This window comes from Eschrichtius robustus, chromosome 1 (genome assembly GCF_028021215.1).
Source record: "Eschrichtius robustus isolate mEscRob2 chromosome 1, mEscRob2.pri, whole genome shotgun sequence".
NCBI lineage: Eukaryota > Metazoa > Chordata > Mammalia > Artiodactyla > Eschrichtiidae > Eschrichtius > Eschrichtius robustus.
The window spans coordinates 138050000-138194178 of NC_090824.1; the positions used below are offsets into that span (position 1 = coordinate 138050000).

Genomic DNA, 144179 nt, shown 5'->3' on the forward strand with positions numbered 1-144179 from the left:
GGGATTTGATCATCGTTTACTGATCTAAAATTCTGATTCCTAAGAATCAGACCACTGATTGGATATGAGAGAGGCAAAAAGAAAACTTCTCCAATATTTTGGGTTTGGGTAACCTGGTTCATTCATTTAGTAAGTATTTATTAAGTCTTTTCTATGTGCCAAGCCCTGTGCTAAGAACTTTGCATTAATTTCTAAGAAATCCTCACAACTAACTCTATGAGGTACTACAGGCACTATAAGATAGGTACTACTTCACCTTTACAGATGATAAGGAAATTGAGGTGCAGAGAAGTTAAAGGTGAATATAAGAATGATACAAGAAAATTCAGAGAGAGACCTAGTTTGGGGAGTATAGATAGCTCTATAGGTAGGTCATTAGATGGAGAGATACAGAATCAATGTGTTCTCATTTATATTAAAAGAGATAACTACTGAGAAGGTGTTTGAATGGCCAGGGTTCTAGACTTGAGTCATCTGTAGAGAATGGAGGGTTAAAATGACAAGAAGTAAACAGCTATTTACTATATCATACTAAGGGGGACATGAAGAGAAATCAGTGAAGGAAATACAGTGGTATGATTAAAGTCAAGTACATGTGAGCTATGTTCTTCAATATTACATATTCATACGAAAAGAAACATAAATTGTAGAGAATTTAAAAATATCCGCTTAGGGTCTTTCTTAGTATCGATGTGAAAACTATTTCAGTACTTCAGGAGTTAGTGGCCTTGCCTGGGTGTGTTATTTGCTTCCTTGAAGTTCCAGTGAGTTCTGGCATCTATCTGTGGAGTTACAGTTTCAACTGCTCTCTCAAACAAGTTAAAGCTTTCTCTTATGAATACCATCTGTGTTTCCTCCTAAGGCATTATGTGTGCCTTATTTTCTCCAGCCTTTCTTCTAGGATACATTAATTTTGTAAATATTTTTAAAGACCATGGGAAAGACACTATACCAGGTGTAAGAAGGGATGAAAGACAAAAAAAGTTTTACATAGTTTTTGCCCTGAAATAGCTCTTAGGCTAGATGACTACACAGCCATCATCCATGATACCAAGTGATGTGCCATACAGAAGACAGGGTACAATGGGATTCTGGACAACAAAGAGATGGGAGAAGGCTTCATAGAGTTGGTGATATGTTAACTAGGTCTGCGTGTTACATCCACTTATTTAAAATATGTGAATATGTCTATACATATATATTCCTTTCAAAGTTTAAAAAAATCATTGATCTCAGGGCTGCAACAGACCTTGAGAGATTATCTGATTCAGAATATCACTCTACACATTTGATACACAAGGCAAGTGAGACCCATAGAAAGACATGCTTGTTCATGTAGTACTTTCTTAGGTTTAAAAAATGGTCATGAAATTGCTAGAAGACCTTAGTGGTTTCATGTGCATTGCAATGTTTCATCAATTCATCTTTAACTATGCAGGGAAACCCTTTATGGAATTAGATTTGGTCCTATTTGTTTTTAATTACCCAAGTTAGTGTGAATTTTTATCTGGTCACATGGAGATCCCAGATTCATAGGACTTGGCAGTTTCAAACCAGATTTCTTCTACGGCTTTCTGACCCATGTCAAACATTTGCTGCAAGTGCTTCCACCCAGTTTTTGCAGTAATCATGAGGTACTCTTCGTTCTCTGGGTATAGCTGGCAAGAGTGTGCAGCTAAGACAAGTGACTGACAAAAACGACTGCATACAAGTAGAAACAAAGCACCCCTCTCCACAGGTGTCAGTGGGACTACACTTTCAAACCCTGCAAGGACATGACCTCCTACTTGTATAGGAGTCTTGCTTTCAATCATCATGTACATGATGGTGATTGCCACTTCAAACACATAGTAGCCATAGCTCATGTCATCAAAATCTAAAATCCCAGACACTTGATATACAGCATCTCCAAAGGCTGACTTGCTGGACTCTATTAAAATGTTATGGTCGTTAAGATCTCCATGATTGATACCTGAAAGGAGAAAAATCAAGCCAAGTAAAAACAGTTGTTCAATACCCTAGTTCATTCTCTTTCCTTTTCTCTTCCTCAGGTATGGACATTCAGATAATTTGATAAGCAGTCAGAGATAAAGAGCTAATCCCTCTTTTTCTTGAAATAAAATAATTTCCTCTGAAAAGGATAAAAGCAGTTAATTTTGGTGGTTGTTTTTTGCTTTTACTTCTCATCAATACAAGGCCAGAAGATGGAGACTGTAGTCATTGTGAACACCTGATTTTGGCTATGAGCCAAGTAAAGGGAAAATAACTGTATACACACACATACACACACATCTACGTGTGTGTGTGTGTGTATTCATATTATTATAAGAAGCAAAGAGTCCTGGAATGAACCAGATGTGCCTTTATTTTAACCTAGGATTTCTAAAAGAAATTTCTGATGACAAGGTAATTCTGAATGTCCCCAGTCTTTTGATTACTGGAAAAGGTGATGTTATTTTAAGTCAGTACCACTTGAAGTGGGGGGCCTGTGGCTAGTGCTGGCCCACAAACTGTTATTAGTCTGCATGAAATAAAAACAGAAATTGAGACTGTTTAGATAATTTCATAGTGATTTTTCATCAAAGAGTATGACAGGGGCCTTATCTCATTAACAGTATAGGCCAGTTTGGGTGTTGTCAAATGTGCATGGTAAGTCATATGTGGTGTGAGTCGTGAACTAATCTTGAACAGTAGGGCCATGTATCAGGCTGCAGTGGGTTGGGACAAAAACCCAAACTTTTACCATGGATAGTTTGAGAAGCACTGATTTAAACTACTGAGTGAGGGGACTTCCCTTGTGGTGCAGTGGTTAAGAATCCGCCTGCCAATGCAGGGGACATGGGTTCGAGCCCTGGTCCAGGAAGATGCCACGGAGCAACTAAGTCCGTGCGCCACAACTACTGAGCCTGTGCCACAACTACTGAAGCCTGCACGCCTAGAGCTCGTGCTCCACAACAAGAGAAGCCACCGCAATGAGAAGCCCACACACTGCAACGAAGAGTAGCCCCTGCTCGCCGCAACTAGAGAAAGCCTGCATGCAGCAACAAATACCCAACGCAGCCAAAAATAAATTAATAAATAAATAAATAAATAAATAAACCTCTGAGTGAGGATTAGGAGGAGATGGGGATGTCCATGCCTACTGAAGCAGTGAGTCATGTACTTTATAATAAGTACATGATATAAAGTCCACAATATTAGCTTCTAAATATAATGCTGATTTCTTCTATATGAGTTAGTATTGTGTAATTCATGTTAAATGATATGGCACAGTTGGTGGCCTGTAAAAGCAATGAATATTACTGTAAACTACATGCTTCTGATATTGGGGTTCATCATACAATTGATGCCATGTCATAGTTTCACTGGCAATATTTTTTCTTCCTAGAGGTTCATAAAGTAATTGGATATCTTGTACAGTCAAATGGCGTTTTAGAATCAATGAAATGTTACTTCACTAATGCAATCTGTACATGCAAGAACCTCTCTCATTTTGTTGCTTCTCTTCACATGTCCAATGGCCTATTAAGAAATGATACAGCGACTTAATGCTTGGAATAAAATGACAAAATTTGTTGAATTTGAGAATTAACAAAAGAAAAGAAAGAGTTCTGATCCAGATGGCAGACTGAATTCATTCTTTGATAACCCCAATATACATAGCAATGATAAAAGTAAAAAGAGAAAACAATAAATATACAGTCAGCCTCAAAACAAAGATAGATTTATACACTAAAAACAGAATAGAAATGCCAAGCACAAGCAGGGCAGTGAGCAGGAATAAAGCCACAGGTTGGTCTATTGTGTTCCAGATCAGCAGTGTGCTTTCCCCCTTTGGGAGAAGGAACTTAAAATGCTACCTGCTGGTTGGGAAACAGACTCACCACATGAAGCTGGAGGCAGTGATGAGGGCTTCCCAACTCTTAAAAGGATGACAAAATCTGCTACAACCCATTGTTTAGACTACTGCAGGTCCAAAGAGGCAGAAGGACAAAATATAGCCTTGAAACCAAATGCCAAACCAGGCTGCTGTGTGACTATATTCTGTGCCTGATCATTGTAGTTACTGAAGTCTTTGGTTCAGTGTCTATAGTCAGTTTCTTGTTCTTGCTCATGGTACCTTATTTCCCTGTGTGCTGATATAGAGTATGTTCTCTGGCCACAAGGCAGTTACTCTAGAAAAATAATCAAGAAGAACTTCTAAAACTGAAAAACACAATGAAAAAATTAAAAACACAATGGTTGGGTTTAAGAGTTTAGACATAGCTAAAGAGAGAATCGATAAACTAGAAAATTGTCGAAAATGCAGCACGGGCAGAGAAAAAGATTAACACACACACACACACACACACACACGAGAAGGTAATATACATAGAGGATTCAGTGAGAAGGTCTAACATGAGCTTAATTGGATTCTCAAAAGGAGAAGAAAGAGAGAAAGGTGCAGAGGCAAGAATTTTCCATAAATGATGAAAGACCATGTCCACACACAGATTTGAGAAACCTGAGTAGATCAAGAAAGAAAATTATTTTAAGAAAACATCTGAAAAGCATCCCAAAGGAGAAAAAGACAACAGCAACAGACTGACAGCTGGCCTCTCAGCAGCAATGGAAGCTAGAAGACAGTGGAATTCTAAAATTCTAAACCCATGAAATCTAAAATTCTATAGGCTGTGAAAATCTCCTTCAGGAACGAAGACAAAATAAAAAACATTTTCAGACAAAATCAGAGAGAGTTCACCATTAGAGAACTGCATTAAAGGAAATTCAGAAGGTTGTATTTCAGGCAGGAATAAAATAACTCCAGACAGAAGGTTTGGGGTGCTGGAAGATTAAAAGGGAACAAATAAGTAAATCTAAATAAACTAGACTCTAAAACAAAAATGATAATGTCTTTTGTGGTAAAAATATAGAATTAAAGTTTACTAAAACAGCAGCATATGAGTCAGGAAAGAGAGAAATGGAATGAAAGTATTTTAAGGTCCTTGTATTGTCTTGAATAATATCAGACTTTGATAAAGTCGCATGTTAGAATTCCTAAGGTAATCATTCAAAGAATAGAGAGTATATAATTTTCAAACTGCTGGAGAGAGAGAAAAAAAAAAAGGCAAAAATAATTAGCACAAAAACAATTCACTCAAAAGAAGGGGGAAAAGGAAAATAAAAAATGGAAAAGAGAAAAAAATCAAGAGAACAAAATATGATGGGATAGCTATATAATGTCAGATGGAGTAGACATTAAGGCAGAAAACAATGGCAGAGATAAAGAAGGCTACTTTATATTGATAAAAGATACAATTTCCTAGTAAGACAACAATTCAAATTTTATATGCATGTTGCCTTGAAATATATAAAGCAAAATTTGACAGAAATACAAATAAAAATAGACAATCCACAATCAGACTGGGAGATTTTAAATATACTTTTCTTAATAATTATTAGAACAAGCAGACAAAAAGATAACTCAATAGTATAGAAAACTTAAACAACATGATTAACAAATTTGACCTACTGGACATATACATAACTCTGTACCCAGCATCTACTGAATAAATTCTTTTTAGCACACAGGGAACATTTTTAAAAAATTACCAAATGCTTCATTATAAAGTAAATCTTAACAAATTTCAGAGTAATGAACTCATATAGAGCTGCTCTGTCCCACATAATAGCCACTTGCCATAAGTTACCATTTAAATTCATTAAGATTAAATAAAATAAAAAATCCTTAGTTGCACTAGTCATTCAAGTGCTCAGTAGCCACACAAAAGCTAGTGTGTTAGACATCACAAATACAGAACATTTCCATCATTGAAGAAAATTCTACTCGACAGCACTGATACAAAATATGTTCTCTGACCATAATGCAATTACAGTAGAAGTCAACAGTAAAAGGATAATCAAAAATTTCATCATATATATCTTTTATTGATCTATATCAATGGAGAGGTAGACCAATGTTCACGGATTATCTTACTCAATCTTATAATATAAATATATATACCCATTTTCTCCAAATGTGTATATAGATTCAATTCTAGCCAAAATCTAGCCAAAATCTCAACAAAATTTGTCTTTAAACATGACATGCTGATTCCAAAATTGATATGGAAATGTAAAGGACCAAAAATACTCAAGACCCTCTTATAGAAGAACAAGAAGGCGGGAGGACATGTTCTACCAGATATGAAGACTTTAAAAGTTAAAGAAATTAAGATACTACGGTAATCTTTAGGGATGCTCAAAAATATTCCAGTTATCTTCCTTCTAGGAACATGCTGGGTTGCAATTCCCTGCTTCCCCAAAAGCTGTATGCAGCCGTGCAGCTTTTTTTGGTCCCTTACATATGAACAGAAATGATATCACTTCAGGGCAGAAGCTTTAAGATCCAGTGTACAATTTACTACATTTTCTTTCCCCATAGCAACATTCCAGTTGGTGAAAGTTCCATCAGTCTAAATCCCAAAGTGAGAAAACACAGAGCCCTAGTCAATCCATGACAGACCTGCAGCTTGAGTTGGAACTAAACCTTTGTTATTATAGTCCACAAGAATTTGGGGGTTATTTGTTACTGCAGCATGACCTAGCCTAGCTGATACACAGTGTGGTATGGGTGCAGAGACTGACAAATAGACCAATAGAGTAAAATAGAGTCCAAAGACATATTTGATTTACAACAGAGGTAGTACTGGAAAACAAAAGGAAAAACATGGCTTTTCAATAAATGTTGGTGAGAAAATTTATCAGCCATAAGAAAAATTCACACCATATATAAAAATAAATTCCAGATGGATTATAGGCCTATTATGAAAGGCAAAAAACTAAAACTTTAGGAAGATAATATAGGGTAATATCTCATGACCACAGGTAGGGAAAATTTTTTTCAGAAAACACTAACCTTGAGGTAAGAGATTGATATATTTGAAACCAATAAATTAAGGATTATTCATCAAAACATATCATGAAGAGAGTGAAAAGACAAGCCACAGAATGGAACAAGATATCTGTAACACATATAACCAACCAGGGGCTTGTATCCAGAAAATATTTTGAACTTCTAAAATCAATGAGAAAAAAATCCCAATAGAAAAACAAGCAAAAGACTTGAAAAGGCACTTCACAAAAGAATATATCCAAATGGCCAATAATTGGGAAATGTATATTAAAACCACAATAAGCAACCATTACACACACATCAGATTGGCAAAAATTAAAGTCTGATAGTACCAAGGTTGTAGAGGAATATAAATTTTATTCTCTGCTAGTAGTGGTACAAAGTCATACAACCACCTTGGCATTAATAATGCCACCTTGTTTGGCATTATCTCTGAAGCTGAAAATGGACATGAACTATGACTTAGCAATCCTACCCCTGAGATCATGAAGTCATATACCCAAAGAACTCATGAACATGTATACCAAGAGACACAAGAATATTCACAGAGCACTGTTCTTAACAGACCAAAACTGGAAAGAACTCAAATATCTTTGAAGAGTAGAATAGCTAAAGTGTGGTATATTTATGAATCGCATACTCTACAGTAATAAAAGTTAAAATAAGCTATAGCCACATGCAACAACGTGGATAATCTTACAGAAGTAATATTAAGAAAAAAAAAAAAAAAAAGGGAAGACACAAGTGAATATATACTGCAGGGAGGCAGATGGGACAGGGAGACCAGTTAGGAGGCTACAGCAATAATCCATTTGAGAAATGATGGTATTTTGGACCAAGTGGTAGTAGTAAATGTGGGGAACAGGGTTAGAAGTAGGGTATTCTTTGAAGTTAGAACTGATAGAATTTGACTGGATGTGAAGTGTGGGAGAAAGAACAAAGTCAAGCTGATGACTTGTAAGTTTTTGGTCAGATAAACTAAGCGAATGGTGGGTACTATTTTAACGGGATGAAGATGACTGGGAGGGGGAAACAGGTTTGAGGGGGAAAAAAATCAACTCCTTTTTTTTTTTTTTTAACCATATTGTGTTTACACAAAGTAAGTGCTATTGGACTGAACTATGCCCGCTCACACCCCCACACCGAGTTCCTGCAAATCATATGTTGAAGCCCTAACCCTCAGTGCAATGGTATTGGGAGATGAGGCCTTTGGGAAATAATTAGGTTTAGGGGAGGTCCTGAGGGTGGGGCCTTCATGATGGGATTAGTATCTTCATGAGAAGAGATACTGGAGAGCTTGCTGGCTCTCTCTCCACCATGTGAGGAGGACACAGAGAGAAGAGAGTCCTTACTAGAACCTGACCGTGCTGGCACCCTGATCTCAGACATCTAGTCTCCAGAGCTATGAGAAACACATTTCTGTTGTTTAAGCCACCCAGTCTTTTGTGTTTTTTTAATGGCAGCCTAAGCTGACTATTACAGAAAGCAGAGGACAAAAAGGATGTGCAAAGCCTATCCTTGGCTTTGCTAGAAATGCCTCCTCAGTTCCTTGCCTTTTGACCAGTACTTCATTCTGGGTCAGAAGATTTGTTACACACTAAAGAAATTGTTGGGCTTCCCTGGTGGCGCAGTGGTTGAGAATCTGCCTGCCAATGCAGGGGACACGGGTTCGAGCCCTGGTCTGGGAAGATCCCACATGCCACGGAGCAACTAGGCCCGTGAGCCACAATTACTGAGCCTGCGCGTCTGGAGCCTGTGCTCCGCAACAAGAGAGGCCGCGACAGTGAGAGGCCCGCGCACCACGATGAAGAGTGGCCCCCACTTGCTGCAACTAGAGAAAGCCCTCGCACAGAAACGAAGACCCAACACAGCCATAAATAAATAAATAAATAAATAAATAAATAAATAAACCCAAAAAGTTAAAAAAAAAAAAATTGTTGTGCATGTGCATAAGGAGTTATGCCCTAGCACGCTCATTGCAGCATCATTTATACAGAAAAAAAAAAAAAGGAACCAACTAAAATTCCATTAACAAGAGGATAGACCCAAAAATATTACATTAAAATAAATTATGGAACACACACACACACACACACAATGGAATATTATTCAGCAGTTTAAAGCTAACCAACTAAATGAACTAGAACTACACATATTAAATGGATCAATCTGAAAAACAATGTTGAATAAAAAAGCAGGTTGTAGAATGATAATATACAGTGTGATGCCATTTATCTAAAGTTTGAAAGCATGCAAAATACTACTGTAGGTAATTTATGAATACATACAATTTATGAATTCATAAATATAATTTATGAATTACTACATATGTAGTAATATTAAACATGTATGCAAATTTAGTAGGGAGAGGAGAGGTAGAATCATGTAAAGTTTAGAGGGGGCTTCAAATGTAGCAATTTTAAGGGATTAGTGGGGGCTTCAAATGTAGCAATTTTAAGGGAAGTGAAAGTATTATTCTTTAAAAGCAACAGGAGCAAATCTGACAAAGTTTTAAGATTTGATAAAGCTAAGTTGTACCTCCATACTTTGCTGATGGTTTGAAATTTGACAATTTAAAAATCAAGAAAAATACTGATTTGAATGGGGGAATACTCACATTCTCGAAAATGACTTAATTTGGTCATTACTTCATCCTTGAACAGCTGAACAACCTGTTCAACCATCTCTCGATTCCGATTCTGGCCCAAGGCATACAGGTATTTCTCCAAAAGAGGAACATTTTTCAGATTCCAGATGAAGTTCTCCCGATGAAGACTACTTAACTTTGGGTGATGGAATTTCTAAATCAAAAGCAAAGAACCTCTTAGACTCTTAACAGCACAACCACTATGGAGAGGTCCGCACCCTCCAAAGGGTGGGCTGGGTGTGCCTTAGGGAAAGAGCTGGCATTCTCTCATGGTCACTGACTTGCTCCATTTACCTTAATCCACAAAGTGGTAATAACATCATATTTCTAGAGGATCTCATAGTTTTGAGAACACATTCCCATCTTCCCCGATCCTCACAACTGGGCAAAGACAGGTGTCACTATCTGCGGCCTACCAAAGGAATGGAGGCAGCTCTAAAGAACTCTGCACTGGGCCCCCTGCTCCCTCTCTGACTTCATCTTCAACAACTTTTTTTCACTCTCCTCTAACCACACTGACACTGGCCTCCCTGCTGTTCAAGGAACATGCCAGGCACGTTCCCACCCTTTTACGTTTGCTGTTTCCTCCTCCTGGGGACCCCAGGAATCCGTATGGCTAATGCCCTCGTTTCTACCAGGTCTTTACTCAAACATCAACTTCTGGGGGAGGACTCCTTGACCACTCTATCTAAAATTTCAACCCTCTCTCCAATATTTCATATCCCTCCTCTCTGCTTATTTTTTCTTTGTAAGCACTTGGCACAAAATGCTGTCTAACAGTCACCATGATTCCCTTACTTACCTTGCTATCCTTGCTAGAACGTAAGCTCCATGAGGGTCAGGAGCTTGTTTTGGGCCTGTTTTGTTCACTACTGTATCCCCACATCTAGAACAGTGCCTGGCACATAGAAGGCACTGCTCAAGCAATATCTGTTGAATAAATGAATGTTTTTAGCATAGAAAATTCTAGAATTGGAAAGGCCTTTAGATGTTGACCACTCTATCTAAAGTTCTAAATGACTTTGACCATCATTGCACAAATGAAGAGAAGTTCAGAGAAGGATGATGAGTTGCCACTATGGGGCTGAGGAAGGACCCGGGTCTGCAGACTCCAGTCCAGACCTCTTTCACACAGTGAGTGCCTGAAGGGGTCTTGGTGTCCACCCAGTGGAGTAGCTTTCAAATTTTTTTGACCATGACTTGCAGTAAGAAATATGTTTTACATTGCAACCTGGTATACAGGTAACACACACCTAGGGGAAAAATGTTTCTGTTAACAATACTTACAACCTTACATGTGCTGTATTCTGAGATTTTTCACTTTATTCTATTTCTTTAAAAATGTTCCTCTAAATTGATTTTAACACCCACTCTCATGACCTGGAGTTTGAAAACCTCCCCCTGATGCTCCTGTTACCATTATCATGTCCTTGCTAAGTGGTCATGTAGCCTCTGTTTGAATACTTCCTGCAGGAGGTACTTTTTACCCTTATTGAGATGGCTCTGTGTTCTCTCTTTTGCAGAGCTAAAATCTGCCTCTCCCATAGTGTCTATGCAATGGGTTCCAACTGTGACCTCTGGGGCCACGGGAACAGGATTAGTTCTCTCCCACATGACTGTCCTCCTGATATCTGAAGACAGCACTTCTGCCCCTCAGTCTCTTCTGTAGAGTAAACCTTTCTAGTTCCTTCAGTTGTTCCTCACATGACATGGTTTTGAATCTCCTGACCATCTGCTGTGTTAAATGTCACTGTGGATCACAAAAATACTCTACATAGAAAGCACTGAAAATAGTTAGGAGTTGTGACTTCTGGGGAGTAGGACTGGAAAGGAACTAACAATGAAAATGATGGTAGAGAGAAAAAAGGTTCATTTTACACCTTTCAGTACTGCTTCAGTACTGATATTTTTACCATGTGCATATATTACTTTTATTTTTAAAGAAGGAAAAATATAACACTCTTGTTGGGTTTGCAATGGAGCAACTGTCCATTCAGGGAAGGCTCCGAGTCAGTTTCTAAAATGGTAGCACTGTTACCCCGTGCATCCCACTCTGGTATGGAGTAGTGGGAAGAATACTTGGGATCTGAACTTGGAATCAGACAGATCTGGGTTTCAACTGGCTTTATCACTTAATATCTCAGATCTTAGTTTCCTTAACAGTAAGATCAGGTATCAATACAAACCTCACAGGGAATGTAAATTGGTGTAGCCACTATGGAAAACAGCATGGAGGTTCCTCAAAAAACTAGAGTTGCCATATGATCTAGCAATCCCACTCCGGGTCATATACCCAGACAAAACTATAATTTGAAAAGATACATACACCCCTTTGTTCATAGCAGCACTATTTATAATAGCCAACCTAAATGCAACCTAAAGCCAACCTAGGAAGTAACTTAAATGTCCATCAACAGATGAATGGATAAAGAAGATGTGATACATGTATACAATGGAATATTACTCAGCCATAAAAAGAAAGAAATAATGCCATTTGCAGCAACATGAATGGACCTAGATATTATCATATTAAGTGAAGTAAGTCAGAAAGAGAAAGACAAATACCATACGATATTACTTACATGTGAATCTAAAATATGACACAAGTGAACTTATCTATGAAACATTAACAGACTCACAGATAGAGAGGACAGACTTGTGGTTGCCAAGGCGAAGGGGGGGTGGGGGAGGGAAGGACTGGGAGTTTGGGATTAGCAGATGCAAACTATTATATACAGGACAGATAAACAGCAAGGTCCCACTGTATAGCACAGGGAACTATATTCAATATCCTGTAATAAACCATAATGGAAAAGAATATGAAAAAGAATATATATATATACACAAGTATAACTGAATCACTTTATTATACAGCAGAAATTAATACAACATTGTAAATCAACTATACTTCAAAAAAATAAAATTTAAAAAATACCAACCTCATAGTCATCTGTTGATAAACTAAGACATGAAATAAAGATTTCATACATAATAGGTTCTAAATAAATGTTTATTGAATGTGAACCTTGCAGCTTATGTGCCTGGCTTCTCTGGCCTTTCCATCCTTTGGCTCCTTAGCACACCAACCTGAGTTTCTGACGTTAATCATTACCCTTTATTAGCCTATCTAAGCCTACCTCTTTTCAGCTTCCTCACTCTACCTCTCACACCAATTCCCATTTCTCAAGCACCTTGTTTTCTCTGCTATGAAGCTCTGACCACACTCATACTCATAAGCCCACCCTATATTTTCTTCTTTCTTATACTTAAATGAATCTCCTAAGATTGACCTCCAGCCCATTTGTGAACCAAGCAGCAACCAAATTCCAGTACAGATCAGTTGGTCCCTTCACTTGTGAACACTCAATTCTGGCAATAACCAGAACTGCGTTGGACTCTGGGCTCCTTGTACTCCGGGTCCCCCAGGCCTGCCCAGCCACTGGAAGCTTCAATGGCCCAGCCACATCCCCAGCAGAGCAGTCACAGCCTCTGCCACACTCCTGGGATTAAAATTCTGCACCTGTGTGGTATCTTGTGCAGACTCCGTGGTTCCTAGTACTTATACAGAAATTAAAAACTTACCACCTGCAAAGGCATGGGAGGAGGTTAGGTGAGGGGATGAACAATGGGAATAAAGCATGATAAAATGCATTATAATACCTAGTGAGGAATGCTTCTCTTGGTTTCCTCTATAACTCCCCTGTCCCCTGCGAGACAACTTAAGATAAGTTGCACAGCAGAGCGGCAGATGGTTAACTACACAGCAGAACTCACTGTCAGCAATAATGTGGTGCTATCTCCCCCTGAGAACTGTATTTTCCATTTCAGAATTTAGCAGCAAAAGTTGAAACCTCAATGGCAACGGGCATATTAATAAAGGCCACAGGTAGTGTAGAAGGAAAGATCAGTAATAAAGAAGTCCTCTGTAACAGACACTCATCTCAACAGCTCATTTTGTAGATTGGATTCTGAGGATGGTAGAGAGACTTTCCTGAGCCTTCCAATCCGTTCAAAGGTCTTTCTAAATAAAAGTAATATATGAAGAAAATTTCCTAAATGTACACTTAATTAGGAGAGCCTACCCCAATCCAAATTATATCAATGTTCAGAAATTGATGTTTTTAATGGATGTCCACAAATGGATTTGCCCCAAATTAATTGAAAACTATTACGACAGAAATGCTTAAACATTTACTAACCAAACCCTCAGTAAATATCTATTGAATAAACAAATAGAGTACAAGGTGAAATGGTAATTATTGTCAACATAGAGAAAAGTCTTTCAATTGACAAACATTTACTGAGCACTAACTATGGGATAGTGTGGTCTCAGACTCACAGAATGTATAGGTTAGTGACTCATTTTGGGGTGATGGGATTACTATTAACTTTAATTTTTTTTGTATGTTTATCTGACTTTCTTTAATGAGTCACTGAAAGGGCTTTTAATCAGAAAAGAGAGTTATTTCTATTTGGGGATAAAAAGGTAAATAAATACTAAACATTTTGAGTGTAATATAGATTTCAGTTTCTGGCCAAGAGGGAGTAACAGGGTTTACCCTCCTGGTTGAAATAGTTACAACACTGGACAAAATATATAAAACAATAATTTTAAAGTTACTAGACATCAGGCAATGAAGGACAGGGATCCCTGAGAGATGGAGAACAAACGAGGTGAGTTTGTTTCGGATTTTGGCCTTGATAGAGGTGGAAGTGCAGGGAGGGAAGACCCAGGCAGAGCCCAGGGAACTCTCAGAGTTGAGGAGGCAGAGCATCTAGGAAGACCAAAGCTGCTAGAGTTTGCAGGATAGATGACCAGAAAACAGGTTGCTACAGAGAGAGAGAGAGCACTCTAGAGATCTGCAGAATGTTCCCTTTGAGAATCTGGCAGATCAGTGTATGAGTATGAGGAAGCTACTCAATGCTGGGGAAAGAACCACCTGAAAGGATTAGAGGGAATAGTACTTGGATACACAGGGTCAGAAATAGCGCCTGTTCCCACCAATCATACTCATAGTTCATGGGACATTGGGTAGAGAACTCAGAAGGGTCTTGCATTAATAGCGGGAAATAATTGTCCCTAGACTAAACCCAGCCCTGGTCCCACCCAGCAAGTATTGAAAGCAAGACACAAAAGCACCAAACTGCTTCAACTGCATCCACTCAAGGAAGCTCAATGAACACCAAGCACAAGAAACATGACCAAAACTATACCAAGACACATCATGATCAAATTGCTCAAAAGTAGAGATAGAGAAAATCTTAAGGACACACACACACACACACACACACACACACACACAGAGGACATATTACGTTCAGAGGAACCGTCTGACAGCAGATTTCTTGTCAGAAACAATGCAGGAGAAGAAAGTAGTGCAATGTGTTTAAAGCACGTTGGAAAAGACAGTCAACCTAGAAGTTTATGTCCAATGAAAACATCTTTCAAAAATGAAGGTGAAACAAAGACATAAGAAAGCTGAAAAAATTCATTACCAGCAGCCCCACACTGCAAGAAATATTAAAGGAAGTCCTTTAGGTAGAAGGAAATGATATGGATCTACAAAAAGTATGAAGAGCACTGGAAAAGGTAACCATATAGGCAAATATATCATTTTTTCCTAATTAAATCTCTTTAGAAGATAATTGAAAGTTTAAACAAAAATAATAACAATGTATAAGTAAAAGGTATGACAACAATAGAATAAGGACAGGAAGGAAGAAACAGAAGTATACTATGTCAGGTGCATATACCATACATGAAGTGATATAACTTGAAGATAGACTGTGATGTTAAAGATGTATTCTATAAACCCTAAAGTAACCACTAAAATAAACAGAGTTATAGCTATAAGCCAACAAAGGAGATTAAATGAAATCACAAAAAATACACGAACCAAAAGAAGGCAGAAAAAAAAGCAAATTCGAGAATAAAGAATAGATGTGACAAATAGAAAACAAATAACAAGATGATAGGCTTAAACCTAACCATATAAAAAATCATATTAAATGTAAATGGTCTAAACATCCCAACTGGAGGTCACAGATGATCAGATTGGATAAAAAAGCAAGAGTCATGTATATGCTGCCTACAAGAAATACACTTCTACTATAAAGTAGCAAAGAATTTTTCCCTCGTTCCCAGAAGACTATAAATATCAAGTCTATGAAGGTAGAGAGAATTTTAAAAATCTCCTAAAGCTTATTGTTAAAGTGTTCTCAGCCCTGTCTCATTTCTCACTTAACTCTCCTTAAGGCTCTACCTTACTCTTTTCTCTAAAGCACCAACCAGATAGGAAAAAAAAATTGTGGACAGAATCAGGGAGTGGGAGCAGGCAGGCTGATCCCACCGGGTACTAATGGAGCACATGTGAAATGCGTAGAGGCTGATCTGCTTTCCTGTACGGCAGGAAGCCTCAGCTTCCACAGATCTCAACACTTTCTAGACCCCATCTCTGATATTTTCCCCCTTCCCCTCCCTCTGGTCCTTTGTTCCAGGCTGTGGAGGCAACCACTTGATTGCTACCAGAGGAGAGCCCTGCCTACTTTAGAATGGAGTTGTGTCCCAGCAGACCCAGGCTACAGTCCATGTCCTGCTCAGTCCTTTCCTCTCTCACACCCTTAACATTAAATCAGTCACCAAATTTGGTTGGCTCTGTCTCTTAAATATATCTTGAACCTTTTCTTGGTTCAAGCCCTCAATCAGCTTTTTCCTGATTACTGCATTAGCTTCCTAGATGCATTCCCTGCCTCCATTCTGGCTTTCTGCCAATCTACCTATCGTATTGGCCCTCAGAGGGCTATAAATTAGAATTTTTTTTTCCTGTTTTAAAACCCTCCAAGTTTCCCTGCTGAGCAAGCAAATAAGACAAAATTCAAACTCCTTAGTGTCATATATGATAACATATTTTATAATCTGACTCCACCTTATGTTTCCAACTTTATCCTCTGTCTCTCTCAGGTTTAACCCCTATACTCCAGCCACAGTGAATTATTCAGAGGTTCTAGAACATAGTCATTGTACTGCCATGATTTTTTCATGCTCTTTCCTTTCACTGAGCACCCTTCCTCCTTTTCTCTGACTGACTGATGGATTTGAAACTTTTAAGAACTAGCTCAAAAGTTTTTTTTTTAGTTAAAAATTTTTTTTTATGAAGCCCTCCTTGAATACCTACTATGTGTTTGACATTGCTAGACATGAAGGATAAAAGACGAGTAATTAAGATGTAGACCAATTTCTTAAGAAGGTCATTTCTTCTTATGTAGCATATGTAACAGGAAGCACAAGCAACAAAATTACAACATCATACATGATAGACTGTTACCCTCATGGCTCCCTATGAACAATGCCTCCTGGTGTGCATGCCCTTATGCAGCTTCTCCCGGTTGACTTTGGGATTAGACATGTCACTTGTTTTGGCCAATGGAATATGAGCTAGCATGATTCAAGCAGAGGCTTGATAAGCATTTGTACACTGGGGCTTGTCCTCTTGGCACTCTCTCTTGGAAGCCAGCAGCTGTGTTGTAAGGATGCTCAAGGCCATCCTGGAGGATGAGACACCAGGTGAAGAGAAGAGGACACATGGAGAGGATCTGAAGCACCGCAGCTGAACTCCCAGGTGAATATAGCTGCATGAGTGACCCCAGTTAACACCAAGAAGAGCAGAGAGGCCAGTCAACCCACCAAATCATATGGGCTGACAAGATGTACAAGTTCCGATGAAGCAAAGAGAAGGAAGTGATCCTCTTCGTACAGCCTGGGAAGAGAAAGAAGGGTCCAGGGAAGATTTCACAGAGGAGGTGGTGCCTGAGCTGTGTGTTGAAGGATAAGTAGGAATTTTGCAGAGCAGGGGAAAATGTATTACTGGTTGAGAAGATGGCATATGCAAAGGCGCAGATGCATGAAACAGAAAGGCACATTCGGGGAATGACGGGAAGTTCTATTCTGGTGGTAAGAGAAGCATGAAAAGGGAGACACGGACAATGAGACTGAGCAGGGGAGAGGCAGGGATGAGGCCACACAGTGCCTCGTCTGAAAGGAACGCGGAGGACCTTGGCCTTTACTTTGAAGTCAGTGAGAGGCCACCGAAAGGTTTTAACTATAGAACTGACATAGTCAGATCTGTAATTTTAAAAAGTAACTCTGAACTGGTATAAAGAATACATTGAAGGAGAAAAACACCTGAATGCAGGGAAGGATAGTCAAGGCAGGAATGGAAAGAAGAAGATGGACTGTAGAGACATTTGAGAGGTAGACTGGCTAGGATTTAGTGAGTAACTGGAAGTGTTTTACTCATACAAACTGTGGTTTGCTTTTTCAAGAAAGTGTCTATCTGTCCCCCTGGAGCACACTCCTCTAGGACAGGAGAGTCTTTACCTTTCCCGCAGTGCCTGCCATAGAAGAGGTACTTAGTGAACATTTGTTGATTAAATGAAGATGTTTCGGTAGGTCTGGAAAAATATTTGTCAAACAAGGTACCATTTCTATAGGACCACACCATCCTTAACACAAGTCATTTCAATCCATTTGTAACGCAGCTATTGCTTCATATAGAGGTCTGGCTACGTCTTATCTGGATGAAAACTTCAGGGTTTAATTTGTGAATGCAGACTGTTTTCAGTGAGCAGCATAAAGAATACCATGGATTTCTAAAGATGTAGGTAATCTTGCTAATACACTAGTAAAGTACAGACCTGGGCAGAAAGAAATCTTTTACTGTCATAAAATGTATGCATCTACCACACTATTTCCTTCCTAACACATGTTAAGAGGCGCCATATAAAAAGAGAGTCTGACCCTAGGTGTATTTAAAATAGAATAAATCAAAACCAACAAATAAAAAATTCTTATAAGCAAAATAAAACCTCAAATCTTACCTCCAGTGTTTTATCCAATTTGGCAGCTACCCTTCCAATTTCATATAATAGCTGGGGGCTGATGGGAATCTCAGCTATAGGTCTTCCTGGGAGATAAGTCAGCAGCCTCACCAAGTAGCTTTTGATTTCAGAGCCGCTATCTAGACGGATGGAAGTATATATCCTGTCAATTATTCTTGAAAAAAAAAAAAAGAGTAGAAGCTATTCTGCCTTTCCAATTACTATTGCAAAGAATAATACAGAACAAGAGAAAAAACACGCTAACCTAGGACAAGTCAGCAGGATTCTGTGAAGCAGGGCTGAATGGATCAAGCAAGCAGGTACAACAGACAGACATTAGAACATTGGGACCAGCCATTTACATACTAACATAACTGTGGCCCCAAGTCTGCTGGCCTTAGCTCTAAACAGAAATCACCTGCTCTGGTAAGTGAAGGCCTAAAAAACATTTTTTATAAATTTAAAATCGAGGAAGGTATGATAAAGAAATGAGTGTTTCAGAATCACAGGCTTCTTTAGGGACAAACTGCTGCTTGGAGAACTCTATTAGATACACCTTTAAAAAAAAAAGATACATCTTAGCATTTAGAATTGAGAGGAACCAAGTTTCACAGATGAGGGTTCCTTAAGAATTTAAGTTGTGCACCCAAGGTCACATGTACAGTAATTACAGAGCTGGGATCTAAAATTCCTGATTCTGTGTTCTTTCTACAAGATCACAGCACTGAAATATACAGCTGATCTGATGAATAAAAATATTTAATTATTTTCCTAATTAAAAATAAAAGTTCCCTTAGTTTCCACATGTCCCTTTAGTTGTTCATCCATCAGATCCGCCCCAGTCTCTACTTGGGTGATGCTGTGGCTTCTCCCAACTGCTGAAAAAGTAACCCTGTCTACACTTGGAATGACGTACCTGTTCTTGATATTTCTACTTGTAGCCAAAATGCAGTAATGCACATGGACAGGTGACGACCAGTGGTAGTCTCGTACCTACTGACATGAGAGAGGTTATGTTGTCTCCTTTAGTACGACACACGGAGGCCGTTGGAAATCCAGCCGCTCTCAGAAATATGATGATGTGACTCTGCACTTCAATCAGGTCTGGAGTTTTGCTTGACTCGCTGTTGCTTATTTTGAGGACATACTCGTTTGGGCCATCTGTAGTGTCTTTGGTTCTTGAAATGCATACATGAAAGTTTTGGTCATCATAGCTAGGAAGTGGCTGGATCTTGGAAACTTTTAATCCAAATACCGATTCCACTAATGCAGAGGCTTGTACCTCACTGAAAGTGGGTTTGGTAAGAGCCTGTGATTGCTGACCATCTCCACTTGACATTATTTCTACGGAAAAAAAAAACCCAAACAAATAAACTAGAAAGGGGACATATAATGAATATACTTATTTAAAATATTTTTCTTAAGACAGACCAATAATGTTTCCCAGTACTGATTCTGTACTTCTCTTGATTATGAATTTTCACTCATAAAGTTAAAAAAATCAAATGAGTGTATGAGATAAAAAAGCAGTGAATAAAAATCCCTGTACCATAAATGATTTCTAAACTCACCTCGCAAGCAAAAGGTATGTTTCCAGGGACAGAATGAAGACCAGGAAAGCACCTCGGTATCACCAATTCCTCCACCCCTCCCAGTACCATGAACTTCATTTAAAGGGGTAAGTTAGGTCCTGAGAGGTTAAGTGTCTTGCCCAAAGTTACATATAAAGTTACAGTGAGAACTCAGCACTCTAGACTCCTAATCCATAATTATGTACTTTGGACTATATTACCATCAGTTTTGGTTTAAAATATAAATTCAAATACAGTGATCTTACTTTTCTGTGTTAAATTATAAAGGTCATCATCTAGCTTATTGCACATACTTTGAAGGGTGTACTGATGTGCAAAGCATCACGTGAAGTGCTGTGGGAGACAGGAAATGCACTTAGAGGGCTCTGAAAAGTCAACTCAGAGTCACAGATATCCCAAATAATAAAAAAACATAAAAGCTGTTCAAAACAAGTTATAAGGCAGTAAGTGATAAACTGATAGAATGCCAAGAAAACACTGAATTGAGTATAAACCTGAAATGACTGAATTATCACTGAAGTGACTGAGTTTACCTTAAATTGTAAAGAATAAAATTTCTACTGTTAAGCAGAATAGGGGCTTAAAATAAAAATTAAGGTTGCTTACAAAAAGTAAAGGTGCTTCTGAGTTTATGACCTATGAAATTAATATCTACAAAAACTGTGGTAGAAATTCAGGGGAGACAGAAATTACTACAGCCTAAGGATATTCTTGAGAAGATGGATTTGAATTGAGTTAGTAAATATGAGTTGGATATATAGGATGGGGGAGACTGTTTTCTTCCCCTTGATAATGCCACCCTCTGCTGCACATACTTGGCATATTTCCTGAGTATATATATATATATATATATATATATATATATATATATATATATATATATATATATATATAGAAGGCAATGTAAGGCTTCTGAATATCCTTTAGGACCCAAATATTTAAGATCCTTGCAATCTCGCTTCCCCCTTTTCCCAAAATAGTTTTATTCCAATCCTTCCTTCATAGTAAATTGTAAATAATTAATAACATCTTGGGGATGGGTTGCATTTTAGGGTGCAATTTAGATTGCTGTTCAAAGGATGTAATGTTATATAAAAAGAATCTCATAAACAGCTCTTGTTGATAGAAATCAGAACAGCTGTTGCTTCTGGCAAGAAGGTGGCATGAGGGAACAACTTTCTGGGAGGCAAATGTTCTGTATCTTGACTAGGCTTTGGTTACATGGGTGTAAACATTTGTCAAAACTTAGCTTAAAACTTAGGTCAGAGCAAGATCTGTGAATGTCACTGTATATAAATTTTACCTTAAAAAAAAAAAGGCTTTGTGAGAGACTGGCTAGGACAGGTGGTGGGGTGGGTCTTAGGACTTTCTCACAGCTCCCCAAATCAGAGCATATGCCTGTTAATGTCTAATCACTTCAGATCTATGACAGCCAAAGTCCAACTTATTCCAGTGAAGGGAAAGGGATAAAATTCAGGGAGGTACACTAGGGCTCTCCTATATGACCCCCTCCCTGACTCAGCCCCAAGACTATAGCCTGATGACTCAAGTGATAAGAGTATAAACCCCAAATGCCAGTCCCCTCCCCATCCCTCCTTGCCTGATCCTCCTAACCTAAGTGACTCCTCCTGCCTCTAAACTTGCATAGCCCCTTGTGCCACTGTAGGTTTCCACCACCTGTTATAGTTATTGCATTCTTGCCAATTGCTTCTCATGTCTGCTTTCTGACCAGTGCATTTGCTTTCAGAAGCAAATTAAGTCGTTCAGATTTTGTTTACTAAAGACATGTGACAAAGTCTAAATGGGGTTTGAAACCATCTTTGCACCTGAAACTTCTGGGAACCAATATATCCCGTCACATTGTATATGGGCTTAAGACTTCACATGGGATTTTAACATTCCTTCTGGAGATTTATAAACAGGTGTAAGGCCCATATTCAGAATGTAATATGAACTAAAGCTTTAAATTCAAGATGAAATCCTGGAGTAATTTTTCAAATCCTAAAGCATTAAAGTTGTCAGGATAATTCTGAATTTGATATGAATTATAAATACTTAAAGTTGGAAGGACCCTTAGAGGCAGTTAGTGAAGGCCAATCTGCCTTCCAGTATAGAAAATGTTTCTATAACATTCTTGAATGGGGTTTGTTAAGCCTCTACATGAAGCGCCCTTGTTTTCTAAAGCAATGTAAAGCAATGTTGGCAGCTCTAGCCATCAAAAGACAGCCTGGTATAAGAAAAAGTTGTGCTGGTTAAGTGTATTTTACCACAATTTTTTTTTAAATGAAGAAAAGAGTTGCTCTGCTGGGAGAAATAAAACATATTTTATACCTAGCCTCTGAAATTTTGGACTATTCACATCTCCTCTAAAAGGGAGTTGGACTAGGTCATCCCTAAAAATCCCTTCTAGTGCTAACATTCTCTTTCTAAAGTTCTTTCTTTTTGAGCTTAAATTTGCCTTTTTTTCTCTGTCTACAAAGACTCCAAATTATGGAACTAATGACACAGATCAAGTCAGCTGCTGTAAGTAAGTAAATACAGAGAAATATGTTAAGAGATGTCTGTCTTAACCAAATGTCTTTTGTATGGGTGGAGGGGGCAAAGAAGGGACCTCAAATCCTGTAGGTAGTTGATCTGTATTTCCTGCCAACAGTGTTTCACTTGGCTTCTGAGAAAGCACTCAGCAAGCAAATGTTTTCCAACTCCAGGGCTTATGCCAGAATCTCGAAACCTTTGTCCTACAACCAGGGGAGCTGGACCTTAAACTCTGCACTTTGTGTAAAGTATGCCAGAAAAGAAACAGGAGTCATTCTTGATTCCCCTCCCTCACTCTCAAAGTGTTACCAAGTCTAGTAAATTCTACCTTAGCATGTCTTCCAAATTGCCCTTCTTGACCTGCAATTCTTTCTATGTCCTTCCAGGGTTGGAGAGCAAGGATTATACCCAGTAAATCTCTGTATCCCCAGCCCAGACTCTAGCCCAGAGTCTTATTAAATATCAGAGGAACTAACGAAAGGAGGGTTGCCTTTACTCAATAGGCTTATGGGGCCGTTTACCCTCAAAGGGGATCAGGAAACAGAAAGGCAGGGAAACTAGAATCTGTAGTCTTTCAGACAACAACAACGGGTGCTGTGAGTGTCTTCCTTCTGGGTGAGAGGGAAAGAGTGGTGGGCGAGCGGGCTGCAGAAGAGTCAGGAAAATAAGGGAGGAGGAGGACGCACAAGTTCAGAGCGTTATTACGTTAGTGAGGTCCAGTCGAGCCCTAGAAATTGTTCCCACCAGACACCTGGCCGTGAGTGCCAGGCGCCGTACCTCCCCTCTGTCAGGGTCTCCACACAGGTCTGGCAGGGTTGGACCAGATGGCTTCTCGGGTCCCTCGCCCCAATTCTGGGATCTCAACCCAGCCCTTCTGGGTTACAGGTGCGATCCAGGGAGGAAGGTGACTTGCGCATCACCTACGCAGCGAGTCTGACGTGGATCAAGGACCGGAGAAGCCCGAGGCTCATGACTCCTGGCCCGACTTGCAGCAAGCCTCCCTGCTCTCTGGGCCAGCCTCCCAGAGGGTTCTGGGGTTCGTCTCTGCTTTCCCCACCCAGCTCACCCGCAACGACCCGAGGTCCTGAGGTGACTCCCGCTCTCCAGCAGCCAGGGACTCTAGCCGCAGTCCTGCGCTCTACATCGGAGGTCTCGCCTGACTCACAGCTCCTGGATCCGCCCCTCGTCCGGGACCGAGAGTCCTGACTTCTGATTGGCTCCTCGAGATCCCACCGCCGCCAATCAGCGCAGACTCTTGGAAGGCGAGGCCCGTCCAGGCCGACCTGGGCTATTTCAGCCCCGTCCCCGGCCTGCCTAAGAGGCTGCGAACAGAAATTCCGAGATCGGGTTTCGGATGGTCTTTCTGCAATCCTGCCCCGCCTTCTCTCGGTGGTCACCCCAGTCAGAACTCGGCTACCTCACTACAAAACTGGATTTATTGTTTATGATTGGCTCTTCCAGATTCCGCCCCGCCCCTCCCTTTGGTGAGTAGCCATTTAGCAGGCTTTCAGCTCTTGAGTGGCACCTTGCAGTTCCTCCCAGTCCACGTAGCTGTGGAGGCTTCTTGGCCTTATCTCAGGATTCTAGTTGTCTGGGTAGAATTCGCGTCCTCGTTTTTCTTTCCTCGCCCTCCCTTCCCTCCTGCTGGAAACACGTATCCCAGAGGCTTCGCAAGCGTGGCCGAGGTGGCCTCAAACCCATCGTGTCCCCCAAAACATCAAGAGTTCCGCTCAGAGGACCTGGGAGTTTGGCCTGGCAGCGTTCTGCACAGGACCTAGCTCTCCCGGGATACTGGAATGTTAGAACGTGAAACTGTGTAATTTATCAGTTATGTCCACACGTTCCTTGTATTGATGGGGAAACTGAAGTCTAGAGGGCACAGAGCCTCAACCAGACCTGGTCACCCAACTTCTAGTTTAAGCTCTTGCACAGTGCCGAGTTTTCTATTCTCAAGATGTAAAGGAAGCATGAAGGCCGCCCTAACAGGTCACCCCAGGGGCTGAGGTGACCACAGTTCAGGTCTGGTGTGATAAGTAATTCATTTACGCTGAGAAATAGAACTGGTAATTGGATCAGAATCCTTATTTAGGTAGTTCAATCAGTGGATTCCCTCTCTGCAGGGAAGTGCAGAACCACATGATTATCAGGAGGCTGCCTTGGGAATCATGGCATAACAGCCAGGCTGGCTGGGTGACCTTAATTGTCAAAGGCACCTGGCTCTGATAGCCAGTTTGATATACGTCTGCAACCAAGCAGAACCTGATAGTACAGAGCACTCTCTCTACTGGAGAGTTCTAGACATAACTCGTGTCTGCAACTTGGTCTGTTTTTGTCCATGCACACCTCCCTCTCCCCCTGTGCCCCCGCCCAGGATACAGCACACTCTGGTTAGAGTGACCTTGATTGATTGACTTGGTGGTTTCCCAAACCGCTATCAACCACCTATTGAGAGATCGCCTCTTTTCTCCCTTTAGATATGGTTCTTATCTGCTTCACTTCTAATTTCCAAGTAGCAGGGCTTTTTTACAGCCCTAGGGCGGTATTCTTGATGTCTCATTCCTTTAGGGTGTCAAAGACAAACTTTGATTTGGATTATCTGTAACCAGAATCTGACTCCCAATGGCCTTGTTAGGCCCCTCTGCATTCTCTTCCCTCAGGCAGGTCCTGAATTCTCTCCACCCTCTCACTATTCCACCTCTATTGATCTGGTTAATGTCTTTAAGATACACTGCTCAGTCATATTACTGGGTCTAAGAGAATGAACATTTCTAAGGCTCTTAATACATGCTACCAAATCATGTTTTTCCTCAATAATGCCAATATTGGATACCATGATAATGAAAAAAGTTCCACCAATCTGATAGACAAGAAATGTCATGTCACTGTTGTATTAACAAGTTTTTTCCTTCTCCATCTGGCCACTAGGACACTTAGGTATTGGCTCTCAAAGAGTTTAGTGATCAAAAATTGGAGTGAAACAAAATGAACAATCTGCAGAGTGAGATTATAGGTATGATTTTATATTATAAAACATCCTATAAAACATAATAGCCCACTAGTTTTATGATACAACTATATATTGCAGGTTGTTTAAAATGCTAAAAATTCAGTGCCATCATCATGTAAACACAAAATTCAGAGACAACACAATTGTCATTACACAAGCAAATTCTGTGGGGATTACATATACATCTGCTTCTGCAATAAATGTTCCGTTTTTGTATACTAAACACAAGCTTTATAATCTGATATTTTGGAAAACTTATCAGCCAAACAACTCACATCAAATTAAAACAAGCTGAAGCTAAACTAATTTATAATTAAAAAGCAAAAGTGGCATCAAGTGAAAACCATAAACTAAGAAAACACAACACTGGTGTTGCACTAGGCTTCCTCGAAAACTCTGGATATTCAAATATTCAAACTATCACCATGTGTCTGTGTTGATATTGTAAAGCAAATAAATCTTAGAATACTGAATTGGAATCCTTAGAAAACTAATAATGTACTAATTTTAGTTTATGAATACCAAATTTCAGTAGATTTCAATTACTCATTTAGGTTGCTATTAAGAGTGGGAGAAAGGGCAGATATTTTTAGATCAGTGGGCAGCTGACCATACTTACAAAACATTACTTTAGAGGCTCATGGCCCTGGCTCCCAGCTCCAGATGACTTGCTTCAAGAGAGTGCTGATGAATAGCCAGTGAAGGAGGAAGTAACACCACCAGCTGGTCCTAAAGCATAGAGGCTCATGAAAACATAGCACCTCCATCCTGCAACCATCAAGAAAAGGCCCTTTCCTCCTGTAATACACAACTTTGTATCATGAGATGAATTCAGTCCTAAATGTTCACTTTAACATAAATTACCTCCATAAAAAAAGATCTAGAGTATGGAGGTTATGTTCAGGGCAACTTGTGGAGGGTCCAACTTATTCATCAGAATGGGTTGCCTAGCACAGTCTCCCATCTCTTGAATGTTCAAGAAAAGTTTGCCCAGTTAGATGTTATTTAGACAAGGGATCCTGCTTTGGGTGAGATATTAGTCTTTTCAACTCTAAAAATGTTATTCCATGAATCTCAGTACCTGTTGGAACAACCCTTGAATCAAGTTCAACTTTACTTATTGTTTCCTCGAGGCTATTCCTACTGCAAACTTTATCTTGGTTTTCATTCTCATTTTGGCAGTTATATTGGGAATAACTAATGTCTGAACATTTAAGTAACATGTTTGAAGAGAAATTTCTGGATGGTATCCTGTTTCTTTTTAAGTTATCATATTTTATTTTTCAATTACCACAAAATATTTTATAACAAGAGTCAAATATGTGATAATACAATTTTCTTTATTAAAAATAATTTACAGCATCAGTAACATATACACAATTGTCATCAACTGAACTTTGCCTCCAATATATTTCTATACAATACTTAAAATTATTGAACTTAAAACTGTTATACTGTTTTGTTGGCTTTAAATAATAGACAATGATTTATATTTACTTAAGTGAGATATATGGTTTCATAATTACATACTATGTGTAAAATTGATAGAAACATCAGCACTATCACACTTTAGGGGAAAAGTCACTAAAGAAGACTAAGTCCACCTCCTTCCCCTCTCTTTTATAACTCCAAATCAAACTAAGATAGGGTCAACATCCAGTATCTTAGCACTTTCTCCTAAACCTAAAGGCAAAAGAAAGGTGTCTTTTAATTCAACCACAGAAAAATGTCAGTCAAATAATTTCTCCTCATCCTCTCACTCAACACTGAGAAGGCGAATGCACACAACACTGTTACCATATATGCAAACAACTAGAATTCTGACTTAGGTCTTAGCTGTACTTTTTGTCCTTTAGTACCACTGAAGTTTGATTCCCAGTGAAAAACTGAGCAATTTAGCTAAAGGAGTCTAATACCGCTCATTCAAGTGTCAGCTTGGAGATAAAACAGGAAGTAACAACTGTCATCTTGGAAACTTTTTAGGTACACTAATGGCAATTCAGTGACTGGATGACATTTTCAGCGATTAGCAACCCAAAGGCATGAAATATGGCAATGGTATGTAGCATAATGTTTCTTAAAATATAACAAAAATGCTGCTGTTGATAATGACCTTTGAAATTGTATTTTTAAATTCACAACACTAATTTGCTTCTCTAAGGGGCCTATTATACTTCCTGCCACAATATTTGTGTATTTTTTTTAGAACACAAAATTATCCAGATATATTCAACAAAGGAGATAAGTAAAACAATAAAAACCAACAGGGGCCACATTTTTGCAAACACAGAATTTGGCTGGAGGCAGAAATACAGGTATGCTCTAGGACATACATCCATGACTCTCCTCAAAAATTGATAGCCATTGCTTACCAAGCTTTTTGGTTCATTGTATATAAGCAAGAGATTAAGAGAACCTTGATTTTGTTCCTGAAATACAAGATCTGCTTGTGTTATTTATTACTGGACTAGGTAGACTGGAAATATAAATGCTTAATTCATAGCTGGCTAGCTTTATCATCTCTTCATCTCCTAGATGTGCTGTTTATGATCATGCCCAGGCCTCTGCCCATAGGTTACATATTATATAACAGTATGGCTTAAAAATAAAACAGATGTTTTCCCCACACATAACAATCTGGATTATCATTTCTTCAAAGCCTGTAACAGATATTTTAATGTTCAACTTGTAAATTCTCCATCCCTAATTCATGTTTTCATGTAAATTAAAAACATATGCACTGACAAATACACAGCATTATAAAATATCAAGAACACAATGTGATTTGAAAGTATCAAAGAAAATATTTATAAAAAATTTAAATAAAAGGGAAATTGTTTTGCCAAACTCTAGTCCATCTAATTGTCTAAACACATATTTGCAGAATATTTTCGAAAGATTGTATGATTTGATTATGTGCAAAGTTCTCAGTGGTCTTTACCCACTGGTTTGGTAATTTCAGCATTTTAGCTTAAAACAATTCTTTATTCTGTGCAATGTGAGCTAATTCTGAATTGCAGTAACTTAACTAGGTCATATGATGATCTCCATGTGGGAAAAAAAATCACTACAATTAACCTTCTGCCTGCTAAGTTTAATTTCTTAATTAAAAAAAAAAAGGTATAGGACTTTTTGGAATTAATTATCCAACCTTTTTCTTAAAAGTTGACAAACTTCTTGTTGACATAACATTTGATGTGATAAACAGACATGCAAATAGAGAAAATACAGTATTCAGACAGCAATAACTTAAGTGTTTTATCCTGACGGTTAGCAAAAGCATACATAATTAATAGTATCATGCATCCCAGGTAAAATGATTCAAAATGACAGGAAATCGATTTAAATAATTAAGAAGTAACCAACATTTAAAAAATGTTTAGGGTTGAGCAACCATATAATTTAGGGTGGATAATTTAAAAATCTAGAGGAAATCATGTTAGCGTTTAATGATTAAATAAAGTTCTCTTTAGCAACCATAAATGAGTGTGGAATTTTAGTTAATAATACCTAAAATATTAGGTTATAGGAAGTTACAGTATCACACAGAGTGAGCAAAATAATCCAACTGATATAATGCCATCTGAGGCTTGCCAGGGTCACAGTAGCAAATTACTGAAAAATTAAGGGCTGCATATGTGATACATATTTTCACTGCCAATACATGGTGCTACGCGATCAATTGTGTTCTGTTAACAGTCCACCTTCTGATGTGGAGGAAACCTTGGCTGGATTGGACAGAATGATTGTGTCTGGGGCAGGTTCTATCCCTTGCAGTTAGACTGAGACTTAGGATAACCCTGGCTTATATTACAAACTAAGAATGACAACTATGTGCAACTCAATTCTGAAAAGGAACAAATATATCTGAAAATCCACGTATAAATCAGACTTCACCTTCCACAATTTTAAAGTTATCTGGCTTGTTATATTCCAATCTGCTACTCTTAAACCAACAAACAGTAGTATACAGTTTTATAGGTGCAAAACTAAACGAAAGACTTCAGGAAGGTTACTCATATAAGAATCTTTAACACAAGTTCAAATTCTGCCTTTATTTACAAAATGGTCTGATAAAATATCCCCCCATACTTACAGGCCTCTTCCACAACACACTTCACACGCTGATTTTAGCAATGTTAATAGCACCATTCGTATATTATTTAAAATCAAGAAGATTTCATTTCAGTCACTACGTTGATTCATAATCATTTACATCCATGGATGAGATAAGTGAGCATACTGGGACTATCTGCAGCTCCATGGTAAGGATTCCTGGGTCCAGCACAAAAGGCTTTGTTTGCAGTTACCAGTTATGAAAGGTATCCATGGTGAGTAGATACTATGAGAATTTTCGTGCCACAAAGTTTAATAATCCTCCATGTTTGAACAATGTTATTTCCACATCATTTTCAAAGGAAGCAATCACGCTGAATACTTTTCCAGTGCTTGTCTTTAAACAAACAAAAACATCTCACATGAGTGGTAAAATCTACAAAGTTTTACTTAGTGGTTAAGACCATCTGTCTTCATATTCAGTGACTATACTCATATTCTGTCTGAGCAACATTTCTCCTGCTTGAAAACACCTAATATACCAAACCACAGACTTCACAGCTAAGTAGAAAAACATGTTATTTTCGTCCCTAATTCTAAATAACAAGTATTGTATCACCTAAAACATTAAATCAAATGATTTAGATTTTGACTTACTAATTAGGGAAGTTGTTACTCATGTTCATTTTATGTTAAATTAAATATTCATTGCATATAATATTGCTACTCTTTTTCCTTTTTTCTTGGTTGTAAAGTCTGTGTTACTCTAACCCTGAACACTCAATTTTGGCTTCTCCTAAAGTGGTGTAAGTGCCTGGGATAAAATTAGATCAGGACAGAGAGAGCTGATAATGAGGAAAAGGAAGTTAACGCGTGTAACTGCAAGTCCATGTCTTCTTTCTGGACTAAGTATACAGTGTTTTCTACTTTTCCTCGGAGAACATCAACTATATTAACATCGGTTTAAGTACAGAGAAAACAGAGCCTTCTTAAACTACAATTTGTTCACTAACTGACATTAGTATGCAATTTACAGTAATTGTTTTTCACTCAATTTACAACCATCTATTTAAATATATAGTACACAATCATATATTTGAGAATTTTAGATATACCTTTATATTTAATGTAACTCCAGGAGACAGTTCTTCAGGAAATGTTAAAGAAAATGTTTCTCTGCCAGAGAGGCCCAAAGAATCTGCATTTTCTCCTGGAAGGAACTGAAGTGGAGCTATGCCAATTCCAATCAAATGATCTTTGTGAATTTTTTCATAACTTTCAGCCAAAACAGCTTTCACACCCTGTAACAAACATGCATTTTATTTCCTCCATTCATCTCTGAAAGTTGCTTTACTGAGCATTTTAAAGGGAAAAAAATTCTACTTTTGGCTTTTCTGTAAAAACTTTAAACCCAATACCCCATACTAAAGGTCAATGTTACATCAAAGTATTTAAAGAAGTCTTTTATAGGTTATTTTTCTCTAAGTAGCTCCTTAACTCCTTCCAACTGCCCCTCGGCCACTCCAGGGTTAAGTACTGCCAGTGCCTACCATATAGTAAGCGCTCTCTATAACTGGGGGCGGCTGCTTTAAACTCAAAAAGGGCTCAGGAGGATTTCTATTTAATTATGGTAGATCTAACGTATGTGTTCATCAACACTCCCTTTTAAATTGCCACTAAAATAAAAGAATAAAGAAGTGTAAACCCATAGCAACAAAGGGAATAGGATGTGCAAATTCTATAAATATTCAGAAAACAGAGACAGGTAACTGACTTAGCAGACAATGTTGAAACTACAAACTGATAAACTGAAACTAGGGTGATACCAGTAAGATTTGAGTCAATTTGCAACAAAGAACCTAGAAAAGGCTTGAGACTCAGAGGCATGAGGTTCTCAGAACACTGGGATACTAGTTAGAAGTCTATAAAAAGCAGTAAGATCTCCAGCTCAGTTCCCACTCAAGAGAGGAGGCTATTCTCCGGACAAAATCAGCTAAAGACCCATGTTTCTCTACTTTTTTTCATTATTATCTTCCTAAGGAGTTTTAGACATTTCCCTTCTAATCACATCTTCCTCCTCATCACCCCACCCCCAAAATTTAATGTCACAAATATACTGTGTATCTGTTTATGTATGTATATGTATATCTATACTTCATACATAAAAAGAGTAAGATTTTGTTCCACCCCTTGGGAGTGCCAGCACCCTGCAGAGGATGGATGCTCTAGACTGAGGAGGAACACTAGGCTCACGGGAAGGCTGGGTGAGAATACTATCAGAAATGGGGGGAGTAAGTCTGTTTCTTCAATGGGTCTCCTTCCATGAAGAAACTGAATGGCCCAGAGAAAATATTTACAGATACTAACATATAGGGCTATCTCAATGAAAAAGGTAGCTTATCATTAGTAAGGCCGACTAACAAAACGCAGCTCACAACTACAGCTTGTAATCAGTTTTTTAATGTCCAACTGAATGGACAGCCAAGGATCAACAGCTATACGAGGAAAGCCCGCAACAACAACAAAAAAAGCTAAAAAAACTTCAGGAAAAAAAAGGGAACCTATACCTATAATTAATATTCACGATATAGACATACCTTGTTTTTATTGAGCTTTGCAGATACTATGTTTTTTTAACAAATTGAATTTTTTTGGCAACTCTGTGTCAAGCAAGTCTACAGGCTCCATTTTTCCAACAGCATTTGCTCACTTCATGTGTGTGTCACATTTTGGTAATTCTTGTAATATTTCAAATGTTTTCATTATTATTTTGTTATGGTGATCTGTGACAAGTGATCTTTGATGTTACTATACGACTTGCTGAAGGCTCAGATGATGGTTAGCATTTTTTAGCAATAAAGTATTTTTAAATTAAAGTATGTACGATTTTTTTAAAATTAATTAATTAATTAATTTATTTATTTATTTTTGGCTGTGTTGGGTCTTAGTTTCTGTGCGAGGGCTTTCTCTAGTTGCGGCAAGTGGGGGCCACTCTTCATCGCGGTGTGGGGGCTTCTCACTATCGCGGCCTCTCTTGTTGTGGAGCACAGGCTCCAGACGCGCAGGCTCAGTAGTTGTGGCTCACGGGCCCAGTTGCTCCGCGGCATGTGGGATCTTCCCAGACCAGGGCTCGAACCCGTGTCCCCTGCATTGGCAGGCAGATTCTCAACCACTGCGCCACCAGGGAAGCCCTGTACAATTTTTTTTTAGATATGCTGTTGCACACTTAATAGATTACAGTACAGTGTAAACGTAACTTTTTATATGCACTGGGAAACCAAAAAACTTGTGCAGCTCGCTTTATTGTGATAATCACTTTCTTGCAGTGGTGAAGAACTGAGACTGGAGTATCTCTGAAGTACGTTGGTACTTAAAATTATTATCTTACAAAGACGGAAGAATTAGACTTATTCCCACAACTCCTTAGAGTATTTACATTTTTAGGGGGAGGGGAATTAAAGATTCAAAACAAATGACGTTTGTATGATTATGATAGCTATGAGGGCTGTATTTTGACCAGCCTCTTCAACAACTACAATTGTAAAGAGAAGCACAGTATGAGTATGAAATGGCAGAGAGCACACGTCACAGGACTATTCTCTCCAACAGATGCCCTATTTGCTCTTCAACAAGGAAACAGTCTCAACAGAAATGTCTTCCTAGCAGACAGCCAGGGACCAATATCACCTATTTGGAAAAAGATAAAAGTAAAACGTGGCCCACTATCTCTGAGTCATTAACCTTTGATGGAGCAAATCAGAGAAAATTAAATGAAAAGGGGGCAAGTAAAACTACCAATGGGTATAAATAATTATTATTATAAAGCAATAATTTAAGACAGAATATCCTTTCCCTCTACCACATTTATTTTCACAAATAAGACTGATGTAGGTTTAATTAAATTCAGAGTATTAAAATGCAACTAGATTAGTACAACGTATTACATAAGGTCACTTAAAAACACCCACAGATGAGATCCAAGTAGGCATAAAAAGTCTAAATGAACAAAATGAACTTTGACAGGATGTTACTGACAAAAGGGAATATTTAAAACTCTTTGAAGTTTAACATAAAATTTAAGAATCAATACCAGCAAGTATGGTCCTTTGGCAGCCCAATCTCTTGAATTTCCTGAACCATATTTCTTCCCTGCTAAAATAATCAGTGGGATACCTTCCTTCTGGTACAGCTCTGCAGCCTCAAATACATCTAGCTGTAGATTAAAACAAACATAAGAAATTTTAATACAAATTTTGATCTAGTTAGCAACTGCCTAAATACTCTGTATACATCCTTACCGTCTGTCCTGATGGAAAATGAACTGTTTTGGGAGCTGGTTTTCCAATGAACTTATTAAAAAGCTTGATATTTGCGAAAGTGCCTCTTGTCATCACAGCATCATTACCTCTTCGGGCTCCATAAGAGTTGAATTCACGAGGGGTAAGGCTGCAACAAGGTTATGGAAGTTAGTTTTTATTTTAGATGGAAAATAATCACATTATTAAATTGTAAAACTTACACATAAACACTTTTTTATTATGGAAAATTTCAAGCATGCACAAAAGTAGAGAAAACAGAACAGTGAATGCCCAGGAGCCTATCACTACTCTACAGTAATCAATTCATGGAATCTTTGTTTCTCCTATAATCATCCTCCATTAGACTGTTCTGAAGAAAACTCAGATATCATATTTTAACTGTATACATTTCAGTATGTTTCTCTAAAAGATACGGACTTAAAAATACTACCTTGTTACAAACAAAACCCTCCGAACTTCTTAATACCAGCTAGCCAGTCAATATTCAAATGTCCCTGGTTTTCCTACTACTTTAGTTGTTGGTTTGCTCCAATCAGATCCAAATATGGTTTATAAATTCATCCAGTTGATCTCAAGTCTTTTTTTTTTTTAATGTGTGTATTTATTTATTTTTAAATTTATGGCTGTGTTGGGTCTTCGTTTCTGTGCGAGGGCTTTCTCTAGTTGTGGCAAGCGGGGGCCACTCTTCATCGCGGTGCGCGGGCCTCTCACCATCGCGGCCTCTCTTGTTGCGGAGCACAGGCTCCAGAAGCGCAGGCTCAGTAGTTGTGGCTCACGGGCCCAGTTGCTCCACGGCATGTGGGATCCTCCCAGACCAGGGCTCGAACCCGTGTCCCCTGCATTGGCAGGCAGATTCTCAACCACTGTGCCACCAGGGAAGCCCCCCTCAAGTCTTTTTTAATCTATATGTTCCCTCTCCTTTTTTGTCTCCTCTTATACTTTATCTAAAGAAATTAGGTCATTTGTAGTGTAGTTTCCTATATGTAGACTGCGCTCACTGCATCTCCACAGTATCATTTCATATGTTGTTCTCCCTCCTGTATTTCTTGTTAACCAGATGTCAAATCTAGTGACTTGACAAGATTTGGGTTTTTAATTTTTGCAACAATGCTGCATAGGTCATACTTCCATCAGGAGCACGTGATACCCAGTTTTCTCTTTCTGGAATGCTACCAGTGATTGATCATCATTGTCTAGACTGCATTAGGGACTGCAAAATGATATTCTATTTCTCTTATTCCTTCTTCATTTTTTAGCTGGAAAACTTCTATGAAGACAAACTTTCCTTCATCAATGATTTGGTTATAATGAAATACATTCCATACAGAAAAGACTTTCTTGTTAAATAATGAGATGGTTTCCCATCATCTTCCAAAGGCAACTTGGAGTTTTTAGTTTTTCTCTTTTAATATTATTATGAACTCATGGATTTAAACATATTCATTATGTTTCAACCCATTCCAGTTATTATTCTTTATTGATGCTCAACATGTCCCATCTTTGAGCAGTGACAGATTCAAGTTGGCTCCTGAGACCTTTTGACAGAAAGCCTGGTAGTTAATTGTAGTTTGGTGGGAATTAAAACACTCTTTGGTAGTCTCTATAGCTCTTTTGCTTTTGGTGTAAGACATCTAGAATCATCTTGTATATTTTCCAGGGCCAAACCTGGAATCAACCATTTCTCTAAGACGAATTGGTTGCTTGTCCTAAGAATTGGTATTTAGACACCATTATCTGTGTGCTATGGGTATTCATTGCTACAGGATTGGTTACTATATAAATGACCTTTTAGGGACAAGAGAAAACTGAGCATAAGCAGCTCAACAATCAACAACCAACTTCCATCAGTCTCTAATTTGGTCTTTTATGTAAAGACAACAAATATTCTTCTAATTTAAACATCTTATCTCAGGATGTACATTTAAACATTGTACTTCAGGATGGAGATGGTGAGGGGTTTGAGTGTCTTTAAAAATAAAATTTTTAACTGACGAAAACTACGGTATTAACTGTGCTAAGAAATCCATATCAGCAATTACAATAAATATAAAAATTGTGTATTTGAGAGAAGTGGTGGCTTTTTCTTTGGGGGGGGGGTTGGAATCTTTGTCACAATTACGACCAAGATGGAAATCACCTTTTAAAAAATATTTGGGAGAAATAAAACTTATTTTATTTCTCACCACTATGAACAAAAGCCGTATGTAAAACAAACTGATTTATCTTCATCAAATTACACCAAATGGAGTTGCTATTAGTAATTTCTACCAAAAAGTGTTTTAATTCCCACCAAACTACAATTAACTAGAAAATAAATTCAAACACAGATTTCACAATAGCACTAATGAGATTATAGTAAGAGCTATGCAGTATTACATGTCAAACCAAGCTATGTAGCACTGATTTTTGTAAGATATTTCAAAGAAGAGTCTTATCATTTGCATAGCTCAAGCACCAAAAAGCTAATCAGGCAGCAATACCACAAATTCTACCTTTAGCAAAATTTTGTCTCTGGTGTCAAAACAGTTCTTTGATAACAGAGCAACTCTACGTTATTAATCACACAGAAATGAAACAAAATCTTTCTAGTTTTGGATTTATACATCTTATGTAAATGATCTCCTTTACATTCACATTTAATATTCTTGTGAAATTTTACACTCAACAAGCAGAAATTCACTGTCTTTTGATTTGATACAGATCAAGCCTAGCCTCACGCATGTACATTTTATAGCCCAAAATACACACATTTAAATTGTGCAGTCCAACACTGGAAGATGGTTAGAACCATCAGGCTATGTTTGGTAGGTCAAACCAATCTGACTTTTCAACAAAGTAGCACTGAAAAAGAAAACTCCTGTTTCCAATTAGTTGTTTATTTAATGGACAAGGGCTCAATTTAAAATAGCAATTTCAATTTCTAAAGTTACAAGCAAAAGCAGGTACAACAGGTATCCCAGTTATTGCTTAGGTCAAATACATAGACATCAGACACCCATGATAGCATGTAATTTACTGGATAAAGGAACATGACCAGTAAAAGCCTCTTAATTAATGAGAAAGATAAAACAAAACCAGCCTATAACCATGTACACATACCCTCTGTTTGTCAAATACTTAGCAGCAGGACTACTCCTAGCAATGCTTCCAGCAGGTGATATATGATCTGTCGTGACAGAGTCTCCCAGATATAATAAGACGTGGGCATTTTCAATAGGCTGGAGTGCAACTGGTTCTTTGGTCTAAAAGGTAAAAAATGTTGAAGGCATTTAACTCTTCATGAGGTTTTTTAAACTTCAAACAATTTTTTAAATATCAAATAGTAAAAAAGTACTCACAAGCTTATCAAAAAATGAAGGACATCTGATATAAGTAGACTTTAAATCCCATGGAAACAAAACTGAATCTGGTACTTCTAAAGAATTCCACCGTTTATTTCCCATCTGTGAGTATGGTTTTGGTTGATAAACCAAAAGAAAGATAAAATGGAGTCAGAAAAAGAGGTTTATGAAAATGAGGAAATTAACATAGTACTTAGGTTAGAATTAAGAAAATAGGCCTCATCCATTTGGAAAGAAAGCTAAGATACTGCATTCTATAAAATTATGACATTTTTGGACTGAACTGATAAAATTTGCTCATCGAATTCCAGCACACCAGATTTTCAGGAATGCCCTAAGAGTTAAGTTTCAATACAAACTGAATGTGAAAGACTTTACAGAGCCCCAGAAAAGCTAAAGAAGTTAGAAAAATCTAAACATGTTGCTTAACTTAAACAAAACATTAAGTGTGTTTTGGGGTATACTTTTAATATTTAAGAATATTATCATGGAGAAAACCTTTTTTTTTTCCAACATATTTGTCCTACATCACTGTATTATTAGTCCTGCCTTCAAACTATATTCAAAATCTCACCATTACTCACCACCTCCACTGCTACCCCAAATGTTCCATGCTATTACCATTTTTTACTTTGGACTACTACATACAATAGGTCCTCCTGACTCCATCCTTCGTATTACCCAACCCTCTTGCCCCAATATAGTTTCAATTCAAAGACAGTGCAATCTTTTTGATTATGACACTCCTGTTCCACACCTTCCAATGGCTCCCCATCTCACTTCAGAGTACAAGATTAAATGTTAATAATGGCCTAAAATTCCCTATGTAATCTGGACGTCATTTCCTACCACCATCCTTCTTACTTCCTATGTTCTAGTCACACTGCCTTCATTATGGTTCCCTCCTTAAGGCCTTTAACACTGGTCCCTCTACCTGGTAAGCCCTGTTGTTTGTTCAGATATATGACTAACTTGTTCACCTCCTTCAAAACTTTGCTCAAATACCATGTTTTCAAGTATCCTATATAAAACTGCAATCTACTCCCCAAATTTCACACAATTGGTTCTCTTTACCCTGTTCTGTAATTTTCTACAGCACTCATTACTTTTTAACATATTGTATAATTTACCTAATTATTCTGTCTACAGTTTACTATCTGCCTCTCCCCTTGAGAACTGGGTTTTCTTCACTGATATATTCCAAACAGCTAGAAGAGTGCCTGGCACATACTAGGGGCTCAATAAATATCTGTTAAGTGAATAACTATCATTTTTGCTCTCATGTTTATATTCTAAGTTCTTTTTAAAAAGTGTGAATGTATGTATTAGCTTCTAGATACACAAAACATCTCTGGAATGATGCTTAAGAAACTGACATAACTGGTTGCCTTTGAGGAGATAAGGTAGATGGCTAAGGAATGGGTGGGAGGGAGATATCAATGTCTGCTCTTATTTCTTTTGAATTTTGAACCATTTGAATGGGAACAACAAACAAGGGCAGTTTCTATGAAGTGTGTCCACGTTCAGGATGCCAAATATAAATGTTTTTGCTATACATTTCTAATGAGTAAATAAATAAAATTCTGATACTCTTAGATACTAGAGATTCCAGATACAAAATGTCACTCATTAAAAACTGTGTATTCAAAATAATGTAATTTTAATTTTGATTCTATTCAGAAAGATACGTGAAATAAAGAAACACTGCCACTTTACTAAACCTTTTAAGAAACAAATGAGAGTCTTACCTCTGTCTTCTCTTTTAATGCTTTAAACATGGATAACACAACATGTTCTTCCTCTATCTGATGAACTTCTTCTCGACTAGGCCAAATATCATGTAGGTAAATATTCCTGCCAGTAGGGTCAGTACCTGGTTAAAAATTTTTCATATGAAATTTAGTATAAAAAGTAACTCCCTCAAAATGTTCACATCTTTTCAAAGACACATCATAGAAACCAAGTACATTATTCAACAAGAGTGCTTCAGGTGTAAGCAGCTGAAAGAACTAATTACTTGCACATTATATATTCTTCATATGAATCAAAAATTAATAATGCATCGTGATAAGATTTTCTGAAATAATTCAAAAAATGAACAGTCTACGAAACATTTCAAAAGTACAACTTTTGGGGAAAAAAGTGTGCGCCAGGTATATATGTATACATATAAAGGAAAAGATACCTAAAGGCTCTGTCTGGAAATCTATATTCACTGTGCCTGCTATGGCATAAGCTACCACTAAGGGTGGAGAGGCAAGATAATTGGCACGAACACAATCACAAAGACGACCTTCAAAATTTTTATTTCCAGATAAAACTCCACAAGTAACCAAATCACCCTGAAAAAAAAAAAAAAAACAAAAAACACAAATGAATATATTCAATTCAAGAGATGGTACAAATTTGGATAATCACATATAAGAAATCTCAAATATTACACTTCTGAGGGCATGATAACCAAAAGCATTATTTCCAATTATTAGGTACAGAACTATCAATACTGTAAATAAACTAAAATAATTCCTTACACTATTAAGGAATTAGTTCAAGGTTCTAAAAATGGCTTCAAAGAATCATTTTATGATTGATAGGTTACTCTTCCCAAGAGATGCAAGGACTACAGAAATATAAATACATTAATATATATTTTTGATAATAGTGAAATACAGTTAAGAAAAACCATTTGGATGTCTTACTGAGCCACACAGTTTACCTGTTTTACTGCATTTAAAACTGCTTCTGATAAGGGTGCTGTATTTCCCACACATGTTGAACATCCATAGCCAACTATTTCAAATCTGCATTTCAAAAAATAAATGTGATTGGACAGAAAATCACAACATTTGTAAAGAAAGGACAAGTCTTATCTTTCATTTCCATCACTGTAGTTAAGATTGCTGAAGAGAATATTCACAACACACGAACCTTCATCAACATGTTCATTTCACAGCTTTTGAGCAATCAAGTCTGACCCTCAGGCACGCTATCTGTACTGAATGCAAACCTCTGAAGAGTCCCAATACTTAGGACACCCCCTAGTTAAATTTGGTTAACTAAATCTGACACAAAACTTATCACACTACGCAAGAAAATTCTTCAGATACTACTCGCTAGGAATATATAACATGACCATTCAAAAAATCGATATTATACTTTCCTCCAAAGGGGTTTAAACTGTCAAATATCAAGAGGACCTGGCTGCAACAATCCGACCAAAGGCCCCCAAAGAGGCACTGTAATTGGGTACTCTGATAGGAGTAATCTTTTAATTCTCAACCAACTAAACCCAAGAAAAGCTCCTGACAAAAACTCCAAGATGATATAACTTAAAAATTACAGGTATAATCCTCAAAATTACTTTCAGCTGCTCATCTAAACAAAGAAAAAAACCTAAAACTTGGCAGTTTTGCAAAAGAATCGATTTATGTAAGACACTATGTTCCAAAATACACAGTGAAAACACAGCTAGCATCAATTATTTTTTTGAGTACGTAAGAAATATAAGTTATTTTCTCCAAAGTTCAGGGACAACTTAACCTATGCTTAATGGATACAATAATCTCACAAAACCTCAATTAAGACAATTTATTCAGTTAATAATGCAACCTATAAGATCTCACTCTGTTCTGAAAACCGATGATCTACATGACTCATGCAAATTATGCAGTACTTGGTACCATCCCTTACCTGTCTGTCACTGTTACTTGGTTTTACTTGTTTGTCTTGTGTTTCCATCTTTAAATTAGAGATCACATCTCCTACTTCTTTGTAGCCACCACAATGCCTTGCTGCTCATTGAATATGCCTAGTAAATGTCTGCTGAGTGATATGGCCTCAAAGATTTTGTGGTAATGGCAAGGCAACAAGTAGAACTAAAGCGTTTTTTTCTATCTTCTTTTTGTATATGAAAGGTCTTAACAAGTAGTTTCAATCACTGCTGAATACCAATGTCAATATAAAGAGTGGTAACCATCACTTACCCGAGCTTACTAAGATATGGTAATACTCCACTTGAACTGAGGTAATGTGTAACCATCCCACTGCCTGGAGATAAACTTGTTCTTATATAAGGTTTAACATGCAGACCAGCTTCAACAGCTTTTTTAGCCAAAAGACCTGCAACAGTAAATAAACAATAATTTATTATGGCAATGTTTCTCTCCCTCTTTCCCTCATATTAAAGTAGGAAGTAAGAAAGGGTTTATGGTTTATTTTACAGGTCACCTCCAATACAGGTTAGGGTAAAAGTCTAAAATTCACACATTTACTGTCATTATTTTGTTCACATTATTCTACTGATTTGTTTCATTTAAAACAAAAAATTGTGGTAGATATACTAGCTTTTACGTTATAAATTATTAAGATACAATCTGATATCATGGCATCATGCACACAAATGGAAAAGGATATATAATAACATCATGTACACATATAATACATATCATTAAATGAACCATTTTAAATGCTATAATCGTAATGAACTAATAGCAATTTAACATTTATACTTGATTTTATACAATTAATGAATTGTTCCACATACATATAATTGATTTCATTTATATTCCTTATCAATAATCTTTTACTTCCTTTGTGTCTCAACTGAATCTAGTACACTGCTATGGTAAATGTCTAGTAGATCAAGAGATCTGCTAATTAACTATACTTCTAAGTAGACAGAAATAATAGATACAACCTAAAACTCATAGATACATGTTATAATTTTAAAAATTCACCTTCTTTGTAATAAAACAAAATTAATAACATAAATCAAACTTAGGCTCCTTAAAACCTAATTAAAAACTCAGGTTCTCAACATCAAACACAGGCATCAATACTCATGCATAATCTAAGAAACAGAATGTGAACATAACAGAAAATGTATGGCTATAAACCACAACCTACCTGCAGCGAGCATGACAGATGGATTGCAATTATTGGTACAACTGATAACGGCAGCAATGACCACAGATCCATGAGACAGCTTATATTCACTTCCTTCATAATGAATAGAGACGATATCATTTTGCTTTTCAGCTGCAATTTGGAAGCCTTTAAATCCAACCTATACAAATTTGCACATAAATATAAACTAAATATTGTGGATATGTATAGAAAAAAAGAATGGTAGAATATATGGCAGATCCTTGACATCTGATAAGTTCTGACTATTTGTGAGTGATGCTGAAGGTCCATGACATTCAGTAGTTATAATTCAGCTGAAGCATGAATTTGAATAATCATGACAGGAGTCTGGTGGTGTTCCTAAGCTTTTATCTGAGTCCAGCCAACTACTCAGGATCCAGATCTTATTTGGCTTTGCTGTTCTTTATTCATTCCTACTTAACAGTAATTCTCAAGAGATGGTACAAACTTTTTCTGTTAAAAATGGCCTTGAAGATTTGCTTCAAAATGATCCTGTGTGTCTATATGTATGTAGAACAGATGAAGCAAGATGGGTTATGAGTTGGTAATTGTTGAAGTGAGGGACACAGGAATTCATTACACTATTTTATTATTCCTGTACAAGTTTGACATTTTCCTCAAAAAAAAAGAAAAAAGAAATTATAAAAAGAAAGGCTCTGAAAAGAAAGCCAGCTACTAGTTCTCAGAATAGAAAAAGTGACAAGATTGAAGCCATGATTCTCAAGACAGGAAGTACAAACCCTGAAAGTCAAAGAGGTCACTTGGTATTTAGTTAATTTACCAGACTTTAAGAGAGTAATCACAACAGTGTAGTGGTTTTGTCCTAGTCTGAGAAATCACAGAAGTCTAGAGCAGTGCTGCCCAACAGAATTCTCTGTGATGATGTAAATATTCAATAGTTATGCTGTCCAATACAAGAGCCATAGCCACATGTACCTATTCAACTTGAAATGAGGCTATCATGACTAAGAAACTTAATTTTTAACTTTAAATTTTTATTTAAATATGCCCAATCAACCTCTGGTCCTCACAGTGGATCTGGGAACAAGCTCATGAAATGTCTGACTTGCACTTTGGACAGAGGCAAAGGAGGGGGCTGCTGGTGTGTGCCAATAACATATAAAAATACAGCAGTTGATTGAGTTCATGGGTCATCCTGCTAGTTCTTCACTACTTACTTAGCACAAAGTGTATTGATAAATAAGGTAATCTACCTTTTCATTTAAGCAAGCTTGGAAATCACTTTTCATATCTGTCAAAGCAACTCTATCCTGAGGTCTTTTTGGACCACTGACAGATGGAACTATTGAATTCAGATTAATCTGGATCACCTAGGAAATGAGAGAAAAGAGGGAGAAAAGTAATTAGAATTCGTAAGTACAGATTCCAACTTGAGTACTACTTTCTGATGCAGAATGAATATACTCACATTTGTTTGAATGCAATTTGTTTTAATGGTGATATACACTCCCAAGAAATATTTTAAAACAACGCCATTTAATTTATGAAACATAATATATAAAAATTTGCTAAAAGACTAGCAGACCAGTATGCAAACTAGCACAACCACCATACAGTCTATATAAAATTTTTTTCCCCCCAAATGGTTTTTTCCCACAAAGATAACACTGTCTTCACACATGCCTGATGATAAAGTAGATGCCTGTGCCAGCTAAGTTTATTGGTTCTGAGCTCCAAAGTCATCCTTCTTTGCCTGCTCTGTGGTAACAGAGGTGGGCTTAGTAAACACTTCTCCTTTCTCAGCTTGTACGATGTTAAGTCTGGTCAATAGAGGGTGCTTGGGGGACGCAGCAGAAAAGGGTTTTTCTACTCCTGGTCCTAGTTTAGCTAGCCAGGCCCCTGCAGACCATGCTTTTATCCCTTGGTTTAAAAAAAAAACATTTTATAAAAATTCCACCTCCCAGCTAGGTTTCTATTAATTTCTTCTGGTATTTCTACCATTTCCCTATGTACATTTTATTTGCGTATAATCAATTCAAACAAGTTTTTCTTCACTATGGCTTTCATCATTATTTAACAGCCCTGTTTATTCTGGTTGAGCACAACTGAAACACCTGCTTTTCTTACACTTTTATTTCACGGATCCAGGTGATCCTAGTCTGTGTCTAAGTATGTATGAGTTTCTCTTGAAATCAACATCCTGATGAATTTTAGTTTTATTTCTTATCATCTATCTGGTCAGGTTTTTAATAGGCACATTTATTCCATTTCATTATACCACCAAAATGTTCCCATTTAACTGTTCTTATTCTTTCCCTTTTTAAAAAAAGTGTGGACAGAGCACTAGATTTGATAAATGGAACTGAAAGGGACCAGAAAATAATCAGAGAAGTTGAAAGATTTGCCCAGAACGTCACACAAATTCAATTCCTGTGGGTTCTATATGGCACTCAATATACTATATGTATTCACTTATTCACCTAACATGTTACTGAACATCCACTATGTGCCACGCACTCTTCTAGGAGCTGGGGATAGAGTGCCAAACAAAGCAGGTGAAGTTCCTGTCCTCGTGGAGCCTACTTGTATTCATTCTAGTGAGGGAAAGACAGGCAAATAATTATACAAATTGATAGGTATCAGGCAGGGATACAAGCTATGAAGAAAAATAAAGCTGGGTGAGAAAATGGATTTCCCAAGAAAAAAGAGCTTAACAGTTAACCATACCAATGATAACATCAAGTTGATTTAGATCCCTGACACACTTCTAGAAAGTGAATTTTATTACAACGTTCCTGAAAGTGAATTCTACCTACTTCAATATAAATTTCCAAAAGATAAGAAATATTTGCTTAGACTGTAAAAATATCTTTAACATTTAAGATCAAATAACTGTATATCCCCTTCAAAACGGTGGATTTTTTACAAAGTATAGACATTAACCAGGTGCAGACATCATCAAAATTGATATTTGGGGAGTAGATTATAGTATTCTTATCCTAAAATAGAAAAAAATTAGACTGATAAATTGAGTCAATTTTATATTTTAAGTACTAAAAATTGAGACTTGATAAAATGTCACAAGATTTACTGTAGTATAAATCTATGTAAAATTAATGAATAAAGTCAGAGTTGGGTCACAAATAACATTAACTTGTTAAATAATAACAGCATCATTTATTGAGGACTTACTATGTGCTTGAAACTGTCATAATGAATTTGTACTTAACCTCTTAAGAATCCTATGAGGTAGATATTATCTTCATATTTCAGAGATGAGGAAACTGAGGCAAAAAGGTTAAAAAGTGCCCAGGTTGTATAGCTGGTAAGTCTTAGAGCTGGGATTCAGACCCAGGTGGTCAGGCTCCAGAATTTACAGTCTTAACTACTATTAGGAGGGTTATTGTGTATATACCTGGGAATACTCAGGTTCTCCTGAATTATCCTGGTCATTTCGAAACAATTTCACAGCTTTAAGGTATGTTTCCATTGACTTGAGTTTGGCTTTGTCAAAACCTAAAAAGATGATTAACAACAATAAAAATCCTTTCAGAAATTTTTAAATCTTTGGGGGTAACGATGCCGAATTTCAGTGATGAGCAAGAAACAAATATTACTTATTACTAAGCACTCAGGAAAGATTTCTTTACAAATTGATATTATTCCCAATAGTAAACATTTTATCCTTCATGAAAACTCTTTATAAAATATATACCAGAAACCCCCCTTTTAAAAGTTACTCAATCACAGACAAGATCAGAAATACTGAGCCAGTTATATAAAACTCACAAAAATTTTGTTTGCAAGAGAAAAACCAATAACAAAATTCAACATAATAAATTACTAGCCACCATGAAAGATGAAATTCATTACTTTCCCTAAACAATAAGCAACATTAATATAATAGTCACAATGAAAGAATAAAGTAAATGAAAGTTAAGAATAGTTTTACAGAGCAGAAGGATAGAGATTTAACAAGATCTTCCAGAAATTAAAAGAACTTAGATGTTAACAATAAAGTTTCCAATTAAACATTTTGGTAGTTATCTGTAAGCTTGATGAGAAGTAAGTAACTGTGGCAGATTATATTTGCCAATGATTGCCACAACAATATCTATCCCAAGTTATATGTTCTCTTACCATGTGACATTGACATTCATCCATCAAGAGGTAGAATCTTTGTTCATTCCTCTTAAACCTGAGCAATGTAATTTCTAGCCGGCTAGCTGGCTAACTGGCATGTACCTTCTCTCTCCCCAACCCCCCACACCCCTGCTCTCTCAGCTTACTAACCCTTGAAAAGCCACCATGTGAGAAAGCCCAGATTATATATTCAGAAACCACAAATAGGTGTTCTGGCTGACAGTCCCAGCTGAGTTCCCAGCTGACGGCCAGCATTCGCTGCCAGACATTCAAGTGAAAAAACCTTCAGGATTCCTGGCCCTAGCTTTTAAGTCTTGCAGTTGAGGCTCCAGACATCATGAAGCAGAGACAATCTGTACCTGTCTGACTTACTGACCCACTGAAACTATGCAGCAATAAATAATTATTGCTGTTTTAAGCCACTAAGTTTTAGGACAATTTATTACACAGTGACAGATCATTATGACATTAACTCATATCAATATGTAAGGAATAAGGCATTTCTCTCTTGAACATTCTACCACCCAAAATCCAGTTTAGAGAAAACTCTGTATTCTATGAGGACCATTCCTTCCAAGGTTCCAAAGGACCAGTCATCCATTTTGCCATCTGGCTTATCATAATCTGCCCCCAAACTGAAGAATACTAGAATATATCTCCCCAATATACTTATGATGAGATTAGTAGTTCAGTAATGATCTCTTAAAAAAAGAAGTGGATCAAATAAAGAGACCCTGCTTTTTAAAGAATAGGGGCCTTATAAAACCAACACATTCTGGTTTTGCAAGTATTTTCTATATTAGTCAACAGAAGAGTGGTCAAAGTTCCTAGTTAATCAGGCTACAATAAGAATCTGGAAGCTGTAACCCTATGCTGCTTTTCACAAAATTATGTGCTTATTCTTTAGATAGAGCACTGGTTCCCAAACTCTGTCTCGTGGCTCCTCTCTTCCTGGATGTAGAAGAGAACAGCTGTGAATGTGCGCAAGCCTGACTTCCATTAAATTGCAACCTCTGATCACTAACAGGGTGGAGGTATCCATTATTAATTACTGGGAAAAAGTGAGGCAAAGATCAGCAGTTTGAATAACTCCTCTAAACTGCTGTAAATGGGTCGCAGTGGACTAGGGTTTGAGGACACAACACTCTTTAAACACATCCAGTGCAGTTTATTTCAAAGCTGCTGTTTTAAAATAAGATAATTTCATGAACATTAAATAACATGTACAAGGTAGTAATTTATTATACAATATTTCAGATAGACACATTGGAAATGTAACACATTTATCCTAGTGATCTTATATCTTCTTACCTGTATGTTCTAAATGTTTTAATGTCACATTGTCAACAGGGAAAAAGCTGAGGATAGCACCATATTCTGGACACATGTTTGCTATTGTAGTTCGATCTACTATAGATAACTGTGAAACTCCACTTCCAAAAAACTCAACAAACTTTCCAGCCACTCCTACTTGCCTGAGGTGCTATATAAAGAGATACATAGAAACACAGATAAAATTAGCATGGATTTTCTGAAAACTATAAAATCTAATTTTTAATCCATTACTATTGACAGTGAAAGAGGTCCTCTGTTATTTTTATGAAACATCAACTCATTCTGGTTTTCCAGGTATTTTAAGGTAAACAGTCATTAGAAGAGTGGTCAAATGTTACTATTAGGGTAGAAAAGGGCTTGAAAGTTCAAAATGGCTAAGATTCCCATTTTAATGTCTCTGAAATCAGCGTATACCTTAGACTCTATGGTGTGTCTATTATCTGGCAGTCTTCTTTCTTTCTTAGCAGCACATAAAACAGTGGTGCTTCTAACCAATGATGGCATCTTAGATTTAGTGAAATACTAATATACTGATAAAACTGTGTATTTAAATTCAAAAAATTATATACTGCTATAAAAATTCTTTGAATTCCAACTACTGATCCAAATATTTACAGCATCATTAATTATAGGTAAATTTTTTTTAAAGATTTTTTGTTTTTGATGGGGACCATTTTTAAAGTCTTTATTGAATTTGTTACAATGTTACTTCTGTTTTATGTTTTTGGTTTTTTTGGCCATGATGCATGTGGGATCTTAGCTCCCTGACCAGGGATCGAACCCGCACCCCCTGCACTGGAGGGCGAAGTCTTAACCACTGGACCACCAGGGAAGTCCCCCTAGGTAAATTTCATTTTGATAGGATTTAACATGTGGCCTCAAACTTATTAAGTCCTTCTAAAATCATTTTTCTTATTACTCATTTTTAAGTAGCCAAAACAGCTACCCCCACCTTCTCTCAATTGTAAAATGGTGTCAGAATGGTATAGAGAGACTGCTCAGCACAGTGATGAAGTATGAAACAACATTCAACCTATGAATAATGTTAAGCTCTAACATTTTATAAGTCCTAAGGATCACTTAATCCAAACGTTTTATAGATGCAGAAACTCAACCCTAAAAGAAAGATGTTTCCTAATTTTCACTGTTTTATTTTTGAGGATAAGAGCAATACAGATTAGATACAGCAAGCCAAATGCTGCTTTCCCCAAATTAATGAGGTACCACAATATACATTTTGGAAAACAATATATGATTAATCCTACAAAGATCATGAATAAAACAGGACCTCAAATATGGGACAAAATAATCAAAAAGGTACACCTACATAATAGATTTAATTTTTGCATCAATAAGCCAAAATGTCAAAAGTATATGTAGAACATTGTTAAGAAAAAATATAGCTGGAGGAATCTAAAAAGCACCATTAATTTTCAGGATGTGTGAAGGAAAAGAATTGATTTTTCTAAAATTATAATGGGATATTCCTTTTCCTTTAGGAATAATCCTTCAATTCTCTATTTAACTTCTTGATCTTTTGGTACCACACACTGAATCAATCATTTCTGCAAGACGTCAATTTTTTTTCTAATTAGGGAAGAGGGATCAATACTAAATGGTGAGAGGGAGGCAATACCATTTACTTTCCCTGCGGAGTATTCTGAAAGCCTTCAGACCAGTAATCTAACCGAAAATGCTGAGACGCTGGGATCCAAATTGGAATTATTTGTGGAACATTTCCCAGGTTCATTCATTTAACGAAATGGGACTTAATCATTACAATAAAGTTAGTGAAAACTAGAAATTTAGGATGGAGAGTTACAAATTATTGTCTTTAGGAAACCCTACAGTATATATATTAAATGTATGCAGCCAATATTTTAAAAATTCAGAGAAAAAATTTCTATATAATACTTTTACCATTTCTTTTTATTTTTAATTGAAGTATAGTGGATTTACAATGTTGTGTTAGTTTCAGGTGTACAGCAGAGTGACATTTTTTTTTTAAATGTTAAAATAGCCAATAGAAAAATTTGACACTACCACATTTTTACAGCCTGTATTTTTTAAAGTACTATCTAATACAGTAATAGTTTTCAGGGGACAAATGATTCAAATAAGTGTTAAAGGAGATGCAATCAGACATTTCCTAAATACGATTTTTTTTTTTTTAAATTCACGAAGGCAACAAACATTCACTGAGGCAATAAGGCATAATGGTTAAGAGCATAGACTTAAGAACCCGACTGCCTGGGTGGGAAACCTTGTTCTACACTGACCATTCAGCCCTATGACCCTCTGGTTAAGTCATTAAACCTTACTGTGTCTCAGTTTTCACAGAATTAAAATAAGGATGGTAATAGTAACAATCTCATAGGCTTGTAATGAGGAATAAATGAGTTAACATGTCAAGCGAACAACGACACAACAAACCGTTTTGTACTTACTAGTATAAAGGGTTAAATTTTGTTATTATTACTATGATGATAACTATGATGAAATAGCTAATAACATCAGAGTGCTGAGGATGAGGTGATGAACCCAAATCCCTGCTCTTATGGGGCTCTTCTACTTACAAAAAAAATCATATCCAGTAAGTTATACAGCTAGCAAAATTTTAACTTACCTTTGTAATGCCAAGAACAACATCTATGGATGTAACAAAAGGATTCGATGAGCCAGTTAATTCACATCCAACCACCTCTGGTAAAGTAAGAGAAGCTGGCAGACCAAGCATAACTGCTTCTGTTTCAATACCTCCAACCCCTAATGTAATAAAGATAGGTATATGAGTATAGCGCATTTAAAGATAATTTATCTTTGTAACATCTAAATCTCTAGGTGTTTCACGAGCTTGTCTTACACAGTACCTTGCACAGAATTGTTATAATGCTATTACTGTAGATATGGAACTCAAGTCTTCTCAAAAGAATGACTCCACTCACATGGTTGAAAAAAACTGATTTTTACCTTTATTTTAAATTCAGAAAACATTTAGTATCTATTATGCTAGGTACTATGCTATGCTCAAGATACAGTATGAATAGAACCCAGCCCCTGTCAACCTCAAGAAGCTCAGTCTAATGATAAAGACAAAAAGCCAACAATTATAGCACTCTGTAAAAGAGTACATGCACTCTGCCAGAGGGAATAGCTGATGCAAAGCCATGACGTGTAATAGCACAGCCCACTCAGGGAAATAAAAGATGTATTTGGGTAAATGGCTGAAGAGGCAACAGGTTGTGAAGGGCCCTATAAAAAACATGAAGAAATTTGGATTTACAAAGAATGCTAGGAGAAGCCACTGAAGGAGTTTAAATAAGGGAGTAAGCACATCACCTTCATAGACATCATCATCATCACTAACCACTCCACAAATGGTAGTGCTGTGCTGGGCACGGTCCACATTTCTTTTCATAAATTCTCTCTTATACCACACTGTCCACAAACACTTGAATTAAGATTTACTTTTGTTGTTGCTGTTATAGGTGAAAAAAACAGCCTCATAGAGGCTATAAAGACCCTGCTATTTATGTTCTTTTATAAATTTCCTAACATCCTCTCCCCAAAAGAATTAAATATATTTAGTCATTTACTTACCCCACCCCAGAATCCCCAAACCATTCACCATGGTTATATGAGAATCTGTGCCAACGACACTGTCCGGAAAGAGGAGGTCCTTTTCTTCAAAAACCACTCTCGACAAATACTCTAAGTTTACTTGATGAGCCATTCCAGTTCCAGGAGGGATTACAGCCACATTCTTAAAAACTCTTGAACTCCACTATATTTTATTTAAATTTAAGAAATCCAACTGTTAGCATATATCTGAATTTGCCTCATAATCAACATATAAATAAATACTGACACTAAAAATATTTTACCAATGTTCATCATGGTCAAAGTTTACAGTACATAAAAACAAATACACAGATACTAAACCTAAATATATTCATTTTGCAAATTATTAAAACAAAATTAAGTCAAAGAAAAATGTTCTAATAGTCCAGATAAACAGTAGCTTTCAACTACATTCCAAGGATTCTCAGGGATGGGAAAAGGGGTAGGCCCAAGTAGAAGACCCTCCAAGCTCACTTGAATTAGAGCCACTGTTTTTAATATTTTGTTATACACTAGGGTTTCTGATTAAGATTTTATTTGAAGGAAAAAAAGTAAAAAAGGGTTCTACTGCTAGTGTTTAAAAACTTCTAAAGATATAAAAATCAAACCTTTCAATATTTCATAAACTCCTATTAAAAAATTTCCCCCAAATCATTTATACCTTGAAAAATTGAAGCCTCTCTCGATTTCTGCCAAATTCTACTTCTTGATTTTTTAATACTGTTTCAGGTCTAAAAAGAAGAAGAACTGGCATTAAATATATGTATTACAGAAAAGACTTGCCTTGTTTCTAAGTCTACATATTTAAAAAATTCTGGGAATAGCAGTTTACTAGACTTCTCAGAATCAGTTATTTTCTTTTCAACAAGGAAGCTCTGCTTTAAGTAACACTAGAAAGCTACTGCAAGGACTTTATTATTTAAGCCATGGTCCACACCAGTGTCCCAAACTGTACTTAACATGTATCACTGTGAGATTTGGCTAAAATATTAAAAGTAGCATGGTAACCTTTGTTGGATTTTCCACCGCAAGGAAAAAGAAGGGTTGTAGCTTAATGAAAAATAAGCATGTACATCTCCACCCACTTAACTCTTGTACCAGTTAAACTAGGAGATGCTTGTTGATTATCACAATGTAGCAATGACAAACAACTCAACGTCACTTTATAGTTTAAAAAGAGCTTTTGGTAAAAATTTTATATTCATCTCACCCAAAATGGAAGGTTCTATTTTATATAAAGTAGTATTTTACTTTATATGGATTATAAATATATTTTACATGAATTATGTAAACTAAGAGATAAAAACAATTCACTGCCAAGCAGTAAACATAGTGCCATTTTTAGGAAGCTATTTTTATCTAATGGATATTTAAAAAAAAATTATTTCTAACAGCTTTAAGTTGTTTATTTCACTTGCCAGCTGGTGATTTAAGTGTTGACTAGAATATCAATATAACTTAAATTATACATGTCCTCCAGGGTCCAGATAATTATAGTTGTTTGTCAACTTTTTTAAAAAAAACAAGGATTAATAATTCATTGCTGAGTGATCATTTGAAGCCATAGCACATCTTAATGAGATTTTTCTTAGGACCTCAGGGAACATAGCTTTCTAGAGCCACTCCAATTATCTTACCTTTTCATAGTATATATAGCTACAAAGTACCACACAAACATTTATTAGCTCATAACCTGACTTCAAATCAGGCAGTGATTTCAAGTGCCAAATGTATGCTCTCAACTCTCTATCCCTCAATTTCTTGTTTGAGTCTATAATTAATACTTCACTGATGCATTAAAGCACATGAAAGAGTTACTATTTTCATACAACCAGGGACTATAACATATCTGATCTTAATACTTTGTAATTTAGAGTCAAAATTGAGGGGAAATGTTACACCAGATTGGATTTTTAGAAATAAAAACTTACCATCTTAGCACTTCATACCAGTTATAAAAAGATACCCAAGAAAATCAGTGATTTTTTGAATCAATAAATCTTCCTTTTCAGGAAATTAATTTCTAAATAAGAAGAGAAGTTAATCTCAAAATTCAACATGTCCCTAACAATCAGGACAGCCAGGTAGGGAATAAGGAGTACTTACATAAACGTAAAACTGTCATGATTTGATGGCAAAGGACCCACAGATTATATTGAATTCTTAGAAAGCAAGAGCACCTGAGTTCACTTATAACCTGAGGCTTTACAGCTATACTGAGCACAAAATTTAGAACTACCCAGAATTTAAAAGATCCAAATTAGGGACAAATGAACTAATATATTATTTGGTACTTATGATGAAACATGTGTTGATATTATTCTTAGCTAGCCTAAATCTTAAAGTGTTAAATTTTTTTCAATTTGAAAAAGTGTAAGTCATTTTTAACTCATCTTTAAAACACTTGACAGTCTAGTAAACAATGGGATAAACAACATAACTCTCTTAAAGTAAGACTAAGACTTTGGAAACTTTATAGCATATAAAAATTCAAATTATAGAACTCTTTTTTTTATTTTGAAAAATTACCTATTAGGAAATTTAACCAACTCTTAAGAACGGGATTCTTTTCCAGGCAGGTTTACTACTTTCCACGGTACCATATAGGAAAATTGCTTATCTAAAAGGGCTTATTAAGTTTATAACATATGATAATGATAATATTCTTAACATAGAGGTCTCAATGCAATAAGAAAGAACAAGAAATCTCCTAATAGGAAAATAAAGCTAAAAATATAAATAGAGATTTCATAAAAGAAATCTGAATGAATAATGAGCATGTGAATGGTATAAATTCACTAAAATAAAAAATTTACAGTTCAAGATAATTTTCTGTCTATATTAGTTACAAAAATTAAATATATTTATAGAAAATTCTTAAGAAAAGTTTTCTTCGAAAGAACAGAAATAAATCATGGTATTTAGAGACTACCATTTTAATTAACTTTGCTTCTTTCAGTACAATAGGAAGCACAGTGAAATATGAAGGCAATGTAATAGGAATCAGGAGGGGAAGGAGAATAAACGTGATTTCCTTAACTGAAAAATAATCTGGTACTAATAAATATTTTTAAAAACATCTCATACTCAGGCACTGGTTGCAAATGAAAAGGACATAGAATGGGTGTATTTTCGATCTGCGAAGAAAATCTTCCTGAGTTTCGGCCTAGTTCTCCAGAATCACATGATCCTCGGCACGTAGTCTGGCCTCTGCAGGGAAGCTTCTTAGGCTGCACTCTAAGTGGAGAAAGCTTTCCTGCTTTCTGTAGGTCACCACCGCCAGGATTTGGAGCATTCTGTATTGCACTATCGTTCCAAAAAAGGAAACAAAATAAAACCATTTAAAAGTTACAGAAATTTAGCTCTTCAAAAAGCACACAACAGCAATGCTATCTGGAAGTAACAACTGAATGTTATTCAAAGGTTAATATATCATTTATTTCAGGTTTCAAAAGCAAATCTCAGATTACCAAAAAAAAAAAAAAAGTTGATTTATATAAATTTATGGAGATTAAAAAAAATTGTAAGTGCCACTAATATCATTTTCATATAGTAACTTTTGGCAAGTAGCAAAATCGATTTTTTTTCCCATCTAACAACTTAAAAGAAGTTCAGAGCCATTGTTTAATCTAGAGGGCAAAGGCTCTCACAGGTTTTAATAAATTGTAGCCTTATTCCATTACTCCAGGGAATGTAAAAAGAAAGCTGGTACATGAAAACAGAATCATGTCTTCTCTAGTTTGACTTTGGTCAAAAGGACCTTTTAAATATAAGAAATTTATTTCATTGAAAGGAAAATACAGCTGTAGTAAGCTCAGTGTTTTCAATCACCAATTTAGACACTAAAGGCTCACATCTTTAAATTCTCTCTGGAAGTTAAAAAACAAAAAGGAAATGAAGCCTTAATTCAGATATTCACGCCAAAAAGCAGGTTCTAGGCTCACACATATCTATAAAAGATGGCAGCAGAAATATACAAACAAGAAAATCACTTTAAATTTAGACTGAGTTAAAAAGAAAATTCAACAATACATAAAAGTTTTCACCAGTTTTTCTTTTTGTACATTAGTCAATACTAACTGTAGCAAACTTTACTCTGGCACAAATTATCTCTATTCCCTTTCTTCTATACCACACACTCCCAGTGGACTGGCTGCCAGTCAACGTGCGTGGCTGTCTTTATAAATATGTGTATTAAAGTACCATTTGTTGAAGTCAATTTGTAAAGAATGATCAACCGTGAGATCTGTTGGACAGGCAGGATGGACTTTCTTAGGGTCACCTCCAAGAGTTTTCACTGCCTCCCTCATAGCAGCAAAATCCACCATTGCCGGTATTCCACTAAAAAATAAAGAATGATCAACTTCTAATTCTTCTTTTATATATGCTCAAATGATCAATATGCATTTTTAAATTTAAAAAGTATCCCTTTTAAATTTGCATTCATGTTTGATAATGTACAGGTTATCCAAAGTTAGATGTATCCTGGTTTAATGAGAATTAATATTAAATATTATCTGAGAATTTGAGGGCTCAAAGGTAGATGTGCCAAAAATACAACAGATGATTTTTAGAGGCATAAGAGAACTTCAAGGGAAATGCCTATGGAATTCTTTCTCTTGCCTTAAATTTTAAGATACCCCTCCCTTTTCCCCAGCTCCAGCCCCTTCACTCCCAGTGCCTTCTTGTCTCCAAAGTTATCCACTAAATATATGGATATATAGATGGATCTATATCTATATATCTATATCTACATATATATCTCCAGCCAACTATATAAGAAGCATTTACCAAATGCCTTCAGTGTGCTAGATACCAATGGTATAAGGCCAAATAAGGGAGAGTAACTTCTCAAGGAATTTGTAGGGAAGATAAAGTAGCAATTATAGAATAGTATTATAAGTACTACAGTAGCAGCATATACAGGGTACACAGAGCAGTAGCTTACAAACCAGATTTAGGTGGGTGGGTGAAGGGGATGTTCTTGTTTGCCTAGCTAAGTCCTACACCTCCTTCAAAACTCAGCTAAAGGTTAATTCTTCCAATAAGTAATCCCTGGACACACAGATTAGGCAGAATCTTTCAAGCTATGGTAAAGACTTTATTCTAAGTGTAATGGAAGCCAATTGGAGAATAGGGGAGTGATATGACCTTGATTAACATCTTTTCACCAAGTCACTTCACCTACTGTGAAAAGACAAGACTGTACATTCCAAGTATGGAAGCAGGGATACCAGCTAACAGAGTGCTATAGTTACAGTCCAGGTAAGTGAGAATGGGGCTAGAATCAGGATGACTGTGGTGGAGTTGGATTCAGGATATGTATATTTCAAAGGTAAAGTTGACAGAACCTGCTGATAGACTGGATTATGTACGAAGGAGAGGAACCAGGGTTAACTCCTAGATTTTTGCTCTAAACAAAGAGGAGACTACAGCGCCATTCAATATGACAGAAAAAACTTGGAAAGGAATACATGAGGGGGGCTGAGCAATGAAGTTTTGGATATGTTAAGACTGAGAAGCCTATTGGCTACGTGGAGATGACAAGTAGGCAGTTAGATAAAAGTAGTTTTTAAATAAATGGTACAAAAAAAAAGTGCCTAATTTTTAACAAATGGCTTCAGTTTAGAAAAAGCAACTTTTTAAATTTATAAACTAATCTTCACAATTAAAAAACAAGAGAGCCATCAGGGAGTCTGAATTTTAAAAAGCGAACACTCTGAAAATTCATCATGAAAAATAAACCTATCACTCACGTAAAATCTTGAAGAAGAACACGGGCAGGGAAAAAGGGCACTTCAACATTGCTTTGTTTGGTTTTCCAGTCTAAAATGTTCATAACATCTTCCCTTTTCATTAAAAAGCCATCACAATTTCGCACAGCAGCTTCCAACAGGACCCGTATTGAGTAAGGCAGAACATCTGATTCAAGAGAAAATATTACTATTAATAAGGGAATAATCATAACTACATATTGTAAAAATTACAATAGCAAAATGATAAAGACACAGATGCTTTGTTTTCTCAATTAAAAAAATTTTAGTCTAGTCAATAAGCAACAAGGATTTGCTGTATAGCATAGGGAATTATATTCAATATCTTGTAATAACCTATACGGAATATAATCTGAAAAATATATATATAACTGAATCACTTTGTGTACACCTGAAACAAAATATTGTAAATTAACTGTATTTCAATATAAAAATATTTTTTAGTCTAGTAAACAGGGAGTGAAACACCATTCTTGTTAATACCAGGCTTTCTATAAATTTGACTTTCCTGTATGTAAGCTGAGGTCCTGAAAATGCAGAGATAAAACCTTCACCTAAACTTTAATAGAATGAAAAATTAATTAATTAATTTTAAAAAAAACTTCACACAACAGCTGTACTGACTTGGGCATATGAGACTGACAAGTACTTAACATTCAGGGAAAACACAGGAAAACACAGGAAAACTGAAAAGCACAGAAAATTAGAATTAAATACAATAATGAAAACATCCCAATTATGACAAAAAATGTTTAAATTGTGTAAAAGTTTGTAATAAATTTAAAGGATTTCCATCAAAAATAGTTAAGGTTTAAAAATAAACCTGGGTGCTTAGGTGAATAAAATTCATTTCACGAAAATTGTCATTAACTCTTGATTACCAGTTTAAGGAGAGAAATAGATTTCAATATTTTAAAATTTTTTGATCCTATTAAATTCTCACACTGGATTTTGCCACGAAGAAGTATTTCCTTAGGACTTAAATGGAAGACTGAATCAGTATGAAATTAGCTAAGTCATGGTAACCCACATAATAGATTACTATGCAGCTGTTTAAAGGAATGATGATCTCTGCATGCTGATAAGAAGTGATCTCCAGGGCTTCCCTGGTGGCGCAGTGGTTAGGAACCTGCCTGCCAACACAGGGGACATGGGTTCAAAACCCTGGTCCAGGAAGATGCCACAGGCCACAGAGCAACTAAGCCCATGTGCCACAACTGCTGAAGCCCACGCATCTAGAGCCCGTGCTCCGCAACAAGAGAAGCCCGCGCACTGCAACCAAGAGTAGCCCCCGCTCGCCGCAACTAGAGAAAGCCCATGCCCAGCAACGAAGACCCAGAGCAGCCCAAAAAATAAATAAATAAATAAAATAGAAGAGAAGTGATCTCCAGACTGTACCATTAAGAGAGAAAGCGAGGAGGAGGTGGGAAGATGGCGGAAGAGTAAGATGCGGAGATCACCTTGCTTCCCACAGATACAGTAGAAATACATCTACACGTGGAACTGCTCCTACAGAACACCCACTGAACGCTGGCAGAAAACGTCAGACCTCCCAAAAGGCAAGAAACTCCCCCCGTACTTGGGTAGGGCAAAAGAAAAAAGAAATAACAGAGACAAAAGAATAGGGACGGCACCTGCACCAGTGGGAGGGAGCTGTGAAGGAGGAAAGATTTCCACGCACTAGGAAGCCCCTTCGCGGGCTGCGGGTGGCGGAGGGGGAAGCTTCGGAGCCACGGAGGAGAGCGCAGCCACAGGGGTGCGGAGGGCAAAGAGGAGAGATTCCCGCACGGAGGATCAGTGCCGACTAGCACTCACCAGCCCGAGAGGCTTGTCTGCTCACCTGCCGGGGCGGGCGGGGCTGGGAGCTGAGGCTCGGGCTTTGGTCGGATCGCAGGGAGAGGACTGGGGCTGGCAGCGTGAACACAGCCTGAAGGGGTTAGTGCACCACAGCTAGCCGGGAGGGAGTCCGGGAAAAAGTCTGCAGCTGCTGAAGAGGCAAGAGACTTTTTCTTCCCTCTTTGTTTCCTGGTGCGCGAGGAGAGGGCATTCAGAGCGCCGCCTAAACGAACTTCAGAGACGGGCGCGAGCCGCGGCTATCAGCGCGGATCCCACAGCAACAGGGGCGCAGAGGAAAAAACGGAGAGATTCCGCATGGAGGCTCGGCGCCGAGCAGCGCTCACCAGCCCGAGAGGCTTGTCTGCTCACCCGCCCGGGCGGGCGGGGCTGGGAGCTGAGGCTCAGCCTCGGTAGGATCGCAGGGAGAGGACTGGGGCTGGCTGCGTGAACACAGCCTGAAGGGGTTAGCGCACCACAGCTGGCTGGGAGGGAGACCGGGAAAAAGTCTGCAGCTGCCGAAGAGGCAAGAGACTTTTTCTTGCCTCTTTGTTTCACAGCGCACAAGGAGAGGGGATTCAGAGCGCCGCCTAAACAAACTCCAGAGACTGGTGCGAGCCGTGGCTATCAGCGCGGACCCCAGAGACGGGCGTGAGACGCTGGGGCTGCTGCTGCCGCCTCCAAAAAGCCTGTGTGCGAGCACAGGTCACTCTCCACACCGCCCCTCCCGGGAGCCTGTGCAGCCCGCCACTGCCAGGGTCCCGTGATCCAGGGACAACTTCTCCGGGAGAACGCACTGTGCACCTCAGGCTGGTGCAACGTCACGCCGGCCTCTGACGCCGCAGGCTCGCCCCGCCTCCTCCGTACCCCTCCCTCCCCGCGGCCTGAGTGAGCCAGAGCCCCCGAAGCAGCTGCTCCTTTAACCCCGTCCTGTCTGGGCGGGGAACAGACGCCCTCAGGCGACCTACACGCAGAGGCGGGTCCAAATCCAAAGCTGATCCCCAGGACCTGTGTGAACAGAGAAGAGAAGGGGAAATCTCTCCCAGCAGCCTCAGAAGCAGTGGATTAAAACTCCACAAACAACTTGATGTGCCTGCATCTGTTGAATACCTGAATAGACAACGAATCATCCCAAATTCAGGAGGTGGACTTCGGGAGCAGGATATATTAATTTTCCCCTTTTCCTTTTTTTGTGAGTGTATATGTATATGCTTCTGGGTGAGATTTTGTCTGTATAGCTTTGCTTTATAATAGCTTTTTTACTTCACTATATTATAGCCTCTTTCTTTCTTTCTTTCTATTTTTTCTCCCTTTTACTCTGAGCCGTGTGGACGAAAGGCTCTTGGTGCTCCAGCCAGGCATCAGGGCCATACCTCTGAGGTGGGAGAGCCAACTTCAGGACACTGGTCCACAAGAGACCTCCCAGCTCCACGTAATACCAAACGGCAAAAATCTCTCAGAGATCTCCATCTCAACATCAAGACCCAGCATCACTCAATGACCAGCAAGCTACAGTGCTGAACACCCTATGCCAAACAACTAGCAAGACAGGAACACAGCCCCATCCATTAGCAGAGAGGCTGCCTAAAATCATAATAAGGCCACAGACACCCCAAAATACACCACCAGACGTGGACGTGCCCACCAGAAAGACAAGATCCAGCCTCATCCACCAGAACTCAGGCACTAGTTCCCTCCACCAGGAAGCCTACACAACCCACTGAACCAACCTTAGCCACTGGGGACAGATACCAAAAACAACGGGAACTACGAACCTGCAGCCTGTGAAAAGGAGACCCCAAACACAGTAAGATAAGCAAAATGAGATGACAGAAAAACACACAGCAGATGAAGGAGCAGGGTCAAAACACACCAGACTTAACAAATGAAGAGGAAATAGGTAGTCTACCTGAAAAAGAATTCAGAATAATGATAGTAAGGATGATCCAAAATCTGGGAAATAGAATAGACAAAATGCAAGAAACATTTAACAAGTACGTAGAAGAACTAAAGAGGAATCAAGCAATGATGAAAAACACAATAAATGAAATTAAAAATACTCTAGATGGGATCAATAACAGAATAACTGAGGCAGAAGAAAGGATAAGTGACCTGGAAGATAAAATGGTGGAAATAACTACTGCAGAGCAGGATAAAGAAAAAAGAATGAAAAGAACTGAGGACAGTCTCAGAGACCTCTGGGACAACATTAAACGCACCAACATTTGAATTATAGGGGTCCCAGAAGGAGAGAAAAAGAAAGGGACTGAGAAAATATTTCAAGAGATTATAGTTGAAAACTTCCCTAATATGGGAAAGGAAATAGTTAATCAAGTCCTGGAAGCACAGAGAGTCCCATACAGGATAAACCCAAGGAGAAACACGCCAAGACACATATTAATCAAACTGTCAAAAATTAAATATAAGGAAAACATATTAAAGGCAGCAAGGGAAAAACAACAAATAACACACAAGGGAATCCCCATAAGGTTAACATCTGATCTTTCAGCAGAAACTCTGCAAGCCAGAAGGGAGTGGCAGGATATACTTAAAGTGATGAAGGAGAAAAACCTACAACCAAGATTACTCTACCCAGCAAGGATCTCATTCAGATTCGATGGAGAAATTAAAACCTTTACAGACAAGCAAAAGCTGAGAGAGTTCAGCACCACCAAACCAGCTTTACAACAAATGCTAAAGGAACTTCTCTAGGCAAGAAACACAAGAGAAGGAAAACACCTACAATAACAAACCCAAAACATTTAAGGAAATGGGAATAGGAACATACATATCGATAATTACCTTGAATGTAAATGGATTAAATGCTCCAACCAAAAGACACAGGCTGGCTGAATGGATACAAAAACAAGACCCATATATATGCTGTCTACAAGAGACCCACTTCAGACCTAGAGACACATACAGACTGAAAGTGAGGGGATGGAAAAAGATATTCCATGCAAATGGGAATCAAAAGAAAGCTGGAGTAGCAGTTCTCGTATCAGACAAAATAGACATTAAAATAAAGGCTATTACAAGAGACAAAGAAGGACACTATATAATGATCAAGGGATCGATCCAAGAGGAAGGTATAACAATTGTAAATATTTATGCACCCAACATAGGAGCACCTCAATACATAAGGCAAATACTAACAGCCATAAAAGGGGAAATCGACAGCAACACAATCATAGTAGGGGACTTTAACACCCCACTTTCACCAATGGACAGATCATCCAAAATGAAAATAAATAAGGAAACACAAGCTTTAAATGATACATTAAACAAGATGGACTTAATTGATAATTATAGGACATTCCACCCAAAAACAACAGAATACACATTTTTCTCAAGTGCTCATGGAACATTCTCCAGGATAGATCATATCTTGGGTCACAAATCAAGCCTTGGTAAATTTAAGAAAATTGAAATCGTATCAAGTATCTTTTCCGACCACAACGCTATGAGACTAGATATCAATTACAGGAAAAGATCTGTAAAAAATACAAACACATGGAGGCTACACAATACACTACTTAATAACGAAGTGATCACTGAAGAAATCAAAGGGGAAATCAAAAAATACCTAGAAACAAATGACAATGGAGATACGACGACCCAAAACCTATGGGACGCAGCAAAAGCAGTGCTAAGAGGGAAGTTTATAGCAATACAAGCCTACCTCAAGAAACAGGAAACATCTTGAATAAACAACCTAACCTTGCACCTAAAGCAATTAGAGAAAGAAGAACAAAAAACCCCCAAAGCCAGCAGAAGGAAAGAAATCATAAAGATTAGGTCAGAAATAAATGAAAAAGAAATGAAGGAAACAATAGCAAAAATCAATGAAACTAAAAGCTGGTTCTTTGAGAAGATAAACAAAATTGATAAACCATTAGCCAGACTCATCAAGAGAAAAAGGGAGAAGGCTCAAATCAATAGAATTAGAAATGAAAAAGGAGAAGTAACCACTGACACTGCAGAAATACAAAAGATCATGAGAGATTACTACAAGCAACTCTATGCCAATAAAATGGACAACCTGGAAGAAATGGACAGATTCTTAGAAATGCACAAACTGCCAAGACTGAACCAGGAAGAAATAGAAAATACGAACAGACCAATCACAAGCACTGAAATTGAAACTGTGATTAAAAACCTTCCAACAAACAAAAGCCCAGGACCAGATGGCTTAACAGGCGAATTCTATCAAACATTTAGAGAAGAGCTAACACCTATCCTTCTCAAACTCTTCCAAAATATTGCAGAGGGAGGAACACTCCCAAACTCATTCTACGAGGCCACCATCACCCTGATACCAAAACCAGACAAAGATGTCACAAAGAAAGAAAATTACAGGCCAATATCACTGATGAACATAGATGCAAAAATCCTCAACAAAATACTAGCAAACAGAATCCAACAGCACATTAAAAGGATCATACACCACGATCAAGTGGGGTTTATCCCAGGAATGCAAGGATTCTTCAACATACGCAAATCAATCAATGTGATACACCATATTAACAAATTGAAGGAGAAAAACCATATGATCATCTCAATAGATGCAGAGAAAGCTTTCGACAAAATTCAACACTCATTTATGATAAAAGCCCTGCAGAAAGTAGGCATAGAGGGAACTTTCCTCAACATAATAAAGGCCATATATGACAAACCCACAGCCAACATTGTCCTCAATGGTGAAAAACTGAAACCATTTCCACTAAGATCAGGAACAAGACAAGGTTGCCCACTCTCACCACTATTATTCAACATAGTTTTGGAAGTGTTAGCCACAGCAATCAGAGAAGACAAAGAAATAAAAGGAATCCAAATCGGAAAAGAAGAAGTAAAGCTGTCACTATTTGCAGATGACATGATACTATACACAGAGAATCCTAAAGATGCTACCAGAAAACTCCTAGAGCTAATCAATGAATTTGGTAAAGTAGCAGGATACAAAATTAATGCACAGAAATCTCTTGCATTTCTATACACTAATGACGAAAAATCTGAAAGTGAAATTAAGAAAACACTCCCGTTTACCATTGCAACAAAAAGAATAAAATATCTAGGAATAAACCTACCTAAGGAGACAAAAGACCTGTATGCAGAAAATTATAAGACACTGATGAAAGAAATTAAAGATGATACAAATAGATGGAGAGATATACCATGTTCCTGGATTGGAAGAATCAACATTGTGAAAATGACTCTACTACCCAAAGCAATCTACAGATTCAATGCAATCCCTATCAAACTACCACTGGCATTTTTCAAAGAACTAGAACAAAAAATTTCACAATTTGTATGGAAACACAAAAGACCCCGAATAGCCAAAGCAATCTTGAGAACGAAAAATGCAGCTGGGGGAATCAGGCTCCCTGACTTCAGACTATATTACAAAGCTTCAGTAATTAAGACAGTTTGGTACTGGCACAAAAACAGAAATATAGATCAATGGAACAGGATAGAAAGCCCAGAGATAAACCCACACACATATGGTCACCTTATCTTTGATAAAGGAGGCAAGCATATACAGTGGAGAAAAGACAGCCTCTTCAATAAGTGGTGCTGGGAAAATTGGACAGCTACATGTAAAAGTATGAAATTAGAACACTCCCTGACACCATGCACAAAAATAAACTCAAAATGGATTAAAGACCTAAGTGTAAGGGCAGACACTATCAAACTCTTAGAGGAAAACATAGGCAGAACACTCTATGACATACATCACAGCAAGATTCTTTTTGACCCAGCTCCCAAAGAAATGGAAATAAGAACACAAATAAACAAATGGGACCTAATGAAACTTAAAAGCTTTTGCACAGCAAAGGAAACCATAAACAAGACCAAAAGACAACCATCAGAATGGGAGAAAATATTTGCAAATGAAGCAACTGACAAAGGATTAATCTCCAAGATTTACAAGCAGCTCATGCAGCTCAATAACAAAAAAACGAACAACCCAATCCAAAAATGGGCAGAAGACCTAAATAGACATTTCTCCAAAGAAGATATACAGATGGTCTACAGACACATGAAAGAATGCTCAACATCATTAATCATTAGAGAAATGCAAATCAAAACTACAATGAGATATCATCTCACACTGGTCAGAATGGCCATCATCAAAAAATCTAGAAACAATAAATGCTGGAGAGGGTGTGGAGAAAAGGGAACACTCTTGCACTGTTGGTGGGAATGTAAATTGATACAGCCACTATGGAGAACAGTATGGAGGTTCCTTAAAAAACTACAAATAGAACTACCATACGACCCAGCAATCCCACTACTGGGCATATACCCTGAGAAAACCATAGGTCAAAAAGAGTCATGTACCAAAATGTTCATTGCAGCTCTATTTACAATAGCCAGGACATGGAAGCAACCTAAATGTCCATCGACAGATGAATGGATAAAGAAGATGTGGCACATATATACAATGGAATATTACTCAGCCATAAAAAGAAATGAAATGGAGGTATTTGTAATGAGGTGGATGGAGTTAGAGTCTGTCATACAGAGTGAAGTAAGTCAGAAAGAGAAAAACAAATACAGTATGCTAACACATATATACGGAATCTAAGGAAAAAAAAAAAAAAAAGGCCATGAAGAACCTAGTGGCAGGACGGGAATAAAGACACAGACCTACTAGAGAATGGACTTGAGGATATGGGGAGGGGGTGGGGTGAGATGTGACAGGGTAAGAGAGTGTCATGGACATATATACACTACCAAATGTAAAATAGATAACTAGTGGGAAGCAGCCGCATAGCACAGGGAGATCAGCTCGGTGCTTTGTGACCACCTAGAGGGGTGGGATGGGGAGGGTGGGAGGAAGGGAGATGCAAGAGGGAAGAGAAATGGGAACATATTGTATATGTATAACTGATTCACTTTGTTATAAAGCAGAAGCTAACACACCATTGTAAGGCAATTATACTTCAATAAAGATGTTTAAAAAAAAAAAAGAGAGAGAAAGCAATGCAAAACAATATTTATAGTATATACCTTTACAGTAAGAAAGGGAGTAAAAAAAAATATGTATAAGAATATGTACTATTATATATTATATATAAAATTTAAAACTATAATTTTAAATATATTAAATATATAATTTAAAATACTATATATTAAATATATAATAATATATACTCCCCCCTGCAAGAAAGAACAATGAAAGGATAAAATAAAAAACTTAGTATATATGCCATACAGTATTTTGGTTGTATCTCCCTAGCAGGATATATACTAAGGGCAAAAAGATCCACAAAGAAAACAAATTATGTTCAGTCATCAGTACTGATATTGTAGTTTCGAAATTGTCATATATACAATGAGAAGAAAGCAAAAAGTACTTTTGTTACTATGGTTGGGAACCAAGATTTAAGAGTAATGACGTACAAGTATAAAATCAGAGTAGCTAAGTTTAAAAAAAACCTTACATTTCAATAGGTATCATCAGTACAAACTCATGATTTTTCTCTTTCTAAAAAATATGTACGTATTTCCTATCTCTGATCAGTGAAAATGCCTAAAATGATGACAATCCAATAGTACTGAACCACTAGCAACTCAGGTTGCTGTTTCTAAATACTATTTCCCATTTTTAAAAAAACAGAGTTCCTTGGAGAAATGGTTAATTCCGTATTTGGGGAAGGATATGCACAAAATGAGCCTGGAACATCCTGTGTCAGAAACCAAAGAAGTTATCAAAGACTAATGGGGACACTAATGGATCAATCTGAGCAACAAAATGAATAATGATTATAATACACTAAAATATATCATATATATAAATAGCCCTTAGTTCATAATGACTCTTTTGCTACAGAAACTCGTTACTCTGAAAACTCACAAATAAAGGGGGGAAAATCAATCATTAATCTTGTCTTTCCTGATTTCAAGTGACAAAACAGTAAAGAGGAGAAAGTTCCTCGTAATAGCAGAATTACAGCTAATAAATGTAGAAGGGCAGTGATATAATTAGAAAAATCACCAATGTGCAGCACCTAATGAAATAATGGATCTGTACAATGATCATAAGTGGATGCTAAAATCCTGAGGTGGTAATATGAATGGGGAACTTATAATGGACGGATCAAGCTGAGAACAACTATACCCAACTCAGCATCACCAAAAGTAGGACATTATAGATATTATTTGCCTCCTGATGAAATAGGAAATATAAGCTAGGAGATGTTCTTTGCAAAAATAAATACATACATAAATAAACCTGAATCTAATCAAACATCCAGCTCTAACTTCTAGATAACAAGAAATATGGGGGATAGTACAACAATAAAATAAAACCATGAAGAAGCAATCAAATCCAGAATGTAGTACATTCTACAGAACAAAGAACCTGATTTCTTCAAAATAAAAATGGCATGGAAAAAGGAGAGAGGATGAATATTATAGATTAAAAGAGATTTAAGAGACAAAAAGACCAAATGCTACATGTGGATCCTATCTGGATACCGTGTGAACAAACCAACTGAATAAATGTATTTTTGAGACAACCAGAGAAATCTGAACTTGGACTGGGTTTTAGATCATATTAAGGAATTACTGTTAATTTTGTTAGTTATAAGAAGTCCTTTCGTACATCAGAGATGTATACTGGAGTACATTTACAAATTTTAAAAATGGTGGAATATTTGAAACAAAAGATTGACAAAATGTTGATAACTAGCTGACAAATACATGGTGGGTTATTATACTATTCTCTCCCTACTTTTATGCTTGAAAATTTTAACACACACAAATTGAAGATTAATGAAGTTGTAAGTAAATAGGATAAAGGACTACATAATCAGAAATACTAGATTCAAAGCCAGTATTTGCTATTTACAATAGGTATGACCTTTGGAAAGCAACTCAAGTTGATGCATTTTCTCATTTAAATTGGGAATGCCAGCTACCTAATATATGTGAAGAATATCTTACCTCAGCATCTATCTAGTACATGTAAAACCCTCAAACAAACATATTATGACAAACAGTAGGTACTTAACAAATATTAGTTTCCATTCTTACCTCAATGAAAAACATAATGAAGCCCCCAAAACCAAGAGGAATGACGGGGGGACATTTTTTTTAACAGAACATTTGGAAATGATGAGAAGTAAAATATTATCCCAGAAGCAAACACAAAATTAACTTTGGTTAATTATTCTGGAAAAACAATCTCAGGAATATTTTTTGTTTTAAATATCTTCATAAAAAGCATTTTGTCAGATTTCTAGTAAAATATGGTAAAATAAACACCAGTAATTATCTCCACTCTCTCCTGCAACCCACTAAGATAATAGTAAAGAAATTAAAAAATTATAAACTCACAAGAACAAGGAAAGAAACAGAAGCAAAACTAACAAAATTTTGGAAAATAGTCCTTGGTTGACTGGTAATGGACTGAGCAGAATAGAGAAAGCTGAAACTAAATGTCTACATAGGGGAAAGGCAATCAGAAACAAAGACTAGCAATCAGGATAGCCTGCAATTTCTTAAGAGGAGTGTAAGAAACTAGAAGGCAATGTAACAATACCTTCAAAATTCCAAGAGAAAATAATTTCCAACCTAGAAATCTGTAAACAGGTAAACTATCAATTAATCAGGCAACGTCTCAAAAATTTACTTCTCAGGCACCCTTTCTTAGGAAGCTACTGGGATATGTTCTATAAAACAAGGAAGTAAGTGGAAAATAAAAAATCATGAAATCTAGGAAATAGTCTCTGACACAGGAAAGCGCAGAGACTCTTCTAGGGCAACACCGTGTAAGCCACAGTGCAATAGAAGATGGAGTCCAGATGGTATGCTGCTAAGAGGAGGGAAAAAAATTAATTGATAGATTACCTGATTATACCAGAAGGAGTTTAGTTCTTTTGGAGAGTTTGGAGATGAAGTATTGATAAAGACATAGAAAACTAAGCAAACAAAAAAAGACAGTCGTTAATTCCAGAAAAAAAATACAAAGTTGCAAGAGAAACGAGATGCAATCATCATTTACTACATGGATTGGCTGAGAATATTTACAGTCATAATATAAGCACTGAACATTGATTTAACCAAAAATTATACCTATACTAGGAAGAGGTACATGGGATATATGTAGGGGAGAAGAAAAGCGCCAAATTCTCATTTTCCATAGTAAAAAGTAAAGTCTAAAATGGAAAAATCAAGAAACAGCTGTATAAGCAAGGCTATTTAATAATATGGAGGACATTACCAAAACAAATAGTCAAAAGAATTAAAAATAAGTATTCTCTGCAGAGTAGAAATTTGGGGCAGGGTTACTCTTTTGGTTATAATTTCGGTGGTCTTACTGTTTTTTAACTCTATCATTTGAAAATTAATATTAAATTAAAAAGCAATATCAGATAAGAGTGTGCTAAGAAAAAAAGAATCACAAATGTTAACTGGACATTTTGTCACTAAGGAGCACTAACTTGCAGATTTGTCTAATTTCATAATAACTACTAGAGGCCTACAGCAAGGGAAGATGCAAATAAACACCCTCTCCCCCAAACAAAAACAATTTATTTCTTATTTCTCTCTGTGGTAGCCAGCCTCCAAGATGATACCAGTAATCTTCACCTCCTGGCATTCATGCTCTCACATAGCCTACACTGAAGATCAGTTGTTTGTATTACCAAGAGTATGGCAGAAATGACAGTGGAGGACTTTCTTCCTCTCTCTCTCTTTCTTTCATTGAAGTATAGTTGATTTACACTGTTGTGTGAGTTTCCGGTATACAGCAAAGTGACTCAGATATAGATATAGATGTATTTCTCATTATGGTTTATTACAAGATATTGAATCTAGCTCCCTGTGCTATACAGTAGGTGCTTGTTGTTTATCTATTTTATATATAGTAGTACATATCTGCTAATCCCAAACTCCTAATTTATCCCTCTCCCCTGCCCTTTCCCCAATGGTAACCATAAGTTTGTTTTCTATGTCTGTGAGTCTATTTGTTTTGTAAAAAAGTTCATTTGTAGCATTCTTTTAGATTCTACATATAAGTGATAACATACTGTATTTGTCTTTCTCTGTCTTACTTCACTTAGTATGATAATTTCTAGGTCCATGACAGTGTGTGACTTCTAAGGCTAGGTTATAAAAGTATTCCAGCATTAGCCTTCCTCTCTCAGACTGCTCACTCTGGGAGAAGCTGGCAGCCTGTTACAAGGACAATCAAGCAGCACTGATGAGAGGCTCATGTGGAGCAAAACTGAGGCCTCTGTGCCAACAGCAAGCACTGACTTGCCAGCCATGTGTGAATGGGCCGCATTAGAAGCAGATCCTCTAGCTCCAGTCAGGCCTTCGGATGACTGCAGCCCCAACTAACCCCTGTTGTAACCTCACGAGAGATCCTGAGCCAGAACTATTCAACTAAGCCATTTTCCAATTCCTGACCCACAGAAACTGTGAGATAATAAATGTTTACTAATGCTTTAACCACAAAGCTTTTGGTTTAATGTATTATGTAGTGAGGGAAAACTAATACAATTCTCTTCCTCAACTTTTTAAACAGTAACGCCTACAATTATTTACTTAGGATCCACTAAGGAGAAACTATCAATGTGTTTTACCTACATTATCTCATTTAATCCTTAAAGTAAGATACTCCAGAGCCCTAACAGTAGAGAATAAGCTAGCAGGTGTGGAAAAATGGACACATGCGCTCTAGTTTGTTTTTAGCAATATTAATTCCATATCCCCACTCTGGATCAGGCACAAAGTTCACCAAGGCCCTTAATCTCTTTCTTCTTCCCTATTCTCCCTATGGCCCCCCACCACATACTATCTCATGCTCCAATTATACCATCGTAAAAGTTCCTTCTCCAAACCTCTCTGATCCCCATTCTCACACCTGTTCTTCAACACCATGAGGACTTACTTTCTCCCTTATCCATCAGCACCTGCTTGTCTGTACCTCCCCTCACATAAGCAGTTTAGGTCCTATGTGGTCAAATCTCTCGTTTCCCCAAACTGTACACTTTTTCCCCTTTGTTCTTTTATCCTATCTGTCCATCAAAACACCAAAACACCAACCTGTTTTGTCCTTTCAGTTGGTGAACCCCACATCACTTTCCCACTTATGAAGAACTGTTCTTTCTTTTTAAAAAGAACTTCATTGAGGCATATTTTACACATAATTCACCCTTTCCAAGGATACAATTCAATGATTTTTTTTTAGCAAATTTACCAAGTTGTACAATCAGCACCATAAATCAGTTTTAGAATACTTCATCACTTAATTAGATTCCTCATGCCCATCTGCTGTTAATCCCTGTCCTCTCCTTGCCTACACCTGGAAACTACTGATCTACTCTGTCTCTATAGCTTTGTCTTTTCTGGATATTTCATACAAATGGAATCATCCAATAAGGTCTCCCGTGGCTGGCTTATTTCACTGAGCATGCTTTTGAGGTCTGTCCATGTTGTAGCATGTATCTATAGTTAATTTCTTTTTATTGCTTAAGAGTATTCCATTGTATGGCTATCCCAAATTTTGTCTATCCATTCACCCAGTGAAGGACATCTAGATTGTTTCAAATTTTCAGCTATTATGAATAATGTTGCTGAGATGATTCATTTGCCAATCTTGGTGTAGAGAACGTTTCTATTTCTCTTGGGTAGATTCCTAAGAATGGAATTGCTGGGTCATATGTTAAATTTATGTTTAATGTTTTAAGAAACTGTCAAACTATTTTCCAAAGTGGTCACACCACTTTACATTCCCACCAGCAGTGTATGAAGTGACTTCATTTCTCCATATCCTTCCCAACATTTGTTATTGTCTGTTTTTTATATAATACCCATTCTAGTGGTTGCGAAGTAGTTCACTGTGGTTTTATTGGTGGTGATGTGTAAAGGAGGAGGAAGGAAAAAACAAATCCCTAAAATATCAACCAGAGAAACTGGTACCAATATAAATACACGATTACAACCTCAGTTGGGTCCTCACCATTCACTCAGAAATTCTACTTTGTTTCTCTGATCTGCTTGTTTTCCCACACTCCACAATAATTCACTCATACTTTCAACTACTCTCCTTAAAATCAAATCTCTATTTGCCTCCTACAGGATCTAGCCCCACTTCCTACCTCCTAGATAAATAAAAACTAATAGTTCCTATCTTCACTTCCTCCTACTTTACACACAAGCCTAGATACCTCTCAATTTATCCTTTTCCCAGTTGAGAAGGCAGCTGTGGACCTCCTCCTCCTAAATGCCAACTTTTATAGGAGCTCCACATCCAATTCCCAGTGATACATTTTAGGACCCATGAGTCATCAATTCTCTCTCCTTCTTCTGTAATCTATCCCTCAACTGGATTCTTCCCATCAGCATTTGAAGTCTCTAGCCCCAGTTTCACACACACACACAGCTTCCAAGTACTATTTTCTTCAAACTCTCAACCAAGTTTTTTGAAAGAGTCACCTATATTCCCAATGTCCACTTTTCTACACATTTCGTTTTATACTTCTACACTTCCATTCACTCTTCAGCCCAGCCCAATCTGATTTCTTAAAATATCAATGAAACAGCTCTAACTAGAGTTTCAATATTCTCTCAACAATACTAAATGGAGCTAACAATTTCCTCCTTCTTGAAACACTCTTTCTACTGGCTTTCACAATACCATTCTCCATGTCTCCAATCTCACATTTCTGCCTTACCTGCAAGCAGAAGCAATGACTGCCTTTGTTCCAGACTATCTTGAAAAAGATGTTAATATAGTGAATAGCCTTGGAAGATAAAAATAGGGTCTCTTTCTGGAGCAAAGGGCAGGCATGCTTACTGTCCATTATAAGAGATTTGGGTTCCCTAAGTCAGACTTCCTTTTCTGTAACACAATCTCTGTGTGCAGGTATTACCTGGCCCTCTTCAACAAATGTTGGTACCAAGCACACTGCTTTGCTATAGGTAATAAACTGTCCATTGTCTCTGATCCAAGAGTTTTGTGTCTTCTGCCAGCATCTATGAAACTGTCAGTTTAACTTACAAGGAGTGAAATTTTGGCACTTTTACAGTTCTCAACACTTTCTGGCAGTACTGTTTCGGTTTCCTGGCTGACCTCTACTCCTTTACCTGGTCTTTAAATGTAGGAGTTCCTCAGAGTTCATATCTAGGCTTACTTCTTTTCTCACTCCATATCGTCTCCTCTCAGGAGTTTTAACTGATCCTATGGCTTCAATGGACTATCTCTACACCAATAACTCCAAAAGATTTTTCTATAGTCCAGATCTGTCTTCTGAGCTCCAGAACCATGCAGCTAATTGCCTCACAAACATCTCTACTTGAATACTGATATGTTCCCAAATTCACTAGTACCTAAACTGAACTCTGCTTTCCCCTCTGCCCCTGTCCCATATCACTACCACCTCTGTGTTCCCTAGCTCAGTAAATGGCACCACCTTCCACCCAGATGCTTAGGCCAAAGCATCTAGGCAACATCCTTGACACCTCTCTCATATATCTTTTGAGTTTGTCTACTTCTATCACCACCACCACTAAAACTAGTACAAGCCACCACTATGTCATCTCTCACCCAGATTCTTTAGTTCATCTTTCTATCTCCATACATGCCCCATACCAGTGGTTTTCAAAGTGTGGTCCCTGGACTCCTGGGGGGCCCTGAAACTCTTTCAGGGAATCTGTAAGGTCAACTAAGACATTATTTGCTTTTTCCACAATTTTGACATATGTGCTGAAGGTTCAAATACAATAGTGGATAAAACTGCTGATGCCTTAGCAGGACTCAAAGCAGTGGCACCAAATTGTACTTGTACTCACTGTATCGTTCATTTTCAGGCAAAATACCAGTTTCACTTAAGAATGTCCTTGGGGGAGGAACCAAGATGGCGGAGTAGAAGGACGTGCTCTCACTCCCTCTTGCGAGAACACCAGAATCACAACTAGCTGCTGGACAATCATCGACAGGAAGACGCTGCAACTCACCAAAAAAGATACCCCACATCCAAAGACAAAGGAGAAGCCACAATGAGACGGTAGGAGGGGCGCAATCAGAGTAAAATCAAATCCCATAACTGGTGGGTGGGTGACTCACAGACTGGCGAACACTTACACCACAGAAGTCCACGCACTGGAGTGAAGGTTCTGAGCCCCACGTCAAGCTTCCCAACCTGGGGGTCCAGCAACGGGAGGAGGAATTCATAGAGAATCAGACTTTGAAGCCTAGTGGGAACTGATTGCAGGACTTCGACAGGACTGGGGGAAACAGAGACCCCACTCTCGGAGGGTGCACACAAAATAGTGTGTGCATTGGGACCCAGGGGAAGGAGCAGTGACCCCGGGGGGAGACTGAACCAGACCTACCTGCTAGTGCTGGAAGGTCTCCTGCAGAGGCGGGGGGTGGCTCTGTTTCACCATGGGGACAAGGACACTGGCAGCAGAAGTTCTGGGAAGTACTCCTTGGCGTGAGCCCTCCCAGATTCTGTCATTAGCCCCACCAAAGAGCCCAGGCAGGCTCCAGTGTTGGGTTGCCTCAGGCAAAACAACCAACAGGGAGGGAACCCAGCCCCACCCATCAACAGTCAAGTGGATTAAAGTTTTACTGAGCTCTGACCACCACAGCAACAGTCAGCTCTACCCACCACCAGAGCCTCCCATCAAGCCTCTTAGATAGCCTCAACCACCAGAGGGCAGACAGCAGAAGCAAGAAAAACTACAATCCTGCAGCCCGTGGAACAAAAACCACATTCACACAAAGATAGACAAGATGAAAAGGCAGAGGGCTATGTACCAGATGAAGGAAAAAGATATAACCCCAGAAAAACAACTAAATGAAGTGGAGATAGGCAACCTTCCAGAATAAGAATTCAGAATAATGATAGTGAAGATGATCCAGGACCTCAGAATAAGAATGGAGGCAAAGATTGAAAAGATGCAAGAAATGATTAACAAAGACCTAGAAGAATTAAAGAACAAACAAACAGAGATGAACAATATAATAACTGAAATGAAAACTGCACTAGAAGGAATCAATAGCAGAATAACTGAGGCATAAGAACTGATAAGTGACCTGGAAGACAGAATGGTGGAATTCACTGCTGTGGAACAGACTAAAGAAAAAAGAATGAAAAGAAATGAAGACAGCCTAAGAGACCTCTGGGACATCATTAAACGCAACAACATTCGCATTATAGGGGTCCCAGAAGGAGAAGAGAGAGAGAAAGGACCAGAGAAAATATTTGAAGAGATTATAGTCGAAAACTTCCCTAACATGGGAAAGGAAATAGCCTCCCAAGTCCAGGAAGCACAGAGAGTCCCATACAGGATAAACCCAAGGAGAAACACGCTGAGACACATAGTAATCAAATTGACAAAAATTAAAGACAAAAAAATTATTGAAAGCAGCAAGGGAAAAATGACAAATAATATACAAGGGAACTCCCGTAAGGTTAACAGCTGATTTCTCAGCGGAAACTTTACAAGCCAGAAGGGAGTGGCATGATATACTTAAAGTGATGAAAGGGAAGAACCTACAACCAAGACTACTCTACCCGGCAAGAATCTCATTTAGATTTGATGGAGAAATCAAAAGCTTTACAGACAAGCAAAAGCTAAGAGAATTCAGCACCACCAAACCAGCTCTACAACAAACGCTAAAGGAACTTCTCTAAGTGGGAAACACAAGAGAAGAAAAGGACCTACAAAAACAAACCCAAAACAATTCAGAAAATGGTCATAGGAACAGACATATCGATAATTACCTTAAACGTGAATGGATTAAATGCAACAAACAAAAGACACAGGCTTGCTGAATGGATACAAAAACAAGACCCATATATATGCTGTCTACAAGAGACCCACTTCAGACCTAGGGACACATACAGACTGAAAGTGAGGGGATGGAAAAAGATATTCCATGCAAATGGAAATCAAAAGAAACCTGGAGTAGCAATATTCATATCAGATAAAATAGACCTTAAAATAAAGAATGTTACAAGAGACAAGAAAGGACACTACATAATGATGAAGGGATCAATCCAAGAAGAAGATATAACAATTATAAATATATATGCACCCAACACAGGAGCACCTCAATACATAAGGCAACTGCTAACAGCTATAAAAGAGGAAATCGACAGTAACACAATAATAGTGGGGGACTTTAACACCTCACTTACACCAATGGACAGATCATCCAAAATGAAAATAAATAAGGACACAGAAGCTTTAAATGACACAATAGACCAGACAGATTTAATTGATATTTATAGGACATTCCATCCAAAAACAGCAGATTACACTTTCTTCTCAAGTGCGCACGGAACATTCTCCAGGATAGATCACATCTTGGGTCACAAATCAAGCCTCAGTAAATTTAAGAAAATTGAAATCATATCAAGCATCTTTTCTGACCACAATGCTATCAGATTAGAAATGAATTACAGGGAAAAAAACGTAAAAAACACAAACACATGGAGGCTAAACAATACGTTACTACATAACCAAGAGATCACTGAAGAAATCAAAGAGGAAATCAAAAAATACCTAGAGACAAATGACAATGAAAACACGACGATCCAAAACCTAGGGGATGCTGCAAAAGCAGTTCTAAGAGGGAAGTTTATAGCTATACAAGCCAACCTAAAGAAACAAGAAACATCTCAAGTAAACAATCTAACCTTACACCTAATGGAACTAGAGAAAGAAGAACAAACAAAACCCAAAGTTAGCAGAAGGAAACAAGTCATAAAGATCAGAGCGGAGATAAATGAAATAGAAACAAAGAAAACAATAGTAAAGATCAATAAAACTAAAAGCTGGTTCTTTGAGAAGATAAACAAAATTGATAAGCCATTAGCCATCAAGCCATTAGACTCATCAAGAAAAAGAGGGAGAGGACTCAAATCAATAAAATTAGAAATGAAAAAGGAGAAGTTACAACAGACATCACAGAAATAAAAAGCATTCTAAGAGACTACTACAAGCAACTCTATGCCAATAAAATGGACAACCTGGAAGAAATGGACAAATCCTTAGAAAGGTATAACCTTCCAAGACTGAACCAGGAAGAAATAGAAAATATGAACAGACCAATCACAAGTAATAAAATTGAAACTGGGATTAAAAATCTTGCAACAAACAAAAGTCCAGGACCAGATGGCTTCACAGGTGAATTCTACCAAACATTTAGAGAAGAGCTAACACCCATCCTTCTCAAACTCTTCCAAAAAATTGCAGAGGAAGGAACACTCCCAAACTCATTCTATGAGGCCACCATCACCCTGATACCAAAACCAAAGACGCTACAAAAAAAGAAAATTACAGACCAATATCACTGATGAATATAGATGCAAAAATCCTCAACAAAATAGTAGCAAACAGAATCCAACAACACATTAAAAGGATCATACACCACGATCAAGTGGGATTTATCCCAGGGATGCAAGGATTCTTCAATATACGGAAATCAATCAATGTGATACACCATATTAACGAATTGAAGGGCTTCCCTGGTGGCGCAGTGGTTGGGAGTCTGCCTGCCAATGCAGGGGACACAGGTTCGAGACCTGGCCTGGGAGGATCCCACATGCCTCCGAGCGACTAGGCCCGTGAGCCACAATTGCTGAGCCTGCGCGTCTGGAGCCTGTGCTCTGCAACAAGAGAGGCCGCGATAATGAGAGGCCCACGCACCACGATGAAGAGTGGCCCCCACTTGCCGTAACTAGAGAAAGCCCTCGCACAGAAACGAAGACCCAACATAGCCATAAAAAAAAAAAAAAAAAAAAAGCTATAAGGATATATTGTACCACATGGGGAATATAGCCAATATTAAAAAAAAAAAAAACAAAAAAAAACAAATTGAAGAATAAATACCATATGATCATCTCAATAGATGCAGAAAAAGCTTTTGACAAAATTCAACACCCATCTATGATAAAAACTCTCCAGAAAGTGGGCATAGAGGGAACCTACCTCAACATAATAAAGGCCATACACGACAAACCCACAGCAAACATCATTCTCAACAGTGAAAAACTGAAAGCATTTCCTCTAAGATCAGGAACGAGACAAGGATGTCCACTCTCACCAGTATTGTTCAACATAGTTTTGGAAGTCCTAGCCACGGCAATCAGAGAAGAAAAAGAAATAAAAGGAATACAAATTGGAAAAGAAGAAGTAAAACTGTCACTGTTTGCAGATGACATGATACTATATATAGAGAATCCTAAAAATGCCACCAGAAAACTACTAGAGCTAATCAATGAATTTGGTAAAGTTGCAGGATACAAAATTAATGCACAGAAATCTCTTGCATTCCTATACACTAATGATGGAAAATCTGAAAGAGAAATTATGGAAACACTCCCATTTACCACTGCAACAAAAAGAATAAAATACCTAGGAATATACCTACCTAGGGAGACAAAAGACCTGTATGCAGAAAACTATAAGACACTGATGAAAGAAATTAAAGATTATACCAACAGATGGAGAGATATACCATGTTCTTGGATTGGAAGAATCAATATTGTGAAAATGACCGTACTGCCCAAAGCAATCTTCAGATTCAATGCAATCCCTATCAAATTACCAATAGCATTTTTTATGGAACTAGAACAAATCATCTTAAAATTTGTATGGAGACGCAAAAGACCCCGAATAGCCAAAGCAGTCTTGAGGGAAAAAAATGGGGCTGGAGGAATCAGACTCCCTGACTTCAGACTATACTACAAAGCTACAGTAATCAAGACAATATGGTACTGGCACAAAAACAGAAACATAGATCAATGGAACAAGATAGAAAGCCCAGAGATAAACCCACGCACCTATGGTCAACTAATCTATGACAAAGGAGGCAAAGATATACAATGGAGAAAAGACAGTCTCTTCAATAAGTGGTGCTGGGAAAACTGGACAGCTACATGTAAAAGAATGAAATCAGAATACTCCCTAACACCATACACAAAAATAAACTCAAAATGGATTAGAGACCTAAATGTAAGACTGGACACTATAAAACTCTTAGAGGAAAACATAGGAAGAACACTCTTTGACATAAATCACAGCAAGATCTTTTTTGATCCACCTCCTAGAGTAATGGAAATAAAACCAAAAATAAACAAATGGGACCTAATGAAACTTCCAAGCTTTTGCACAGCAAAGGAAACCATAAACAAGACGAAAAGACAACCCTCAGAATGGGAGAAAATATTTGCAAACGAATCAACGGACAAAGGATTAATCTCCAAAATATATAAACAGCTCATTCAGCTCAATATCAAAGAAACAAACACCTCAATCCAAAAATGGGCAGAAGACCTAAATAGACATTTCTCCAAAGAAGACATACAGATGGCCAAGAAGCACATGAAAAGCTGCTCAACATCACTAATTATTAGAGAAATGCAAATCAAAACTACAATGAGGTATCACCTCACACCAGTTAGAATGGGCACCATCAGAAAATCTACAAACAACAAATGCTGGAGAGGGTGTGGAGAAAAGGGAACCCTCTTGCACTGTTGGTGGGAATGTAAATTCATACAGCCACTATGGAGAAGAATATGGAGGTTCCTTAAAAAACTAAAACTAGAATTACCATATGACCCAGCAATCCCACTACTGGGCATATACCCAGAGAAAACTGTAATTCAAATAGACACATGCACCCCAATGTTCACTGCAGCACTATTTACAATAGCCAGGTCATGGAAGCAACCTAAATGCCCATCGACAGACGAATGGATAAAGAAGTTGTGGTACATATATACAATGGAATATTACTCAGCCATAAAAAGGAACGAAATTGAGTCATTTGTTTTGACATGGATGGATCTAGAGACTGTCACACAGAGTGAAGTAAGTCAGAAAGAGAAAAACAAATATCGTATATAAACGCATGTATGTGGAACCTAGAAAAATGGTACAGATGAAGTGGTTTGCAGGGCAGAAGTTGAGACACAGATGTAGAGAACAAACGTATGGACACCAAGGGGGAAAACTGCAGTGGGGTGGGGATGGTGGTGTGCTGAATTGGGCGATTGGGATTGACATGTATACAGTGATGTGTATAAAATTGATGACTGATTAAAAAAAAAGAAAAGGAAAAAAAAAATGTCCTTGACAAAGCAGAAAAAGTGTTAATTTTATTAAATCTCAACCACTGAGGTCAAGTCTCAATATTCTGTGTGACAACAATGAAGTGTATATAGCATTTCTGCTCAAAACCACAGTACAATCGTTGTTCAAGGGAAAAACACGTGTATGACTGAATGACAAGCTAAATTAGCCACTTTTTCCAAAGAACACCATTTTCACTTGAAAGAACAAATGACCAACTATGATTATTCAAATATGGATATCTGGCAGACATTTTCTCAAAAATGAATGAAGTAATAAGCCTGTCTGCTCATTATCTTGTCCCACCACTCTCTGCTCACTGTGTTCACTGAAGATCTTTGAGAAATAAAGGTTCACTGAGTTATGCAGATCTTCCAAATGTGGACACATTTTATTATACAATATATAAAAAATACAGACATGCACATTTGGTATTATCACCGTAGCCCTTTCAACACGGGAACCAGAGCTCCTATGAAGCTGTGCACTCTGAAAGACTCCTCCTGCCTGTGCCAGAACCTGGACCAAGACGCTCCACGCAGAAGACCCTTTACCCTGCCACTGCGTGGACTTCCCTTGCAAGCTGCCTGGAGGGTCACACAACGAGCTGCTGCTGCTTCTGCAAGCCCCCATGTGTCCCATGCATCATGAAGGGCTCTTGCCCCTGCCAGCATCTGTTCTCTCAATACACGTTCACAGTACCAGTTGCTGGTTGCCTACTCCCCTGCATGTACTCAAGATGACGGCCTACTGCCTGCCCAGCAACTCCAGACCAGCTCCAGTCTGACCAAACCAGCAAACTTCTCTGCGATCTAATGAGCTGAACCACACCTTCTCCAATGGTACCTGACCCCCTTCCAATTTTTCCTTCCTTGGGTATTCTCTGTCAGCCCTACAGGTACCATAAAGAATTTCCTTACATCTTACAATTACTCTTTTATCACAGTTAATAATTATTTACATTAAAGTTCCCCTATTCTATGTCCTGATTGGACTGAGACTGCTACAACATACTAAGGCACTGTACTTACATTTTCCATTACTAAACTGTGTGCTTTCTTTAGCACAAAGATGCTATCTTAGCCATCTTTCACTCGCCAGAAACATGTGAGTACTCAATCTTAGCTGAATGAATTAAACAGCATTGTTGAGAGATGCATGCACCAAGTATCAACAGAAAACTGGGCTGGATTAATACCACCTCTTGTAACCAGGAATTTCCAGAATCCTATGAATCTGGAAAGCTAATCCTCTAAAGATAGGTAATCAAAAAGACATGTGGGGAACCAGAACAAGCCTGTGACTTAAACTGAAAAAGTACGACAATGTGTGTTATCATACTTCTGAAATGAATTGTTAACAACAGATATCCTTTTGATCAATTACTCAGTGTAAGATCCAAGAGGTGGTTCAGGCTTTAAAAAAAGATGCCGAGGTCTGCTATTTTACATGGGAGGCAGCTGATGAAAGGCATATCCAGGTTTCCAGGACAGTAGATCTTTCCACTCAAGGCTAAGTGGCTGCTACTATGATTAGGCAATATAATTTATCTCTCAGTGCAGAGGTCGCAAACTGTTGGCCTGCAGATGTGTTTCATTTGTTCTACACAGTTTTAACATTTTAAAGTTTAATTGCCAACACTGAAAAACCAGAGATTTTTTTACATGAATATCCAAATTTCTGGCTTAAGATAAATAGAAAGTTTTACAACACCAACCTCACATTTCTGCTGGAACTGAGTAGCACCTACTCTTTTATATAGGGCATTTGCTCTCCTGCTTGCCACAATTCCAGCCAGGGCCATTTCACTTGTTTATGGTGCCTCTATGGTCCTTATAAGCATGAGCATACAACCCCCAGTGTAGCAGTTTTACAAGCATAGACTTCGGAATCTCAGATTTTTGATCAAGTTTCTCCTCTATCATTTATTAGGTAATGGTACTTAGTAGCGGGACCCTGGCCAAGTGGGTAATAACAGAACTTATAGAATGGATATAGTAAATAATCAATAAACACTAGCACTTTATTACTGCCCTTATTAAGCTGGGAAACAGAATGGTATTAAGGGGGGAAAAGTGTTGGTCTGAAGTCAGAAGATAAGAGTCTAAGACCAGATCTCCTCACTTAGAAGATATGTGACCTTAGGCATATTACTGAGATTTTTAGCCTCATTTTCCTCATGTGCATAAAACTATCCTCCCTGCCTAACATAAAGCAATGTAGTGAAGACAGATAATGTAAAAGGGTTTTGTTATTTCTCAAAAGTGATTAATTCCAGGTTTAAACAGTAGATGGAGAAATTACCCATAGGAAATATCAATATTAACAACAGGCTTTAGATAAACTAAATATGAAAGAGAAATACACTGAAGACTGATGGAAAGGGGGAAACAAACACTCTAGGCCTGCCTAAAGCCTCAAGGAGGCTATCTTTGGAGTCCAGGCTAAGAAAGCAAGGAGACTGGTAGAGTAGCTTTAGGGTAAACCTAAAAACCCTGTTCAAGGCCAGGAGCCTGGAGAAAAGATTAAGAAACTGTTCTAGAAGGCCCTGTAACCCCAGACTTTGCAACAGGATTAACTCACACCCATGTCTCACTAGTCAAGGTACTGTTTATATCTCTAACCGGTACCAGGCTGGAATGGAACTGATTTCCAATAAAGAACTCTGACCTTTGTTTTTTTGTTTTGTTTTGTTTTTTAATATCGCCATGGAGAGTCCAAGAAGGCAGAAAGAGAAAACAGATTCCTGCTTCTTTAAGATTTTTTTTTTCACGCACTGACAAAGGTAGAGAAAACCAGAAAAATAATATCTATTATTGATAAAGGTACAGACACACTCACTCTTCTCATTTGCTCCTGGTAAGCGTGTCATCTAGCACTATCTGCTGACATAACAGGCATACTTCATGGTGCTTGTCCAAACCGCCATCCATGAAATGGACAGTGCTCAGTGCCCCATTACCTCCCTGGCTACAGTGCTGAAGCAAGAGCCAACCCCTTGGCAGGTGAATGACCAACAGCCTGGTGGAAAAAATATAGATTCCTCTCTCAGGAATTTGCAATCAGAACACAGGCTGAACCAGAAAGTTGTTAAGAGCTAAGCTAGAGAAAGAGGTTGCCATTTGTGGCTATGTAAAAAGTTAGTAGGCAGAGGCAGCTTGTCTGCAGTGAAGTAGAGGGAGCAGAAGAGTGGAGGAGGGCCAGGAATCTGAAGCCCTGAAAGAAAAAATAAAGAGCTCCCTCACTTCTGGCTCATTGCCCATTTTCTTGAGATACAGCCACCTTTCATTTGCCCGGGAGCTCTGTATCATTACAATAAATCTTTCTTCACTTGAGCTAGTGGGTGTCTGTTCTCTGCTACCAAAAGGACCTAATCTAGAATAGAAATTGTCTACAAAAGCACAGTTAAAACCAACAGACCGTTGGACAAAATGTGGAGGGTTGGTGAGTGCATGATTGTAGATGGAATAGAATCACATTAGGTAAAGGTAATCCTTAGAAAGTTATGTATTGTGTGTAAACATTACAAGCAAACTATTTCATTGCTTACCGAACTTACAGCCCTTTCCAGAGTCCATGGAAGAGACAAGATTAGAAAATATGGACTTGTGTTCCTACCAGCAAGATAACTGACCAGCAACAGACGCCTGACTTGCCCAGCCAAACCACAGGTCAACTATAGGTTAAAACAATAGGAGAAAAAGTCATCTAGAGATACAGTCTTAACTGGCTGGTAAGCTAATCATAACACACAAAGAATGGCTGGTAGTGGCTATACTGGGTATTACACAATACCAGTAAGTAAAGTGGGCTGTGGAGACAGAAGACTGGAGAGTAGATCTTCAAAAAGAAACAGGTGACAGAAAGAACAGCCTCTGGCTTAGAAATTCTAGTTCCCATGAGGCCTGACTGTGCTTTCTTCCTTTGCCTTTGGATGTTTGGAAACTGTAACAGCATCTTCTTTCTTGAGTGCTGAGTTAAGTGAGTTTCTGTTCCTTATATACAAGGACAAAGACTGGAAAAGACAGTACATATACAGTAAAAGTGAAAAAGAAAAGTGATGCGGGTGGAGGAAACAATACTTTCAACCGGTAACTATATAATAAGGTTGCATGCAAATTTAACTACTACACACACACAGCGGCTTTATTTATAAATAGGGAAAAGTTGGTAACCTCAATATTCAAAGATCTGCTAACTAAACCATGATGCATTCATATAGGTAATACCGTGCAGCCAGTACAGTAGAAGCTGTAGAAAAGTACAGGTATCCCCTTCTACTCAAACTCATAATCCCTGACTCAGAAACCGAACAGATTCAGATAGCAAGGGATACTTGTATTCAATGACATGGAAAGATGTTCATGATATACTAAATTAAAAAAGGTTACAAAACAATATATACTGTATTTTTTGTTAAGTAGCACATTTACATATATTTGTATATGCACGTAAAAATGAAACTGTTTCTACACTACCTATAATGTTTTTGTCTTTGATTACCAATCCCAACCTAATTTCTTAAAATAAAAACTCTCCTAAAAAATTAAATACAGATTTTCTTTCAGAGATTACAAGGTAGGATTTGGAAAACCAAGTCTTGGCTCTACTACAGGACTAAGCAGTACCATGGTTAAAAAGCAAGCAGTTAGGAAGGAAAAAGGAAAGATGAATGAGATAACCTGAGATAAAGAAAGGGGCCTGAGGCTTTACACCAGGCTGAAGGCCCTCTTGCCCAATAACAGCTACTCTCTAAAATATGTTTCACTAGAGCCAGGCCAGTCTCTTCACTGTCTTCCCCCTTACTCATTTTCCATTATGCTTGCTGGTAATTCTAATTCCCCAAGTGTTGACTGGCCTCTGTGATCCCTCTGTTTAACATCAATTCAAGTCCTCCTTCCTTCAGAAAGCAGTCTCTGACTATTCCGGGCAACAGTGATTTCTCTCTTCCTTGGAACCAGGTATATTTTCAAATTCAGAGATCTACTTAAGAGAGTCACTCAAAATCTCTAAGGTTGTAGTCAATGCACTGGAGTGCCAGACAGGCAGCTCCAGATCATTAAAAAGACATTTTGCCACTAGTGAAATTATGAAAGTTTAAAATGTGGTCAACGTGTACAATATGCCCACTTCCATAAAGATACTTTGAGTATAGGACTTCCCTGGTGGCGCAGTGGTTAAGAATCCACCTGCCAATGCAGGGGACACGGGTTTGAGCCCTGGTCTGGGAAGATCCCACATGTCACGGAGCAACTAAGCCCGTGCGCCACAACTACTGAGCCTGCGTTCTAGAGCCCGCAAGCCACAACTACTGAGCCCGCATGCCACAACTACTGAAGCCCGAGCACCTAGAGACCGTGTTCTGCAGCAAGAGAAGCCACTGCAATGAGAAGCCCATGCGCCACAACAAAGAGTAGCCCCTGCGCAGCCATGAAGACCCAACGCAGCCAAAAAAAAAAAAAAGACTAAGTGGCTCTCAAAATATGGCCCCAAGCCAGCAGCATCAGTATCACCTGGCAACTTGTTAGAAATCCAAATTTTCAGTCTCTACCCCAGATCAGAACTCCGGAGATGGGGCCCAGCAAGCCTCCAGCTGATCATGATGCACACTGAAGTTTGAGAACTACTGACTAAGGAAACAGCTGGCATTAACTAATTAAAAAAAAAAAATACCTTGAGTATAAACTTGGGAAGCAAAAAGATAAAATGGCAATAAAAAAGGAGAAATCAAGTAATTTGTGTTGTATTCTATCTAAAGACAGACTTAATAAGGGAAGGTACTGTTAGTGAGGCAGATAGTCTAGGCTAGTTCACTCACTACCCACTCCCAACCACTTCAACCACTTCTCCCTTGTCTTTCTCTACTGCAAAATCCAGAAAGCTAAATACACCATCTTTCAGCCTTTAAAGCCGAGAGTGGAGATGACATTTTGGCCAAGGAGATACAGGCAAAAGCTCCTGGGGTGGGCTTTTCTTTCTGTTTGGCTCTTCCAGCTGCCTAGAACATGGACCTAATGCAGGTACATCAGCTATTTGCAACCCAAAAAATGAAAGCAAAACAGAAAAAAGTGAGAAGCCTAGGTCCTTGCTGATGTTGGTGCTATACAGTCCCAGTATGTCCACATCCAGACTTCTTGTTAAGTGAGAAAAATAAACCCCTATTTGTTAGAGTCACTGTACAGTAGGTTTTCGGTTCCTTGCAGCTGCAGGCATTCCTGATACAGTTAGCAGGGAGCTTAGAAGAGTGCTCTCAACTATCTTTCCTCACCAACATATAAGAGAGCTAGAACACTTGCCCTTCATTAAGTTACTCACTACAACTGTGATTCTCAGCCTGGTAGGCATCCGAACGTGGGAAGCAGAGAGGGCAGTGGTCCAGAACCCTGGTGATTACCAAAGCAATGTCTCCTAAGCACATGTCTGGGAGGCCATTCAATCTGGTCCCTCCAAAAATGCAGCAAGGATTTTTTGTTTTTCTACTCAAGTTGCTCCTTTCTTTCAAAGTCAATTCTTCTTTCAAATTTTATTCCCTACTAAGTAATTACTAAGAAATTATTTAGGTAATTACTTAATAAACCTCTCATAAAACCATTCTATTAAAAACAATGTTTTAACCCCACAGAAATAAAAACCAAATTTCTGGGGGCTTCCCTGGTGGCACAGTGGTTGAGAGTCTGCCTGCCAGTGCAGAGGACACGGGTTCGAGCCCTGGTCTGGGAAGCATCCCACATGCCGCGGAGCAACTAGGCCCGTGAGCCACAATTATTGAGCCTGCGCGTCTGGAGCCTGTGCTCCACAACAAGAGAGGCCACAATGGTGAGAGGCCCGCGCACCGCGATGAAGAGTGGTCCCCACTTGCCACAAATGGAGAAAGCCCTTGCACAGAAATGAAGACCCAACACAGCCATAAAATAAAAATAAATAAATAAATAAATAAATATTAAAAAAAAAAAAAACCAAATTTCTGTTTTAAAGGCATTTGTATTTACAGGCATTCTCTTATTAATTTATCATGGTTATAAAAACCCTGGTACTCTGGAACTCAGTTATGTACAGTTGCCTGTGACAGCTTATTTTCCAGAGATAATATAGCTCTTACTTTATTAATCACTCTTTCAATGCATTTTACAGTTGTTTTGATAGTTTCCCACTGATTTCCTGCATTTGGGAAATACAGGCTATCTTCAAGTAGGCACATTTCCACAAATTATCCATAGAAAGAACTTACACTCAAATTAAAAAACATCCTCATATATGTTCTTTTACTTTACTAAACTATAAAATGTGGGTTAAGAAACTTCCAGGCCAGAATCACTAGATATTTGAGAGAAGGGAAATAAAAGATCTTTCTTGTATATAATCAACTTAGCTGTTCCCTTTTCAAAATTAATACAAACTCATCTTCAGTGAAGAAATAAAATAAATGTGAATGAAAGACACATGGCACTAAGAAAAGACCAACCTCTCAATACAAATCACAGCAACTAAACATGCAAGGTAAAGGATTTTGGTGAACTGTTTATTTTTAAATGGCAACCTAATTCTAGGATAGGGATCTTCTCCAAAATATACTCTAAAATATCCAAATCTTCTCAGAATGTACAAGAAAATACTGCTAGTCTAGAACATTTAAACCCACCAAAATCTACAGAAAAATCACAAAAGCAATCTTCTTAAGTAACACAAGAAGAAGGAAAAAACAAAAACAAAAACATAACCAAGGTTAAGGAAAAGCTCCCTCCAAAACTGCAACAGATTTGGCATTTAATTTTTCTTTTCACTGAAAAGTCAGAAAAGAATAATCTAAATCACTCTTCCAAACAGGTCTTCCCTTCACCGGCCTGGTTGAGAAAATTACTCAGTGGTCAATAAAGTAAAGACTTCCATCCAATACTCTGATGTTCCGCCAAGTTCACTCTTCTGAAACCTCAGTGAAAGGTTTGATCCTGGTCAGGCGCCTGCAAAGGTCTGCCAAGAGTGTCAGGGCACAAGCCAGGGCAAACCATGCCCTGGTCAACAACTCAAATCAGTGGGCCCTGCTGATGATTCCTATTCGAAGGATAGTGGCACTGTTCACTTGGAAAATTAAAATATACATTTAATAGCTCTAGAATATCATCCGGCAGGTTTCTGTTGTTTTTAAAATTGTACTAGTAATTTCTTGGGGGTAAAAATCATTACTAAACTAACTTAGATTTTAAAATGAGAAGCTATGGTATGGGCTTACATCCTCCTCAAACAAAAGCTAGCCCAAGAAGCTTTTAAAATGTTAGACGTATGTGTAGGTGTACCTGCTATGACATGGTGGGAATAAATTTAAAATTTTTTCAACTCAGCTCAACAAATGCATTTTTATTATTAGAAACTAAACAGATCCAAGAAAATTTAAGCAACATTACCATACTTGGTGCCTCCAAGTCTAGGTACATTGAAGAACTTCTTACGTGAACTGTCATTTAATGTTTCAATAAGGTACTCAAAGGCATATCCTGAAAAAAAAATTATACTTTCATTAAACACTGCTACAAATTACCTTATTCAAAGTGAAAATACCTAGAAACCAGCTTTGTCCAAAAGAATTTTCTGTAACGGCGCAAATTTTCTATATTTGCGCTATATTACCTATATTTTCTATAGGTAGCCGTGGCCATTGAGCACTTGAAATGTCGTTACAGCGACTGAGAAACAGAGTTTTTAATTTTATTTAATTAATTTAAATTTAAATAGTCACATGTGGCTAGTGGCCACTGTATTGGACAGTAAAACTCTAAGCCATAACTCTTGTCAAATAAAAACTGAAAAAAAAAATTATACTTTCATTAAACACTGCTACAAATTACCTTATTCAAAGTGAAAATACCTAGAAACCAGCTTTGTCCAAAAGAATTTTCTGTAATGGCGCAAATTTTCTATATTTGCGCTATATTACCTATATTTTCTATAGGTAGCCGTGGCCATTGAGCACTTGAAATGTGGTTACAGCGACTGAGGAACAGAGTTTTTAATTTTATTTAATTAATTTAAATTTAAATAGTCACATGTGGCTGGTGTCCACTGTATTGGATAGTAAAACTCTAAGCCATGACCCTTGTCAAATAAAAACTGGTAAAATAATTAACTCCTGATAATGTGATAATAAAGAACACCTAGAAAGGGACAATACCTAGAAAGTAAAATAATTAACTCCTGAAAATGTGATAATAAAGAATACCTAGAAAGGGACAATAAGAATGATTTAAAGGATGAATAGGCATGTTTTGTGAAGACATGTCCTGAAAATTGCATAAATACAGACAGGACAACGCCACAATTATGTTAGAAGAACTGATTTTTAAAAAAATAACCAAAAGATGGACTTTTACACAGCATTAAACAACAGGAATAAAATCAAAACCAAACCAAAACAAACAACTTATCAGGTAAGACCTTCACAGGCCTTAAGACTAAAGGTAAAGGTGAACAACAAAATATCTGGGTAAATTAGCAGATTCTCCCTAAAAGACACGTCTTTCTGGTTTTGTACGAATTGAAGCTTAACTACAAAGTCAAAGACCCAGGGGACTTATTTGAATGTGCCCCAGCTCCTAAGGTTCTTGGGGGAAGTGGCGGGGAGGCAGCCTTGAGGTTAAAGAACCTTCAGATCTTTTGTGCAGATTCACTGCAGTAGGTGGGCAGGACCCCCAACACTGCTAGGACCTTGGTCCGAAATGAGAAGCGATAAGCACTGTTCACTTTTTGAGACTATATAATGTTTTCCCTTTTTTATTGAGGATTAAGCGAGGGAGGTGGATGGGGGGAGGAGATCCAGCGCTGCAATAAATGGTCCGAGAACTGGCTGACCAGTGTTCGGCCTTGACCACCCCCCACCTCTGCTTCTAGAGGCAAAGAGAGAGGGAGGGGCTCGAGGCTGGACAGCGGAATAAACAACTAGCTACGTGAGACGCCACCAAGGAGACACTAGCCCCCACCCTCATCTCTTACAAATGGGGGGCGGGGAGAAGATGGTGGGCCTTTCCTCGACCCTAGTGCTACTGAGGAGTACCGAGAAGCCGCTGGCAGCCAGCAGTGGCCAACGGGCCGAGGCCGGCACGGGTCAAGGCCAGCGGCGGAGCGGACGGCCCTTGGTGGGGTCACGCTGAGGGGCGAGGGCGGCGAGGCCGGGCCCTCGAGGCCTGGGCGCAGAGAGTGCGGCCCAGCAGGCAGGCCCCAAGGGAGCACAACCTGAGCCCGGAGGGCCCCGGCGCCGGCCGAGAAACTCCAGGAGAGAGAAGCAAAGAACTCGGGGCCGGGGCAGCGCGCGTCTCCAGCTGCCAGATCCAGTCGGTGAACTGAAACTAACCTGCACTTGGGGCGTCCATCGCCGGAGACCATATTATCCCTGCGGGGAGGGGGCCCGCGGGGGAAGGAGGGGGAGGTCGGGCGGGGAAGAGGGGGAGGAAAGCAGCCGGACCGGCAAGGGAAGCAGGAAAGGAGCAGTCTCGCGCAAACACCGCGAGAGCCGCAGAACCGGCCCCAGGTCTCAGCTCGCGGGATTTGCCGCCCAACTCTCGCGAGATCCTCGGGCATGGAAACAAAGAAAGGAAAGGGGCGGAGCCAGCCAGAAGGCGATTCCTTGCGTAATCGCTTCTGTTCTCGCGAGCTGGGGCGAAACGCCGGGGAGGCTGTGGCGTTGGCGTCACTAGTTTGGCCCTCTTAGAGACCCGTTAGTTGTGGCTTCAAGTGTCCAATTGAGGTTGTGAGATCCAGCGGTGTTGGGGCTCCTTCGGGGTATCCGGTGATGTGGGGGGTAGGGTGGGGGGAGGGGCAGAGGGGCAGAATTGGAACTCCTACGAAAAACAGCTTGAGACCCTCTTTCCCTTGAAGATAAAGCCTTAGGTTAAACCTGTCATATGTGTAGCCTACACGCGTATTCTCTGGAGAGGATGGGAGAACTGATCTGGCACGTAGGAAGCGCTCAACTAATTGTTGAATGAATTTTCATTACATTCCTGTAGCTTCAGTCTCCCTTTCTACTGGCTCCTTCCCAGTGGCAGTTAATCATGCTTAAGCCTCCATCCCTCCTCCACCTCCGCTCCTCAAGTCCCTACGTTCTTCTCTGCCGTCTTATCTCCCGTTGGCAGCCAACTTTGCAGAAAGAGCTGCTTGTGTTCGTCCTTCCCCTCCCACTCCTTATCTCTCTCCAATCTGCCTTCCACCCCCTAGAAACGCCTCTGGTCAAGGTCAGCCATAACTCCACTTGTTAATCTCACGTTTCTCAACCCTTACTCTACTTGATCTCTCCCCTTGTTGAGAAATATTCTTCTATCAGCTTTCGTGATCTCAGACGCTACTTCTTGTTTTTTCTTCCTATCCTTAAGGGTGCTCCGTCTCAGTTTCCTCCGCAGGCCCCTCTTCCTCTACCCAGCCATTAAATGTCCTGGGTATTACATATACCTCAGGGCTCTGGCCTTACACCACCTCTCACCATTTGTCCTGGCACATCCCACCTTCTCCTTTGGTTTCAGTTATTAGTTATATGCTGTTGCTTCCCTGTCTACCCGCAACCCAAACACATCTCCTAAGCTCAGAGGTGTATATTCTAGTACCTATTGGATGCCTCCACATCCCACAGGCACCCCAGACTCAAAATCTGCAAAACGGAACCCTGTAATTTCCCTCTTAAAATCCACTACTCCTTTTGTATTGCCTGGAACAGTGAATGGCACATCAACCACTCAGTTACCCATGCCAGAAACCAACACATCATCCTTGATCCTGTACCCTCTCCCTTTAAACACTGACTCAACAAGCCTTGTCGAAGCAAACCCCAGTATGTTTCCTCTATTTATGCACCTTTATAACCACCCAGGTCTAGATTTGAACATATCCTGTCTAGATGATTGTGACAATCTTCTCCTCAAAAAGACCCTAGGACATGAGAACTACCATAACTGTCATTTTCATGATGATGAAACTGGAACTCAGAGAGGCTAGGTAACTTACAGTTACCAAGTGACTGAGTCAGGATTTGATCTGGTATCTCATACCTATTGTTTATACCTTTTTCAGGAAACCTCCTTTCTGGCAGAATCATTGCTCTGTCGTCACTCTGTAGTATTTCACTTGCTGTTCTCTCTATATGGAACACTCTCCTGTGCCCTGTCCTGCTAACCCCCTACTCATTCTTCAGGCCTTAGACCAGGTATTTCCTACAGGAAATATTCACTGACAACCCCCCAACCCCCAGTTTGGGTTGGGAATGTGAAGAAATGCTTCCCTATCTTCCTCTATTTCAATTAGAGCACTTTATTATACTTGATTGTAATTGCCCATTTACTGTATTCTCCATATCTTGGTTAGATACTTTTTGCTGCATGCAAGAGAATACCTGACTAACAGTGGGTTAAACAATGCAGACCTATAATTATCCACAGCCGGCAGTTCTAGGATTAGTGCAACAGATCAGTGACACCATCAAATACCCAGGCTCGTTCCATACTTCTTGTTTTTTGGCCCCACACTTGTCAGCATTTTAATTTTTGTTTCTCAGACTTGTTGCCTCCTGGTTGCAAGATGACTGCATCATACAGAAGCATTATGTTGTCCTAGAACTTCCAAAAGAGGGAGGGAAAGTGGTGCAGAGCCCCTCTCTTTTTTTTATCGGAGAATAAAATATTTTCCTGAAGATCCTCCACAGACCTCTCATTGACCAGAAATTAGACTAGTAGTTCTCCACTCTATCAAACTCAACACCCTCTTTTCAAGACACATATTTTGTAATGTCTCCTTTACTCATCCTGGCATGAAACTCATAGATAATGTAACTTACATATATGACAAATATGTGTAATGTAATGTGTAATATTACACATATTACAAATAATCTATACAATGCCCTAACTGTAATATAAAGGAGAAATAAAAGTAATTTTTTAGAAACTTATTAGAAAGTATTAAAAGTATTTTAATAGTATTTTAAAAGTATTAAAAGTAATTTATTAGAAAATAATATGTATTACAATATGGAGGTACACAGGCACATCTACATTACACAACATGATGCAATCAGATGCTTGCATCTACTTATAATGATTTTACAGAACATAAGATAATATTTAACCAAATATAGTCAACACTTTATATTTGACATTTCAAAATAAGGACTAAATACATATATCATTCAAAAATATATATCATGGGACTACCCTGGTGGTTCAGTGGTTACAACTCTGCACTTCCACTGCAGGGGGCACGGGTTTGATCTCTGGTCAGGGAACTAAGATCCTGCATGCCATGTGGCAAAAAAAAAAAAAAATATATATATATATATATATTTATATACATATATATAATGAATGCATGTATATAATAAATGCATTTATATAATAAATTACATATGTGTATATATATCATGAATGACCAGCTTAAATGGAGGCTAATGAAATGTATTGGTGACTCAAATATTATTGGAAGCATTGTCATTGTTGATTTTCTGGAATGAGGAACAATTCTTGGCAAAGTTCCAAGCAAAACAAAATAACAACTTTTCCTCTTTTTACACAATATTAGCATTCCTGGAAAATTCAGAGTGTATTAAAATAATACACAGATTACTTTTACATTTATTTGTAAATGGGATTAAGTTCTAGGTTCAGATAAGTATAAACATATATGTTGTTACTGTTCTTCTGTTTGTGTGTGTGTTATCTACCTGAATATCTGGCAGCATGTTCCATGGGGGAGGTTGATTCTTTGTTGTAAAATTCTGTCCTATGGAATATGGGAATCTCACATCCATTAAATTCTAAAAGTGCTTCCCTCCCATGGTGACAATCAAAAACACCCTCCCATTTTCTGGTGTGTGTGTGTGTGTTTTTTAACAGCTTTACTGAGATTTAAGTCACCCATATAAAACACTTTTTATTTTGTGATAATTGTAGATTTACACGCAGTTATAAGAAGTAATGGAGGGCTTCCCTGGTGGCGCAGTGGTTAAGAATCCGCCTGCCAGTGCAGGGGACTCGGGTTCGAGCCCTGGTTCTGGAAGATCCCACCTGCCGCGGAGCAACTAAGCCCGTGCGCCACAACTACTGAGCCCGTGCGCCACAGCTACTGAGCCCATGTGCCACAACTACTGAGCCTGCACTCTAGAGCCTGTGCTCTGCAACAAGAGAAGCCACCACAATGAGAAGCCTGCGCACAGCAACCAAGAGTAGCACCCGCTCGCCACAACTAGAGAAAGCCCGCGCGCAGCAACGAAAACCCAACGCAGCCAAAAATAAGTAAAATAAAAATAAATTAAAAAAAAAAAAGGAGTAATGGAGATTCCATACAACACTTCACCCAGTCTTCCCCAGTTCTTAAACAGATTTCAGCAGTTTTACAAGCACTCTTTTGTTGGGAACATGTGTGTATTTAATTCTATGTGATTTTATCACATGTGTAGATTTGTGTGACCACCACCACAGTGAAGATACAGAACATTTCCAAAGATCCCACATGTTGCCCTTTTATAACCACATCCACATTTCTTCTAGGCTATACCCCATCATCCCCCTAACCCGTGGTAACCACCAATCTGTTCTCCATTTCTATAATTTGTCATTTCAAGAATGTTATACAAATGGAATCACACTGTATATAACGTTTTGGGATTGGCTTCTTTTCACACAGCATCATTCCCTGGGGATCTATCCAGGTTGTTGTATCACTAGGTGGTTCATTTTTATTGCTGGATGTATTCCATGATGTGGTTGTACCACAGTTTGTTCAACTATCACTGAAAAACATTTGGGTTGACTTAAGTTTGGGGCTATTATGAATAAAGCTGCTTTGAACATTCATGTACAAGTTTTTGCATAAACATAAATGTTTACTTCTCTGTAATAAATGCCCAAGAGTGCAGTTGTTGAGTTGTATGGTAGCTGCCTATTTAGTGCTTAAAGAACCTACCAAACTGTTCCAAAGTGACTGCGCCATTTTACATTCCCACTAGCAAGATATGAGTGGTCCATTGATCCAGTTTTTCCACATCCTTACCAGCATTTGGTGATGTCACTATTTTTATGTTAGCCATTCTGATAAGGATGAAGTGATATCTCATTGTGGTTTTAATTTCCAGTTTGCTAATGACTAATGCGATTGAACACCTTTTCGTGTGGTTATTTGCCATCTCTATATCCACTTCGGTAAAATGTGTGTTATGTTTTCGCCCATTTTCTAATTGGAGTGATTTCTTTCTTTCTTTCTCCCTTCCTTTCTTTCTTTCTCCCTTCCTTCCTTCCTTCCTTCCTTTCTTTCTTTCTTTCTTTCTTTCTTTCTTTCTTTCTTTCTTTCTTTCTTTCTTTTTTCTTTCTTTCTTTCTTTCTTTCTTCCTTCCTTTCGTTACTTTTGAGAGTTCCATATACATTCTAGATACTAGTCCTTCGTCAGATATGTGGTTTGCAAGTATTTTCTCCCAATCTGTAGCACACATGGCTTTCCCCCTCACACATTGCTTTCTGCAAAATTGGAGTTTTATTAGCAAGGAAGAAAAGGAAGTTCCTGTAATGTTGGCAACCCCTAGTATCTGTCACATATCACTGCTCTGTAAACTCCATGAGGGCAGGTGCCATATCTATGTTATTCAATGCCAAGTCTCCAACATCTAAACAGTACCTGGCACAGAGTGGGTACTAAATAAACCTTTGTTGAATGGATGAAGTGACTTGTTCAAGGTTGTACAACTGGCAGAACCAGATTAAAAAGAGAGGCTGGTCATTTGGTTCTCTTTTAAACATTAAAAAAAAATATGTAATTCATTTTTATTTAGAAGAGAGACTGAGAACTTCACAGGGGAGCGGTAGAGAAGGAGGACCTTCCCTAAAAAGCCAAAAATGACAGTAACTGTCCACGGGTCCTTCGCTTTGCCCTTAGGAACTTCATCTCTCGACCACAAGTGTGTTGTATAAGCATTTTTTCCCAATCACATTCGTATTCTCCAAAGAGAAGTTTTCACAATATGTTTTTTTCAAGTTACATTTCTAGTTAGATTTTTAACACTCCAGTAATACTTTTGCACCTTTTTAGCTCAGTGTCTTGGACAATATCCAGTCTGGTTCATCTCTTCTTTTTTAATTAAACTTTTTATTTTGGAAAAATTCAAGGATAGAGAAAAATTGTGAGAAAATTATAATAAATTTTCTAATACACTTCACCTAGATTTATTTAATGTTAACCCTTTGCCACATTTGCTTTCTCTCTCTCTCTCTCTATTTACATATTACATAAATAAGATCCTCATTATTTTGGGGGGTTTATTTATTTATTTTTCAGCTTAATTGATGTACAATTCACATACAACACTGTGTAAGTTTAAGGTGCACAATGTGATGATTTGATAATACATATATGTTGTAAAATGATTACTACAATAAAGTTAGTTAACACATCCGTCACCTCACATAGTTACCTTTTTCTCTGGTAGTGAGAACTTTTAAGATTTACTCTCTTAGTGACTTTCAAATATCAGTGCAGTATTTTTAAGTATAATTACCAATCCTCATTATTTTTTATTCTAGTTTTCTTCCTGAACCACTTAAGAGTAAGTTACAGAAATTATAACACTTCAACCCTAAATACATCATGTATCTCCCCAAAACAAGGAAAATCTCTTACATAACCACAGTATGATGATCAAATTCAGGAAACTTAACATTGCTACAATACTATTATCTAATTTATAATCCATATTCAAATTTTGCCAATTTCCCCAATATTGCTCTTTCAAGAAACTTTTTCCCCCAATCCAGAATCTAATTCAGGATCGAGTATTGCGTTAGATGTCATGTCTCTTTAGTCTCCTATAATCTGGAACAGTTCCTCTACCTTTCATTTTCTTTTCTTTTTTTAATATTTATTTATTTATTTGGCTGCACTGGGTCTTAGTTGCAGTATTCGGGATCTAGTTCCCTGAACAGGGATCAAACCCGGGCCCCCTGCATTGGGAGTGCGGAGTCTTACCCACTGGACCACCAGGGAAGTTCCTGCCTTTCATTTTCTTTTATGACATTGACGTTTTCAAAGAATACCTATTGTTCTGCAGCATGTCCTTTAATTTGGGCTTGCCCAGTTGTTTCTCTATGATTAAATTTAGATTATGCGCTTTTGGTGGGGGCACTATATAAGCAATGTTGTGTCCTTTTCAGTGCATCATATCAGGAGGCACCTGATTTTACTTAGTTCCCTTTTTGGTAACTAAGCCAACTCTTAATGTAAAATCAAGGCAGAGTTTCAAGCCCAAGTCTGTGGGACTCTAGAGCCCATGTTTTTACCCATCCACAGCTTTGTGGTTAAACATGGTCTCAGTTACTGTGAGTGGTGGGGTGGAGACTCCAACACTTTTCTAAATCTTCTCAGTAAGGCCTCTCAATAGCTAAGCCCTGAGTGTCCTTCTAACCTACATTTTAATTCTACCCAGAGAAAGCCTATTTGATTATTGATAGTTCCAAAATAAAGGCCATGTCTTAAAAAACCAACATCATGATGAACACGAACACCTGCCATTCCTCAGCTCCCCTTGGAAGCCACTGCTGAGCCTGATCACAGGTAAAGTAAGAGCAGTTGGCTGCCTGCCTTTGGCATATGAAATCAAAGGGAACCATTGTACACCCACAGCAGGTAACCACATGTTCTGCCCATCTAGTCAAGTGGAATGCAGTTAAGAGTTTTTTCTTTCCGCCAATAAGAGTAGACCACACAGTAAAATTTTTAGAAGCTCACTGAAATCCCTGTCTCTTGCCAGCAGGTATGTCAATGGAGACTTGAAGGGTAGAACGCTATCCTTGACATTGTGATAAGATATAAAGGAAAGAGAAAAGACTCTTATTCCTCAGATCCATATTTCCTTTTCCAAGGGAAAAGACAGAATTACCACCAGTAACATGACATAGGACTTTCAGAAGTAGTGTTATGAGTTGAACTGTGCCCCCCTCCAAATTCATATGTTGAAGCCCTAACCCCCAGTACCTCAGAATGTGACCTTATTTGGAAATAGGGTTGCTGAAGGTGTAATTAGTTTAGATGATGTCATACTGGAGTGGGGTGGGTCTTATGACTGTGTCCTTATGACTGTGTCTCCTGTGGGGACACTAAGGACTGGTGTCCTTATAAGAGAAAACAGGGACATGGATATACAAAGTGGAGGCAGCCATGTGAAGAGACGGGCACACACACACATACACACACTCAGGGAGAATGCCATGTGAACATGAAGGCAAAGATCAGGGTGATGTGCCTACAAACTAAGGAGAAAGGCCTGGAACAGAATCTCCCCCACAGCCCTCTGAAGGAACCAACACTATCAACACCTTGTTTTCAGGTTTCCAGCCTCCAAAACTGTGAGACAATAAATTTCTGTTGTTTAAGCCACCCAGTTAGTTGTATTTTGTTATGGTAGCCCCAGGAAACTAACACAAATATCTTCTTGGAATATCCAAGGTGCAGTGAAGCTAGAATAGTAGAATAGTCAGGAGACCTGGGTTTCAATCCCAACTCAGCCCCAAACACACTGTGTTGCTGTATCCAAATGAATGAATTTATCAGTCCTCAGCTGTAAAACTAATTGAAGTAACCGTTCTTCTAGGTTCAAGAATTATTTTATATAGTCTGTGATTGTATATTTCCAGTTTAGGACATATGCCTTTTCCTTTGTCCCTCTCACCAAAGAAATCATGGTATCCTATCAAATTAGACTTCCTAAATGTCTCTTGGTTTCATCTCCTCTGCCTCTGCCTTCACTGGGGCTGTGATCATTTCTTATCTGGACCATGTATTAGGTTGAACCATATGGAATTGATGACATTTGACCATTTTCTAAAAAAAAAAAATCATGATTTTACATGGTTCCACATAACAGTCATTTCCTAACTGGTCTCCCCCTGACTGCTTCAGGCTTGCCTCCTCTACCCTCTTGCCACAGCTCCAATCACCCTTTTTATCACCACCAAGATAGTCTTTCTGAAACACGAATCTGATCATGTTTGCTTAAAATCCCTCAAAGTTCTCCCCATTGTCTTCAAGATAAAATCTGAACTTTCCCGCACAGCATTTGAGGCCCTTTGGACCTCATCCTCACCTATTCTCCGTCTTACCTCTTGACACAAGCGCCATTCTTACATAAGCTGTACCCATACAGAACCAATGCTGTCAATACTTGGATTTCCCTGAAAATAAGCTTTATGTTACCTCAAGCCTTTGCACATTCACCAGCTAACTTCTAGTTGTCCTTCAGGAACAGTAGAGGCTCCTCTTTATGAAGCTTTCACTGCTTTCACCCACTTCCCACCACCTCTGCCCTGGGCTTCCTCTTTCTTGCCCTCCTAGCCACCTTGCTGTAATTCTTGGTTTATTGTCTGTTCATTCATTAGACTGTGAACTCCCTGAACACAGGGGCCAAGTTTTAACTCTATCTGCCTATGTCCTAGCACAGGGCTTGGCATATGACAGTTGCTCCAAAAAGTTGCTGAGTAAATGAATGGATGAGTGAACTACTGAATGAATGAAAGAAACCTGATCATGCATATAAGAATTTCCAAATTTGTACAACAGGCGAATTAAACATAAATGACTTGAATTATGAAATGACTTATCTTTGAAAAATAATTTTCTACAGGAAAATTCTGTAAATAGCAAGTTATCTTAGTGAATTTGAAAATATAACTCGCATTTAAAAATTCGATTGATGGAAACTTAACCCTTGTAAAGTGGTGCCCTGGATACTTCAATTTGTTTCAACCATTACTTAAATATTATTAACTACATTCCAGAACGGGCAGGATTCAACCTGCCCTTGAGGAACTCATAAATAATGTCATTATAAGTGGTAATAAAAATAATAATAGCTAACACCTGTTAAACGTGTTTAAATACTTTACATGCATTATCTCATTTAAATCCTCACAACACCCACCCCATAAGGCATTTGTAACTGTTAGGATGTTTTTGGCTGCAAGTAAAAGAAACATCCAACTCAAACTGGCTTAAATCCAGGCCACTGCTTATATCCATTGGAGTACTTACATTTTCTCAGAAACATTTAGCTTGCTTAAGCACCATCACAGCTTCACACAGAATCAGAGAAAGGTAACACTTCCTAAATGGCTCACTTCCCTGGAGAGAGCAGCCGCAGTGACCAACAAACATTTCTCTGATGATCGATCTCAGCTAGGCCATGGGGTAGGGGCTGGGAACACAGAGGAGATTAGGATGGCTCCAGGCTTGTCCCTTAGTCTCACTGAAAGATAAACAGACAATGACCATGTGTCCAAAGAGTCAGAAAATGACCTTACTGGGAAGCAGTAGTGTTTGAACTCAGAAACTTTGTGGTGGACCTTTCCTAGCCAGTACTGTGGACATTTGATATCAATTTCCTGTTTCTCCTGCCCAAAGGACTCGGATCTCCTTTCAGGCAATTCAACCCTTCCCCACCCCTCATTCACAGGTCCACCATGGGGCTCAGTATTTAGCCCAGGAATTGGGGTTTAACATAATTAGAAGCAAAAAATTACTACAAGAGTTTTGCTGGGCCGTCTGAAAAAGGGAAGCTTTCTTTTTTCCTCTAGAAGTTGTGGGGAGTGAGGTTGTGACATCTGGAATTGCTGTAGCCATTTTTGCCACCACAGTGGTGAGCCTGGAGCCATGGGGTCCACTGTGTGGAACCTGAGAATGAAGCCAAGATTCTGAAAACAGACACAAGAGATAGAGAAATACTGGACTTTTGGTGTCATCCTTTTAGCTTGTGGATCAAGCCTTGCCTGGTCTCCACAAGTACCTCCTCTGGAATTTTTTTTCAGTTATATGAGCCAATACCCACCCCCCGACAGGTTGAGCCAATACCCACTCCCCCTGATAGGTTGAGCCAATTTGTGTTTTGTTTGTTTGTTTTCTGTAACTTGCATTGAAAGATCTGATAGCTATTTATTAGCTGTGCAGTTTTCGACAAATTACTTCTCTGAGCTGCAGGTTTTTCAATTGTAAAGTGGTAACAATAACAATGATGACTTGGATAATTGTACAAATTAGATGTATGTGAGGGGTTGTATTAGTTCCTAACAGTGGCTGTAACAAATTACCACAAATTTAGTGGCTTAAAACAACACAGTTTTATAATCTTATAGCTCTGGAGACCAGAAGTCTGAAATGGGTCTCACTGGGTTAAAATCAAGGAGTCAGCAGGGCTGCATTCCTGCTGGAAGCTCTAGGGGAGAATCCATTTTCTTACCTTTTCTGGTTTCTAGAGGCTGCTCTCATTCCTCGGCTCCGCTCTGCCTTTCATCTTCAATGCCAGCAATGGTCTCACTCAGACTTCCGCTTCTGTCATCACATCTCTTCCTCTGACTCTCCTGCCTCCCTCTTTTACTCTTTAAGGAGATGTGTGATTATATTGGGCCAACTGGATAATCCAGGATAATCTCTCCATCTTAAAGTCAGCTGATTAACAAACTTAATTCCATCTGCAGCCTTAATTCCCTCTTGCCATGTAAGGTAACATACCCACAGGTTCCAGGGATTAGGATGTGGACATCTTGGGAGTCGGGGGTAGAGGGGATTATTCTGCTGACCATAGGTGTCTAGCCTGTTGTGGACATATATCCAGTACTCAATGAATTACTTCCATAGTCTTTAAAGCACAGATGACAAGCATTTAACCCCACTTGGTGGGAATCAAAGAAGATTTCTTAGAGAAGATGACGTCTAAGCTGAGTCCACTCTAGACTAATGTCTGCCATTTATCGAATACCTCAGACACTCTGCCAGACAGTTTGCATAAAGAATTTGTAATCCTCATAATAACCCTGAAGATAAATATTATTATTAGCTGTGTTGTACAGATTTAAAAACCGAGGTTCCAGAGATGTGGAAAAATATGATCCCTCATTAGCACTCATTAGTTAGTTGATGGAACTAGGAGTGGTCAGTTTTGATGAGCAAAAGAAGAAAAAAAGCTCCAAAAATCTGGGGGTACAGGCAGGAAAGGCAGGCCCAGAAGGAGCCTTGCAGTGCGGTTTCCCAGGTTTCCTTGGGTGCCAGGAGGGATGTTTGGGGAGAGAGAGATGAAGGGTGCAAGAATCTCAAAGGAATTGGGGATGATATGGAGACCACACTCCATTTAATGTATAGATTCCATAAGCACTTTTAAAATGTCAGAGCAGGAAGGGAAAATGAGAAACTGTCCAGTTTAAGGGCTTGCTATTTGAGCATGGGTCTTGGTGGAGTTCCACGGTGAGTTATCCAGTGAGATGAGAGCCAAGCAGGAATGGGAAACCAGATTCTGGGCCCCCAGTCCCACATCCCTTACGGGAATGCAGGCCAGATGCCCCGAGGTTGGGCATCTTAGAGAGTCACCCCTCTGGTCTCAGTTCTCGGAGGGCTCTGCCATGCTGCTCTGCACGTGGAGCCCATGGTTTGTGCTCAGAAAACACGGTGAAGTCTGGGAGGTACAGCCTGGGCTGCAATTAGACTAGTAGCCTCTGGGGGGCAGCAGCATGAGGCATTGTCCCTTCGAATGACAGCGACATTAAGGACTGAATGACCTTGGCACCAGTGGTGAATGAAACACTGAGGGAGCAATCAGGGAATGAAGTTCCCAATTGTGTCCTCTAACGTGGCAATGAAAACTGATTTTCTTTTTTACACTTAGGACACCCAGAAGGCCCTTTCAAAGCAGCCATCCTGCTAGGCTTGATATCTATTCTAAAAGAGTTTGTCCCTGGGCTTCCCTGGTGGTGCAGTGGTTAAGAATCCACCTGCCAATGCAGGGGACACGGGTTCGAGCCCTGGTCCGGGAAGATCCCTCATGCCGCAGAGCAACTAAGCCCGTGCGTCACAACTACTGAGCCTGCGCTCTAGAGCCTGCAAGCCACAACTACTAAGCCCACGTGCCATAATTACTGAAGCCCGTGCGTCTAGAGCCCACGCACTGCAACGAAGACCCAATGCAGCAAAAAATAAATTAATTAATTAAAAAAGAGAAAAAGTTTGTCCCCACTCAGAACACTGCAGCAGCTCTTCTCTCAGAACAGCCCTCAGAGCCCAGGGCTGGACTAGAAGGGTCAGGCTTGAGGGCGAGCAGCTGTTCGGGGGCTGTTCATCTAAAGCTCATAATGTTAAAATCTGACCTTTCCTCCCCAAATCTCAGGTGCCCTGGGCCTTACTCCTACAAACGTCTGCTCTTCCCCCACTGATAAGATCACCCTGATCTGAACAACCACTAGATTATGGTAGTGGCCTCCTGATTGGTCTCAAAACAACAGCCAGAGGGAGTCTGTCCAGATGGGAACCAGCTCTTGTCATCCTCTGCTCAGAAGTCCACACCGGCTCTCATCTCACTTGGAGAAAAAGCCAAAGTCCTTACCGTGGCCTCCAAGGCCCTCCGCGATCTGCCCGCTCCTTCTTGACCTCACCTCCTACCCCTCTCCCCCCCCTGACTCCACATTAGCCTCGCTGGCCTCTTTGCTATTCCTTGAGCACCCAGCACAATCCATTCTCCAGGCCTCTGCACTTGCGGGTCTCTCTGCCTGGAACACGCCTCCCAGACACCCATATGACTTGCCCTTCACTTTCTCTGGGTCCCCGCTCCAATTTGACCTGCTCATTGAGGCCCATCCTGACCACCCAACACAAATGGCAAATCCCAGCATTGCTTATGCTTATTATTCTGCTTTATTCCTCTCCGTAGCACTTATCATGATCTCACGTGCTGTACATTTAACTCACTGTTTGTTGTCTATCCCCTACTAGAATGTGGACTCCATGGGGACAGGGACTTGATTGTTTCATTCACTCTTGTATCCCCAGTGCCTAGAATTGGCACATGGTAGGTGTTCAGTTCATATTTGTTGAGTGGATACATGAATCAATTCACCCCATACGCAAGCTCAGAGAGTACTTACTTCGTTTTTCTGAACACAGAGTGGAGAACATCAGAGGCAGGGACCTCTACTGATCTCTGGTCAGATCCGTCTCTGTGACCTTAGTTAGCTGAGGGCTTAAAGTTTCAAATTGGAAAGGTTTTTCCCGGTTGAGAGTATGCCTATGGTGTCAGCAGCAGTGATGGTGGGAAAATGTTTAAAAGCAGAAGCCAGACAAGCTGAGACTCCTCAAATCCATGCAGCAGAGAGCCCCATAGCTCTAGGGAAGACTTCTCAGTGCTGGGCCAGAGGTCACAAAAGCTCACACTCTCTCTTAGTTTTAGGACCCAGAATACTTTTGTGTGTTCCTAAAGCAAGAAGCTTTGTCTCTGGAAATGGGGTGACTTGGTCCTGACATTCAGAAAGAACTGTAGGGGATCAACATAGTGTTACATGGAAGGAATTGAAGTTTGGCTCCCAGGTACCTGAGCTCGGAGCATGCTGCATCCTTCTCCTACCTTCTCCCTTTCCATGCTCTCACCACTACCCCATCTGGGACCTGGATTATCTCTAGCCTGGGTTCCTGTCTGACCTCCTAACTGGCATCCACCTGCTGGGCTTCCAGGAGAATCAACTTTGATTACAGTAATTTTCCTGCTCAAAACCCCTAGTCTCTACACAAAGGCCAAAGTCCAAAGTCTCTAGCCTGATATTTGAGCCTTCTGGTACCTGGCTCAGGACACCTGTTTCCAGGAAGGTAATGTCTCACCTTCCCGGCTCACCTGGCCATCTAACAGGTCCTGAGCTTCCCCACCTCAGCATTTCTGCTTTTGCACTTTTTGCCCCGCCTCCCACTTGTCTCCCATGCCAGAATGCTGCCCCCATCCTCCCCGGCTATGCAGACCCACCCAGCACCCTTGTTCTCCCCAAAGTCTTCCCAACCTTCCACATCTCAGTAGGATCACTTCTCTCTCAACGTAGATGACATAATTATCTGAGCCTTTTCTGAAGATCTCTTTGCAGACCTAGGGGAAGGGCCCTTTAAGACCAAGCAGTGCTGAGCAGAAGGGTGGTTGGGTTGGAGGGCGCTTGGCAGGGTTGCTGAGGACCCCTTCAGCATCACTGCGTCACTTTGGCCTGATCTCTGGAGCCCCTCCCCCAACATGCTGGCCTTTGACCTTTTGGAGTCCCACCCTACACACTTCCCTTGCTCCTGGTGTCAAGGACCATTCCTGTCCTTCCTCTGGACTTCCCTTTGCCTGCCCAGCCCCTGCATCTCTCCCCTCAGTGGAACTCAACCTTTCATAACGTGAGCATCTATCTCCCAGCACTGGATGTGTCTATAGCATTGAACATTTTCTATTTTCATACAACACAGTCCCCAGACACAAGCCCACTACTATATTTGGTGTTCAAATATCCCAAATGAGAGGAAAAACTGGCTGTATTGATCTTATTGAAAGATGATATTGTCACGCAATGCAGATACAACCTTGGGGATTTTCAAGGGTAATTTTGACTAAAGAGGATTTTTACTTTAAGTCCTGACTTTAAGACCTAGCCCTGTATGAGCTATGAGTCCAATATGTATAGTTCGTGAGCTCATTAGGAATTAAGACTCTGTTTGAACGAATAGCTGCTCTGCATAGGTAGAGACCTTTGCCTTTGTATACTATCTCCTGAGTCCCAGGATGCTTCCCCTCTAGGGCGTGAGCCCACCATTAAGCCTTGGAATCACAGAGCTGAGCACTGGGAGGGAGGTGGGGGCTGGCACGAGGATATAACAGTCTTCTAGCCCTCTTTTTTTTGGGGGGTGGGGGTGGGGAGTGGCATGAGGGACCTTAGTTCCTGACCAGGGATCGAACCCGTGCCCCCTGCAGTGGAAGCGCAGACTCTTATCCACCGGACCACCAGGGAAGTCCCTCTAGCCCTAGCCCTTTTTGTTAGATGAAGCAACTGAGGCCCAGAGAGAGAGAAAAGGGGAGGTGAGATCTAGCTTTCCAGTGATTCCTGGGGCACAACTCTTTCCTCTGAGCCTCACCAGTTGTCCCTGGAAAGAATGAGAAAGAAGTCAGAATTGGGAGAGCCTGTGTTTCCCATGGGAAACATCAAACTGCCCTAAGTTGAAGGCTTCCTTTGGTTCAGCTCCAAGTCATACATCTTAGGAACAGTTCTCAGTCAGTGTGTGCTCCTGCAACAGGTCCTAATGGACCTCCCTTCTGCTTCATAATGAATAAACACCAAATTTATGGAAGGCACTAAACTTTCCCAGTAACTCTCATCTTAGATATAGCTTACACTGGGGCATTTGCCTGAAAAATTGCCAACATGAGAATGGGCCTGGAGATGTTTGCAGGCTTATGCAGTAACTGAAGGGTTAAGTTTCCATGGCAAATTCTGAGAATTCTAAATTCTGTTGCTCTTTTAGGAAATATCTTCATGTTGCATAAAAATACAACTACATGTTGACTGAATACCAAAGAGTTGGGAATCACAGGACTAATATTTATTGAGCACTTACTGTATGTCAGGTGCTTTTGACATTTCACTCTTTGCAAAAACCCATTAAAACAGACATTACAATTGCCCACTTTGCTCAAGAGGAAACTGAAGCTCGGAGAGGGTAAGTGACTTGTCTAAGGCCACACCGACGACAGGTAGCGGTCAGGATTTGAAACCAGTTTAGCCTAACTCGCAGGAAAGAAGTTTTCCAAATCCCATAGTGTTTCCTTTTGGAAAAATGATATGGATCCCTGGACACTGTGTATATATGGTCTAGACTTCCAACAAATGCAGGGATTCCTTCTGGAACCCGTCAGAGTTTCAGAGGGAGAAAGTGGAGCAGGTAGACAGGGTCAGATGTTCGTACTCATGGATTTTGTCTCTAACCAGCTGTAATTTTGACTCTAACTTGGACAACCCCAGTTCATCTGTCTCTGAAGGCTGAACTATCCTCCTCTCTAAAATCTCTCCCAGCCCTAAAAGTCAGTGATTCTGTAGTACATACTGTGGACTGGCTCACATGATTCCTTTCTGAACTGTAGAGGCTAAACCACTAATGACTACGTTTCCAAGGCTCCTCTGCAGGTCAGGATCTGGTTGTGATTTATATTCTGCTGGTCAAATGCATCCGTGTGAGACTCTGTTTCAGAACTGAATTATGTGGAGAAGGAGGTGGCGCATGGACATCTGTTTTGCTGGCACAGGACGGGGTAGATTTGGCATGATTCTGGGGTGAGCAGGTGAGGACAGAGTCCTGATTGTCACATAATAACAGCTCCCTTGGTAGCTCAGATCTGCAGGGTAGTTTTGTGAATTGTTCCTGTAAACTCACCCTAGACAGAGTCCCAGTGATTTGTTAGGCTCTATGTATCTTTTTGTATCGGCTAGGGCTCTATAACAGAGGACAGAGTCCATTCTAGTTCATTTAAGCAGAAAATGATCCACTATAGGGTATGAAAGGGCTTAGAGTTGATGGCAGAGCTGTAGACACGACTCTAGGCTGAAGTCACGTGAATGACTCTCAGAGGGGCCAAGAGAGCTGCTACCTCGTCTGTGATCAGGACGCCACTGGTTCCAGCACCACACGGATGCTGCCACGGTCCAGAAGCCCCTATGGTTATCAGGCTGTCACAATCAGGACGCCACCATGATCAGAAACCACAACCAGCGCTGCAGCTCCACCACAGAGTCACACTGTGCCTGTTCGTCTACACCAGTGAATGCCTTGTGCTCTGCTTCCCAGTACTCATAAAGCTAGTGATTGGACACTGGAATTTCTGCAAGGGCCACTGAAAAAATCAGTAGACCCAGCAGAATTGTGGCTTCCTCCTCACCTCTACCTTCTGTGCCAGCCCATCTGCCAGCCTGGGAAACACAGACTAGCTTTCCGGCCTTGCCATTAGAGGAAGGCACACATGAAGGCGGAAGGGAGTCGACGTTAAGCACAGTCTACCTGTATAAACTCTTTTCTGTTAAAACTCACTGGAGCACATTTGGATGTCTACAAACCAAGGACCCTTGTCAAACAGGCTCTGTCTCTGGGGACAGGGCACTGACTACGAGATGCCCATTGAATATGCAAGTGTGGCTATGAAAACGTTTTCTATGTTGGGCTGAAACCTGTGCTTCTCTGTCTCACCTGTGCCAGTTTTGCTTTCTGGCACCAAACAGAATGAATCAGTTCCTGTGTCCATGTCCAGAGATCTAAGGATGGTGACGATGATGTTCCCCAAACTGCACAGCAGCACTGAAAAGCCTGGCTTTCAAATGGAAAACTGTCGAGGAGAGCAAAGCACCAAAGCAAAGGCAGAGAGATGGCCCGGCATGAAAAAGATGGCAGGGCTAACCACCAAGAGAATATATTCATGGTGGCTCAGCAAAGGCATAACCACCGTCATTTGGCAACTCCCAGTCTACCGAGAGGCAGTAGAAACTAATTAATTCAGAATGTATTATATACAGTATGCTAAATTGGTCACCAGAGGGAGTCTAGATATAATAGGACTTTTGGCTAAAACCATCATTATAACAGTTAGTATCCGGAGAGCTTTATCCTCCTTCTTTCATCCAAAGTGCTCCAAGCACCTTGCTACCACTGGTCTCATTAATGAACTAGTGCCTCCGTGAGCTAGGCAGGTGGCCACTCTCATTATCCCACTTTTCAAAGAAGGGCACCTAGAGGTCAAGTGACTTTTTTTCACATCATGCTAATTAAAACCTTCTGTAGCTGTTATTTACAAGTTCATGGGCTCCTTAAAAGCTTTGTTAATGATTTTAAAAGCCCAATTCACTCCCTGACTGCTTTGGCACTCTCACTGAGTCAAAAATGAAGAGAAAAGAGGCAGTTTTCCCCTCATTTTGGTGATGTATGAAGGCCAAAGAATTCGGTAAAATAAATTAACTGCCTCTGGTGCCAAATGTATTTATTCGTAATACTTCTTGGTTGCCTATGTTGAATAAATATTATGGATTATATAGAGACCGAGAACTTGACCCCGAAGAAACACAGTCCAGCTGGGAAGGGCTGTATGTGTGAGCCACTTCTGCCTGGGGTGATGTGGAAACGCTTCACAAAGAGATGGCAAGGGACAGGAAAAACAGCACAAAACAAAGCAGTGGACATTTGCTCCTTGCCCTGGGAGCATTCTGAGGAAGTGACCAAGGAGTTCTGGATGCCCTGGTCCTTCTCCTGGCTCCTGCTCTGCCTCCCGGTCTTCCCACGGATTCTGGTGCAGTTCAATAGCTTTCCAGTAAATTCCATTTTGACTTAAGCTCACCTGAGTCTCTGGCTGATAAAGAATACTTTCTGGGCAGAAGCAGTGAGTGAACAATGTCCTGGAGAAAGGAAAGACCAGGCCTTTCAGGGAGGGATGGAACAGAAGATTTGCAATGACAAGCTTTGAACCACTAAATCTTCTTTCTATACTAGATCCTTGCCCAGATGGTACAAGTACCAAACACATATTTTATTTATTTATTTATTTATATAATTTATTTATTTTTGGTTGCGTTGGGTGTTCGTTCTTGTGCAGGGGCTTTCTCTAGTTATGGCGAGCGGGGGCTACTCTTCGTTGTGGTGCATGAGCTTCTCATTGCGGTGGCTTCTCTTGTTGTGGAGCACGGGCTCTAGGCGCGCAGGTTTCGGTAGTTGTGGCTCACGGACTTAGATGCTCCGTGGCATGTGGCATCTTTCCGGACCAGGGCTCGAACCCGTGTCCCCTGCATTGGCAGGCGGAATCTCAACCACTGTGCCACCAGGGAAGCCCAAACACATATTTTAGAAGTGTAATGCTGACATGTAAAATGTCCCCATAGGAGGAAGCTGGGTGGAGGGTACATAGGACCTCTGTATTATTTTTGCAACTTTCTGCAAGATTATAATTATTTTAAAATAAAAGGGCTGTTTGTTTGTTTCTAAAGCGCATTGTTTTTGATATGACTAGTGGAGACAGGGTCTGAATTCCCACCTCCTCTGCTAAGGTGTGTGGTTGGGGGAGGTTCCACAGTCAGACAAAGGAAGAAGCCGGCACCAGAGGTGTAAGCCAAACCGAAACCACACTGGGGAGCTGGCTGGGGGCCCTGTCAGGGAGTGGAGGAAATCCAGGCGCCTAAGGCAAGGCTCAAGCCAACTCAGTGTACCAGGCATTCAGGACCAGGGGGAGGGAGGGAGGACAGAACAGGTTGGAGCTTCAGGCTAAGACGTGAGCCGTTGCCTCTTGGGTCCATCACTGTCTGAAATATGCTCTTCCAAGCTGCTGGGGTGTGATGCAGGGGAGTGTTGGCCACAACTACAAAAAAGGCAACAGAGAGGTGAAGAGAAAAAGATAGGAAGAGGGATACACGGATAAACTGGAGAAGAGAAAAACCTTCACTGCTTGCTGGCCAGACACTAGACACTGAGCCAGGTCCTCCTGTGGATTTCATTTAATCCTCACGTCAACTCTTCATGGAAGGTGGTACCATCTTCAGTGAGCAGATGGAGAAAAGCAACTCAAAGTGACTTGTGTTAGACCATACAGCTAGTAGGTAGCAGAGCAGGGACGAATGGGCAGGTCTGCCAGATTCCAAGCCCTCCCGGAGTGGTCCCCTCGTGGCCAGGAGCTGCTCCCCAGCCCCAGCCCCCTCTGCGACTCTAGTGGCACAAAACTGTTTCCCCTCAAGGTACTAACAACGCCCATCACCTCACCCATACCCCAACCGGTTCTAAGTGAAGCTGCCTCTGCCCATTCCGCCCTCGAGTGCGGGTGGCGTGTTTTATACCAAAGGAGCCGAGGTCGTTACCGCCCTGGCGGAGGGGCCGTCTGCAACCAGCTACCGCTAGTGCAATTGCTGCACCCAACAGCGTGGACATTACTGATTTTGATGACTCTTGCCAAGTTGCCCTCCTCGGACTTTGCACTGGATGCCCCCACTTCCCCACACCCATTGATACCCGTCTGTTACCAGGAATTTTGATCTTTACCAATTTCAGGGTGTTTTTTTTCTTTTAACGTCTTTATTGGAGTATAATTGTTTTACAATGGTGTGTTAGTTTCTGCTTTATAGCAAAGTGAATCAGTTATACATATACATATGTTCCCATATCTCTTCCCTCTTGCATCTCCCTCCCTCCCACCCTCCCTATCCCACCCCTCTAGGTGATCACAAAGCACCGAGCTGATCTCCCTGTGCTATGCAGCTGCTTCCCACTAGCTAGCTATTTTCCGTTTGGTAGTGTATATATGTCCATGCCACTCTCTCACTTCATCCCAGCTTAACCTTCCCCCTCCCCATATCCTCAAGTCCATTCTCTGGTAGGTCTGTGGGTAGTTTTTTTAAAATTAGCTTTATTTAGGTATGATTTACGTATGATACTCAGGGCAGTTTTGATTCACACTTCTCCCTTTAACAAGTGAGACTCCTATCTCTTCATATGCTTAAGTGATGGGGGAGTGTTTTAAGGTCCTTCAAGTAAAAAGAGTCCTGTCCTGCTAGGTATCTTACCTCAACCTAAATTCCCCGTTTTTGTGGGGCAATAACACTTCCTCTCTATCCCCATTAAAGTGCCAGCAGTTGTCACTTGGGCCTTTTCTAGTTTTAAGCCCAAGACAACATGAGTGCCATGTACATTATCCTGTCTGATGCTCACAGTTCTGTGAGGTGGTTATTATTTCCATTTCAGGGATGAGGAAGCGGAGGAGACACAGTGAGCCAGTGGCAATGCTGGGTTTAAATTCAGGTCAGTTTGAATCCATAGCCCAGACTCTTCTGACTCTCTCACTCTGATCATTGGACTTGGAGTCAGACCACCAGGACTGACATCCCAGTTCAGCCATAAGTTGCTGTGAGACACTGAGAAAATCGGCCCCTCTCTAGGCCTCTGTGCAAAGAGTGGTTGAAGTTGCCAACTTCCATGACCTGAGTGGGAGAATGGGGCAGGAAATAATCCAAGACTGTCTAGACCCCAATCTTTTCCTTGCTCATCAGAGTGAGTGAGTCACAAAGCAGAGGAAAAGCAAAACTTCTGCTCCTGCAATGCCAACAGCAGCACTTCTTGATGCATTCAGCTCTGAACCCTGGGGACGGGTGTGTGAGGGGGGAGAAAGTCCATACTTCAAGCATTTATCCAACACACGCGAGGCAGCCCAGGCTTGTCAAGAGGCTTTTCTTGTCCCAGGAACCAATTACAAAGGCAGGTGGAAGTAGTTATCCTTGTTGAGAGAAACAGGGCACAGGAACTTGCTCAGAGGCCCTGTAAGATGATGAGAATGAAAACCAGATTCCACAGGGTAATGGGAGAGAGTAAACTAGAGCTGCCATTTAGTTTTAGAAACTGGGGTAGCGGGGGGAAGGCACACATTTTAAAGGAGGGGAGAATGAGGCATAGACAGTCAAGTGTCTTGCTCAAGGTCACACAAGCTTTAAGAACACGGGTCTCTCGATTCCCGGTGCAATGCTTACCACCTCCCCACACCCCCTGCAAACAGCCGATCTTCTCTTCCACCAACACCCAGGGAGACTTGGGAAGGCCTGTGCTGCTGGAGAGGAGACACAGTTTGGAATTAAGTCTTGGTGATGCTAATAGGATACATCTGCTAGGCTTCACAATTGGGCTTTTATTATTTGCACATTGGTAATGCCGTTGTATAATTACCTTTGGATGTTTCGTTACAATGACTCTGTGTTTTGCTCTGCAATTTGCTGGAATCTGCAGAGACAGAAGTTTACTATAAGGGAGAAAATAAATGAAAAATTCCAAAGATGTGGTTCAGCCTAGGACCACACGATTTTTATCCAAAGCTTGTAAAACATCTCCATCCTTTTAAGCCCCTCTCAGCTGTGCAGCACACGAACTTTTCTTCCTTAGGGAAGCCTGGAGACCAGCAGTCTCTGAAATGTGGTGCTCCATGTTGATCACAGTTCTGGTTGTATTCTGCCATTGGACTGGGCAAGGGAGCTATGCAGGGGAAGGTCTGGTGGTGCTAAGAAACGGGGGTAGGGAAGGACAAATAGCAGCGGGAAGACCAGCCCACAGGTTGCTGAGCATTGGCTCAGCCACCTTCTGTTTTTACTATCCATGCGTTAGGCTGCTAACACCTGGAAAATAAGACACAGGCTCTGACTGTAGTTCTGAACCAGGATTCAAAGGTTGAGCCCCAAGGCTTTGGAGTCCCAGCTCTGCTTATCAGCTGTTGACCTTGGGCAAGTTATTTCACTTCTGAGTCTCAGTTTATTCACTAGCAAAGTATGAACAATAATAGTACATACATTATAGGGCTGTTAAGAGGATTAAATGAGGTAATATATACAGTCTGATTAGCACATTATAAGGACTCAGTAAATGACAGTATGATTATTACACATTTCTACAAATCTATGATGTCATAAATTGTAAGATGCACCATTATTTTATGTACCACTAGAAAAAAAACATTACCTAGTAAACTATGGCACAAGGTTTTCTCATGTAGAATTTTTAAACATGTCCTTATTCAAAAATCTCTATTTAGACATGAGTGTTTGATAATATATCACTTTTGTACATACATAAGAAGAAATATGTAAGCAAAATGAATTCCCTTCAGAAGAGTGCAAATCTTGGGTCACTTTTTGATTCAGCATCACTAATGACCATATTTTCACATAATATTGTCCTCTGAGCCATCAACAGTGAGTGATGCACCATTTCTTTTTTAAAAAAATTTATTTATTTATTTATTTAGGGCTGCGTTGGGTCTTCGTTGCTGCATGCGGGCTTTCTCTAGTTGCGGCGAGCGGGGGCTGCTCTTCGTTGCGGTGCGCCGGCTTCTCATTGCGGTGGCTTCTCTTGTTGCGGAGCACGGGCTCTAGGCGTGGGGGGTTCAGTAGTTGTGGAATGTGGGCTCAGTAGTTGTGGCTCATGGGCTCTAGAGAGCAGGCTCAGTAGTTGTGGCACACGGGCTTAGTTGATCCGCAGCACGTGGGATCTTCCCGGACCAGGGCTCGAACCTGAGTCCCCTGCACTGGCAGGCGGATTCCTAACCACTGCACCACCAGGGAAGCCCGATGCACCATTTCTTAAAAGGGGCTCTTCTCTGCTGTCTCCAGAATTTCCTTCCAAGTTTTATGCACATGTGCAGACAGTGACAGCTCTGTGTGATGGCCACCTGCCAACCATGATTGTATGATACACCCTGAGTACAGAGAGGCCAAAGTGTGGGGAAAGTGTGCATTTAAGAATTCATAACTTGTGAAGTATATTGTGAAATATTTGTAACTATTGAAGCTTGAAGTTTGTGAGTGGCTTCCTTGAAAAATATTACTGTGTTCAATGTTACTATTCTCCATGGCAGAGTTACTACTACTATTTTTACTATTACATTCTCGAAGTGACATTCACTGACATAAATTATTAATGTATTTAAGGGACTTCCCTGGTGGGGCAGTGGTTAAGAATCCACCTGCCAATGCAGGGGACACAGGTTCAAGCCCTGGTCTGGGGAGATCCCACATGCCACGGAGCAGCTAAGCCCATGCACCACAACTACTGAGCCTGCGTTCTAGAGCCCGCAAGCCACAACTAGTGAAGCCTGCGTGCCTAGAAGCCTGTGCTCTACAACAAGAGAAGCCACCACAATGAGAAGCCTGCACGCCGCAATGAAGAGTAGCCCCTGCTTGCTGCAACTAGAGAAAGCCCACACGCAGCAACGAAGACCCAACACAGCCAAAACTTAAATAAGTAAGTAAATTTATTTTTTAAATTATTAATGTATTTAATTATTAATACATTTAATTCTCACAACAACCATATGAAGTAGATACATTTATTATGCTCTTTTTACAGATGAGGAAACTGAAGCACAGAGAGGTGAAGTAACTTGTCTGAGGTCACACAGCTAGTCTTTCTAGAGACTTTGTTCTTAACTGCTACACCGGGGTTTCTCAACTCCAGCACCATGGGCATTGGACCAGATGAATCTTTATTGTAGGGGGGCTATCCTGTGCCTTGTAGGCTGTTTAGCAGCATCCCTGGCCTCTTCCCTCTGGATACCAGTAGTACCCCCCCACACACCCAGGTCTAACGACCAAAAATGTCTCTAGACATTGCCAAATATCCCCTGCGGGGGGAAATCACCCCAGCTGAGAGCAACTGCATTATGCCTGGCCCCTTTGGGCGGCCACTGAGGAAGCCAGACCCCAGGCCCCGCTGCAGATCCCAGGTTCTGTTTCATTCAAGCCCAGAAATGATGGGAGAACCCAAGATTCTGGGCATGCGGCCAGTCAGCCTTAGGTGGAATCTGGTGGGCCTGCGGAGCGTCAGTTGCTGTGGAGTGCCAGAGGCAGAGCAAGTGGTCAAGGGTTCAGGAGACAGGGGAAGTCAAGAGAATCTGAGATTCATCAGATGCAACTGACATGATAGCTTTACAGAGAAAGTGAAGTTCCCTTTGTCCTTCAGACCATCCCACTCCTTTTCCCCTTTTCAGGGACAACCACTATCATGTATGTGGTATGTTCCTTTCAGGCTGTTTTTTTCTCTTTTACATTTATAAATTTGTATACATCTATGATAAATATGTAGTACTGATTTTTCTATTTGAGAATTTACATAAATAGAATTTAAATTTTGTATCAAACAGTAATTTCCTGTTTTCACTTAACAATATATTTTTGGGATCTATCCCAAATGATACGTATAGATTTAATTCATTCCTTTCAACTGCTGTGAAATATTCCATTATGTGACTATACCATATTTTGCTTAGTCTCTCTCCTATTGATGGACATTTGAGTTGTTTTCAGTTTTCCATGAATACCAACATCCTGTAGTGACTATCCTTGGCGGTGTTTCCTGTGTACATGCTGAACTCCTCTCTGGAACATCCTTAAAGATGGAACTGCAGGCTTATAGGGAAAACAGTCAAAATTACATGTTTTGTTTCATCAGGTGCAGCCAAGTTGTTCTCTATTGGGTCTATATCAATTTATACTCTCACTAGCAATGTATAAAAGTTAACTTTTCCCACCAACACTTGGGGCGGCCATTCTTTACCATTTTTGCTGATCCGAGGGAGTCTATTCCCGTTGGGGGTGGGTCAAGCACGTGGATAAACATCATCCATCATGTGCATCTCAAAGGGGAAAAGGTTGTGAGTCACTCAGTCTGTGAAAATAATCATGTTTGACCACAAACATCATACTGAGGTTTAAAAGTTGAAGAATTGCTTAACAACTCCTCAGAGTAATTCACCTTAGCCAGTGAAACACAAACTGCTCTTAAAACAAAGCAGTCATCAAATTAACTGCTGTGCTGAAAGAACTTCCCAGTGGACTTCATATATGTGGTTTGATCTGCCCAGTGAGTCCCTGTGGCTGTTCTTTGGCGATGAAATAACATTGAACCTGGAGGCCCGCCCTCCATTCCACAGGGCTCTGCACATGGGCAGATGTGAAATGAGGGGCAGTACCTCTGATACCTCCTCCCTCATCCCACCCCCCACAGTTTGACCAAGATTGGTGGCGCAGACGGATGATGGCCTGCATCTCAGCCCACCAGGGGAGAGGACAGGGGGTTGGCCCAGAAATACTGCTTCAGGAAGTGAGGTCAGCCTGGTTTGGAGCCTGTCTGTACTGAGACCACCTCCTGCCCCAGGCCTTTCAGACCTTCCTCGCTCACCTGCTCCCTCCCAGTCCCGTACCTCATTCCCTCCAGAGTCACAGTTTTTAGGGTATTAAGAAAATACAGCAGGAAGCCAAGGAACTGGATCTGGGTTCCACTTCTGCCCATCACCCTGTGTCCAGGGGACTGTGTCTGTACAATGGAGAGGGTCCCTTTCCCTGGGACCTCTCAGGGTTAGCGTGAGGAGTGCCACAGGTGACAGGTTAAGTGTGGGGGAGAAGTGATTTAGCAGAGGAGGCTCCAGCTGGGCTGTTCAGTGACCTGGGCTCCACCACTTAACCAGCTAACTTCAGGAAGCCTCTTCTGTTCTCAGTTCTGGCCTCAGTTTCCCCATCTATGAAATTAGAGCATTGGGCTAGGTCAGCACTTCCAAAACTGTATTCCACAGAATGCTCTACATGCTCCGTGGAAAAGGGGTTCCTGTCTACTAAGTCTGGGAAATACTGAATGCCATAACTACCCTGGAAATCACACTGGAAGGCAGCGTTTAAAGGTTCAGAGATATCTGGCAGGAAAGAAACTTGATGTTTCCCAAACATCTTTGGCTTTGGAACACTTTTCCCATTGAATGAATAAAAATATTTTAACATCTCTGAAATTACGATGTCTCACAATTGATGTATCTTAAGAGACTTTGAAATACAGTTTAATAAATAATAGCTACTGGGTATCAGCTAAATGCTGGCACTCGCTAAGTTTTTTACATGTAGTATTTTATTTAATATTCTCAGTAATCCTGTAAATTAGGGACTATTATTATTCCCACTTTGCAAATGAGAAAACCAAGTCACAGAGAGATTAAGAAACTCACTCAGGATCATACGCCTAATAAATAGCGGAGCTGGGACTTAAGCTCTGATGATCCTGAACTCTTTTTTTTTTTTTAAGATTTTTTTTTTGAAGTGGACCATTTTTAAAGTCTTTATTGAATTTGTTACAATATTGCTTCTGTCTTATGTTTTGATTTTTTTGGCCACGAGGCATGTGGGATCTTATCTCCCCGACCTGCACCCCCTGCATTAGAAGGTGAAGTCTTAACCACTGGACCGCCAGGGAAGTCCCCTGATCCTGAACTCTTAAACACAGGTAACACTGACCTTTGGAATCGGATCTGTGATGCAGTGACCATGAAGGACATAAGGCACGGTCATCAAAGGCCTTGAAAGGACCACATTCCATGAGAAAGAGCAGAATCATAAACAGGCAGATGCTGTTTTTGTGCCAGTATCAGGAGAGAGGAAGCTGGTCCAGGAGTGCCCTCGAGTTAGTGCGAGGAGCAGAGGGGAGTGGGGGTAGCACTGAGAGGGATCCAGATCTGGCCTTTCAGCAAATAATTTTATAATGCGGCTTTGCAGGGCAGAGGGATCAGGCACCTGGTCAACCTAATAATAAGGACTGTGTTCTACTCTGAACCCTGTGAACCGTTTCCCACACTGGCAGGCCTTAAATCACACCTGCGAGGGAGGTGGGCAGGATTATGATCCGCACCAGATAAGGTTGCTGAGGCCCAAGGAAAGTGAAACTCAGAAATGCTTTCTTGCATCTCTTTCTCACTGGTGTCTGCAGGAGCCATCAATTCTCCAGACTGCAACATGCAGAAAACAAAAGCAGGCAGAACTTCACCCTGTGAAGGCGGATTTCTAGGACAATGTGTTTCTAAAGAAGGCATGCACTTCTCTCCTCTCCCTCTCTCCCTCCCTCCCTCCCTCCCTCTCTCTCTCCCTCTCTCTCCCTCCCTCCTTCCCTCTCTCTCTCTCTCTCCCTCCCCCTCCCTTGTGTCCCTCTAGAACCCAGTGCTCCCTCTGGGTTCCTAACATCCTGCTCCCCAAAGACAATCTGAAACATCCCTGTTGAAGTGTCTCTGACTTATATCAGCTGTGTCCCTCACGTGAGTGGGATTTGCATCCTTACAAGGGAGGGAGGCATTTATAAACAGGCATGTTTCTCAAACTGTAACGTGCATATCAATCCTGGGGGATCTTGTTAAAATGCAGAGTCTGAGTTTGTACCAGTCTGGGTCCTGCATAACGAGCTTCCAAATGGATGCTGAAACTGCTGGCCCTAGGACCGCCCTCTGAGTAACAGAGACAGTGGTTTGGTGGAGAAGCTGGAGTCAGGATGTCTGGCCACCTTTCCATCCAGCTGACTTTTGGAAAGCTACTTAACTTCTCCTAGTCTCAATTTCCCCATCGGTAGAGTAGTAAATCCTAGTAGTATTTAGTAAATGCCTAATTATTAGTGAAAACCCCAAATAGTGCTATCTACTTAATGGAATTGTTAAAAGGATTAAGTGAAAAAAGTAGGTACATAGTACTTAACCCAGAGCCTGGCACAGAGTAAACTCTCACTAAATAATAATTAGCAGCTATTATTAACGGGTATGGAAAGGCTAGTCTGATAGAATCAGGCACCAGGAAGCCAGCAGGGAGATGGGAGAGAAAGGGATTATTTCTGGTGTCATGAGGATAAAGCCATTCATATTCTGGCTTAGAGCCCTCAGAGGCAAGCTCCTCTCCTATAATTCATCACCACTGCTGCCCTGCTGGTTTCCCTGGAAAGAATGAGAACCCGGGTCACCGTGGGCAGACAGGATGACAGGTCATGGGTCCAGCCTCCTGTCTCAGCAGCTTTGTCTTCCCAGGAGTGTCTCTGCGGGTCTTTCACTTGCTTGCAGCCACCCTCAGCTGCTTCTCCTTAAATCATCTCCACATCACAGAGGACCGGGAGCCTGCCTGCATCTCGGGGGCCCCAGCTGTCTCCTGTGGAATATCAATATTCCCATCAGGCTGTTTGTAATGTCGCCTTTGCAATCTGCTTTCGGCACAATGTCCAGGTGGGGCATGCTTGCAGGCTTAGTGAAGCCATTATTCTTCTCGGCGACATCTTCTGGGAGTAGCATGGATTCATGAAGAGACGAGGCCAGTCCTTGCTTATGACAGGATCTATGTGGCCCACTAGTCATCTGCATCTATTTGTCCTACAGACCCATCCATACTCAGACCAAAGAATCCCAGGGCTGGAGCTCAGGTGTCAAACTGTATGGTACATGTGAACCCCCTAGGGATCTTGTTAAACTGTGGAGTCTGATTCAGTAGGTCTGGGGCCAGGCCTGAGATTCTGCATTTCTAACAAGCTTACAGGTGATCTGATGATGTTGGTCCGTGGACCACACTTTGAGTAGCCAAGTGGTTCTCAAACTTTAACATGCATCTGAATCACCTGTAGGTTGGTGTAAAACACATGTTGCTGGGCCCCACTCCCAGATTTTCTGATTCTGTAGACCTAGGGTGGGACCTGATAATTTGCATTTCTAAGAAGTTCTCAGGTGACCCTAATGCTACAGATTCAGGACTGCACTTTGAGAACCATTGTTCTAGTTTCCCAATTTTTTCATTACCTTTATTAGTATCCTTTGAGTTCTGTGACTTTTCCTAGAGGTCTGCAGTCCTAATTGCTTGTGAAAATTCAGTGCTGCTGAGGGCCTGTAGTCTGTCATATGCATAGCTGGCAATGCCCCAAACTTGGCCAATGATACCCTTGCATTCGTATGACTCTGTCTTGAACTGGTTGCCTTGACTTGCCTTACAAGGCAAGCTTGCTGGTCTCATTTTCCCACTGACAACCTCTCCTGGCCCTTTTTTTTTTTTTTAAAGTTAAGCATTTCCTCTTTTTAAAAAAAAATTTTTTATTTTATTTATTTTGTTTTTGGCTGCGTTGGGTCTTCGTTGTTGCACGTGGGCTTTTCTCTGGTTGGGGTGAGCGGGGGCTACTCTTCTTTGCGGTGAGCGGGCTTCTCATTGCTGTGGCTTCTCGTTACGGAGCACGGGGTCTAGACGTGGAGGCTTTAGTAGTTGTGGCACGTGGGCTCTAGAGCGCAGGCTCAGTAGTTGTGGCGCACGGGCTTGGTTGCTCTGTGGCATGGGGGATCTTCCCAGAGCAGGGCTCAAACCCGTGTCCCCTGCGTTGGCAGGCGGATTCTTAACCAGTGCGCCACCAGGGAAGCCCTCTCTTGGTCCTTTTGACCTGAGCTCTACCAACAGCACCTCCAGCCTTGGTCTTTGTATTACTGCTCTGCCACCCCAGACTTCCTGCCCTGGCTGCCCTGGGCAAGCAATCCACTCCCGTCTGCACGCCGCCCACTGCCCTAGGGTATACCCCTCTTTTCCTGGCTCCTCTAAGGATGCCAGGCAGCTGCCAGGGGCCTGGCATGCGAGGCTCTGCCCAAGGGAAGCAGAAATCATGCAGCTAATTAAACCAACATGGACACACTGCCCTGGAACTCAGGAGTCTGCCCTCTCCCACCCCCTCTGACCAGAGCCTCACAGAGCTGGAATGAGTTAGTTGACCTTCTCAGTTGATGTAGTTAGTGAGGTGGTTGTGCAATGCTTTGCTTAACAGGACTGGTTTCTGGGCCTGGCCCAAGGCTAGGCTGGACTCTGGTGGGCTTCCACGTCCCCTGCCCTGCCTGCTCCCTTGAGCCTCACCCTGGCCCGTGCCCTCTAGATACCCAGGCTGGTATTATCTTGTTGCCAGCATCCCTGAACTCCTCGGCCTCCCCAGAGGAACCTGAGGACGATTCCTGTGACCTTTCCCTGAAGCCCCATCTCTGTGAAGCTTTCTGTTTTACGAGCTGGCCTTTCTTGGCTGGAGAATCTGTGTTTCTGTGTTTGCAGTCAGAGCAGAAAAAAGCTGCCCAGAGAGGTTATGTGACCACCTGGGGGCCTGGTAACCTCTTAATACCTCTGTGATTAAGAATCTCTCGCCTCAAAGATGCCATTTTCTCTCTTCCTAGCTGTAGTTCCCAAAGTTCTTCCTAACCTTGTATGACAGCTTCTGCCTCAGCTGTACCAGGTGATCTTCCCTGAGCCTAGCACACTGGAAGGGCAAAGGCTTGGTGTCAGATTGGCCTGGGTTCGAATCACATCTTCACTACTTTCCAGCTGTATGACCGTGGGCAAGTGACTTAACCTCTTTGAGCCATAGTTGCCTCATCTGTAAAATAAAGAACACGAGTCCCACCACCTCCTAGGAGTCTAGGGAGGAAGTGAGAGGATGTGGTAAAATACCTGGCACAGTGACCAGCATACAGGGTTGTCACTGGTCCCCCCCAACCCAACCCTAGCACCCATCAAGGGGCTGGGCTTCCAGTAGCTCAGCTCCTCAGACAAGGAATGAGTGGGTAGGATCCCAGCCTGGCTTGGTTCCCTCTTGGCTCTAAACTGGGTGAGGATGGCCAGGTGGGCTAACAGCACCAGGACAGGAGCCTGAGACCGAGGCCTGGCTGAGCCCCTCCCAGCCTGTATGATGCCAGGCAACCCACCTTCCTTCTCTCTGTCTTGGTGGTCTCATCTGTAAATGAGGCAGTCTGACTGTGAAACCCAAGTTCTCTCCAGCTCCCTGATTTTAAGACAGGTACTCAGTAAACGCATCCGGGCCGGTAGATGGGACTTGCACGAGATGTGGAGTTGCTAGGGTGCATTCTGGGCCCTCCTCAAGCCTCGCCTCTTGGAGAATGCTGAAAACCAAGACCCAGTCCCTCTTCCCCTGGGCTCACCCTACAGTGTCCCTGCCTCCATCACAGAATTCTCAAGCCCTGCCCTGCTGAACTGTGCTGTTATGGAGTCTGTGCTTTGCATCTTTCTCATCTAAGTGCAGCTTCCTGGTGAGCCCAACATCCGTCGAACCACATGTGGGAGAGCGATGAAAGGTTCCAGGACCTGTAGGTGGTCCCTCCCCAGTGGGCTTGTAATCACTTCCCAGATTCCAGAGGCTCATTATGTGAAATCCAAGCTGGAAGCCCCAGCCGGGGTTTGCCTCTCCAATCTCAGCTGTCAGCGGGTGCTTGAATTGTTTAGATTTGTGCTGGGGGGAGACAGGAGGACTAGGGCCCAGGAAAGTCTGTTTGCAACCCCCCTCATCCTTTCCCTGTTGATGTTGGCCCTGTTGGAGTCTCCCCGAGAGCCGTGGTCCCGCCCTTTGGGTGCACCTGCTGCGGACCTGCCAGCCCCGCTGGGCTTGGGGGCAGAGCATTTGACTTGGGCCGGACCCTCCCATTGGGGGGTGTGGGGTGTGGGGCAAAGCATCGGGAAAGAGCTGACAGCACAGTCACAGTACCAGAACTGAACTTGAAACGGGTCTGGACCTCGTTCTACCATTCCTTCCATTTTTCCTTTCATAAGGAGGGCTAAACGCCTCTTGCAAACCCAGAGGCAGGTACTGTGGGGGGCTTCGAAGAATTACCACACACAAATCCTGCCCATAAGGAAAGAACAATCTAGAAAGAGGTCAGAGAGAGTCATCCCACCGTTCATTCTTTCATGTTCTGGGTCAGTAATCTGTCACCAAGTCCCTATCCTTCTCTCGAGCTCTCAGGTAGAAATGGAAGTTTGGGGGCGGATGTGGAAGGACTGAAGCTGAAGAGAGTCTGTTTTCATACTTGTACTCCCTTCCTGGGGGCTGGTGCAGACGGGAGATACTGAGATGGGAAGTGCAGCCCCTTCCTCGGGTTGCACAAGGCCTAGTCAGTACACAAACAACTATAATACAAGGCTGACTCCGGGAAGTGCTTTCATGAGGCAGAGAAAGAGAACCTGGAGTTCCCAGGAGGGAAGGGTCACTCCCAACGAGGGCACCCAGGAAGGCTTTGAGCTGTGCCTGGAAGGATGAGGGGTTTCTACAGCTAGAGATGGAAAGGAGTGAATGACAGGTACTGGCAATGTGTGAGAAACCCACAGGAAGCCTGGATGTGCAAGTTCACTAGAAATTAACTAGGAGAGATTCCCCTTCTCTTTTTAATGGCTGTGTGGTCTTGGACAAGTCACCTAACCTCTCTGGGCTTTATTGCTTTGTGTACACAATACAGAGAAGGCAGAGAGCTCCTGTGAGGCCCTTTCATCTCATCTTTCTTTCATAAAGCCGTGAATAAGACCGACAAAGTCCCTGCCCTCTTTGGGTGGGGAGAAAGAATAAACAATAAATAGGAGAGATGGTGCTAAATGCCTTGGAGAACAATAAATTAAGGAAGGGCATGGAGAATGGGGAGGGGTGAGATAACGGTTCGAAATAGGATGCTTAGAGAAAGCCGCACTGATAAGATGACAATTGATCAAAGATCTGAAGGAGGTGAAGGAGACAACTATGTGGATATCTGGGGAAAGAGCTATCAGAACAGAAGGAACAGCTAATGCAAAGGCCCTGGGGTGGTCGCAAGCTTGGTGTGTTCAAGGCCCAGTAAGGAGGACAGTAAGGCTAGAAAGGAAAGGAAGAGCAGTAGGTTTCCATAGAAACTGGCTCTAGAAGGATGTATATAGCTGGTCCTCTCTGCCACGGGTAAGTACCATTGTGTAATCAGAATCAGCTTGATAGGGCTGGTTAGCAAGAAACACTCTGCAATGCTGGCATCAGCGGCTGGCAGAGTGCCCAGTGCACCTGGGGACAGTCGTTGGCTGGACCAATTGGCTGTGCTGAGAACATGCTTCCTGACACACTGACTGCAGGGATTCTCAAGTGCTCCCGCCTTTGACCTAAAGGGCTCTGCAGCTCTGTTTGGAGTGTATAGAGGTACAGCATGGTCCCGTAGCAGCAGGCCTCCAGCACTAACACCACTATTCCTACAACCAGGCACTAGCCCTGAGCAGAATCCTCAGTAAGGTGACAACACATGTGGGGAGAAAACATTTGACATCTTAGTTGGGCCCTGTTTCCCCAACCCCCAACATTCCTTCCACCTCTTGGCCCTTCCCCTTTCCACCAGTCAAAGGATTCCTCCCTTGCTCCTTGTTGGAAGAGATGACACAGCAGAACCCCCCAAAACAGTTTTTTTGGCTATGAGTCACAAACGCCAAGGTCCTGGCAATATTTATGGCACTAAGACATGAGGGTGAGTGAGGAGAAACAAGTTTATGGTTGGGAGGTGGGAGGGGAGGCAGAGGAAAATGAAGACTGTGGATACTGGAGTCTGGGTGGTGGCATTGAATGGGGTCTGTGCTCTGCCCTCTTCTAGATCAAGTCCCCGGTGTGGAATGGGGGCAGAAGGGGTGGCTGTGGGGTGTGTCCAGGCCAGCTGGGGTCGCAGAGAGTCTTCCCCAAGCCCTCTGGGTCCAGCTTGATGCTGGTACCACATTTAGTCCTGTGTGATTAAAAATGGCCTGGATGGGGTCCTGGGAATGCAGAGAGGCCAGGCCACTGGGCATGGGGGAGGAAAACAATGTCAAACCCCCATATAAAGAGGAGTAAATATTCATTATATATAGCATTTATTCTAAAGCACTTCACATGCATTAACTCATTTAGTCCTCACAACAATCCAGTAAGGTAGGCACTATTATTATCTCCATTTTACAGATGAGGAAACTGGGAGGATAAATAACTTAGCTAAGGTCCCAGGGCCAGTAAAAGAGACGGCTAGGTTTTAAACCCAGGCAGTCTGGCTCTGGCATCTGTTCCTTTAACCACTCCACTGTATTGCTAAGATCAGGCTGCCTTGGTGGATGATGCCCCTATGGATCCCTGACCACACTGAGGATCAGATTCCATATCGAACCACCCACTCCCCGCCCCCCACCCCTGGTTCCCCATCAACCTCCCCAAAGCTTAGGCACAATCCAAATAAAACAGGGAGGGAACTTCCAAATTGACTGAGATTAAATTTCTACCACCTGCTAGAATGGGGCTCACCAGTCAAATTTAGTTCAGTTATAGATTAATAGAGTGTTTGTGGACTAACATTCATTCCCATTCCAATAACCACCTAGTACTGCAGCGCTACTCCTTGCTGTTGCTGCTTCTCCTGCCACTGTCACCACCATTAGGCTGCCTGCTATGGAGCAGGAAAGGGTGCCACCACACCTAGGGTAAGAACAAAGATATACCTATTACTGGGAATACGACTTCCTCTTCCCCGGTCAAGGGTTTCTCATTCTTAGGTTAAGCCATTCCAAGTGGGTTGGGTTGGGGCACTTCTCTTGTATCCAGCAGAAAGCTCCCTCCGATTGGCTGGAGGCATCAATCACCCCACTCACTCATCCAATTATGCCTGCAGTCCTACACTCATCTGGAAAGAATGAAGGCAGCAAAGCACTATGGTCGCCTAATGCAAACCATTTGTGTAGTCAGAAGGAAAATGGGATGTGATTCACATGGACTTTCCACCTTCTTTTTCAAGAGGCCTGTATGGAGAAGGCAGGGCATTTTGCAGAGAAGGGACATTTCTGGTCAGGCTGGATTCATTCTCTGTAACCATCTCTGGACCTCTTTGGGAAGCTAGGTCTGATTCATTCTCAGTTCCTTGCAGATGAGCTAGGTGTGTGTGTAAGAGGTCAGGGGTTTTAGAAATTCCAAGTGGGCAAGTTTGACATCATCTTAATTTCTTACAGGCCATGGGCCAAGATGCAATAATGTATTTGATACACCAAAGAACACTGAAAGGAAACTTTTAGCAGTTATCATCCTGTTTTAATAGATTGTAAGCTCCTTGAGGGCAGGCATGTTTATAATCAGCTTGACCTCCAAGACCTAGCATAGGGTCCTAGGAGGTAGATGCGGAGTTTTATCTCAACACCCTTTCCAGTCTCTCTTCCCTCCACGTGTCCTCTGACTCACTGATCCTCGGACAACCAAGACCTCTCCTGCCACAGGACCTTTGTATATATCTTCCCTAAGCCTAGAGTGTCCTTCCCCCCCACCCCCTTACTTGCCTAGTTAACCTGTATAACTTTTGAGCTCTCAGTTCAGTCATCACATCCTCAGAGAAGTCCCTGACTAGGTCAGTTTCCCCAAAACAGATTCTCATTGTAGGTTGTTGCTCTCCTTGTTGCATCTGCCACAGTTGTCATTTTATGCTTTTTCATGTGCCTCTTTGATGAGTGTCTGTCTCCCTCTCCACACAGTCAAGTCTATGAGGACAGGGACTGTGTCACCATCATCTCCCCCACTGTCTTGTCTAGCACCTGGCACTTAGTAAGTATGGAATGGGTAGGTCAACCTTCACTGAGCACCGGGTCCTGTGTACCAAATGCTGAGTAACCCCGAAAAATAGGTATTATCCTTCCTTTACAGAGAAGTAAACTGAGACCCAGAGAGGAAAGGAGAATTGCTCAAAATCCCATGCTTTGTAAGGGCCAGAGGCGGGCTTTGAATCCAGTTCTTCTGACTCAGGCACCAGCATTCTTTCCGCTACATCTCTACTGGTTGGTTGAAGGATTAACCCGACTATTTGGGATGGATGGCATCAGCCTTGCTTGTGAACCTATAGACATAAGGCTGCAGTTCCAATGCAAATTAGCAGAGTCCTTGCCCAAGGAAGGAGGCTGCTTGGGTTCAGCTCCAGGCCAGCCTTTCACTGCTTAGCTGTGGACAACAGTTCCCCAGGCAGACAGCAAGGCGGCCCCATTCTCTGGTCCTTGCCAGCCCTGCTGAGCCATGAACTCTGAGGGTGGTGAGGCAGGCATTTCTGGGGCCCTGAGTTATGCGCCTCTCGGGGTGATTGCTACAGCTGGCCACGTGTTCACCAAATGCACTCCGGGCAATTGCCCCAGGTCTTGGTTCACAGAATTGCTGGGAAAATGACAGCTCTGGGTCCACATGAAAGGCATTCTTGGAAAATCTCTCCGCCCTCCCTCATTCCCCTGCTGGAGAATTTTGTGCTGTGAATTATTGCAGCAATTGGTGGCCCAGTTCGGTTTGAGTGGAGGGGGCTGGGTCTCGTTGCTTTATTGCTCCAATGTGTGTGGAATCAACTCAGTTCTCTGGCATTCTCTTCTCCCCTCCTCTTCGTGGAATAAAGATGCTCAGAGAAGTGGAAGCAGTAGACAAAGGGCCTCAGTTTCTTTGCAGTTTGTCCGGTAAACTCCCCTCCACATTCCAGACCCTCTAGCAAATAAAGAGGGGAAGGGAGGTGGGATGAGTGGGTGGGGGCAGGTTGTAAACCTTCCCTCTGCACTGAATCACTGCTCCACGTCTCCCAGAAGTGACGGCCACGGTCATGACTGACCAAGGTGCACCTATAGTGGTGGGCCTGGCCGTGAGGAAGAGGAAAAATGCAGTGTAAGACCAAGGACTTCATCTGGAAAGAATGATACCTGTGCTTATGCATTTGATCTCAAGTAGATTTTTGTCTGCCTTTGGCCAGTCTGGGGGTGTCAGGGAATGTCACATACCACACTTTGGGGGTTATATTTCCAACTCCTTCAGCTCTGGAGAGCAGTGCTGTCCAATTGGACTTCCTGCAATGATGGAAATGTTCAACATCTGTGTTGTCCAGGATGGTAGCACCTGGCCACATGTGGCTGTTGAGCCCTTGAAACGTGGCTAGTGCGACCAAGGAACTAAATTTTGAATTGCATTTAATTTTAATTAGTTTTAATTTAAATAGCCACACATGACTAGTGGCTATCATATTGGAGAGGGCATTTCCAGGGTTTTGCTACTCGAAGTGCGTTCCAGTGACCAGCACATCAGCATCACCTGAGAGCTTATTAGACCTAAGCCTCACCCAGACCTATTGAATCAGACTTGCATTGTAACAAGATCCCAGGTGACGCATATTTACAATTGAGAAGCATTCCTCTGGAGCACAGTCAAGAACAAAGGAGGTTTTAAAAAAGAAAGAAAGGAAAGGCTAGTGGACAGAAAGAACAGCTATCATGAAGTCTTTGTGTCTTTCACATAGAATTCTCAGCTCTCATTTGGGAGGTCTTGATGCTTACTTGGGAGTCCATTCTAACATCGTTGGCTGCGGGATTTTTTTTTTTTTCCAGCCTGCAGTAGATTGGAAGCAGCAGTAGATAGAAGCAGCTAGAGGCACCATGGGAGCATCTTTGCCGCCTCTAATGCCACATGTTTAATCAGCACAAAGTGCCCTGCGAATGTAAGAATCACGATGACCGGTGCTGTTTGGGAAGGTGAAATCTGGAGCACCTCTCTAAGACCACACTGGAGTCTCTTTGCTAGAATTCTGCAAGCCAGGGCTGCATTTCAGAATTTCATTTTAAAGTACATGTTAGTGTCTGCTGTAATGAAACACATGCTGTAGACTGATGAAATTTCATGTTGAAGCTAAATAATAAAATCTTTTATTTATGGGCAAATTTTGCATCTCGCTGTGGGGAGATAAGTTAGTGTAGAAGTCTTTCCCACTTCTGCGTCTGATGTGAAGCCAGCTTGTTTCCCCTTGACATCACAGGGGAAATATGGGGAGAGAGGGAGAGGAAGGGTGGGGGGAGAGGAGGCTTTACATTTACAAGCCTGTAGTACGATGCAGCCAGATGCAGATTCTCCTGGGTTTGTGGGTGTGAGGACAGTGGAGGAAGGAGTTAAATAAGACTACCTTTCTGACCTCTGCCAAGTCTCTGGTGGGACTGATGGGGAGGGTTGCACTGGAGAATTTTTTTTTAACTCTAAAGAGACCACAGATGATCTGACAACGCTTGGAAGCGCTCCCAGCCCTTACAGACCCTACCCTTCACTGATAAGCTTGCTCTTTCATTTTAGGAGTCAATCAGCAAACATGGATTGAGCTCCTTCCATGTGCCAGGCACTGTTCTAGGTGTTGAGGGATTAAAAAGTATGAAACAAATCACAGACCCCATCCTCAAGGAGTTTGCATTCCAGTGGGGCATAGACATGTACACGAGTAATTTCAGGAACTGAGAAGGGTTGTAAAGAAGAAAAAAACAAGTAGAGAGGTGTGATAGTGGTCAGAGAGGGCTTCCTGGAGGAAGTGACATTTGAGTTGTGTCCTTAGAGGTAGTGAGAAAAGGCAGCCCCTGAAGGTCTGAGAGAAAGGCATTCCAAGGAGAATGACAGGGGATGGGCGTGGAGGGTTGGTGGTGGGGAGAGTAGGGTGGATCATGCTAAGCCACGGTAAAGTGGTGGGATTTTATTCTAAGCAAAGCAGGAAACCATTAGAAGGCTTGTGCCTCAAGCAGAGGAGTGATATTTTCCAACTCACTCTGGCTGCCATATGGAGAAAGGACTGTAGCTTTGGGGGGAAGAGCAGAAGCAGGGAGAACAGAGAAGAGGCTCTTGTGTTCCAGATGACAGAAGATGGAGACTTGGGTTGGGGGGGTCATAGTGGAGGTGTAAGAAGAGGCTGGATTCAAGATATATCCTGAAAAGGGGGCAGACAGGTCTTCCGGTGAATTGGATGCTTGTGGGAAGGTCAAGCTCGGTTGTCTGAGCAAGTGGGTGAATGATGCCATCACTTCCTGAAAGGAAAATATTTGGAGCAGGAAATCAGTATTTCTCTAAGTCGGAGATGCCATTCAGATATGCAAGGGGATTAACATTTAGGAGCCTGGAGCTCCAGATCTTGGGCTGGAGATTTTTTAAATGTGGTTGTTGTCAGCATATAGAAAAGATTTGGAGCTGCAGGGTCACCTGAGAACAGAGAATGCGTAGGGAGGGATAAGATCAAAGACTGAGACTCGGGGCACACCGCCACTTAGAGAACGAAAGGAGATGGAGGAGTTAATGAGGGAGACTGGGGAAAAATGGCCAGAGAGAGAAAAGAGGAAAATACAGTAGAAATGGTGGACCATGTCAAATGCTGCTGAGAACTTGAGTAAGATGGAGACAGAGAACTGTCTCTGGCCTGAGAGAGGTCACTGGTGTGGGTGGAGATAAAAGTAGATTCAGACTGGATTGAGGTATTTACTTCTATGTGGAATGAGAAACGAGGACTATCAATTGCCTCTGGGGAGGGAAACTGGGTTGCTGGGAGCAGGGGAAGGGGATAACCTTCCTTTTCACTGTATATCATTTTGTGTTTTTTTTATACACTGTTACAAGCACCTATTCAAAATGCCCCAATGGGTTGAGGAAAGAATGGGCAGTAAAACAAGAGGGGGATATCAAATAGAGACAACACTCGGGAGATGTTTTCCTGTGAAAAGGAAGAGAGAAATGGGTTGCTGTGGCATCAGCAAAGGTTTCTTTAAAGGATGTTTATACATTGATGAGAGTGGCCGGGCAGAGAGGGGGAAATGGGTAATATAGGAAGGGGAGGGGATGGCTGCAGGAGGAAGATCCTGCAAGAGGCCACAGAGATGGGATGGGATCCGGAGCGAGGGGTGAGTGGGGGTGTAGGGGCTGCCATTAGACTGGCAGTTCATCTCATGTAACAGAAAGGAAGGTGGGGTGTAGGCTTAAGTACAGTGGGGTGGTGAATAGATGGTGGGATGATGAGACCATCAGTTAAGTGTGACTGGGTGTGGGAGAAGATATTGGAGATTCAAGAAGAGTGTATGAAATGGTTATTCTAGGGAGTGGAAAAATAAATTTCCTAGGGCAGCTGTGATAGGTTTGTTTAGCAGTAGTGAGTGTCCACTTGAAGTCTGGGGTCATAAAATCGAAGTGCAGTAGTTGAGGGGAGGGTGTCTCTGGGAGCGAGGGGGTGGAATTACTTCCTTTTCATTTGGGTCCCTCTGCATTTGGAGGTCTGCCTTGATTCTTCTTTGGCAGAGAAGTCTTTCATCTGTGCTCTTTTGGCTCCTTGGGTACTTATTGGTGGTGAGGGACTGTCAGAAAGTGGGGTGGCATGGAAACACATGAATGGGACAGAGATGGCATTACCAGGCATTTAGAAGGGCACCTGGCAGCAAAGGACCACCTAGTTCTTGGAAGAGCTGTTGGCGATGGGGCAGTGGGATATATTGGTAATGGGATGGATGTGTGGATTTGGGGTGCTGGCTGTGGATATTGGCACTGGGTTGGTAATGATGGCATATGGGCAAAGGGGTATTGGCATTGGGCTGTTGGCACTGGGGTGTTAAAGGGCCAAGGATTGCTATGAATGCCCTGAGCGACACCAAGAAGGGCTGCCATTGTGAGGTACAACCCAAATTGTGCAATCGAAGAGATCAGAATGAAGCTAAATCTATAGAGACAGAATCGCTTAGCAGTTGCCTGTGGCTACACGTGGGAATAGAGACTAACTGTAAGTGGGCAGAGGGATCTTATACATGTTCTAAAACTGGATTAAGGTGGTAGTTATACAACTCATTAAATCTACTAAATATCATTGAATTGTATACTTGAAATGGATGAGTGTTACAATATGTAAATTATACCTAAATAAAGTTGAAAAAAAAAAAAAAGAATGACCTAGCATCATGCCCGGCACATAGCAGTTCTCAGTAAATAATGACTCCTAGAGAAATGGAAATAAAAACAAAAATAAACAAATGGGACCTAATGAAACTTAAAAGCTTTTGCACAGCAAAGGAAACCATAAACAAAACGAAAAGACAACCCTCAGAATGGGAGAAAATATGTGCAAATGAAGCAACTGGCAAAGGATTAATCTCCAAAATTTACAAGCAGCTCATGCAGCTCAATATCAAAAAAACAAACAACCCAAACCAAAAATGGGCAGAAGACCTAAATAGACATTTCTCCAAAGAAGATATACAGACTGCCAACAAACACATGAAAGAATGTTCAGCATCACTAATCATGAGAGAAATGCAAATCAAAACCACAATGAGGTATCACCTCACACCAGTCAGAATGGCCATCATCAAAAAATCTACAGACAATAAATGCTGGAGAGGGTGTGGAGAAAAGGGAACCCTCTTGCACTGTTGGTGGGAATGTAAATTGATACAGCCACTATGGAGAACAGTATGGAGGTTCCTTAAAAAACTAAAAATAGAACTACCATATGACCCAGAAATCGCACTACTGGGCATATACCCAGAGAAAACCATAATTCAAAAAGAGTCATGTACCACAATGTTCACTGCAGCTCTATTTACAATAGCCAGGACATGGAAGCAACCTAAGCGTCCATCTACAGATGACTGGATAAAGAAGATGTGGCACATATTTATACAACGGAATATTACTCAGCCATAAAGAGAAACGAAATTGAGTCATTTGTTGAGACGTGGATGGATCTAAAGACTGTCATACGGAGTGAAGTAAGTCAGAAAGAGAAAAACAAATATCATATATTAACGCATGTATGTGGAACCTAGAAAAATGGTACAGATGAACCGGTTTTCAGGGCAGAAGTTGAGACACAGATGTAGAGAACAAACGTATGGACACCAAGGGGGGAAAACCGCGGTGGGGTGGGGATGGTGGTGTGCTGAATTGGGTGATTGGGATTGACATGTATACACTGATGTATATAAAATTGATGACTAATAAGAACCTGCAGTATAAAAAAAAAACAGACAAAAAAACAACTAATACTAAACTTTCTTTGGGTTATTTGTATGGAAATATGTTAATATAAATGTTTCAGACATTACATGAAATTTCTAAAAATCTTATATGTTCTGGTATAATGTAATAAGTCATAATTCTAGTTATTACTTTAAAATGTATATCTCAGAAATAACTAAATGTCCTTGTCAGTTGCGTTATTATGAACTTTCATCAAATCTTTAACCGTGGTCATTTTTAAGTGTTTTGTCATTTACAGACAGTACTGGGTGTACTCTGATACTTTTGCAAAAATGTTCCTATAAAAGGGTTTCATCTTCAAGGAATTCATAGAAAAGCCTCTGACAAGTACAGGTTTCTGGTAACTGACTATACTGCTGAACTGAATGAATAAGCATTTTCAGAACTCTAATGGAAAACTGATGAATTCATAAAAGTGCTAACAAAAGATCAAGATGAAAAAAGGTTAATTACGTGGGACTGAGTGAACTGATGAGGATGATTATAATTTTTGTGACTTTCTGTTTGAATTAAAAAAAATCCCACAAGGACTCAGAGGCAAAAAATATACCAATCAATTTTCACTGCAAAGTAAAGGAGCTGTTACAGTGGAGGATTACTGGACTCAATGTCAATATTATGACATAGAAAAAAAAATATATATATATATGTGTCATCTTGGGCATGTTACTTGACTTCTTGTCTCATATGTAAAATGGGATAGTAGTAGTATTGTTGGGAAATTATGTGAGATAGTATATGTAATGTAGAGCACTTAGAATGGCATATGGTTCAACCAAAGACTATATATGTGTTTGCTTTCTTCATGGTATTTTATTGTATATACGCAATATAATTAATTTAGCTAGTTTCCCATTGATCAATGAATAGCATTTCCAATTCCTCTGCTATTCCAATGTTGTTGTCAATATCCTTACATATCCATTACCATTGGCAAAAAAAAAAAAAGATACTATTTACCATTTAGTGTTACAATCTTCAATTCACTTTCCTCACTGCCATGACCTAGATGTTGATTTGTAGAAATGCAATGACACAGGATAGCTCTTTTTGTAGCAGAATATCTTGCAGCTGCGGCTTACTGTAAAAAAATGCCTCTCAAACTTACTTCTGCTGACATTTACAGACCAGCTGCATCTTCTGACATACACCCAGAATTTCATGACGCACCTTCAAAATACGAAGAAAATAGTACTTCAGATTTTATGCTTTGTGGTGGTATGAATGAACACATGTCTAACAATGAGTAATAAAATCAAAGATGAAAAAATTATTTTTATGATAAAGTAAATACACATGGTTAAGCTAAGCTTTAAAATATTATAATTTATTTTTGAATACGAGTAGTAACTTTATCCCGACATATTTCTTCGGTAAAAATGTGATCAAACGTATTCTATTGGAAAGAAGCAAAAATAGACCATATTTACTGTCTAAATTATATAATAATTTAATGATATTTAGCATCTAAAAAAAAAAGAGAAACGAAATTGAGTTATTTGTAGTGAGGTGGATGGACCTAGAGTCTGTCATACAGAATGAAGTAAGTCAGAAAGAGAAAAACAAATACCATATGCTAACACATACATATGGAATCTAAAAAAAAAAAAAGGGTTCTGAAGAACCTAGGGGCAGGACAGGAATAAAGACACAGACGTAGAGAATGGACTTGAGGACACGGGTAGGGCTAAGGGTAAGCTGGGACGAAGTGAGAGAGTGGCATGGACATATATACACTACCAAACGTAAAATAGATAGCTAGTGGGAAGCAGCCGCATAGCACAGGGAGATCAGCTCAGTGCTTTGTGACCACCTAGAGGGGTGGGATAGGGAGGGGGGAAGGGACATGCAAGAGGGAGGGGATATGGGGATGTATGTATATGTATAGCTGATTCACTTTGTTGTAACGCAGAAACTAACACACCATTGTAAAGCAATTATACTCCAACAAAGATGTTAAAAAAACAACAACAACCATATATTTTAAAATAAACAATGACTGAATGAATAAGCAATCTCTTCACCAACAAGGAAGGATGCCAAAAAACTGGCCTCATTTTTTTATAATGAGCATGTATTACTCTTATAATCAGAAGAAAATGGAGTGTTTTTAAAGTGGTGGTGGCCCTTGGTGCTCTGCCTCAGTCTTCTATTCTCATACAAGATGCCCTTCCTGTGCTGAGACCTTCACACCTGGGTTTCTACTAGCACCTGTCTGCTGTCGGCACACACATTACCCAGCTGGGCCTCTGCTCCTGAGATCCTATGGTCTCAGGCACCATGTTTCAAACATACCCACCATCTTCAACCCTCCCACCCCCCACCTGCTCCTTTTCCTCTTCCCCACCTCAGTGACTAGCCTCTCCCTCCACCCTGTGGTCGAGCCAGCATCCTGGAGGCCTCCTGGACTCCCCACCGCACATCCAACCCACCACCATGCCCTGACCTCTACCTCACGCCCCACTCCCCTCCCCACTGCCACCCTTGGTCTGGGGCCCCCACTGTCTCATCCTTTCTCCCTGCATCTCCCTCAGCTGCCTCTGCTGCTATTCCTGCCTCGGCCAACCCCTCCTCCACACTTCAACCGGAGTGAACATCCCAAAGTGTAAATATGGTCACCTGGCACTCCTTAAACTTCTCTGCAGGATAAAGTCCAAATTCCACAGCAGGGCCATTTCAGGGGTCTCCGCCTACCTCCCCTCTCTATTTACCACGCTCCAGACCCTCCCCTGCCTGGAATGCCTCCAGGCCTTTGTGTCTGTGTTACCTCTGCCTGGAACTCCCTTTCCCTCTCCCACTGGAAAACCACCCATTCTGCAGGGGTTCAGCTCTGGGATCCTTCTGCAGCCCATTCGAATGGAGGCGTGATTCTCTCCTCTGGGTTCCCTATCACTGTGCACCCTTGTATATGTACCCCCGACCCCCCTCCAACTGTGAGCCATCTCGACGGCAGGAGCCCTGCCTTATACCTGTGTAGCCTCAGCACCTGGTACTGGGCCCGGCACAGAGTTGAATCCCAATTTCCTGGGAACCTGCATTAGCTGCCCATGGCCAGGCTGCCCAGTGGCTGTGAAAAGGAGAGCACGGTAGCACCTTGGAGGGGGCCTTGGCTGGACCCTGTGGGTAAAGACCATATACTCCTTGTTCTCGGCCATGTCCCCAACAGGGCCTGGCCATAGTGGAGGCTCAATAACCAGTCGTTGAAGGGACAGAGGTTTGCAGGCATGAGTAAAACAAACCCCCGTGGCTGGAAAAACCCAGAGATTGTCTGGCCCAACCTGTACCATCCACATGTGTCCCAACATTTCACGAAGGAAGAAGCTGAAGTCCCCCATGGGGCAGGGACTTGCTCAAGGACTAACAGTGGCCTCTCCCCCCACAAAAAGCCTAAAACCCAGGCATCCTTCAGGTCTAAGATGGTTTCCTCTCCAAAATTTATAAAAGTGAAGAAGGCTTCCAGGAGCAGGTAGGGCTTGTTACTAGCACTCTCCACCATGCCTGAGCTCGTGCTGTGTGCCAGCTTGGTGCTGGCTGTCTTCATACATCAACTCACTTAATCCCACGTGAGCCCTGCAGGGGAGGCACTATTGTTACCCCCATTTTACAGCTGAGGAATTGAAGACTCAGGCAGCTGAAGTTGGCAAGAAAGTGCCAACTTTTCTTCAAGTGGAGACAGAATTTGAATCCTGATTTATCTGCCCCCAAGACTGGTATTCTCAGAAGCCATGTCCCGCACCAGGATGGTTTGGAAAGGAGTGGCAGAGCGGTGGGGTTGACTGAGCAGTGTGTCCTATGTGAGGGAAAAGGCCCAGCAGGGTGATGGCCCCTCGAAGACCTGGCCCCTGGCTCCCGGCTCCTGGGGGCAGAGCTGGGAGCAGGTAGCACTTAGAACCCGGGAGAAGAGGCCTCCCTTTCTGAAGTGCTAATTGCACAGGGTGCAGGCCCTTCTCCACTGTGGCCTCTGATGATCTTAAAACTGGGGTGGATTTCCAGGGGATTGAACCTGAAGGACTTCCATTTGGGTGCAGAAAAGATAGATGCCAAATGAGAAGTCAGGTCATGCCCAGAGCTGACACCTCCAAACCATGACATTTAAAACCTTTGTCAGGGGCAGTGGGGGCTCTTCCCTCCATGCCCTGTACTCCCATCCAACTCCTTCTTCACAAGCTAAACAGGCCCGCTTCTGGCCCCAAACCAGCCATGGTTGTCGGTTGTCAACTAGATGAAGTCCAGATCCCTTAATTTGGCATTCATGCTGCTCTTTGGTCCCATCCTTGACTATTTGTCCTACCTTATCTCTCTCACTGACCTCCTAAGAAAACTCTTTGCAAAAGTACCCTGCTCACTATTCCTCTAAACATTCCTGCTGTTTTCCTGCCTCTGGGCCTTTGCTCATGCTGTTCCCTCTGCCTGGAAGGCCTTTCATTCCCATCTTCTCCTATGGAAATCTTACCCACTCTTCAAAGTCCAGTTTCATTGGCACCATCTCTTTCCATGGATTTTTCCTCCATCTCTCAAACCTGAAGGGCTATTTTTCTCTGTTAAATCCCGGGGCACTTTGTACAGACCTTAAGGCCCTTAACTTGCTGCCTCAAGTATGGATTATCTGTATGTATGTGTCCTTCTCTTTCTGTACAGTGTATGTGTGAGGGTCCTATCCATCTCCATACCCCCAAAGGCCTTGCACGTGGCAAGTGCTCAATGAATGCATATTGGCCTAATAAAGGCATGAATGGACTCCTAAAATCAGTGAGAAGTATTCCTGGCCCAGGGACATTTGCATTTTAACAGGGACCACCACTTGCCCTAATGTAGAGAAATTACCCAAAACTTGGAAATAAGACAAAAATGTGCCCTTTAAAAGTCCCCCTAGAGCATTTTCTAAGGGTTGCCTAAAGGTTACTGGCTCTAGGGATGTAACTTTGTTTGACTTACTATTTATCATTAGTTAGGGACCAGACCTTGTAAAAATTGATGTTAACTTGAGAAAATTGATAAGCTACAAATGATTTCCAGACATTCAGAAAAGCATAACCCTAAAGGTTATGGTTTGATTGTCCTGTAGGACATAACCAGTTTCCCTATCTAATTTAGCAATCTTATTCCAGCGTTTTTCTTTCAGTAACTATATGTAGTCCAGTGTCTTGTGCCCTCCTTTGAACAAGTTTTGCCATTCTTCTGGGTTCCCTCATTTATGAGTTAAACAAATCTTTGACATGTGTTATAAGTTTTGTGTACATTGACACAACCTTTGGAGCGTATTAGAATCATCTGTGGGGCAATTAAAACTTAGATACCCTGGCTGCACCTCTGTATTCTGATTCAGAAAGTCTTGGGTGAGGCCCTCATGCCTATTTTTTTTTTTTTTTTACTTACTACCTCTCCTTGACTTTTAAAAAAAAATTATTTATTTTCTTTATTATTATTATTAATTTTGGCTGTGTCGGGTCTTATTTGCAGCACGCAGTCTCTTTGTTGCTGCGCTCGGGTTTCTCTCTAGTTGTGGTGTGCGGGCTCCAGGGCACTTGGGCTCTGTAGTTTGCGGCAGGCCGGCTCTCATTGAAGTGCGCGAGCTCAGTAGTTGTGGCACAGGCTTAGTTGCCCTGTGGCGTGTGGGTTCTTAGTTCCCTGACCAGGAATCGAACCTGCGTCCCCTGCATTGGAAGGTGGATTCTTTACCACTGGATCACCAGGGAAGTCCCTATTTTTTTTTTTTTTTAATACTCTAAGGGAATTCTAACTAATATTCAGAGCTGAGGACCTCTCTACCAAAGGGAGACAGGCTTTATATTAAAGCACTTAACCACAAGCCTGGCAAGTAGTAAGCGCTCGTTAAAGTTAGTCATTATTCCTGGTAGCCTTGACGATCAAATTTTAGACATCGAGAGTGAAGTTTTGACATAGGGCCACTCTGGGTGTTTCTGAAGTCACACCAGCTCCACGCTGGGCCTTTTAGATCATGTATACCAGGTTTATTACTGTATTCATTTTTTATTGCAGCTGTAACAAATTACCACAAATTTAGTGGCTTAAAACAACACAAATTTATTCGCTTACATTTCTGAAGTTCAGAAGTTCAAAATGAGTCTTAGGAAGCTAAAATCAAGGTGTCAGCAGGGCTGGTTCTCCTGCAGGCCAGGGGAGAATCAGTTCCTGGCCTCTGCCCACTCCTGGTGGCATCCAGCGTTCCTTGGCTCCGGGCCGCATCACTCTGGTCTCTGCTTCCGTGGTCACATGGCCTTCTCCTACCACCTCTGGTCTCCTGCCTCTTCCTCCTATAAGGGCCCTTAGGGTTACACCGGGCCCTTTTGAATAATCCAGGATAATTTTCCCTTCTCAAAATCCTTAATGTAATCACATCTTCAAACGCCTATTGCCATAAAAGGTAACATTCACAGGTTCTGGGGATTAGGATATGGACATCTTGGGGGACATCATTCAGTCTACCGCAGTTCCCATTCCCCTCAGCCCCTGGGGCCCGAGATATCACCCCTTGCCGAAAGCTGGCTACCCTTTCCCCCAGCCACCACATCCCTTGTAACTATGGGGGACCGACCCTGTTCTGTGTTGGGGATCAGAAAGAGCAAGGAAAAGTTTTGCAAACCTCCCAAACTAGAATTTTTATACTGAAAACAGTAATATATTGGGGAATCAGGAAGTCAGGAGGAAGAATTTAAAGGCAGCTCTGACGATCTGGTTGCCTGTGGGTAGCCCACAAAGCAAGTGTGACATCTGCCTGCCACACAGCCAGGTCACAGCCACCTCTCTTCAGTACTGGACAGTCTGCCCTCTGAACTGCAGCTGCATTTACTACGTACTAAGCCGTAAAAACAACAACAACAACAAAAAAAACCCTATGTACTGTTTTTAAAAATTATCTCTATAGATAATAACAAGTTGAGATTGTTGCGGTTATGTCTCCACTAAATAGTTATAGACTAAGAGCGCCACAAAAGCCCATTAGAGAAAAGGCAGAGGTTCATTTCCCTCCCTCCAGCTGGATGTGGCCTGGGTTTGCAAGGGCAGGCAGGGACACTCTGTGTACCATAAAAAGGCATCGCTCCACGGTCCTGTGCCAGGGTGAACGGCTTGGCAAGTAGGGTAGGAGCTGGATGCCAGACTCCCTTGAACAGTCAATAACATGTAGATTTGGACACAGCAGCCCTGCTCACCCAGCTGTATCACCCCCGCCCCCAATAAAGAACTTATTTCACAGAAGTTCAGTGTTTACAAACTCTCAAAGTATTCCCCCATGTCCTCTCACTCAATCCTCACAACAACCCTGCGAGATTGGCCACGTTGGTATTACTGTCCCATTTTAGAGATGAGAAAACTGATGCTAAAAGACATGAATGACTTGCCAATGTCAGCTGGCTAGTACGAGATGGGGCTGGATGTAGAACTGCCACCTTTGTGACATCACTCAGTGCAAGGTGGCCCTGGAGCAGGGAGTGGGGCATGCATTGTAGCATGCAAGCTTTCCATCTTGTCACTTGCTGCCAGAGGCCCAGACTTCAGGAGGCTCCTCTTTAGAAAGCTACCCACTTTCCCCACCCCTCCCTGCCCTCTTCAGCATTCTCACTTTTCCCTCTTTTTCTGATGGATCACACCTCTAAGACACTCAGTCAACACCCCTCGCCCCCAGCATCATTACATTAGTTTCCACATTACAGGCTTCAGGGCAGATAAATCACAATTACTTATTCAAAGGAGTGAGGGAATTAACATGCCCTGAATGGATTTTGCCCTTAATTTAACAAGCCAGTGCATTTGCTGTGGGTCTAGGCTAAGGGCCATCCCACCTGGGCAGGAGCTGGCTGGCCTTTCATGGGGCATCAGGGCCAAAAGCAGATGAAACTCAACCCCTGCTGACAGGAGGAAGAGGCAGCCCAGTTGGAGGACTTGGAAAACATTTTGGCGCCTTGTTCTGGGTGTAACCAGAAACCTGCTCTGACCGGGAGGCGTGGTTTCCCCTGCACTGCTGAGCGATGGTGCTCTAGGCTCAGCTTTCTCTGCCGGCTCAGCTTTCTCTGCCTGCTCCCCGCCGAAGGGCAGAGATTAGAGAGGCCCCCAGACATCCCACCCACCCTTTGTTTAAAAACCTTCTGCCCTCAGTTTGGCAGTAGATCCCACCTGGAGACTTACAGTGAGAACAGCCACTAGACCAAGGAACCCACTAGATCAAGGGACCCACTGGAGCAGGTCACCCACTGGAGCAGAGATTTGCAGATAGAATTCAGAGGGGTCTGTGGACTTAGACACACAAAAATGACACCTTTATTCTCCCTAACCTCTAAATGTAATTCAGCATTTTGTCCCATCGTGAATGCAAGCAACAAACCCCAGTAGTATTAGCAGAACTTGGAATTCTGTCCCCACAGAAATCACCGATATTTTCATATCACATTACAATTGTCATGGGTATCTTGAGATATGGTTTATGCTCCTCACTACTTCAGAATTAGGGTAGTTGTTAGATGTGTTGCTGGATCCTAATTGAGGGGTTAATAAAGAAACAAACATGACTATATCAGAATTCAAAAAATATTTTGATTACCATATTTCAATATAATTGCTTTCATTTGCAGTCCTATGTATTTTATTTTTTGTATTTAAAAACATTATTCTGAGAAGGTGGTCTATAGCACCAAGAAAGTAAAACCATTAAGATCTCATGCATCCAGAATAACCTTCACAGTGGGCAGAAGCTACAGGTCACATCACTGAGGGGGAGGGGGTTAAGATACAGATTCCAGGGCCTTGTCACAGGTTGGGTTCGCTGGGAAGCTAACTCTGAGATGGGGTTTATGAGGAAGTGCCTTTGGAATCAACACCTGTGGAAAGGAGAGGATGGAAGCAGGATTGGGCAGAGGGAAAAGATGTAGTCTCCATAGAAGCCTCAGCTGGCCCTGTGTATAGTTCTGAGGCTGGGATGACTCTTCAAATTTGTCATGAGTTGAAGTATCGGGGCCAGGCCTTTATATCCCCACGTTGACCAGTTATTAGATGCAGTTGCCCCCGGAAAGGGAAATGACCTTGGGCAAGGCTGCTCTTCCAGCCAAGACATTTTCCAGAGAGAGCTGGCAGCTGAGGACTCCCTGCCAGCAGCACTCCCAGAAGCTGGGGGAGAAAGCCATTCATTCCTGAGGGGGATTTGGGTGATGGTTCACAGTCCAACAGAGGCTCCACCCCAGGCCCATTGCAGCTGAATCCCTGCATGGAGTCCAGGACCTTTCATTTTTAAAGCTCTCCCAATGATTCTGATGCTCTGCCAGGTTTGGAAGCCCTTGATCCCAGAGCTGGAGGGGGCTCTGAGATCATGACATCCAAGGGACTTGTTCAAGACCAGCAGGCTGCTGACCTGGCCTCATCCATACACCTTTCCATTTACCAATTTCACTCAACAATATTTATTGAGAGTCTTTCACCATGCTGGGCACTGAGCAAAAGAGACACAGTCTCTGCCCTCAGGACACTTATAGTCCAGGGTTTCACAAGCCTCTCAATGCAGGATGCTGCACAGGGGACTGAGTTGGCACAACTTCTCTGCAGGGCAAGTTGGCAACATTATCAAAATTGTAAAGGTACCTACTCAGCATGTCTACGTCTAGGTATTTATCCTGCAGCTAGATCTCCATATGAGTGAAGTAACATAAGGAAAGGATATTAACCAAGAAATTATTTATAATAGTAAACATCTGAAAAAGCCTCAGTGATCATCATAGGGACTGGCTGAATAAACTGTAGTGCACACAAAGGAATGCTATGCAGCTATTAAAAAAAAAAGAGGTAGCTCTATATAGGTTTATATATATATATATTTTAAAAACCCAACAACAATCCTACAAGGCATATCAGTAAACAATAAAAATGGGGGGTGGGGAAGATGCAGAACCACATATAACACGTCAAAATTTAGGTGAAAAAAGGAGAAATATTTATGTGAACCCATGAGTATTCAGCTGCGCAAGAGTTTTAAAAAATGAGGAAATCAGTCTGTCCAGTTAGAAAAACAGAAACCACCCAAGGTGTTTTAGACAGAGAGAATTTAATTCAGGAAATTGATTAGACACGTGAGGCAAGAGCTGAGAAATCAAATAGGGGAAGGCAAGGCACCTCAGAAACTAGCGGCTCAAGGAAGCTGCTGGACCTGTCCACTGGAGGGACAAATGAATGAGGCTGTCCTTGGGGCTGAGGGGCCGGAGTCTCAGTGGGTCTGGAATCCTGGAAGACCTGTCGCCCATCCATGGAGGAGACGCAGCTGCTGCCGAGAAACCACCCAAGGCAGAGAGGGAGGGGAAGAGAGGACCTTTTTTCTTCCCCTTCTGCCCTTTATCTCCTGCCGGGTGCCTCCCCTTGACTTGTGCTCAACCTGAAGCCAGCTGACCCAGTACCTTGGAAACAGTAGCCCGTGAGGGGCAGCCTCTTCGGGTACAAAGAAGAGCAAGGGATAGCGAGGTGTGGACCTGTGGGCTAGTGTAACAGTCATGAGCGTAACGAGTACATGCTTATAAAATGCGGAGTATCTCCCAGAGGCCACATAAGAAGTAGTAATGGTATGGCCTCTAGGAGCTGGCGACTTGGGATGGAGACCGTATCTCCCAGAGGCCACATAAGAAGTAGTAATGGTATGGCCTCTAGGAGCTGGGGACTTGGGAGGGAGACCGTATCTCCCAGAGGCCACATAAGAAGTAGTAATGGTATGGCCTCTAGGAGTTGGGGACTTGGGAGGGAGACCTAGTTTGTATTAAGTTCCCCCTGGTACTTTTCAATTTTGTACCATATTGCCTATTTGGAATAAGATGCCTGCCTGACATTCATATTTAGTACATCAGAAAGGGCAAGGCTGTTAAATTTTTTCATTGGAAAACATCCTGGAAAAAACGTGCCAGCAAAATCTCCCCCCAAACCTCCTGTGATTACACAGCCCGCCCCTAGACAGCACAGCAGTTTTTCTGTGGGTCTTTTTCACAAGTGTCTTCTTCCCATCCCTCCTTTCACTGCCCCATCCCTGAGAGGTGGAAGCGCAGCCCTGAGCGGAGGCCTGAGAGCTGGAGGATCTTTTCCTCTCGTCAGCAGCTGGCCTGCTGATGATCTCACACCACATCTGTAGCCACTTAGAGAACTGCCTGCCGGAAGGCCTCAGCTCACAGCCCAGAGCGGCGCCTGCCTGTCAGAGCACAGGGCTTACCACCTCCGTGGAGGGGCGGCTGCTCCGACGTGGGGCTCTTACCCTTCCCCAGGGAACAGCTCACACTGTCTGCCACGGCCAAAGCCCCAGACGCCCACGGGGAGGATGGTGTGGGTCCCTGTTCTCTTGGACTCTGCCCTTGACTGATGCCACGTTCTATATTCAATACTCCATAAAGATGGGCAGTGGAAGAAGGGAGGGGCCCCCTCTTCTCTTTGAAAATTAACTCTTGTTGAACTCTGTGATGAGAAAGCAGAGGCACAGGAAGTGTAAGCGACTTGCCCAAGGTCGCACTGCTTGTGAGTGGCAGAGGCGGGATTCAA

General features: G+C 40.8%; 2 protein-coding genes across 3 annotated transcripts; both read right to left on the minus strand.

The window, feature by feature from the left end:
* Positions 1–605: 605 nt before the first annotated feature.
* HYKK (hydroxylysine kinase) lies at positions 606–23870 on the minus strand. Of its 2 annotated transcripts, none has more exons than XM_068556375.1 (5): positions 23712–23870; positions 19413–19763; positions 18420–18559; positions 9513–9696; positions 606–1972 (listed from the first exon to the last, which is right to left on the minus strand). In XM_068556375.1, the coding sequence occupies exons 2-5, from the start codon at positions 19756–19758 to the stop codon at positions 1512–1514; spliced, it is 1131 nt and encodes a 376-aa protein (XP_068412476.1). In that variant the 5' UTR covers positions 19759–19763; positions 23712–23870; the 3' UTR covers positions 606–1511. The 2 variants fall into 2 exon arrangements, with proteins under 2 accessions (XP_068412476.1, XP_068412468.1); XM_068556367.1 differs by having other exon boundaries at positions 23613–23869.
* A 3004-nt stretch (positions 23871–26874) lies between these two features.
* Positions 26875–90421, minus strand: IREB2 (iron responsive element binding protein 2). The gene is made up of 22 exons (XM_068556389.1): positions 90310–90421; positions 88370–88459; positions 57012–57177; positions 55459–55596; positions 54343–54561; positions 51917–51986; positions 51235–51418; positions 50261–50400; positions 47611–47782; positions 45572–45672; positions 43410–43526; positions 42175–42334; positions 41253–41388; positions 39986–40070; positions 39455–39611; positions 39018–39142; positions 37267–37371; positions 37028–37170; positions 33908–34055; positions 33700–33822; positions 30725–30910; positions 26875–30006 (listed from the first exon to the last, which is right to left on the minus strand). Exons 1-22 carry the CDS (start codon positions 90326–90328, stop codon positions 29896–29898), a joined length of 2895 nt encoding a protein of 964 aa, XP_068412490.1. The 5' UTR covers positions 90329–90421; the 3' UTR covers positions 26875–29895.
* Between the last annotated feature and the right edge of the window lie 53758 nt (positions 90422–144179).

What these genes read in the sequence shown, in the direction of transcription:
- HYKK (XM_068556375.1), bottom strand. Translation starts at nt 19,758, where the DNA reads ATGTCAAGTGGAGATGGTCAGCAATCACAGGCTCTTACCAAACCCACT. An exon ending in AATTGGATAAAACACTGGAG is followed by an intron (nt 9,697 to 18,419) that starts GTAAGATTTGAG and finishes CTTTTGATTTAG; the next exon opens with AAATTCCATCACCCAAAGTT. An exon ending in ATTAAGTCATTTTCGAGAAT is followed by an intron (nt 1,973 to 9,512) that starts GTGAGTATTCCC and finishes TTCTCCTTTCAG; the next exon opens with GTATCAATCATGGAGATCTT.
- IREB2 (XM_068556389.1), bottom strand. An exon ending in ACTTGGAGGCACCAAGTATG is followed by an intron (nt 57,178 to 88,369) that starts GTAATGTTGCTT and finishes CTCTTGAATCAG; the next exon opens with ATGTTCTGCCTTACTCAATA. An exon ending in AAAACATTTAGAACATACAG is followed by an intron (nt 45,673 to 47,610) that starts GTAAGAAGATAT and finishes TCATCTTTTTAG; the next exon opens with GTTTTGACAAAGCCAAACTC.